Source organism: Vicugna pacos, chromosome 15 (genome assembly GCF_048564905.1).
Source record: "Vicugna pacos chromosome 15, VicPac4, whole genome shotgun sequence".
In the NCBI taxonomy this organism is placed as follows: Eukaryota; Metazoa; Chordata; class Mammalia; order Artiodactyla; family Camelidae; genus Vicugna; species Vicugna pacos.
The window spans coordinates 10690711-10834889 of record NC_133001.1 but is presented as its reverse complement, the minus strand read 5'-3'; the positions used below and the strand labels follow the sequence as shown (position 1 = coordinate 10834889).

The 144179-nt window shown below is 44.8% G+C and overlaps 3 protein-coding genes across 3 annotated transcripts in view; 2 read left to right on the top strand and 1 right to left on the bottom strand.

Annotated features, from left to right (window-relative positions):
* Positions 1-46063, bottom strand: part of LOC140685997 (uncharacterized) — a 47319-nt gene extending 1256 nt beyond the window's left edge. Inside the window, exons 1-38 of the mRNA XM_072938388.1 lie at positions 45803-46063; positions 41711-41819; positions 34687-34782; positions 28044-28124; positions 26676-26697; positions 25127-25215; positions 24427-24537; positions 23573-23702; positions 23073-23134; positions 22022-22151; positions 21522-21583; positions 20472-20601; positions 19972-20033; positions 18923-19052; positions 18423-18484; positions 17374-17503; positions 16874-16935; positions 15822-15951; positions 15322-15383; positions 14272-14401; positions 13772-13833; positions 12721-12850; positions 12221-12282; positions 11169-11298; positions 10669-10730; positions 9617-9746; positions 9117-9178; positions 8065-8194; positions 7565-7626; positions 6513-6642; positions 6013-6074; positions 4961-5090; positions 4461-4522; positions 3409-3538; positions 2909-2970; positions 1857-1986; positions 1357-1418; positions 305-434 (exon numbers count right to left, since the gene is read on the bottom strand). Coding sequence (XP_072794489.1) covers positions 305-434; positions 1357-1418; positions 1857-1986; positions 2909-2970; positions 3409-3538; positions 4461-4522; positions 4961-5090; positions 6013-6074; positions 6513-6642; positions 7565-7626; positions 8065-8194; positions 9117-9178; positions 9617-9746; positions 10669-10730; positions 11169-11298; positions 12221-12282; positions 12721-12850; positions 13772-13833; positions 14272-14401; positions 15322-15383; positions 15822-15951; positions 16874-16935; positions 17374-17503; positions 18423-18484; positions 18923-19052; positions 19972-20033; positions 20472-20601; positions 21522-21583; positions 22022-22151; positions 23073-23134; positions 23573-23702; positions 24427-24537; positions 25127-25215; positions 26676-26697; positions 28044-28124; positions 34687-34770 — 3397 coding nt within the window. The 5' untranslated portion in view covers positions 34771-34782; positions 41711-41819; positions 45803-46063. The remainder of the gene's footprint in view (positions 1-304; positions 435-1356; positions 1419-1856; positions 1987-2908; positions 2971-3408; positions 3539-4460; positions 4523-4960; positions 5091-6012; positions 6075-6512; positions 6643-7564; positions 7627-8064; positions 8195-9116; positions 9179-9616; positions 9747-10668; positions 10731-11168; positions 11299-12220; positions 12283-12720; positions 12851-13771; positions 13834-14271; positions 14402-15321; positions 15384-15821; positions 15952-16873; positions 16936-17373; positions 17504-18422; positions 18485-18922; positions 19053-19971; positions 20034-20471; positions 20602-21521; positions 21584-22021; positions 22152-23072; positions 23135-23572; positions 23703-24426; positions 24538-25126; positions 25216-26675; positions 26698-28043; positions 28125-34686; positions 34783-41710; positions 41820-45802) is intronic.
* A 9573-nt stretch (positions 46064-55636) lies between these two features.
* APLF (aprataxin and PNKP like factor) lies at positions 55637-116470 on the top strand (the record flags this gene model as incomplete). Its single annotated transcript, XM_072938387.1, has 10 exons — positions 55637-55702; positions 62736-62807; positions 69187-69359; positions 73605-73749; positions 74080-74212; positions 81657-81841; positions 89237-89598; positions 96504-96629; positions 107451-107497; positions 115963-116470. Coding segments are annotated over 10 exons (1512 nt in total), but the record flags the coding sequence as incomplete, so codon positions are not given.
* Positions 116471-143140: 26670 nt separating this feature from the next.
* PROKR1 (prokineticin receptor 1) overlaps positions 143141-144179 on the top strand; it is a 10220-nt gene continuing 9181 nt past the window's right edge. Inside the window, exon 1 of the mRNA XM_006201535.4 lies at positions 143141-143625. Within this exon, the coding sequence (XP_006201597.1) occupies positions 143141-143625 (485 nt within the window). The remainder of the gene's footprint in view (positions 143626-144179) is intronic.

The following is a 144179-nucleotide window of genomic DNA, read 5'->3' as shown; positions in this document are numbered from 1 at the left end:
CCGAAGCACCTCCTGGAAGGAGAAGCGCCGTCGTGCTGGGATCTCTGTGAGGACAGGTGGCAAAGGCCAACCGCCCAAAAGGGGACGGATGCTGTGCCAGGACCTACACCTTTCAGGTGTTTCACAGTGGGCGTTCTGTTTAAGGGAGGCAGTGGGCATCGAGTCCAGGAAGCCCCTGCCTGCTAAGCATGCGTTCACTCTACCGCAGAGCTGCACTGCTCCCTCCGAAAACTGAGTTTCTGGACAGACGCCTGATCAAGACAAGAGAGGGACAGAAAACCCCCAGACGTGTACACTAACTTACCGAAGGTGTCAGTGGGGCCAGCTCCATCAACACAGCTCAACGTGTCATGCGCTGTTACTGGCCCTGGAGCAAGTCCAAACGTCTGGCTATCGGCTGCTGGCCTGCCAGCCTCTGGCTCGGTCGCCAACCCCTAGGAACACAAGAGGGCAATTAAACAAGAACCGAACGCCAGAAACCATCACACTCACGCACGGGGTCTTCCCCCCAGTTAGTCATGGGGACAACAAGTACGCACGCCACCTCTCAGGTCATAAGCCCTCTCCCCTGGGAGGAGCTGCCGATACACATGAAAGGGGGGGGGGGGGGGCCCTTCTCTCGACTCTAAGCCACCGGGAGGGAGCCAGGAAGACGACCCGGCACGCAGAAGTCTGACCGCTCTCCAACCCAGGGCGGAGGCATAGGGCGAGCGGCACAAGGGACAGGAGAGCCCGTGGCAGGTCGCTAGGCCACGGGGCGCTGGGAAGCCCGCACTGGGTCTTCAGAGACACAACCCAGTGCACACAGGGGGAAGCGAGGGCGCTTCCGGGGAAGGGCAGCCTGGGCCAAAGGCTGAGGGGTCAAGCATCAGAGGAAGTCGCGAGGGAAACTACAGCACTGTTACTGGCGATGGGCTGGCAAAGGGCAAAAGCCCCTACATTCAAGGCCAGACATCCCCTGGTAACTTTCAGGTCAGGATGGCCACAGGAAAAAAAGCCAAGATCAAACGACGACAGCAAAGCACCTGACTGCCACAGGGCTCTGCCCGCCTCCAGCGTCCCCTCACAAAGGCTAACGGAGAAGAACTGGGCCACGCCACGTAGCTACAGACACCCGTTTCACGGGGTGAGCCTGCAAAATTACTGCAGGTGCGTCGTGCAGTCACACGACGTGAAGCACCCGGTAACTGTAGTAGGTGTGCACTGGGATAGACCTTGTAAGCCCGCAGACCTTCCCGGGCAAATGCAAACTTGGGGACGCAGGCTCAAAGCACCCAGGCGTCCCCGCTGCAGCGTGCCCTGACGCTTACCACCCACCGAACGAAGGAGAAGAACAGTGACAAAGGGAGACGGTACCTCTTCATCAGGAAAGAAGTCGGCCTCGTCCGGTTCTCCGCTCTGGGGCACTGTCACGGGGCCTGTAAGAAGGAGTCACAGGTACATTAATGGGGACACGAACCTCTGGGAACTTCAAACCCCCCTCCTCTCCTCACCTATCCCCAACTCATGCGTGTTTCAGGGCAACCAAGGGGCACAAAAGGAGGTCAGGGGGCCGAAGCACCTCCTGGAAGGAGAAGCGCCGTCGTGCTGGGATCTCTGTGAGGACAGGTGGCAAAGGCCAACCGCCCAAAAGGGGACGGATGCTGTGCCAGGACCTACACCTTTCAGGTGTTTCACAGTGGGCGTTCTGTTTAAGGGAGGCAGTGGGCATCGAGTCCAGGAAGCCCCTGCCTGCTAAGCATGCGTTCACTCTACCGCAGAGCTGCACTGCTCCCTCCGAAAACTGAGTTTCTGGACAGACGCCTGATCAAGACAAGAGAGGGACAGAAAACCCCCAGACGTGTACACTAACTTACCGAAGGTGTCAGTGGGGCCAGCTCCATCAACACAGCTCAACGTGTCATGCGCTGTTACTGGCCCTGGAGCAAGTCCAAACGTCTGGCTATCGGCTGCTGGCCTGCCAGCCTCTGGCTCGGTCGCCAACCCCTAGGAACACAAGAGGGCAATTAAACAAGAACCGAACGCCAGAAACCATCACACTCACGCACGGGGTCTTCCCCCCAGTTAGTCATGGGGACAACAAGTACGCACGCCACCTCTCAGGTCATAAGCCCTCTCCCCTGGGAGGAGCTGCCGATACACATGAAAGGGGGGGGGGGGGGGCCCTTCTCTCGACTCTAAGCCACCGGGAGGGAGCCAGGAAGACGACCCGGCACGCAGAAGTCTGACCGCTCTCCAACCCAGGGCGGAGGCATAGGGCGAGCGGCACAAGGGACAGGAGAGCCCGTGGCAGGTCGCTAGGCCACGGGGCGCTGGGAAGCCCGCACTGGGTCTTCAGAGACACAACCCAGTGCACACAGGGGGAAGCGAGGGCGCTTCCGGGGAAGGGCAGCCTGGGCCAAAGGCTGAGGGGTCAAGCATCAGAGGAAGTCGCGAGGGAAACTACAGCACTGTTACTGGCGATGGGCTGGCAAAGGGCAAAAGCCCCTACATTCAAGGCCAGACATCCCCTGGTAACTTTCAGGTCAGGATGGCCACAGGAAAAAAAGCCAAGATCAAACGACGACAGCAAAGCACCTGACTGCCACAGGGCTCTGCCCGCCTCCAGCGTCCCCTCACAAAGGCTAACGGAGAAGAACTGGGCCACGCCACGTAGCTACAGACACCCGTTTCACGGGGTGAGCCTGCAAAATTACTGCAGGTGCGTCGTGCAGTCACACGACGTGAAGCACCCGGTAACTGTAGTAGGTGTGCACTGGGATAGACCTTGTAAGCCCGCAGACCTTCCCGGGCAAATGCAAACTTGGGGACGCAGGCTCAAAGCACCCAGGCGTCCCCGCTGCAGCGTGCCCTGACGCTTACCACCCACCGAACGAAGGAGAAGAACAGTGACAAAGGGAGACGGTACCTCTTCATCAGGAAAGAAGTCGGCCTCGTCCGGTTCTCCGCTCTGGGGCACTGTCACGGGGCCTGTAAGAAGGAGTCACAGGTACATTAATGGGGACACGAACCTCTGGGAACTTCAAACCCCCCTCCTCTCCTCACCTATCCCCAACTCATGCGTGTTTCAGGGCAACCAAGGGGCACAAAAGGAGGTCAGGGGGCCGAAGCACCTCCTGGAAGGAGAAGCGCCGTCGTGCTGGGATCTCTGTGAGGACAGGTGGCAAAGGCCAACCGCCCAAAAGGGGACGGATGCTGTGCCAGGACCTACACCTTTCAGGTGTTTCACAGTGGGCGTTCTGTTTAAGGGAGGCAGTGGGCATCGAGTCCAGGAAGCCCCTGCCTGCTAAGCATGCGTTCACTCTACCGCAGAGCTGCACTGCTCCCTCCGAAAACTGAGTTTCTGGACAGACGCCTGATCAAGACAAGAGAGGGACAGAAAACCCCCAGACGTGTACACTAACTTACCGAAGGTGTCAGTGGGGCCAGCTCCATCAACACAGCTCAACGTGTCATGCGCTGTTACTGGCCCTGGAGCAAGTCCAAACGTCTGGCTATCGGCTGCTGGCCTGCCAGCCTCTGGCTCGGTCGCCAACCCCTAGGAACACAAGAGGGCAATTAAACAAGAACCGAACGCCAGAAACCATCACACTCACGCACGGGGTCTTCCCCCCAGTTAGTCATGGGGACAACAAGTACGCACGCCACCTCTCAGGTCATAAGCCCTCTCCCCTGGGAGGAGCTGCCGATACACATGAAAGGGGGGGGGGGGGGGCCCTTCTCTCGACTCTAAGCCACCGGGAGGGAGCCAGGAAGACGACCCGGCACGCAGAAGTCTGACCGCTCTCCAACCCAGGGCGGAGGCATAGGGCGAGCGGCACAAGGGACAGGAGAGCCCGTGGCAGGTCGCTAGGCCACGGGGCGCTGGGAAGCCCGCACTGGGTCTTCAGAGACACAACCCAGTGCACACAGGGGGAAGCGAGGGCGCTTCCGGGGAAGGGCAGCCTGGGCCAAAGGCTGAGGGGTCAAGCATCAGAGGAAGTCGCGAGGGAAACTACAGCACTGTTACTGGCGATGGGCTGGCAAAGGGCAAAAGCCCCTACATTCAAGGCCAGACATCCCCTGGTAACTTTCAGGTCAGGATGGCCACAGGAAAAAAAGCCAAGATCAAACGACGACAGCAAAGCACCTGACTGCCACAGGGCTCTGCCCGCCTCCAGCGTCCCCTCACAAAGGCTAACGGAGAAGAACTGGGCCACGCCACGTAGCTACAGACACCCGTTTCACGGGGTGAGCCTGCAAAATTACTGCAGGTGCGTCGTGCAGTCACACGACGTGAAGCACCCGGTAACTGTAGTAGGTGTGCACTGGGATAGACCTTGTAAGCCCGCAGACCTTCCCGGGCAAATGCAAACTTGGGGACGCAGGCTCAAAGCACCCAGGCGTCCCCGCTGCAGCGTGCCCTGACGCTTACCACCCACCGAACGAAGGAGAAGAACAGTGACAAAGGGAGACGGTACCTCTTCATCAGGAAAGAAGTCGGCCTCGTCCGGTTCTCCGCTCTGGGGCACTGTCACGGGGCCTGTAAGAAGGAGTCACAGGTACATTAATGGGGACACGAACCTCTGGGAACTTCAAACCCCCCTCCTCTCCTCACCTATCCCCAACTCATGCGTGTTTCAGGGCAACCAAGGGGCACAAAAGGAGGTCAGGGGGCCGAAGCACCTCCTGGAAGGAGAAGCGCCGTCGTGCTGGGATCTCTGTGAGGACAGGTGGCAAAGGCCAACCGCCCAAAAGGGGACGGATGCTGTGCCAGGACCTACACCTTTCAGGTGTTTCACAGTGGGCGTTCTGTTTAAGGGAGGCAGTGGGCATCGAGTCCAGGAAGCCCCTGCCTGCTAAGCATGCGTTCACTCTACCGCAGAGCTGCACTGCTCCCTCCGAAAACTGAGTTTCTGGACAGACGCCTGATCAAGACAAGAGAGGGACAGAAAACCCCCAGACGTGTACACTAACTTACCGAAGGTGTCAGTGGGGCCAGCTCCATCAACACAGCTCAACGTGTCATGCGCTGTTACTGGCCCTGGAGCAAGTCCAAACGTCTGGCTATCGGCTGCTGGCCTGCCAGCCTCTGGCTCGGTCGCCAACCCCTAGGAACACAAGAGGGCAATTAAACAAGAACCGAACGCCAGAAACCATCACACTCACGCACGGGGTCTTCCCCCCAGTTAGTCATGGGGACAACAAGTACGCACGCCACCTCTCAGGTCATAAGCCCTCTCCCCTGGGAGGAGCTGCCGATACACATGAAAGGGGGGGGGGGGGGGCCCTTCTCTCGACTCTAAGCCACCGGGAGGGAGCCAGGAAGACGACCCGGCACGCAGAAGTCTGACCGCTCTCCAACCCAGGGCGGAGGCATAGGGCGAGCGGCACAAGGGACAGGAGAGCCCGTGGCAGGTCGCTAGGCCACGGGGCGCTGGGAAGCCCGCACTGGGTCTTCAGAGACACAACCCAGTGCACACAGGGGGAAGCGAGGGCGCTTCCGGGGAAGGGCAGCCTGGGCCAAAGGCTGAGGGGTCAAGCATCAGAGGAAGTCGCGAGGGAAACTACAGCACTGTTACTGGCGATGGGCTGGCAAAGGGCAAAAGCCCCTACATTCAAGGCCAGACATCCCCTGGTAACTTTCAGGTCAGGATGGCCACAGGAAAAAAAGCCAAGATCAAACGACGACAGCAAAGCACCTGACTGCCACAGGGCTCTGCCCGCCTCCAGCGTCCCCTCACAAAGGCTAACGGAGAAGAACTGGGCCACGCCACGTAGCTACAGACACCCGTTTCACGGGGTGAGCCTGCAAAATTACTGCAGGTGCGTCGTGCAGTCACACGACGTGAAGCACCCGGTAACTGTAGTAGGTGTGCACTGGGATAGACCTTGTAAGCCCGCAGACCTTCCCGGGCAAATGCAAACTTGGGGACGCAGGCTCAAAGCACCCAGGCGTCCCCGCTGCAGCGTGCCCTGACGCTTACCACCCACCGAACGAAGGAGAAGAACAGTGACAAAGGGAGACGGTACCTCTTCATCAGGAAAGAAGTCGGCCTCGTCCGGTTCTCCGCTCTGGGGCACTGTCACGGGGCCTGTAAGAAGGAGTCACAGGTACATTAATGGGGACACGAACCTCTGGGAACTTCAAACCCCCCTCCTCTCCTCACCTATCCCCAACTCATGCGTGTTTCAGGGCAACCAAGGGGCACAAAAGGAGGTCAGGGGGCCGAAGCACCTCCTGGAAGGAGAAGCGCCGTCGTGCTGGGATCTCTGTGAGGACAGGTGGCAAAGGCCAACCGCCCAAAAGGGGACGGATGCTGTGCCAGGACCTACACCTTTCAGGTGTTTCACAGTGGGCGTTCTGTTTAAGGGAGGCAGTGGGCATCGAGTCCAGGAAGCCCCTGCCTGCTAAGCATGCGTTCACTCTACCGCAGAGCTGCACTGCTCCCTCCGAAAACTGAGTTTCTGGACAGACGCCTGATCAAGACAAGAGAGGGACAGAAAACCCCCAGACGTGTACACTAACTTACCGAAGGTGTCAGTGGGGCCAGCTCCATCAACACAGCTCAACGTGTCATGCGCTGTTACTGGCCCTGGAGCAAGTCCAAACGTCTGGCTATCGGCTGCTGGCCTGCCAGCCTCTGGCTCGGTCGCCAACCCCTAGGAACACAAGAGGGCAATTAAACAAGAACCGAACGCCAGAAACCATCACACTCACGCACGGGGTCTTCCCCCCAGTTAGTCATGGGGACAACAAGTACGCACGCCACCTCTCAGGTCATAAGCCCTCTCCCCTGGGAGGAGCTGCCGATACACATGAAAGGGGGGGGGGGGGGGCCCTTCTCTCGACTCTAAGCCACCGGGAGGGAGCCAGGAAGACGACCCGGCACGCAGAAGTCTGACCGCTCTCCAACCCAGGGCGGAGGCATAGGGCGAGCGGCACAAGGGACAGGAGAGCCCGTGGCAGGTCGCTAGGCCACGGGGCGCTGGGAAGCCCGCACTGGGTCTTCAGAGACACAACCCAGTGCACACAGGGGGAAGCGAGGGCGCTTCCGGGGAAGGGCAGCCTGGGCCAAAGGCTGAGGGGTCAAGCATCAGAGGAAGTCGCGAGGGAAACTACAGCACTGTTACTGGCGATGGGCTGGCAAAGGGCAAAAGCCCCTACATTCAAGGCCAGACATCCCCTGGTAACTTTCAGGTCAGGATGGCCACAGGAAAAAAAGCCAAGATCAAACGACGACAGCAAAGCACCTGACTGCCACAGGGCTCTGCCCGCCTCCAGCGTCCCCTCACAAAGGCTAACGGAGAAGAACTGGGCCACGCCACGTAGCTACAGACACCCGTTTCACGGGGTGAGCCTGCAAAATTACTGCAGGTGCGTCGTGCAGTCACACGACGTGAAGCACCCGGTAACTGTAGTAGGTGTGCACTGGGATAGACCTTGTAAGCCCGCAGACCTTCCCGGGCAAATGCAAACTTGGGGACGCAGGCTCAAAGCACCCAGGCGTCCCCGCTGCAGCGTGCCCTGACGCTTACCACCCACCGAACGAAGGAGAAGAACAGTGACAAAGGGAGACGGTACCTCTTCATCAGGAAAGAAGTCGGCCTCGTCCGGTTCTCCGCTCTGGGGCACTGTCACGGGGCCTGTAAGAAGGAGTCACAGGTACATTAATGGGGACACGAACCTCTGGGAACTTCAAACCCCCCTCCTCTCCTCACCTATCCCCAACTCATGCGTGTTTCAGGGCAACCAAGGGGCACAAAAGGAGGTCAGGGGGCCGAAGCACCTCCTGGAAGGAGAAGCGCCGTCGTGCTGGGATCTCTGTGAGGACAGGTGGCAAAGGCCAACCGCCCAAAAGGGGACGGATGCTGTGCCAGGACCTACACCTTTCAGGTGTTTCACAGTGGGCGTTCTGTTTAAGGGAGGCAGTGGGCATCGAGTCCAGGAAGCCCCTGCCTGCTAAGCATGCGTTCACTCTACCGCAGAGCTGCACTGCTCCCTCCGAAAACTGAGTTTCTGGACAGACGCCTGATCAAGACAAGAGAGGGACAGAAAACCCCCAGACGTGTACACTAACTTACCGAAGGTGTCAGTGGGGCCAGCTCCATCAACACAGCTCAACGTGTCATGCGCTGTTACTGGCCCTGGAGCAAGTCCAAACGTCTGGCTATCGGCTGCTGGCCTGCCAGCCTCTGGCTCGGTCGCCAACCCCTAGGAACACAAGAGGGCAATTAAACAAGAACCGAACGCCAGAAACCATCACACTCACGCACGGGGTCTTCCCCCCAGTTAGTCATGGGGACAACAAGTACGCACGCCACCTCTCAGGTCATAAGCCCTCTCCCCTGGGAGGAGCTGCCGATACACATGAAAGGGGGGGGGGGGGGGCCCTTCTCTCGACTCTAAGCCACCGGGAGGGAGCCAGGAAGACGACCCGGCACGCAGAAGTCTGACCGCTCTCCAACCCAGGGCGGAGGCATAGGGCGAGCGGCACAAGGGACAGGAGAGCCCGTGGCAGGTCGCTAGGCCACGGGGCGCTGGGAAGCCCGCACTGGGTCTTCAGAGACACAACCCAGTGCACACAGGGGGAAGCGAGGGCGCTTCCGGGGAAGGGCAGCCTGGGCCAAAGGCTGAGGGGTCAAGCATCAGAGGAAGTCGCGAGGGAAACTACAGCACTGTTACTGGCGATGGGCTGGCAAAGGGCAAAAGCCCCTACATTCAAGGCCAGACATCCCCTGGTAACTTTCAGGTCAGGATGGCCACAGGAAAAAAAGCCAAGATCAAACGACGACAGCAAAGCACCTGACTGCCACAGGGCTCTGCCCGCCTCCAGCGTCCCCTCACAAAGGCTAACGGAGAAGAACTGGGCCACGCCACGTAGCTACAGACACCCGTTTCACGGGGTGAGCCTGCAAAATTACTGCAGGTGCGTCGTGCAGTCACACGACGTGAAGCACCCGGTAACTGTAGTAGGTGTGCACTGGGATAGACCTTGTAAGCCCGCAGACCTTCCCGGGCAAATGCAAACTTGGGGACGCAGGCTCAAAGCACCCAGGCGTCCCCGCTGCAGCGTGCCCTGACGCTTACCACCCACCGAACGAAGGAGAAGAACAGTGACAAAGGGAGACGGTACCTCTTCATCAGGAAAGAAGTCGGCCTCGTCCGGTTCTCCGCTCTGGGGCACTGTCACGGGGCCTGTAAGAAGGAGTCACAGGTACATTAATGGGGACACGAACCTCTGGGAACTTCAAACCCCCCTCCTCTCCTCACCTATCCCCAACTCATGCGTGTTTCAGGGCAACCAAGGGGCACAAAAGGAGGTCAGGGGGCCGAAGCACCTCCTGGAAGGAGAAGCGCCGTCGTGCTGGGATCTCTGTGAGGACAGGTGGCAAAGGCCAACCGCCCAAAAGGGGACGGATGCTGTGCCAGGACCTACACCTTTCAGGTGTTTCACAGTGGGCGTTCTGTTTAAGGGAGGCAGTGGGCATCGAGTCCAGGAAGCCCCTGCCTGCTAAGCATGCGTTCACTCTACCGCAGAGCTGCACTGCTCCCTCCGAAAACTGAGTTTCTGGACAGACGCCTGATCAAGACAAGAGAGGGACAGAAAACCCCCAGACGTGTACACTAACTTACCGAAGGTGTCAGTGGGGCCAGCTCCATCAACACAGCTCAACGTGTCATGCGCTGTTACTGGCCCTGGAGCAAGTCCAAACGTCTGGCTATCGGCTGCTGGCCTGCCAGCCTCTGGCTCGGTCGCCAACCCCTAGGAACACAAGAGGGCAATTAAACAAGAACCGAACGCCAGAAACCATCACACTCACGCACGGGGTCTTCCCCCCAGTTAGTCATGGGGACAACAAGTACGCACGCCACCTCTCAGGTCATAAGCCCTCTCCCCTGGGAGGAGCTGCCGATACACATGAAAGGGGGGGGGGGGGGGCCCTTCTCTCGACTCTAAGCCACCGGGAGGGAGCCAGGAAGACGACCCGGCACGCAGAAGTCTGACCGCTCTCCAACCCAGGGCGGAGGCATAGGGCGAGCGGCACAAGGGACAGGAGAGCCCGTGGCAGGTCGCTAGGCCACGGGGCGCTGGGAAGCCCGCACTGGGTCTTCAGAGACACAACCCAGTGCACACAGGGGGAAGCGAGGGCGCTTCCGGGGAAGGGCAGCCTGGGCCAAAGGCTGAGGGGTCAAGCATCAGAGGAAGTCGCGAGGGAAACTACAGCACTGTTACTGGCGATGGGCTGGCAAAGGGCAAAAGCCCCTACATTCAAGGCCAGACATCCCCTGGTAACTTTCAGGTCAGGATGGCCACAGGAAAAAAAGCCAAGATCAAACGACGACAGCAAAGCACCTGACTGCCACAGGGCTCTGCCCGCCTCCAGCGTCCCCTCACAAAGGCTAACGGAGAAGAACTGGGCCACGCCACGTAGCTACAGACACCCGTTTCACGGGGTGAGCCTGCAAAATTACTGCAGGTGCGTCGTGCAGTCACACGACGTGAAGCACCCGGTAACTGTAGTAGGTGTGCACTGGGATAGACCTTGTAAGCCCGCAGACCTTCCCGGGCAAATGCAAACTTGGGGACGCAGGCTCAAAGCACCCAGGCGTCCCCGCTGCAGCGTGCCCTGACGCTTACCACCCACCGAACGAAGGAGAAGAACAGTGACAAAGGGAGACGGTACCTCTTCATCAGGAAAGAAGTCGGCCTCGTCCGGTTCTCCGCTCTGGGGCACTGTCACGGGGCCTGTAAGAAGGAGTCACAGGTACATTAATGGGGACACGAACCTCTGGGAACTTCAAACCCCCCTCCTCTCCTCACCTATCCCCAACTCATGCGTGTTTCAGGGCAACCAAGGGGCACAAAAGGAGGTCAGGGGGCCGAAGCACCTCCTGGAAGGAGAAGCGCCGTCGTGCTGGGATCTCTGTGAGGACAGGTGGCAAAGGCCAACCGCCCAAAAGGGGACGGATGCTGTGCCAGGACCTACACCTTTCAGGTGTTTCACAGTGGGCGTTCTGTTTAAGGGAGGCAGTGGGCATCGAGTCCAGGAAGCCCCTGCCTGCTAAGCATGCGTTCACTCTACCGCAGAGCTGCACTGCTCCCTCCGAAAACTGAGTTTCTGGACAGACGCCTGATCAAGACAAGAGAGGGACAGAAAACCCCCAGACGTGTACACTAACTTACCGAAGGTGTCAGTGGGGCCAGCTCCATCAACACAGCTCAACGTGTCATGCGCTGTTACTGGCCCTGGAGCAAGTCCAAACGTCTGGCTATCGGCTGCTGGCCTGCCAGCCTCTGGCTCGGTCGCCAACCCCTAGGAACACAAGAGGGCAATTAAACAAGAACCGAACGCCAGAAACCATCACACTCACGCACGGGGTCTTCCCCCCAGTTAGTCATGGGGACAACAAGTACGCACGCCACCTCTCAGGTCATAAGCCCTCTCCCCTGGGAGGAGCTGCCGATACACATGAAAGGGGGGGGGGGGGGGCCCTTCTCTCGACTCTAAGCCACCGGGAGGGAGCCAGGAAGACGACCCGGCACGCAGAAGTCTGACCGCTCTCCAACCCAGGGCGGAGGCATAGGGCGAGCGGCACAAGGGACAGGAGAGCCCGTGGCAGGTCGCTAGGCCACGGGGCGCTGGGAAGCCCGCACTGGGTCTTCAGAGACACAACCCAGTGCACACAGGGGGAAGCGAGGGCGCTTCCGGGGAAGGGCAGCCTGGGCCAAAGGCTGAGGGGTCAAGCATCAGAGGAAGTCGCGAGGGAAACTACAGCACTGTTACTGGCGATGGGCTGGCAAAGGGCAAAAGCCCCTACATTCAAGGCCAGACATCCCCTGGTAACTTTCAGGTCAGGATGGCCACAGGAAAAAAAGCCAAGATCAAACGACGACAGCAAAGCACCTGACTGCCACAGGGCTCTGCCCGCCTCCAGCGTCCCCTCACAAAGGCTAACGGAGAAGAACTGGGCCACGCCACGTAGCTACAGACACCCGTTTCACGGGGTGAGCCTGCAAAATTACTGCAGGTGCGTCGTGCAGTCACACGACGTGAAGCACCCGGTAACTGTAGTAGGTGTGCACTGGGATAGACCTTGTAAGCCCGCAGACCTTCCCGGGCAAATGCAAACTTGGGGACGCAGGCTCAAAGCACCCAGGCGTCCCCGCTGCAGCGTGCCCTGACGCTTACCACCCACCGAACGAAGGAGAAGAACAGTGACAAAGGGAGACGGTACCTCTTCATCAGGAAAGAAGTCGGCCTCGTCCGGTTCTCCGCTCTGGGGCACTGTCACGGGGCCTGTAAGAAGGAGTCACAGGTACATTAATGGGGACACGAACCTCTGGGAACTTCAAACCCCCCTCCTCTCCTCACCTATCCCCAACTCATGCGTGTTTCAGGGCAACCAAGGGGCACAAAAGGAGGTCAGGGGGCCGAAGCACCTCCTGGAAGGAGAAGCGCCGTCGTGCTGGGATCTCTGTGAGGACAGGTGGCAAAGGCCAACCGCCCAAAAGGGGACGGATGCTGTGCCAGGACCTACACCTTTCAGGTGTTTCACAGTGGGCGTTCTGTTTAAGGGAGGCAGTGGGCATCGAGTCCAGGAAGCCCCTGCCTGCTAAGCATGCGTTCACTCTACCGCAGAGCTGCACTGCTCCCTCCGAAAACTGAGTTTCTGGACAGACGCCTGATCAAGACAAGAGAGGGACAGAAAACCCCCAGACGTGTACACTAACTTACCGAAGGTGTCAGTGGGGCCAGCTCCATCAACACAGCTCAACGTGTCATGCGCTGTTACTGGCCCTGGAGCAAGTCCAAACGTCTGGCTATCGGCTGCTGGCCTGCCAGCCTCTGGCTCGGTCGCCAACCCCTAGGAACACAAGAGGGCAATTAAACAAGAACCGAACGCCAGAAACCATCACACTCACGCACGGGGTCTTCCCCCCAGTTAGTCATGGGGACAACAAGTACGCACGCCACCTCTCAGGTCATAAGCCCTCTCCCCTGGGAGGAGCTGCCGATACACATGAAAGGGGGGGGGGGGGGCCCTTCTCTCGACTCTAAGCCACCGGGAGGGAGCCAGGAAGACGACCCGGCACGCAGAAGTCTGACCGCTCTCCAACCCAGGGCGGAGGCATAGGGCGAGCGGCACAAGGGACAGGAGAGCCCGTGGCAGGTCGCTAGGCCACGGGGCGCTGGGAAGCCCGCACTGGGTCTTCAGAGACACAACCCAGTGCACACAGGGGGAAGCGAGGGCGCTTCCGGGGAAGGGCAGCCTGGGCCAAAGGCTGAGGGGTCAAGCATCAGAGGAAGTCGCGAGGGAAACTACAGCACTGTTACTGGCGATGGGCTGGCAAAGGGCAAAAGCCCCTACATTCAAGGCCAGACATCCCCTGGTAACTTTCAGGTCAGGATGGCCACAGGAAAAAAAGCCAAGATCAAACGACGACAGCAAAGCACCTGACTGCCACAGGGCTCTGCCCGCCTCCAGCGTCCCCTCACAAAGGCTAACGGAGAAGAACTGGGCCACGCCACGTAGCTACAGACACCCGTTTCACGGGGTGAGCCTGCAAAATTACTGCAGGTGCGTCGTGCAGTCACACGACGTGAAGCACCCGGTAACTGTAGTAGGTGTGCACTGGGATAGACCTTGTAAGCCCGCAGACCTTCCCGGGCAAATGCAAACTTGGGGACGCAGGCTCAAAGCACCCAGGCGTCCCCGCTGCAGCGTGCCCTGACGCTTACCACCCACCGAACGAAGGAGAAGAACAGTGACAAAGGGAGACGGTACCTCTTCATCAGGAAAGAAGTCGGCCTCGTCCGGTTCTCCGCTCTGGGGCACTGTCACGGGGCCTGTAAGAAGGAGTCACAGGTACATTAATGGGGACACGAACCTCTGGGAACTTCAAACCCCCCTCCTCTCCTCACCTATCCCCAACTCATGCGTGTTTCAGGGCAACCAAGGGGCACAAAAGGAGGTCAGGGGGCCGAAGCACCTCCTGGAAGGAGAAGCGCCGTCGTGCTGGGATCTCTGTGAGGACAGGTGGCAAAGGCCAACCGCCCAAAAGGGGACGGATGCTGTGCCAGGACCTACACCTTTCAGGTGTTTCACAGTGGGCGTTCTGTTTAAGGGAGGCAGTGGGCATCGAGTCCAGGAAGCCCCTGCCTGCTAAGCATGCGTTCACTCTACCGCAGAGCTGCACTGCTCCCTCCGAAAACTGAGTTTCTGGACAGACGCCTGATCAAGACAAGAGAGGGACAGAAAACCCCCAGACGTGTACACTAACTTACCGAAGGTGTCAGTGGGGCCAGCTCCATCAACACAGCTCAACGTGTCATGCGCTGTTACTGGCCCTGGAGCAAGTCCAAACGTCTGGCTATCGGCTGCTGGCCTGCCAGCCTCTGGCTCGGTCGCCAACCCCTAGGAACACAAGAGGGCAATTAAACAAGAACCGAACGCCAGAAACCATCACACTCACGCACGGGGTCTTCCCCCCAGTTAGTCATGGGGACAACAAGTACGCACGCCACCTCTCAGGTCATAAGCCCTCTCCCCTGGGAGGAGCTGCCGATACACATGAAAGGGGGGGGGGGGGCCCTTCTCTCGACTCTAAGCCACCGGGAGGGAGCCAGGAAGACGACCCGGCACGCAGAAGTCTGACCGCTCTCCAACCCAGGGCGGAGGCATAGGGCGAGCGGCACAAGGGACAGGAGAGCCCGTGGCAGGTCGCTAGGCCACGGGGCGCTGGGAAGCCCGCACTGGGTCTTCAGAGACACAACCCAGTGCACACAGGGGGAAGCGAGGGCGCTTCCGGGGAAGGGCAGCCTGGGCCAAAGGCTGAGGGGTCAAGCATCAGAGGAAGTCGCGAGGGAAACTACAGCACTGTTACTGGCGATGGGCTGGCAAAGGGCAAAAGCCCCTACATTCAAGGCCAGACATCCCCTGGTAACTTTCAGGTCAGGATGGCCACAGGAAAAAAAGCCAAGATCAAACGACGACAGCAAAGCACCTGACTGCCACAGGGCTCTGCCCGCCTCCAGCGTCCCCTCACAAAGGCTAACGGAGAAGAACTGGGCCACGCCACGTAGCTACAGACACCCGTTTCACGGGGTGAGCCTGCAAAATTACTGCAGGTGCGTCGTGCAGTCACACGACGTGAAGCACCCGGTAACTGTAGTAGGTGTGCACTGGGATAGACCTTGTAAGCCCGCAGACCTTCCCGGGCAAATGCAAACTTGGGGACGCAGGCTCAAAGCACCCAGGCGTCCCCGCTGCAGCGTGCCCTGACGCTTACCACCCACCGAACGAAGGAGAAGAACAGTGACAAAGGGAGACGGTACCTCTTCATCAGGAAAGAAGTCGGCCTCGTCCGGTTCTCCGCTCTGGGGCACTGTCACGGGGCCTGTAAGAAGGAGTCACAGGTACATTAATGGGGACACGAACCTCTGGGAACTTCAAACCCCCCTCCTCTCCTCACCTATCCCCAACTCATGCGTGTTTCAGGGCAACCAAGGGGCACAAAAGGAGGTCAGGGGGCCGAAGCACCTCCTGGAAGGAGAAGCGCCGTCGTGCTGGGATCTCTGTGAGGACAGGTGGCAAAGGCCAACCGCCCAAAAGGGGACGGATGCTGTGCCAGGACCTACACCTTTCAGGTGTTTCACAGTGGGCGTTCTGTTTAAGGGAGGCAGTGGGCATCGAGTCCAGGAAGCCCCTGCCTGCTAAGCATGCGTTCACTCTACCGCAGAGCTGCACTGCTCCCTCCGAAAACTGAGTTTCTGGACAGACGCCTGATCAAGACAAGAGAGGGACAGAAAACCCCCAGACGTGTACACTAACTTACCGAAGGTGTCAGTGGGGCCAGCTCCATCAACACAGCTCAACGTGTCATGCGCTGTTACTGGCCCTGGAGCAAGTCCAAACGTCTGGCTATCGGCTGCTGGCCTGCCAGCCTCTGGCTCGGTCGCCAACCCCTAGGAACACAAGAGGGCAATTAAACAAGAACCGAACGCCAGAAACCATCACACTCACGCACGGGGTCTTCCCCCCAGTTAGTCATGGGGACAACAAGTACGCACGCCACCTCTCAGGTCATAAGCCCTCTCCCCTGGGAGGAGCTGCCGATACACATGAAAGGGGGGGGGGGGGGGCCCTTCTCTCGACTCTAAGCCACCGGGAGGGAGCCAGGAAGACGACCCGGCACGCAGAAGTCTGACCGCTCTCCAACCCAGGGCGGAGGCATAGGGCGAGCGGCACAAGGGACAGGAGAGCCCGTGGCAGGTCGCTAGGCCACGGGGCGCTGGGAAGCCCGCACTGGGTCTTCAGAGACACAACCCAGTGCACACAGGGGGAAGCGAGGGCGCTTCCGGGGAAGGGCAGCCTGGGCCAAAGGCTGAGGGGTCAAGCATCAGAGGAAGTCGCGAGGGAAACTACAGCACTGTTACTGGCGATGGGCTGGCAAAGGGCAAAAGCCCCTACATTCAAGGCCAGACATCCCCTGGTAACTTTCAGGTCAGGATGGCCACAGGAAAAAAAGCCAAGATCAAACGACGACAGCAAAGCACCTGACTGCCACAGGGCTCTGCCCGCCTCCAGCGTCCCCTCACAAAGGCTAACGGAGAAGAACTGGGCCACGCCACGTAGCTACAGACACCCGTTTCACGGGGTGAGCCTGCAAAATTACTGCAGGTGCGTCGTGCAGTCACACGACGTGAAGCACCCGGTAACTGTAGTAGGTGTGCACTGGGATAGACCTTGTAAGCCCGCAGACCTTCCCGGGCAAATGCAAACTTGGGGACGCAGGCTCAAAGCACCCAGGCGTCCCCGCTGCAGCGTGCCCTGACGCTTACCACCCACCGAACGAAGGAGAAGAACAGTGACAAAGGGAGACGGTACCTCTTCATCAGGAAAGAAGTCGGCCTCGTCCGGTTCTCCGCTCTGGGGCACTGTCACGGGGCCTGTAAGAAGGAGTCACAGGTACATTAATGGGGACACGAACCTCTGGGAACTTCAAACCCCCCTCCTCTCCTCACCTATCCCCAACTCATGCGTGTTTCAGGGCAACCAAGGGGCACAAAAGGAGGTCAGGGGGCCGAAGCACCTCCTGGAAGGAGAAGCGCCGTCGTGCTGGGATCTCTGTGAGGACAGGTGGCAAAGGCCAACCGCCCAAAAGGGGACGGATGCTGTGCCAGGACCTACACCTTTCAGGTGTTTCACAGTGGGCGTTCTGTTTAAGGGAGGCAGTGGGCATCGAGTCCAGGAAGCCCCTGCCTGCTAAGCATGCGTTCACTCTACCGCAGAGCTGCACTGCTCCCTCCGAAAACTGAGTTTCTGGACAGACGCCTGATCAAGACAAGAGAGGGACAGAAAACCCCCAGACGTGTACACTAACTTACCGAAGGTGTCAGTGGGGCCAGCTCCATCAACACAGCTCAACGTGTCATGCGCTGTTACTGGCCCTGGAGCAAGTCCAAACGTCTGGCTATCGGCTGCTGGCCTGCCAGCCTCTGGCTCGGTCGCCAACCCCTAGGAACACAAGAGGGCAATTAAACAAGAACCGAACGCCAGAAACCATCACACTCACGCACGGGGTCTTCCCCCCAGTTAGTCATGGGGACAACAAGTACGCACGCCACCTCTCAGGTCATAAGCCCTCTCCCCTGGGAGGAGCTGCCGATACACATGAAAGGGGGGGGGGGGCCCTTCTCTCGACTCTAAGCCACCGGGAGGGAGCCAGGAAGACGACCCGGCACGCAGAAGTCTGACCGCTCTCCAACCCAGGGCGGAGGCATAGGGCGAGCGGCACAAGGGACAGGAGAGCCCGTGGCAGGTCGCTAGGCCACGGGGCGCTGGGAAGCCCGCACTGGGTCTTCAGAGACACAACCCAGTGCACACAGGGGGAAGCGAGGGCGCTTCCGGGGAAGGGCAGCCTGGGCCAAAGGCTGAGGGGTCAAGCATCAGAGGAAGTCGCGAGGGAAACTACAGCACTGTTACTGGCGATGGGCTGGCAAAGGGCAAAAGCCCCTACATTCAAGGCCAGACATCCCCTGGTAACTTTCAGGTCAGGATGGCCACAGGAAAAAAAGCCAAGATCAAACGACGACAGCAAAGCACCTGACTGCCACAGGGCTCTGCCCGCCTCCAGCGTCCCCTCACAAAGGCTAACGGAGAAGAACTGGGCCACGCCACGTAGCTACAGACACCCGTTTCACGGGGTGAGCCTGCAAAATTACTGCAGGTGCGTCGTGCAGTCACACGACGTGAAGCACCCGGTAACTGTAGTAGGTGTGCACTGGGATAGACCTTGTAAGCCCGCAGACCTTCCCGGGCAAATGCAAACTTGGGGACGCAGGCTCAAAGCACCCAGGCGTCCCCGCTGCAGCGTGCCCTGACGCTTACCACCCACCGAACGAAGGAGAAGAACAGTGACAAAGGGAGACGGTACCTCTTCATCAGGAAAGAAGTCGGCCTCGTCCGGTTCTCCGCTCTGGGGCACTGTCACGGGGCCTGTAAGAAGGAGTCACAGGTACATTAATGGGGACACGAACCTCTGGGAACTTCAAACCCCCCTCCTCTCCTCACCTATCCCCAACTCATGCGTGTTTCAGGGCAACCAAGGGGCACAAAAGGAGGTCAGGGGGCCGAAGCACCTCCTGGAAGGAGAAGCGCCGTCGTGCTGGGATCCCTGTGAGGACAGGTGGCAAAGGCCAACCGCCCAAAAGGGGACGGATGCTGTGCCAGGACCTACACCTTTCAGGTGTTTCACAGTGGGCGTTCTGTTTAAGGGAGGCAGTGGGCATCGAGTCCAGGAAGCCCCTGCCTGCTAAGCATGCGTTCACTCTACCGCAGAGCTGCACTGCTCCCTCCGAAAACTGAGTTTCTGGACAGACGCCTGATCAAGACAAGAGAGGGACAGAAAACCCCCAGACGTGTACACTAACTTACCGAAGGTGTCAGTGGGGCCAGCTCCATCAACACAGCTCAACGTGTCATGCGCTGTTACTGGCCCTGGAGCAAGTCCAAACGTCTGGCTATCGGCTGCTGGCCTGCCAGCCTCTGGCTCGGTCGCCAACCCCTAGGAACACAAGAGGGCAATTAAACAAGAACCGAACGCCAGAAACCATCACACTCACGCACGGGGTCTTCCCCCCAGTTAGTCATGGGGACAACAAGTACGCACGCCACCTCTCAGGTCATAAGCCCTCTCCCCTGGGAGGAGCTGCCGATACACATGAAAGGGGGGGGGGGGCCCTTCTCTCGACTCTAAGCCACCGGGAGGGAGCCAGGAAGACGACCCGGCACGCAGAAGTCTGACCGCTCTCCAACCCAGGGCGGAGGCATAGGGCGAGCGGCACAAGGGACAGGAGAGCCCGTGGCAGGTCGCTAGGCCACGGGGCGCTGGGAAGCCCGCACTGGGTCTTCAGAGACACAACCCAGTGCACACAGGGGGAAGCGAGGGCGCTTCCGGGGAAGGGCAGCCTGGGCCAAAGGCTGAGGGGTCAAGCATCAGAGGAAGTCGCGAGGGAAACTACAGCACTGTTACTGGCGATGGGCTGGCAAAGGGCAAAAGCCCCTACATTCAAGGCCAGACATCCCCTGGTAACTTTCAGGTCAGGATGGCCACAGGAAAAAAAGCCAAGATCAAACGACGACAGCAAAGCACCTGACTGCCACAGGGCTCTGCCCGCCTCCAGCGTCCCCTCACAAAGGCTAACGGAGAAGAACTGGGCCACGCCACGTAGCTACAGACACCCGTTTCACGGGGTGAGCCTGCAAAATTACTGCAGGTGCGTCGTGCAGTCACACGACGTGAAGCACCCGGTAACTGTAGTAGGTGTGCACTGGGATAGACCTTGTAAGCCCGCAGACCTTCCCGGGCAAATGCAAACTTGGGGACGCAGGCTCAAAGCACCCAGGCGTCCCCGCTGCAGCGTGCCCTGACGCTTACCACCCACCGAACGAAGGAGAAGAACAGTGACAAAGGGAGACGGTACCTCTTCATCAGGAAAGAAGTCGGCCTCGTCCGGTTCTCCGCTCTGGGGCACTGTCACGGGGCCTGTAAGAAGGAGTCACAGGTACATTAATGGGGACACGAACCTCTGGGAACTTCAAACCCCCCTCCTCTCCTCACCTATCCCCAACTCATGCGTGTTTCAGGGCAACCAAGGGGCACAAAAGGAGGTCAGGGGGCCGAAGCACCTCCTGGAAGGAGAAGCGCCGTCGTGCTGGGATCCCTGTGAGGACAGGTGGCAAAGGCCAACCGCCCAAAAGGGGACGGATGCTGTGCCAGGACCTACACCTTTCAGGTGTTTCACAGTGGGCGTTCTGTTTAAGGGAGGCAGTGGGCATCGAGTCCAGGAAGCCCCTGCCTGCTAAGCATGCGTTCACTCTACCGCAGAGCTGCACTGCTCCCTCCGAAAACTGAGTTTCTGGACAGACGCCTGATCAAGACAAGAGAGGGACAGAAAACCCCCAGACGTGTACACTAACTTACCGAAGGTGTCAGTGGGGCCAGCTCCATCAACACAGCTCAACGTGTCATGCGCTGTTACTGGCCCTGGAGCAAGTCCAAACGTCTGGCTATCGGCTGCTGGCCTGCCAGCCTCTGGCTCGGTCGCCAACCCCTAGGAACACAAGAGGGCAATTAAACAAGAACCGAACGCCAGAAACCATCACACTCACGCACGGGGTCTTCCCCCCAGTTAGTCATGGGGACAACAAGTACGCACGCCACCTCTCAGGTCATAAGCCCTCTCCCCTGGGAGGAGCTGCCGATACACATGAAAGGGGGGGGGGGGGCCCTTCTCTCGACTCTAAGCCACCGGGAGGGAGCCAGGAAGACGACCCGGCACGCAGAAGTCTGACCGCTCTCCAACCCAGGGCGGAGGCATAGGGCGAGCGGCACAAGGGACAGGAGAGCCCGTGGCAGGTCGCTAGGCCACGGGGCGCTGGGAAGCCCGCACTGGGTCTTCAGAGACACAACCCAGTGCACACAGGGGGAAGCGAGGGCGCTTCCGGGGAAGGGCAGCCTGGGCCAAAGGCTGAGGGGTCAAGCATCAGAGGAAGTCGCGAGGGAAACTACAGCACTGTTACTGGCGATGGGCTGGCAAAGGGCAAAAGCCCCTACATTCAAGGCCAGACATCCCCTGGTAACTTTCAGGTCAGGATGGCCACAGGAAAAAAAGCCAAGATCAAACGACGACAGCAAAGCACCTGACTGCCACAGGGCTCTGCCCGCCTCCAGCGTCCCCTCACAAAGGCTAACGGAGAAGAACTGGGCCACGCCACGTAGCTACAGACACCCGTTTCACGGGGTGAGCCTGCAAAATTACTGCAGGTGCGTCGTGCAGTCACACGACGTGAAGCACCCGGTAACTGTAGTAGGTGTGCACTGGGATAGACCTTGTAAGCCCGCAGACCTTCCCGGGCAAATGCAAACTTGGGGACGCAGGCTCAAAGCACCCAGGCGTCCCCGCTGCAGCGTGCCCTGACGCTTACCACCCACCGAACGAAGGAGAAGAACAGTGACAAAGGGAGACGGTACCTCTTCATCAGGAAAGAAGTCGGCCTCGTCCGGTTCTCCGCTCTGGGGCACTGTCACGGGGCCTGTAAGAAGGAGTCACAGGTACATTAATGGGGACACGAACCTCTGGGAACTTCAAACCCCCCTCCTCTCCTCACCTATCCCCAACTCATGCGTGTTTCAGGGCAACCAAGGGGCACAAAAGGAGGTCAGGGGGCCGAAGCACCTCCTGGAAGGAGAAGCGCCGTCGTGCTGGGATCTCTGTGAGGACAGGTGGCAAAGGCCAACCGCCCAAAAGGGGACGGATGCTGTGCCAGGACCTACACCTTTCAGGTGTTTCACAGTGGGCGTTCTGTTTAAGGGAGGCAGTGGGCATCGAGTCCAGGAAGCCCCTGCCTGCTAAGCATGCGTTCACTCTACCGCAGAGCTGCACTGCTCCCTCCGAAAACTGAGTTTCTGGACAGACGCCTGATCAAGACAAGAGAGGGACAGAAAACCCCCAGACGTGTACACTAACTTACCGAAGGTGTCAGTGGGGCCAGCTCCATCAACACAGCTCAACGTGTCATGCGCTGTTACTGGCCCTGGAGCAAGTCCAAACGTCTGGCTATCGGCTGCTGGCCTGCCAGCCTCTGGCTCGGTCGCCAACCCCTAGGAACACAAGAGGGCAATTAAACAAGAACCGAACGCCAGAAACCATCACACTCACGCACGGGGTCTTCCCCCCAGTTAGTCATGGGGACAACAAGTACGCACGCCACCTCTCAGGTCATAAGCCCTCTCCCCTGGGAGGAGCTGCCGATACACATGAAAGGGGGGGGGGGGGGCCCTTCTCTCGACTCTAAGCCACCGGGAGGGAGCCAGGAAGACGACCCGGCACGCAGAAGTCTGACCGCTCTCCAACCCAGGGCGGAGGCATAGGGCGAGCGGCACAAGGGACAGGAGAGCCCGTGGCAGGTCGCTAGGCCACGGGGCGCTGGGAAGCCCGCACTGGGTCTTCAGAGACACAACCCAGTGCACACAGGGGGAAGCGAGGGCGCTTCCGGGGAAGGGCAGCCTGGGCCAAAGGCTGAGGGGTCAAGCATCAGAGGAAGTCGCGAGGGAAACTACAGCACTGTTACTGGCGATGGGCTGGCAAAGGGCAAAAGCCCCTACATTCAAGGCCAGACATCCCCTGGTAACTTTCAGGTCAGGATGGCCACAGGAAAAAAAGCCAAGATCAAACGACGACAGCAAAGCACCTGACTGCCACAGGGCTCTGCCCGCCTCCAGCGTCCCCTCACAAAGGCTAACGGAGAAGAACTGGGCCACGCCACGTAGCTACAGACACCCGTTTCACGGGGTGAGCCTGCAAAATTACTGCAGGTGCGTCGTGCAGTCACACGACGTGAAGCACCCGGTAACTGTAGTAGGTGTGCACTGGGATAGACCTTGTAAGCCCGCAGACCTTCCCGGGCAAATGCAAACTTGGGGACGCAGGCTCAAAGCACCCAGGCGTCCCCGCTGCAGCGTGCCCTGACGCTTACCACCCACCGAACGAAGGAGAAGAACAGTGACAAAGGGAGACGGTACCTCTTCATCAGGAAAGAAGTCGGCCTCGTCCGGTTCTCCGCTCTGGGGCACTGTCACGGGGCCTGTAAGAAGGAGTCACAGGTACATTAATGGGGACACGAACCTCTGGGAACTTCAAACCCCCCTCCTCTCCTCACCTATCCCCAACTCATGCGTGTTTCAGGGCAACCAAGGGGCACAAAAGGAGGTCAGGGGGCCGAAGCACCTCCTGGAAGGAGAAGCGCCGTCGTGCTGGGATCCCTGTGAGGACAGGTGGCAAAGGCCAACCGCCCAAAAGGGGACGGATGCTGTGCCAGGACCTACACCTTTCAGGTGTTTCACAGTGGGCGTTCTGTTTAAGGGAGGCAGTGGGCATCGAGTCCAGGAAGCCCCTGCCTGCTAAGCATGCGTTCACTCTACCGCAGAGCTGCACTGCTCCCTCCGAAAACTGAGTTTCTGGACAGACGCCTGATCAAGACAAGAGAGGGACAGAAAACCCCCAGACGTGTACACTAACTTACCGAAGGTGTCAGTGGGGCCAGCTCCATCAACACAGCTCAACGTGTCATGCGCTGTTACTGGCCCTGGAGCAAGTCCAAACGTCTGGCTATCGGCTGCTGGCCTGCCAGCCTCTGGCTCGGTCGCCAACCCCTAGGAACACAAGAGGGCAATTAAACAAGAACCGAACGCCAGAAACCATCACACTCACGCACGGGGTCTTCCCCCCAGTTAGTCATGGGGACAACAAGTACGCACGCCACCTCTCAGGTCATAAGCCCTCTCCCCTGGGAGGAGCTGCCGATACACATGAAAGGGGGGGGGGGGCCCTTCTCTCGACTCTAAGCCACCGGGAGGGAGCCAGGAAGACGACCCGGCACGCAGAAGTCTGACCGCTCTCCAACCCAGGGCGGAGGCATAGGGCGAGCGGCACAAGGGACAGGAGAGCCCGTGGCAGGTCACTAGGTCACGGGGCGCTGGGAAGCCCACACTGGGTCTTCAGAGACACAACCCAGTGCACACAGGGGGAAGCGAGGGCGCTTCCGGGGAAGGGCAGCCTGGGCCAAAGGCTGAGGGGTCAAGCATCAGAGGAAGTCGCGAGGGAAACTACAGCAGTGTTACTGGCGATGGACAGTGTGAGTGGAGAGAAAACTCCCTAGGTTGTGAAAATAAGACATATTTCCTAGTCTCTGAAGTTAAAAAGTCACGGAGGTTTTAGTCTGTGAAATTCTGGATCACTGTTCAGAGGGAGGTTCCGCTACCGGGCTCCCAAATTCTGCTGTGGCCAAAAGCAAGTGGACCTGGAGCGCGCAGCTCTCCCAGGGCAGAAAAAGCCTCAGAAGCCCAGTTATGGTCAACGTTGCAGCCAAACTCTTACCGAGTGTGGACTCTTGGCATCCTGACCCCTCGCTGCCTGCAGTTTAGCTAGAGTAATTTGAATGATGTTATTCAAATACTCATTATCCTTCTCAACGGTTTTGAAGTTCTCCTTCAAAAAAAACATATTGAATCAGTAACAATTACTCATTACTTTCATTTGTTTTCAGAATGTAATCTAGTAAAAGAAGAAGTTTGCATCTTAAACGTCAGCGCTTCACCAGTGAGCATCTTCTTTTGCCTAATGGTCTCCTCTAAGCGCTTCTTTGAGTCAGTGGCCTATGCAAATATGTAATAAAGGAATTACAAATACTAATTACATTGGTAGCTGAACGCACCTTGTGTGTGACCCCTTCCACTAATACAGAAAGCGGTGCTTTACATCTACGACACTTGCTTTGTTTATTTTTTTACTGCAATATAGCCAGTTACAATGTGTCGGTTTCTGGTATACAGCATAGTGTTTCAGTCACACATATATATATACCTATATTTGTCTTCACATTCTTTTTCATTATAGATTACAAGATATCAAGTAGAGTTCCCTCTGCTCTACAGAAGACATTTGTTTTTTTTATCTAGGACACTTGCTTTGAATCTAGACCTCTTATAGAACATACGGAACAGAACAGAAGGATGAGAGAAAAGAGAGCCAAATAACTGAAGCTGAAATCGGAAAAAGAATATCAGGACAATGATACCTTCTGCTTCCAAGCAGATACATTTTCTGCAAGTTCTCTGCTTTTTTCCTCAACATTCTTGATCTTCTCAGCCATCTGCCTTAAAGGAACTAAAAGGAGATAAAGCAGTTTCTCATATTGGTAGGAAAATCCAGTAGAATAGAATTACCCCAATTTATTGGCAGCAAAGACGTATCTTTGGCTGGCACTAAGAGTATAACTAACTTTTTAACTTTACTACTGTACCTAAAGGAAGCAAATCTTATTGGCATTCTACATGTGAGATCGCTGAGATTCCTAGTTCAATTTTTTTCAAGGATGCAGAAACACAATAAAGTCTTCTCCTAAATTCTCTCCCAGTTATAAGCACCATTCTTAGAAAATTCAATCATTCAACTACTTCTGACATCACCAGAGCTGAAAAAGAAAAACCAAGCATCCTGTCCCCTGAAGATTCCCTACTCCAATTACTAAGGTAAGTAAACATGCCCCTGTTTAAAAGAAAGAAAAAAAAAAAAGAACCCTCATCCCACGCAGGTTCACCCCACAGCCAGGCCCTATCCTATCCGCAGCACCACAGAAGGCAAGTTCAACACGTCGCCTGACTGGGCCCGCACAAGCCCCCAGTGTCGCCCTGCTGCCTGGCAGATCGTCTTTCATGAAAACCATGCTGGGGGCCCTGGAGGACAAGGTCGCTGGAATTAAACACTTTGGTACCATGTGGGCTTCACCACCTAGTCACTGAAGGGCCTGGGTAACACACAGTCCCTGAATGACAAGCTTTTCCATCGCCAGGATGAGAATGTTCCCATCACTGCTTCAGGAAAACAGCACACACAAAGCAGCCGGTCACAGGCGACTCCACGTGTGATGCTCTAGAACACGACCCTCAGCTCCAGGCTCTTCTCTTGGGCATCTAAGTCCCTCATCTGACCGCACAGCGCACATGCAACTTCTCTCTGCCCAGCGGGGACGCTCTGATGCTGAGATCACTCTGCCAAGCACCAGCATTTCTGTATCCACCGTCACCAACACCAGGCCTCGAGGGCCTACTGAGTGCCAGGCAGCCACCCTGCCCGCCAAGCACAGCCCCACTGAGTCAGCAGAAAGCAGCATTCTCAGACTGAATCACGTCCATTAAGTCCCCACTGGCACGAATGGCCCCCTTCACTTCCGAGACACACACACCTGGATACATCTGCATCCCTCCCTCAGCCTTGAGAGTCCTGACAGGCTCCAGTGGTGTTTCAGCATCTTTCCTTTTCACCAAGAGCCAGGTCAGGTCAGGTAGTCACTGCGAACATTCTCATCACCTGCTTCCTAAAGGTTTCTATGCAAAATTAAACTCATCTTACTCTCCCTACTCCTGTGATCCTCCTGGTCTCATATCTCAATAGATGCCAACTTCCTCTATGGTGTCATTTAGACACCACCCCAGGAGTAAAATTTTCAAGAGTTAAGTCAGTTAGACATCAGAAGTCACTGTGTTTATTCTTAGTTGAATTAAAACCCATATTGAATCCCAGTATTGAGAAAACATTACAAAGAAAACTAAACCCTAACATCTTACCTTGAGGCTTTGGAGGCTTTACCTAGAGAGGAAGAAACATTAAATTTGAAGTCAAAACATATAATTAGTAAATATATAGTTCCTAACAAACTATTAAAACAGTAATCCATTGAAATTACAATTATCAATTGGATCAGCATAACGATTCATATGATTAAAAATCAAAAAAATTCAGAATTTCCTACCTAAGGCATGATCTTTCACTCACCATTCCTGATAGCACAATGGTAAATAACTTATTTTAGAACAAAAGATCTGTTACATTCTATTAAACAAACACCAATCTACTTTAATTTTCATAATGCATATTCATGTTTAATAACACTGAACTGTATTATTTTCATAATATGTTGTAATGCATCATTTATCCGATTTTTTTTTTGTCAAACCAAACATCCACACGTAAGTCCAGAACCTGGATTGCTGTGCAACCTTTGAGAGAGAGAGAGAGGAGAAACTAAAAGAAAAATAAAGGCAAAGTCTTTATACTAACATGCACAACTTTCATTCAGTGAAAGCTTTTTTGAAATCGTATAGAGTTGACTGTTGAATTGACAAGCAATTGTAACATATGAAGTCCTAAGATTTGTCAAGACCACTAAAAACAAACGGACATCAAATGAGACATGAGACGAGAATGAAAGTGAGCAATGGCTGTAATACAAGCACAAGCAGCAGCAGGACCGACAGTGACCATTTTCAAGAAGCGAACATGCTTCCTAACTCAGACACGAGTCATCATCTGAGGAATAACAGCTCAATAAAACCCAGGCAGGACTCCACTGTAATACCATGTAAAGACACACTTCCCTGACCCTTAACACATATTTTTTCATTCAAAACTTTAAGTGATGATCAGAGACTGAGGCCAGCCCTAACCTTGCCAAGATATTGGAGTATCATCACAGGGTTGAAGCTCCAGCGGCAATAATGTGGCTATAGAAGAATGTATGCACGGAGGGCAAACAGAAAACCACAGATGTTCCCTTCACTTCACACTTGCGCAGGGAACAGAAAGTCCCTGTCCCCTGTCACCCAACACACAGACAGGGGCAGGTGGGGAGAGAGATGGGCTCACCAAACACTTAACCTTCCTGTTTTGCTACTGAAGAGAAGAGTTTATAAATTGCCATTGTCTCATTGAGAATATACTGTTGTCTTGCTCATTGAGTTCTTACTATAAAGATAGTATTTTGCAACAAATTTCCATTTCAAAACTAATTTCTGTTCAAGTTAGTTATCTAAAAGGAAACAAAGAAAAGACTCCTGGATTCTGGCGCAGGCAGGCAAATAAAATGTCCAGTGACTATAAAAATTCCTGTTAGGTGTGATTAAAAGGACTCTATAAGGTACTTTAGTAATACTCACAGCGCAGACGGTCCTCCAAACAAACAAGAGAAAACGAGAAGCTCCCCAGGAGGCAGCAAGAAGTTCATAAATCTCGAGGATCTGAAAAGATATTGGAGATAATGAGGAACCTCAAAGACATTTGCAGCTTATCTGTCACAGAGAATCATCTTTAGAAACCCTAAACCACAGCTCCTCAGAGAGGCAAGAAGGGACACTTGAGTTCAAAAGGAGCAGGAGCAAGCTGTTGGGAGTGTGGGCATGTTTACTGCCTTCATTTGGTGATAGTTTCACTACTGCTCACATATGTCAAATATCAATAAACTGTATCACTGGAAAGGTGCTGATATTACATGTACACACACCAGACTAAAGCTGCAGAAAAATATGACACACAACATGTTACACACTTGACTTTGCCGACACGTTGCAAATATTTTTAAAATAGTTAACAGAACTTAACTTATGAATGCAGAAGCCAACTTGAAATTGAAAATGAGGAAACGCAAACCTACAGGGGATGGGAAGCCTACATCTTCTATTGTATGTTAATGAAGTATCTGGACAAACTTCTATGAAATATCTCCAAAAATGCACCCAAAATGTACGGAAAAGTCACAATGAAAATGTGTTAGAATACAGAGATACGTACAGAGATGTATTTGTACGTTTATAGATTGGACATGAGTGAGAAAGCAGACCAGCTCTTATAATAATGTCAAAATTACTATTCCAGCAAAAATTAATGATTTATTTTAGCCCAACTTTCTAAAAACCATGGAGGTTTTTTTCAATGTTCACTCTGATTCTGAACCAGAGCATATAATGTCAGACTTCTGAAGTAAATAAGGATTTATATTATTGAGTAATCTTGTATAATATGGTTAAACCCTAAGAATGAAGTTAACATAAAAAGAAAATTCAAAATAATCAGTACAAATAATTCACATGCATATTTCATAGTATTGCACCTACGTCCATTAATAGTTGCAATGAAAATTAATTCGTATTTCTGGAATGTACGGTCACCAAAACAAAAGGCAAACACTCAGTTTTGTAAAAACTAGATTTATAAGTATTATAGGAGGGAATAAATGTACAATGTAATTTGTACTAATCTAGACACCAAGTTTCAGTCTTGTGCAAATAAAACCTCTAGAAAGCAGCCTCTGAAATCGGTAACATAGTCATTGTCAGCTGCTCTCACCGTTGAGGTCAGTAAAATGTGTGCTGTGGGAAACACACACTGTCTTTGCGTAACCACAGTCTGAGAGAGCAGTGGGTCTCAGCACAAAGGGGAGACATGCAGACCAGGGGACAAAAAGACAAACACCATCTAGGCACCAATTGGTAAAACCCCTTCCGTCATGGGCATGCTTGTCACACACGGTCCTGTCTAAGCGCTGATGTCAGTAGCTGACTCCTACCTATAGTCTATCCACCAGGCTGATGGACTCAGGTTCTGTCAGCGGCCATGAGCAACGGAGGAGGAGGACAAGTTAGTTTATCCAAATGCTCAAAGACATGGTAGGGAAAGAGGGCTTAACTAACCTATGAGAACTCAGCCTCATCCTCTTTGAGGGAAAAAATTCCAAGAAATACGACCTAGAAACGTCCTCCTCAGTAGGCTCGAAAGAAAAAGAACAGACTCCTCTTTGGGTGGAGTGTTCACGTGGTGTGATTCTGCCTCCGTGCAAAGACTGTTCCTGACACTCAATTTTTCCAGGTCCATGAGAATCTGCTGAAAGCCCATCAGAACAAACCCACTTAGATCCATGAGGTGTTCTCAGTCTTTCTTTTTTGGGGTGCAGAGGTGCTTTTTCCTGATAGAGTGAAAATTTCACAGCATGTATCTCTATTTCTTCATATTTGGACAATTCTAAGGACATGAAGGACCCTTTCTGCTTCGGGAAAACCAACACTCTGAACATGGACACTTTACTAAAGGAAGAATGACAACTCATCCCCCTCCTGGTCATGTCGCTCCCAGGCATTTCCCCATTATAAACATCCCAGCAGGCTGCAGCCACTCATTTTCACATCGACTGGGCTCTCAGGGCTCCTGTCAACCTAGTCAGACACAGAGTCCCTGGGGGTAGTAGCCTCCAAGATGAGAAAGAAAGAGATGACTCAGAATTTGCTAGAAGTCCAATAGAAATAAAAGCAAAAATAAACAAATGGGACCTGATTAAATTTGGAAGCTTTTGCACAGCAAAGGAAACTACAAATAAAACAAAAAGACAACCTACAGAATGGGAGAAAATATTTGCAAAAATGAGACTGACAAAGGCTTAATTTCTGGAATATATAAGCAGCTCGTATGACTTAAGAAAAAAACAAACAACCCAATCTCAAAACGGGCAGAAGACCTAATCAAGCAATTCTCCAATGAAGACATACAAATGGCCAAAAGACACATGAAAAACTGCTCAATATCGCTAATTATCAGAGAAACGCAAATCAAAACTACAATGACATATCACCCCACACCAGTCAGAAGGGCCATCATTCAAAAGTCAACCAACAACAAATGCTGGAGAAGCTGAGGAGAAAAGGGAACCCTCCTACACTGCTGGTGGGAATGTAGTTTGGTGCAGCCATTATGGAAAACAGTATGGAGATTCCTCAAAATACACTTACCATATGATCCAACAATCCCATTCCTGGGCATATATCCAGAGGGAACCTTAATTCAAAAAGGTACATGCACCCCAATGTTCATACAGCACTATGTACAATAGCCAAGACATGGAAACAACCTAAATGTCCACTCACAGGATAAAGAATCTGTGGTATATTTATAGAATGGAATACTACTCAGCCATGGAAAATGATAAAATGATGCCATTCTCCAGGATGGACCTGGAGAATGTTATTCTAAGTGAAGTAGTCAGAAAGCAAAAGAAAAATGCCATATCACTTATATGTGGACTCTTAAAAAAAAAGACAAACTTATTTACAAAACAAAAACAGACTCAGACGTAGAAAACAAATTTATGATAACTGGGGGGAATGGAGTGGGAAGGGAAAAGTTGGGAGTTTGAGATTCACAATTACTAATCTATATAAAGTAGACAACAACTAGCTTATACTGTACAGCACAGGGAACTATATTTAATGTCTAGTAGTATTTTATGGTAAAAAAGAATATGGAAGAGAACATATGTATGTTCCTATATGACTGAAGCATTCTGTTGTACACCAGAAACTGACACAGCATTGCAAACTGACTATATGTCAATAAAAACATTTTAAAAATTACAGGGCTACTGAATACTTTTGTTACATTAAGATTTCTGAAAAGAATACACTTCAAAGAAAAAAGAATTGTTGCTAGAAGTTAACAAACCAGAAAGCACAGAGCACAAATGACACTTCACTGTTTAACAGACTAGCATCAACCCAGTGCTGAGACACAACTGCTCCCAGGGCTGCCACATGTCACCACTGGGAAGAGTGTACTCACAGGAGAGCGCACTTCACAGCGACTGCAACCAAACGTGCACAGCTTGAAGCAGGATCTTGACAAGCTTTCCAGAAGCCAGTCTAACTATGACTTCTAGTAAATAAGCTTCTCACTTTTTAAAAAACAGCTTTATTGAGATATAATTCACACATTTCCCCATTTTAGGCATACAACTCAATGGCTTTTTAGTACATTCACATTTCCTTCTTTGATGCAATAAAGTAACTATTTCAGGTTTCATCTTGTCAACCTGCTGTGTTTGGTCCAAGAGGTCATGACAGGACCCAGATCTTGATGAAAATGCTGCTGGCCAGGGCCGCTGCAGGCTGGTCAAGAAACCTGCCCAGAGGGCCTTGGTCTGCACCAACGATGTGTTCCCATCAAGGACCCCGTGAGAAAGCAGATATTTAACCATAGTGTGGAAGAGCCCAGTAAAAAGGAGGAAACCCGATGCCCAATGTTTACTCACAGTTGTATTTTCATATCCAGTACACCCCAGCACGTAGCGGCAGGAAAGCATCCCCATTATCTTCATGTCCTGGTCCTCCCAGGGCCCTGAGGTCCCCAGGCAGGAGGTGGGGGGGAGGGGAAGGGAGGGGAAGGGAGGGGAGGGGAGGGGAGGGGAGGGAAGGGGCTGGGGATGGGATTGGGGAGGGAGTGTGACAGGAAGAAGGGCTGGGCACTTGGGAGGAGAAGGGGTCACAGAAAGGGTGAGGGTCAATCAAACTCTTGAGGGGAGGAAGGAGGGTTCAGTCAGGGGAGAAGGTCAGCAGGGCAGGAAAACAAACAGCAGGTCAAGCGGACTCTCAGGAGCAGCTGGAGGGGACAAGATGCCTCCCTCCAAGCCTTCTCCTGTCTGAACGCTGCCTTAGCAACGCTGATGCTTCATGCCCTCTCTCGACCAATCACCTGCCTTTGCCCCTGGTCCTCACAGTGGACATTCCGGGTGACCTCACTTCTAGAATGCGCCCCGCCCACCTGATCCCCCCCCCCCCACCAACTGCCATCCAACCCTGGGTCCTCTCTGCAAACTTTCCTGACCTTATGCTTTCTGGTCCTGCCCAACTCAGGTTCCCTGTCCTCCAATTCTGGGCGCTTCCTCCCCCTTCTCCAGATTCCCAGAGTTTCCCACAGACAGTGGCTGAAAAAGACGTAAGGAAAAGAATGACAGAACCAAGAGGAATCACCTGCACAAGCAGGGTAGGAGGTCTTCACTCCCCCTCACTCAGCACTTCATACAAAAGGCAGATAGGATGTCCACAAGATGGAGACGATCTAAACAGCAAACCATCCTAATCACATCACCACACCCATACGGCCGTCCTTATCTGTAGTACACCTGTATGTGACACATTAATTTTAGGTACACATGATACATGCATAAAAATAAACCCTATTATTTTTACCATATATACAACTACACAGTATAATTGTATATTGTCACACCCTCCACTCTGCACTTGGGTGACTCAGGTACACCCAGGTCCGAGGAGGCAGAAACTACCGAGGTGAGGCAGAAGCAAAGTTACGCTTTGGGGCAGTATTGGCTATGAAGGGGCTAGAGAAATCCTTCTGGGGTGGTGGGAAGATTTGGTATCTTGATATGGGGCATGGTTGTGTTCACTCAATCAAGAAATACTGAGCACGTAGGGCCTGCCAGTCTCAAGGGTCATAGAGAGCCTATCTGTCCCCGTGAAATGGCCAACTGCTGACAGTGAGGGATGGCTAAGGTGCCTGGAGTGGCCACGGGAGTCCAGTGAGAGGGCCCCGCACTAACACAGGCTTTGTGCCCCAGCCCTGCCCTGCCAGCTGCCCTCAGGAGCCTCAATTCCAGGCAAACTCTGAAAAGGACTGAGGGCAGCAGCTCCCTCCTAAGTCTAAGGAGCTCAGGAGCTCTTAGTGAGAAACAGGCAGGGGACAGTCAGTGGTTTGGGACTCTGCCACTCACAAAGAGGAGGTGGGTGAAAATATCTGGCTCCTTATACGTCTCTCAATCCAATCTCCCAGGAGCCCCTTAAGCCCACAGGGCCCTCCCCCCTTCCAGCTGGGGGAGGTGACCAGCCCTGCAGCAGCTCTGGGGTCCAGACTGGGCCACGAACAAGTCAAGGGCCACCAACAGGTCAAGGTGAGGCTGTGCTGCCCAGAAAGAGGGGGGAACAGTGGTGCAGCAGTAAATACCAGCAGGAGCAGCCTCTGTAACCGGGCTCCTCCACTGTGCGCAGGGCCGGGGCCACAACTTGGCTGTGAGAATGGGAGGGCTGGGAGAGCTGGGGCCCTGTGGCCCTGGACAGTGCTGGACCACAGTCCAGGGCCTGAGCGTCTGGGTGGAGAGACAGAGAAAGAGACAGGCAGGGAGAAAGACAGTGCGTGAGTGATTCAGATAGACAGGTGGTGGTCAAGTCCTAGAGAGGAGGTAACAGAGGGTAACCAGGTAGTGAGAAGCAGAGACAAGAGAAGGCAAGAAGGAGCCAGCCCACAGTGCATGGTGGGGGACGAAGGGACAGGGTGGCCTGACTCTGGGAAAGCCCAGAGTGGAGGGAGCAGAAAAGGCAGGAATCCTGGCATCACAGTCCTTCCCACTCTGAGGCTCTGATCTCCCTGGAGCTGAGCTCCCCAGGAGTCACCATACTTTCAAACACTGGTACCTCCCATTTTTCTTGGGACTGCTGTTCCAGCCTCTATATCTATCCCTGTAGGGGCTGACTTCCAGGAAAATGGGCTGCCCTGAGGGAGGAAACTCCAGAGCCTGTCCTGTGGGGAGCTGACCCTGATCCTCACAGACACAGTGGGGCTGTGTTTCCAACTACACCATGGGCCTTCCTGCTTCCACAGCCGGGCTTCAGGTGCTGTGCTGGCCTGAGGATCCCCCAGCCTGGAGGGACTGAGCCCCATCCAGGGTGAGCACGCTTCAGGGATCCTGGGTCTCCTCGTACTGTCAGAATTCCTTCCAGCCCTCAGGAGTCGGCACCACCTATAAATTACCAATGAACACCAGGTCAAAGGTATTGAGGTCTCACACTGAGCAATAAAACGTGCCAACTGGCCAAATTCAAAGTGCAGTACTCCAATTACACAACACTGTCAATAACCCATTTTATGGATGAGAAGACAAAGGGGATTTGAATCACCTAAGGGTCTCAGGGGTGGTGAATGCTGGAACTTTACCCTGAACCAAGTCTGCCTTGGAAAGGGACCCACCTGGAGCCCGTCCTTTGACCTGCTCCCTGAGGCTCTGAGGGAGACTGCTGGCTTTGTCTCGGGAAACTCCTCTTCCAATGGCATTGAGTCACGCAGCTGTCAGGACAAGCAGGGCGAGGATATGTTCCTGAGCGCTCCTGACTTCTAACAGCAAGTCAGCTTTGTCTCAGGAAATGAGTCCTCTATCATCATTAAGTCAGGCATCAAAGTAAATAAGAGTAAAAACATAAGATCCGTCATACATATGAGTACTACATATGAATAAATAACTTTAAATAAAATAAATAAATAACTTTATGAACTATAAATGGATGCATTGCATTGATCCATGAGAAACAGAACACTACATACATTCATTACAAAGTAGTGCTGTCACGGATGGGAATGTGGTGACAAGAGCAGGGTGTTTTTAGCAGAGAAGGAGATCCTACAGCTCTCAGTACAAGGTGGGTAAGTTTACAGTATTTCACCCCATGACCAAACTCTCAACACACACACACACACACGCACACGCAGGCACAGGCAAATGCACGTAGATCCTAAAAAGATAATCTACCTTCTGATCAGAAAAATGATAAAAATATGTGCACACACCACCTAACAGCACACTGACCACACACACAGTTCCCATAATAACTTCTTAATACTTCAGTTCTGTGAGCCTCTGAAGTTCCCCTCACTTGCGCTCACCATCATCTAACAGAAAGAAGTCATAAACAATACTTCGTCTGATTCATTACAGTTGCCCTGGGAACTTATTTTACATCACTGCTAGCCTCAGGAGAATATAAAATTCACAACTGCAGATGGAGTTTTTGGCTCAGTAGTTTTCATGGCTAAAAGCTTCCACTGACTACACAAAATTATTGGCTCTACTTTTCTCATTCTGTGCTTTCTATACCAGCTAAAATTTCCCTTTACATCTAATCACTTTGGATTTCAATCCACAGCCTGATACTGCGTTTTGTAGATGAAGTGTGATTGTTCCTACAGGTTGCTATCTATTGATGACCATTTTATTCTTTAGACTTAAACAGTACAACTGACTTCCAACCTACGGCTTTTCGTGTAACTGGAGAAAGAATAATAAAGCTTATACTGACGTCACTCACCAGTGCACTGCCAGACTCATAGCTTGTCCTGGTCACACTCTGACCTCCTCTAATAAGTGTCTGTCCAGAAAAATCAAGCCCACACAAGTGTGGGTCTGATTCTACAGGGCCAGCATGCCCACCTTCTCCATTTATTTACTCTCAGTTGTCACTACTTTTCGATTATTTGACCTAGAAATCGGCCTCCTCCTACCCCTACCCTGAACATTTCAAAAGAATAACTTAAAAACTAAAGTTTTCATAGCACACACTCTATCCTCATTGCTAGCAGCCATAAACGTAGCCTATAAATGAATTTACAAGGATTAGAATGAATGTATGATAATTAGTTTAAAGAAAAACATTCTGACTCGTAAAATTATAATTAGCTTCATAACTATCAAATGGCATCAGTCTACATTACTGTTATTTTTGCATTTATAGCATCCTATATGGATACTAATATACAATCACACTTAATACCCCCATTACTATGCTTAGATGGCATAATATCATCATTATTCATTACAGCAACTGTCAGCATGCTCAGCACCCATTCTACATTAGCTGGCATAATACATACCGTCAGTGCTCATCACCTGTGCGGCTGCACCGCTAATAGCTGTGGGATCCAACGGCTACGGTACTGATTATGCACAAATTCTTAACCTTCTTCAAGGCTAAATAAAACTCATTATTACAAACATTATATTAATACCATTAACATAATTATCAAAAGTTATATCCTCTGAATTAATACTACATCTCATGGTCTATTAACCAGCCTTATTAGCTCATTCTTCCTGAATCAACTCTGAGTGACGCTAGCCTTCACTTTTCACTAGCCTTCCTCTCTATCACAGTGCCTCCTCTTGCATCAGCAACTTGTCTTCTTCCCCCAGCACACATAGCCAGCCCACTACATCTATCCCAGGAATCATTAGCCCCTAAAACGGTATCATCACAATGTTAACCTTACTACAAGTACCCTTAGACTTCCACACTTCACAATTGATCACATTCTATAGTTTAATCAAAACAACATTAGTCAAAACCCTAATCATTTTTTACCCACTGGGAAACTCAAACAAGATGATTAAATTCAGGACTTAATTTCTTACTGTATGTACTCCTTGAATCATTTCCACTTTTCATTGCACTAAGTTTGATCCAGAATCTTTTCTGGGGCAGGGGTTATTTATTTATTTACTTACTTTTGCTTACTCACTTGCTTTATTTATTTATTTATGGTGGAGGTACCGGGGATTGAACCCAGGACCTCACGCATGCTAAGCACATATTCTACCACTTGAGCTATACCTTCCCCCCTAATTCTGATCCTGAATCTTGTACATTCATTACATTCTCTAATAATTCAATACTAAACTCAGGCAGCATCCATTTCTTAATCTGGTGCTCCCCATGACTGACGTGTAAGAGCGTTTATGGTAAACATGCCCGTTTAGGACCTGCTCCTTTGGTTCCTGAGAGCATAACTGGAGCTTGCATTCCTGGACCCAGAGTACCTGCAGTTATGCTGCTCACACTAGGCAGCTGGGGCACATTACACATAATAATCAATCCCTTGGAAAATAAGACGGCATATCCTGACCTTACACCATCCTTGTGAGGAATAATCATGACAAGCCCCATCTACCTGTGCCACAGATTTACAGCCGCTCCCCGCAGGGCCCTCCAGTGGCCTAACACACTAGAAGCTGTGGGCATCCATGCTCAGACAGCATGAGGTCCCAGCGCTGCTCCAGCCCTGACAATCACCCGCACCTTACGTCATGGTTTGAACCATGTATTAGGCACCCCAGGCATGGGGTTCAGCACTGGGATAAGGAGCCCCCTCAGCTGGGGTGAAAACCAGCGGGCTTGCTGGAGCACTGTAAGAAGCTGAGCCTCTGCTCATGAAGAGCCTGTGCAGAGACCCAGTGACTCCCCATCACGGCAGGGACACAGCAGGCTGAACACTGCCTGGGGCTCTGGCCGGATTGCAGGGGTGGCTCAGACGGGGGCCCCCTGGACTTCCCCAGGCTCCTGCTCCCCTCTCAGATGGAGGCTTCCACTGCCAGTCAGCGTGCATACAGTGGGGGAAAGTGGCGCTGGCCTGGGTGTGGCCCTGTCTCTGAAAAGACGGCCAGCAGTCACGGCCAGCTAGAGCGTCCCTGCACACCCTCTACAGGGAACAGCACTAGCACCAGGGCAGAGCCTGCCATCCCCAGAACTCACTTTCCTGTGCACACCCGACAAGTGGTGGGGCCAGCTCAGGACTGCGGCCCCAATCTCTCTGGCCCTGACCCACCCTCTAGCCAAGCTGTGCACGTCAGAAAAAAGGTTATACCAGTACAGAAGGGCCGCTGCAAGCCCTCAGGCCTCAGCCACATCCCAAACCAAAGCAAAGACTGCCACCACACCCAGGCGAACCCCACTCCCACAGAGATCCTGCTCCAGCCCTATGGGACCCTATGCCACCCCTGATAGGGCTGGAACAGTCACTGAGCAGAGGAGAAGCCCCTGCTTGAACCTGGAACTGGCTCCAGTCCCTCTGATTCCAGCCCTGCCACTCCCATTGCAGGGGCTGCCAGCACATCCTGAGGGAAGAGGGCAGCCCAGAATCACTTCAGGTCCAGCTCTTCCCCACAAACCTGCTGAGCACAGAAGACTGCACAGGAGTGCTCTCACACAAGGACACACCTTTAATTCTGACAGGTAACTGTTTCATCTAATTTCACAGAGATATAGCAAATTAAAATGAGAACACACAGGAACATATATTACGTGAAAGAATAAGAAAATAACCATAATGAAAATAAATAAAGAATTTACCTGACAAAAAGGTCAAAGCAACAGTATTAAGAATGATAACTGCACTGGGAAAAAGAACAGGTGAACACAGGGGGAATTTTCAAAAAGAAGTAGAAAGTCTAAGAAAGAACCAGTCAGAGCAGAAGTGTAGGTAACACAGAAGATCAGGCAGTACAGACGACCCATTAGCAATCCGTAAGATAGAATAATGAAAAGCACCCAATCAGAAAGGTAAGAAGAAAAAGCACATTACATGAGGTTAAGGGACTTCTGAGACAGTATCAAGCACAGTAACACTCACATTATAGGGGTCCCTGAAGGAAGAGAGAGAAAGAGTGAGAAAACCTTTGATAAAATTATGGCTGGAAACTCCTCTGATCTGAAGAACAAAGCTGATATCCAGGCACAGGAATCAGAGAGAGTCCCAAATGTGATCAGCTCAAACCAACTCACACCAAGACCTATCATTATTCAAAAAGTGAAATTTAAAGACAATGACAGAAACAACCAAACAACCCAATCCAAAAATGGGCAAAAGACCTAAACAAGCAATTCTCCAAGGAAGAAATACAAGTGATCAACCGGCACATGAAAAAATGTTCAATATCACTAATTATCAGAGAAATGCAAACCAAAACTACAATGAGGTATCACCTCACACCAGTCAGAATGGCCATCATTCAAAAATTCACAAATGACAAATGCTGGAGAAGCTGTGGAGAAAGAGGAGCCCTCCTACACTGCTGGTGGGAAAGCAGGTTGGTGTAGCCACCATGGAAAACAGTATGGAGATTCTTCAAAAGACTAGAAATAGACTTACCCTATGACCCAGGAATACAGCTCCTGGGCATATATCCAGAAGGAACTCTACTTCAGGATGACACCTGCACCCCAATGTTCATAGCAGCACTATTTACAATAGCCAAGACATGGAAGCAACCTAAATGTCCATCAACAGATGACTGGATAAAGAAGAGGTGGTATATTTATACAATGAAATACTACTCAGCCATAAAAACCGACAACATAACGCCATTCGCAGCAACACGGATGCTCCTGGAGAATGTCATTCTAAGTGAAGTAAGCCAGAAAGAGAAAGAAAAATACCATATGAGATCGCTCATATGTGGACTCCAAAAAAAAAACCAACAAAAAAAAACCAAAGCATAAATACAAAACAGAAACAGACTCATAGACATAGAATACAAACTTGTGGTTACCAAGGGGGAAGGGGGTGGGAAGGGATAGACTGGGATTTCAAAGTTGTAGAATAGATAAGATTATACTGTAGAGCACAAGGAAATATATACAAGATCTTATGGCAGCTCACAGAAAAAAAATGTGACAATGAATATCTATATGTTCATGTATGACTGAAAAATTGTGCTCTACACTGGAATTTGACACAACATTGTAAAATGATTATAAATCAATAAAAAAAGTCAAAAAGAAAGACAATAACAGAATTCTAAAGGCAAAAAAGAGGAAAATGTCACATTAAAGGAAATCCTTCATAAGCCCATCAGCTCTTCTTACTGCATGTATTTTTTATATTTACATATATCTACTGTTCACTGTCTCTAAGAAGGTTTAGAGCTGTAGCTTTTTTAACTTACATAGTTACTAAAGGAGTAAAGCCAACCACAAAGCAAGAATTAATTCAAAAAGGTAATACACCCTGCTATTAACAGCAGCACTTTTGCAATTGCCAAGACATGAAAGCACCCCAAGTGCACATCAACAGATGACTGGATAAAGAAGATGCACCATACACATTACCTAATGGAACACAACTCACCCGTAAAAGAGAAGGATATTTTGCAATTTGTGGCTTTTCATTCACTTTTTTTCACTTCAAAACCCAGAATCTCATAACTGGCATAAACATTTCCATTGCATCAAAAACAACAAAACACCTAGAAATAAGCTTAGAAATAAATAACCAAGGAGGTTACTATACTCTGAAAACTGATGAAGGAAACTGAAGATGATACAAAGAAACAGAAAGATATCTTCTGCTCTTGGACTGGAAGCATCATTATCAAAATGGTCATCTACCCAAAGCAAACTACAGATCCAACGCAACCTCTGTCAAAACACTTACGGCATTTTTCACAAAACTAGAACAAACAATTCCAAAATTTATATGGAACCGTAAAAGACCCTGAACAGCCACAGCAATCTTGTGTATGTCTCCCCCCCCCTTTCTTCTTATGGTTCTGTTTTCTTATGGTTAGATAACTAGAGAAGCTCCTTTAACATCTGTTGTAAAGCTGGTTTGGTGGCGGTGAATTTTTTTAGCTTTTGTTTAACTCTCTGCACAGCCAACAGAAAAAAAAGGAAGGCAGCAAACTCTGGAAATAATATAAGCAACATAAAATAGAGAACTAATTTTTCCATTACTTAAAGAGGCCCTCACAAATCAATAAAGGGAAAAAATAGAAAATTAGGCTTGAAAAAAAATTAATGGAGAGTTCCCAGAAAAATATAAATGGCTTTTAAACACATGAAAGAGTAATCAACCTCTCACAGATACAAATTAAAACCATAATTTTAAACCTCTTTGTATCTATCAGATGGGCAAAGATCAAAGTGTTTAATAGCATGCCGGTGGTAAGAGTAGGAGGAAACAAACACGGTGTTCTTGGGAACACGTGCGCTGGTGCTCGCCCGCGGGAGGCATTTTGGTAGCATGCATTCAAATTTTAAATTTTGAACTGTTTGGATTTTTTTTATCATGTGTATGCATTCACTTTTCAAAATGAAGCGCTTACAATTTTTTAATAAAAAATGCCCAATTGTGCTTAAGGAAATTTACCTTATGGAAACAACCAGAGACAGGTGCTAAAATTTATGCTCCAAAATATTTATTATAATATTATGTAGAATAATGAAAAATTGAAAACAACTTCTATGTCCAATAACAGAAGGTGGGTTTAAATGAATTATGGTATATCATACAGTAGACTATTTTATAGCCATTAAAAATCATATTCATAAAGTATGATTTAGGTCATAAGGAAATGATCATGATATATCATTAAGCGAAAAAACTTAGGTATAAAATTAGGTACAAAATGGTGTGATCCTGATTTTTTAAAACAGACAGAGAGAAATACCTGTGAGATAGGAAGGCTATTTCCCAAATGTTAGCAGCCATGTTCTCGAGGTTGTGGGTTTGCAGGTAATTTGTAGTCCTTTTTCATACTTTGTATAATTCCACATCTCCTATGAAAAGATATTAATTTTATAATAAAGAGCATTAAATATTATGTGAAAAAGAGAAAATTCCACTGGCTTACTAATGTTAAATGAAAAATAAATTCCCACTAAGATGAATACCAAGTTTCCTAGACTCTCCATGAAGCTTAGGGTCTGCCTTTATTAAATGAAAATGCTGGGTTCTAGTCGGGGACTGTTTGGGCGCCAGCCTCACCTTGGGTAAAAGACTCAGGCATCGCAGAGAGGGCCATGTCTCAGTCCCAGGGGATTCACAAGAGGATGGGGGAAGGGGAGGGCAGAGGTGCTGGCCCCGTGATATTACCTGGAACTCTTCCCCACATGTTTTGGCTAAAACCACTAAAAACTATTCCCAGAAGAAAGCTAGAATAGCTCCTCCAAGTCCAACAAATCTTCAAAGCCCACCACACCCAGGCAGGCCTCCCTGATAACACCTCCTCTGCTTTCTTAGGACAGTGTGGCACCACTCCTCAGGTCCCCCATTATTTACTGTACTATAAAAAGTCTTTACTTTATTAATAACAGCTACCATTTATTTCACAACACACACTATGCTAAACACTTTATATTCATTAGTCTGTTCAACCTTCACAACCACCCTAGGACGAAGCCTCTATATAAGTTGTATAGTTGGGCAAACTGATGCCCAGAGGGATCCAGTTACTCACTCAGAATCTTATAGACAGTAATGGCGGCACCAGGACTCAAACTTAGTTCAGTTATTTCAAAGACCATCATCTCAAACCATGATGAAATGCTGAACTCTTTAATGATGTGCTTCTCAGAATCAGAGACTTTTGCTTCTGGGCAGACCCTGCCAACTATTCATATCTCCTCCTGACCACAGCCACTGAATACTGCCTTGGGAAACTCTCAGCCCACATCACATGCATTTCTCAGACTGTCATTCAAGGTGTCCCACCCTTCGTGGCCCCATGACCTCAGCTAAGCCAATCATGTTCATTCACTGGAGTCTCCAAAGGGTGATGTAGAGAGGCCCGCTGATTCTTGTAACTGGACTCTCCATCCTCAGAGCTGAACCTACTGACCTCATATGCTCCATAAAATTCCTGGTTTTGCTTGAGTTAGCCAGAGTTTGCTCAATTTAGTTTGCAACCTAACCCTACCTGAAAGGAAAAGTTCAAGAGTAAAAGACAAAAACTATCAACAAAATAAAAATTTAGCAAACCAAATTCAGCAGCATGTGACCAAGTGGCATTTATCCAGGAGTGCAAGTTTGGGTTAACACAGAAACATCAATCAATGCAATACACCATATTAATAGAATAATGGATAAAAACCATGATCATCTCAACAGAGGCAGAAAAAGCATTGGGAAAAAATCCAATACCCTTTTATTAACAAACCAGAAATATTAATAAACTGGAAAATCCACAGCTAGCATCATACTTAACGGTGAAAAACAAAACGCTTTTCTCCTAAGGTCAGAAACACAACAAGGATGTCTGCTCTTGCCACTTCTATTCAACATTGCACTACAGTCTCTACTCAGGGCAATTAAACAAGAAAAAGAAACAAAACACAAACAGAAATAAAGGAAGATTTTCCAGATTGTAAAACAAGAAGTAAAATTTTCTGTATTCACAGATGACATGATCTTATATATAGAAAACCCTAAAGAGTCTACAAAAAATTTTTAAAAATATAATGAGCTCAGCAATTCTGCAGTATATAAGGTCAATGTACTAAAATCCATTGTATTTCACACACTTGCAATAAACAATCCAAAAATAAAATTAAGAAAACATTCCATATCAAAAAGTTTAAAATACCTGAGAATAAATTTAACAACAATGCAAGACTCATATACTTAAAACTACAAAAATATGATTGGACACAGTTAAAGAGGGCCTGAATAAATGGAAAGATGTCTGATGTTCATGAACATACTATTGTTAATAAGGCAGGATTCCTCAAATTGATCTGTAGTATCCCTACCAAAAATTTCAGATGACTTTTTTGCAGAAATTGACAAGGTGAGCCTAAAAATATATATGGAAATGCCAAGAGAGACAAAAACAATAGACAAAATAGACTAAACCATCTTAAAAAAAAGAACGATCACACTTCCCAATTTCAAAACACACTATACAGCTACAGTAATCTACAGTTACTGACATAAAGACATAAAAACCTGCGGCCCGGGCCGGCTGGGTCCCCAACCCCAACATCCCCACCCCGCCACCGACCAGGTCCCAGCACCCAACTAATACCACCAGCGGCACGGGCCAGGCCACAGCCCCCACCCCACTTCCTCAGCTCACCTCCGCCCCATCCCCCGTCACAGTCTCCCCACCCACGGCCAGGCCTGGTCCCCAACTGGACCCCCAAGACCGCTCTGCTTTTCCTCACACGGAAGTTTCCGCCCCCACACTCTGCCCCTTAAGTCCTAAGCTACAGTCCCTGCAAACCAAGCTGACCCCTTATGCCTCACCCCAGGTCCCCCCACCATCCACAGATGATCCCCTATTCCCGGGATTACCCCCTACCCCTCATCCATATCTCCCCAACTAAGAGCGCCCCTCACCCAGGGACGGCCACGTCACTCCTCAGCTGGGTCACTCCCACTTCCCAGCGGCCTCTCACCCCTCAGCCTGTCCCCCGTCACCGCAGGATTCCCCCCTCACTGCCATTGCACCCCTACTGGGGCTGACCCCCTCACCCTGCCAGGGGCAGGATGGTCTGGGCCTGGTCACCATGGCCACAGCCGCCAGATGGGGATCTTGTGCAGTGCGCGGGCACACAGCCCCGTGTCCTGTGTCTAAGGCTCCTCAGAGCAGTGCACGGGAGGGTGGGGTGGGTAATACAGGCACTTTGAATTGCCACCACGACGCCCTGCCTACCCAGGGCCTTATTTGAGCCAGCAGGTCAGGGTGGTCCTGGGCTGCACACTGCTCAACAGTGGGCCCTGGGTGGCTGATGGCCCGGATGATGAACCGGACACCAAAGGCGGAGGCCCTGCGCACACGGACCTGCGAGGGTGAGGGTACGGCGATTCTGGGGATGGACGGCAGGCAGCGGCAGCGGTGGGGGCTAGGGGCGGCCCTGCTAAAGACAATCAAGTTGCTCCCATCACCCCCATGGCCTGGCCTGGGGGAGGCCTCTTCTGCTCCAGCTTCATGGACCGCACTTCCCCCTGTCAGCCTCCTCCCGGGAGGTGGGCAGGGTGTGGTCAGTGGGGGCTGCAGTGGCGACGGTGAACTGGGGCTGCCCCTCGAGAGCGCGGGGATTTGATCGCATTTCCCCGTCACTGTCACCGCCCCTGCACACTGACTGCACCATGCCCGCCTCCCAGGAGCAGACTGACCCGTAACCTGTGACCTGCGGACGTGGGGCAGCAAAGGCCGCCCCCAGGACAGGACGCCAGGGAGATGGGAGCAAATCGACAGGCTCCCAGGGGCAGACCCCTCTCCCCGCTGCCGTCGCCGCCGCCGCCCCCGCACCCCGACAGCACCACTTCGCCTCCCAGGAGCAGGCTGGCCGCGAGTCGTGCACCCCGCGAACATAGGGGAGCAGAGGCCACCCCAGTCCAGGCCGCGGGGGAATAGGGAACAAACCCAGGGGCTCACACAGGGAAGCAATCATCCCACCGCGGCGGCCCCGTGAGCGCACCGCACCCGCCTGCCGGGAGCAGGCCATGACCCCGAGGGCCGGTCGGAGGTGCTCCGGGGCCGGCCAGCGCCCTCCCACCTCCCGGGGCTGCACCCGCTTTTCCAAACGTGGGTATAAGCGGCAACGAAGACGCGGGGTTCAAGGACTACTAACGTGGGGGCTAGGGGGGGTGGGGCACCACGAGCCAGGGCGGCGGCCCGGACCCGCCTCAGGGTCCTAAGGGGCCGCGCGGCACGGGCCTCACCTCTGCAGCTCTCCCTGTGCGCCTCCCCAAGGGTACAGCCCACGCCTCACCCGCCGGCTCCCTGACCTGCGCGCCCGCACGAGCGCCCCCTTACCTGCCCGACTCGGCGGCCCAGACCCCAGACCGCGCTCCTCCTCCAGGAGCTGGTCCAGGAGCACTCGGCTTCGGAGGCGCGAACGTCCAACATGCTCTGGGCAATTCCCGCGTCTGTGCATCTGTGCGTCCTCGCGCATGCGCGCCCCTCCCCCCGCCAGCAGCGCGGATGCTTGGCCTTGGCTCCTGCTGCAAAGGGAAGTGGGGACTATAGTAAATGCATTACATTTTATTTTTGTTATATGAAATGGAGTGGAATAATTACAAGCAAAATAACATTTGTCACATAAATGAATGTGATCAAGGTACTCATTTGTATTAGAAAAACACTAAGAGATTTTTTTTCATATTTCAACATGATGTAGCATTTTACAAAACTTTGAAAGGAATTTTCTTAAAACGAGAATTGACTATCACATCACTTAAATACTGTTTTTCAATGTGAAATCGAAGGAATTTTTATAAAATGGCTTGTGAGATTGTATGAAAAGTTACTTTTGAACTTACATTCCAAGTAGCTTTAAAAAGAGTAAGGATGAAATATTTATACTTATTTGGTGAGCTGAGTACATAGAATTTTTGTATGGCCAATTTCATTTAGACAATTTTTAGTATAATTTTAGGATTTTGATGTAGTTTTCAATGTATCACTTATCATGTACATGGGGTTTTGTTCTTCAGAGAAAAAAGTTAAAGTTTTATTCATTCATGGATTGATCCTAACTTGTTTGTTATGTTATTGTATCACAGATGTTTTCTAGACATAGTGATATAGCCTAAAATCTACATCACGTTATTTTTATAAAAATAATGTAAAGTGACAGACTGATTTCACACAATAGAAACAAACTTTAGCATCACAGTTTTAAAAAGTCTTTGTAAGTATACAGTAAAATCGTACTTTATTTCTTTATAGTCAAACAAAAGATCTCTGAATGAAGATTCAAAGATTTCTTGGTTTTTGTCTAAATTTAAATTGCCCTCTACTGTCACAAACATATACTGCTGACAAAGAGAAAATTTGACAAGTATGAAATCAAAGTCTAGACAGTGAGGAATGGAAGAGAACTAAGAGAGGTAATGGCGCTCTGCCCTGGGGCAATTCAGTTTGTAATGTTCTAGCAGTAAATAGATGCACCCTCACTCCAAGTTAAACGTTACTTAAAATTATTTGTAAGTTTATAAACTGTTGCTTCATTGCTTCTTTTCTTTTTCCTTAGCTTTGGTTTTAAAACTGACATTTCACTTTGGTGTCATTTACATTTTACTATAATAATCTGAACGGTGCGTATTACGACTGTCAGGATAAAAGTTAAAACTACCCATATCCTGATATTTTTATTTCACTCTTGAGGAATATTGTTTAGACGGCTTTTCCCCCATCTTTTTCAATATCAGAACATTTTAATTTTAACTAGGAATTATATGTACTTGAAATGAAAAATATTCATCATTACTCTGAAAGAATAAAGCTAAGTAATCAGTTGATACAGTGTGGGGGAAAAAAATCCAGACTTTTAAAAATATCATGCAAACAAGTGGTTGCCTATTTAAGTTCACTCTTAAAGAAGGTATTTAAACATTAAGAAGACAGTTGTAAGCGTGCTCTGTGTGTTTAAGTGGAAGCTTGGTACAATCTTTCAATTAAAGTCAGTGACCTACCCCCACAATTTTTGCCATAAGAAATTCAGGCTAGTCAATAATGCTAAGTTGTATTTTGCAATGTCCTACAAAGTTGTGAAACTTGAGGTTAGTGACAGACATAAGTGAACAATTTTTGAAATGGTTACTGACATGTTTTATTAAAGCACTGGATGGTATATTTTAAAAAGATAACATTTTGATTGAAATTTTAACTTTTTGTAATAAAATCAATAATTTGAAGTGAAATTAAAGAGGCACTGATGTAACTAAGGGATAGGAAAGCTCACAAGTTGTCAAGTGTCCAGCACGTGTAACAGGTCTTGGCTAACTAGCTCCATGAAATACTTGGTCTATATTTCAAGCAAGAACAAACTAGAAATATAAATAATAAGTATAAAAATGAATAGAAATAAATAATTGGGGGAAGAGTTTACATAAAAATCAAGGTTTTTATAGCTCTTATGTCAGATACATGTAGAGACAGTTTTTGAGTTTAATAAGCCACTCAGGACTTCAGCTGTCACTGGCGGGTGGAGAAGCCCAGAGAGCTAGTTTCCAGGAGCGCGGCCCTCAGGCAGCCTCCCTGTTCCCAGTGCTTTTCTTCTCTCTGCCTCTTAAGCTCCTCTGGTTGATTTCTAACTTTTTCACATCCCAAATGTCCAAGTTGCCTTCTGTGAGGAAGAAGGTCATTCAGACAGCACTTAGTGTTGATGCTTTCCTGACATGAAGGGTTATAGCTGTCAGGGGGATATGAGCGCTTCGAAACAAGCAAATGGACACATGAATGAGAGAGAGAGGCCAAACTTACCCAAGGTTGGTGGTTCTCCGGCGGTGGTAGAATTCAGAGGTGATTTGGAGAAAGAGAAGCTTGTTGGATAAAACAACGTTACCTGCCATCAAAGTTAAAGGCTGGCTCTGTTCGAAGCAAATAGCACACCAGTCTTCTCAACTGTCTGACAAAGCCCGGGGATCTAGTATATCTAAAAACTTCCTCTGGCTGTTTTGAGTACTTAAGGGCAAATCTACTAACCCAAGTATATACTTGAACCTAATTACTGTGGAATCGCCATTACTCTTTATCTGTGCTCTGTTATGTTCCACTATTTGGAAACAAATTGCATAGGTAATATTAATCCTAAATCCCATAAAGATGTGTTCACATTTAAAAAAAAAAGTCTAATGCTATGGTATCCTAAATGACCAACTAAACAGTACTTCTCTTTCTGTTGCTTTTTTAGAATCAACTCTCCTCTTCACCTCCGCAGACCTCCCTGTGCGCCTCACCAAGGGTACAGCCCAGGCCTCACCCGCCGGCTCCCGGACCTGCGCGACCGCACCGGCGCCCCCTTACCAGCTCGGCGACGGCAGCGGAGGCGACGGCACGCGGCGGCCCAGACCCCGGGCCGCGCTCCTCCTCCAGGAGCTGGTCCACGAGCAACCGGCCTCGGCGGACGTCCGACACGCTCTGACCGATTCACGCGTCTGCGCAGCTGTGCGTCCGCGCGCATGCGCGCCCGTCTTGCCGCCTGCGCGGCCCTCCTCCCGCCCGCAGCGCCCCTCCCCCTCCCGCTGGCAGCACTGATGCTCGGGCTGGGGCTCCCGCACTATGGGACACTGCGAGTGGGGGCCAAGACGGGCCAAGAGGGGCCAAGCCCGGCCATGCGAGGCCAGGCCGTGGGGTGGTGGGGCTGGCCCATCCCGTGGCCCACGACTGGCCAGCTGGGTTCCCAACCCCAATGCCCCCACCCAGACACCGACAGGGTCCCGGCACCCAATCACAACCACCACAGGCCCCGGGCCAGGCCGCACGCCACAGTCCCATTCCCTCCGCTGGCCGCCACACAACCCCCTCACCCCCGTCACGGACCCCGCACCCCACCCCGGCCAGGCCCGATTCCTGACCTGATCCCCGACACAGGGCTCCTTCTCCTCATACTGAGGTCCCCACCTCCACACTCTGCCCCATTAAGTCCTAAGCTACAGTCCCTGCAAACCAAGCTGACCCCTCATGCCTCACCCCAGGTCCCCCCACCATCCACAGATGATCCCCTTCTCCGGGGATTAGCCCCTACCCCTCAGCCGGATACCGCCAACTCCCAGCGCCCCTCACCCAGGGACGGCCACGTCACTCCTCAGCTGGGTCACTCCCACTCCCAGCGGCCTCTCACCCCTCAGCCTGTCCCCCGTCACCGCAGGATTTCCCCCCTCACTCCCAGTGCACCCCTACGCGGGGATGACCCCCCTCACCCTGCCAGGGGCAGGATGGTCGGGGCCTGGTCAAAATGGCGACGGCCCCCAGATGGGGATCTCCTGCAGTGTGTGGGCACACAGCCCCGTGTCCTGGCTCTAAGGCTCCCGGGAGCTGCGCGGGGAACGGGGGGGGGGGGGGGGGAGTGGGCAACAGAGGCAGTACCAATTCCCACCAGGGCGACCTGCCTACCCAGGGCCTTATCTGAGCCAGCAGGTCAGGGTGGTCCTGGGCTGCACACTGCTCACCAGTGGGCCCTGGGTGGCTGATGGCCCGGATGATGAACCGGACACCAAAGGCGGAGGCCCTGCGCACACGGACCTGCGAGGGGGAGGGTACGGCGATTCTGGGGATGGACAGCAGGCAGCGGCAGCGGTGGAGGCTAGGGGCGGCCCTGCTAAAGACAATCAAGTTGCTCCCATCACCCCCATGGCCTGGCCTGGGGGAGGCCTCTTCTGCTCCAGCTTCATGGACCGCACTTCCCCCTGTCAGCCTCCTCCCGGGAGGCGGGCAAGGTGTGGTCAGTGGGGTTTGCAGTGGCGATGGTGGGTTGGGGGCTACCCCTCGAGAGCGCGGGGATTTGATCCCATTTCCCGCTGTCACTGTCACCGCCCCGGCACACTGACTGCACCATGCCCGCCTCCCGGGAGCGGACTGACACTGTAACCTGTGACCTGCGGACGTGGGGCGGCAGAGGCCGCCCCCAGGACAGGACGCGGGGGAGATGGGAGCAAGACGACAGGCTCCCAGGGGCAGAGCCCTCTCCCCGCTGCCCTCGCCGCCGCCGCCCACGCACCCTGGCAGCACCACTTCGCCTCCCAGGAGCAGGCTGGCCGCGAGACGGGCACCCCCCAACATAGGGAAGCGGAGGCCACCCCAGTCCAGGCCGCGGGGGAATAGGGAACAAACCCAGGGGCTCACACGGGGAAGCACCCACCCCACCGCGGTGGCCCCCGTGACCGCACCGCACCGCACCCGCCCGCCGGGAGCAGGCCATGACCCGAGGCCCGGTCGGAGGTGCTCCGGGGCCGTCCGGCGCCCTCCCGCCTCCCGGGGCTGCACCCGCTTTCCCAAACGTGGGTATAAGCGGCGACGAAGACGTGGCGTTCAAGAACCACTAACGTGGGGGCTGGGGAGGTGGGGCACCACGAGCCAGGGCGGCGGCCCGGACCCGCTTCAGGGTCCTAACGAGCCGCGCGGCACGGGCCTCACCTCCGCAGACCTCCCTGTGCGCCTCACCAAGGGTACAGCCCAGGCCTCACCCGCCGGCTCCCGGACCTGCGCGACCGCACCGGCGCCCCCTTACCAGCTCGGCGACGGCAGCGGAGGCGACGGCACGCGGCGGCCCAGACCCCGGGCCGCGCTCCTCCTCCAGGAGCTGGTCCACGAGCAACCGGCCTCGGCGGACGTCCGACACGCTCTGACCGATTCACGCGTCTGCGCAGCTGTGCGTCCGCGCGCATGCGCGCCCGTCTTGCCGCCTGCGCGGCCCTCCTCCCGCCCGCAGCGCCCCTCCCCCTCCCGCTGGCAGCACTGATGCTCGGGCTGGGGCTCCCGCACTATGGGACACTGCGAGTGGGGGCCAAGACGGGCCAAGAGGGGCCAAGCCCGGCCATGCGAGGCCAGGCCGTGGGGTGGTGGGGCTGGCCCATCCCGTGGCCCACGACTGGCCAGCTGGGTTCCCAACCCCAATGCCCCCACCCAGACACCGACAGGGTCCCGGCACCCAATCACAACCACCACAGGCCCCGGGCCAGGCCGCACGCCACAGTCCCATTCCCTCCGCTGGCCGCCACACAACCCCCTCACCCCCGTCACGGACCCCGCACCCCACCCCGGCCAGGCCCGATTCCTGACCTGATCCCCGACACAGGGCTCCTTCTCCTCATACTGAGGTCCCCACCTCCACACTCTGCCCCATTAAGTCCTAAGCTACAGTCCCTGCAAACCAAGCTGACCCCTCATGCCTCACCCCAGGTCCCCCCACCATCCACAGATGATCCCCTTCTCCGGGGATTAGCCCCTACCCCTCAGCCGGATACCGCCAACTCCCAGCGCCCCTCACCCAGGGACGGCCACGTCACTCCTCAGCTGGGTCACTCCCACTCCCAGCGGCCTCTCACCCCTCAGCCTGTCCCCCGTCACCGCAGGATTTCCCCCCTCACTCCCAGTGCACCCCTACGCGGGGATGACCCCCCTCACCCTGCCAGGGGCAGGATGGTCGGGGCCTGGTCAAAATGGCGACGGCCCCCAGATGGGGATCTCCTGCAGTGTGTGGGCACACAGCCCCGTGTCCTGGCTCTAAGGCTCCCGGGAGCTGCGCGGGGAACGGGGGGGGGGGGGGGGGGAGTGGGCAACAGAGGCAGTACCAATTCCCACCAGGGCGACCTGCCTACCCAGGGCCTTATCTGAGCCAGCAGGTCAGGGTGGTCCTGGGCTGCACACTGCTCACCAGTGGGCCCTGGGTGGCTGATGGCCCGGATGATGAACCGGACACCAAAGGCGGAGGCCCTGCGCACACGGACCTGCGAGGGGGAGGGTACGGCGATTCTGGGGATGGACAGCAGGCAGCGGCAGCGGTGGAGGCTAGGGGCGGCCCTGCTAAAGACAATCAAGTTGCTCCCATCACCCCCATGGCCTGGCCTGGGGGAGGCCTCTTCTGCTCCAGCTTCATGGACCGCACTTCCCCCTGTCAGCCTCCTCCCGGGAGGCGGGCAAGGTGTGGTCAGTGGGGTTTGCAGTGGCGATGGTGGGTTGGGGGCTACCCCTCGAGAGCGCGGGGATTTGATCCCATTTCCCGCTGTCACTGTCACCGCCCCGGCACACTGACTGCACCATGCCCGCCTCCCGGGAGCGGACTGACACTGTAACCTGTGACCTGCGGACGTGGGGCGGCAGAGGCCGCCCCCAGGACAGGACGCGGGGGAGATGGGAGCAAGACGACAGGCTCCCAGGGGCAGAGCCCTCTCCCCGCTGCCCTCGCCGCCGCCGCCCACGCACCCTGGCAGCACCACTTCGCCTCCCAGGAGCAGGCTGGCCGCGAGACGGGCACCCCCCAACATAGGGAAGCGGAGGCCACCCCAGTCCAGGCCGCGGGGGAATAGGGAACAAACCCAGGGGCTCACACGGGGAAGCACCCACCCCACCGCGGTGGCCCCCGTGACCGCACCGCACCGCACCCGCCCGCCGGGAGCAGGCCATGACCCGAGGCCCGGTCGGAGGTGCTCCGGGGCCGTCCGGCGCCCTCCCGCCTCCCGGGGCTGCACCCGCTTTCCCAAACGTGGGTATAAGCGGCGACGAAGACGTGGCGTTCAAGAACCACTAACGTGGGGGCTGGGGAGGTGGGGCACCACGAGCCAGGGCGGCGGCCCGGACCCGCTTCAGGGTCCTAACGAGCCGCGCGGCACGGGCCTCACCTCCGCAGACCTCCCTGTGCGCCTCACCAAGGGTACAGCCCAGGCCTCACCCGCCGGCTCCCGGACCTGCGCGACCGCACCGGCGCCCCCTTACCAGCTCGGCGACGGCAGCGGAGGCGACGGCACGCGGCGGCCCAGACCCCGGGCCGCGCTCCTCCTCCAGGAGCTGGTCCACGAGCAACCGGCCTCGGCGGACGTCCGACACGCTCTGACCGATTCACGCGTCTGCGCAGCTGTGCGTCCGCGCGCATGCGCGCCCGTCTTGCCGCCTGCGCGGCCCTCCTCCCGCCCGCAGCGCCCCTCCCCCTCCCGCTGGCAGCACTGATGCTCGGGCTGGGGCTCCCGCACTATGGGACACTGCGAGTGGGGGCCAAGACGGGCCAAGAGGGGCCAAGCCCGGCCATGCGAGGCCAGGCCGTGGGGTGGTGGGGCTGGCCCATCCCGTGGCCCACGACTGGCCAGCTGGGTTCCCAACCCCAATGCCCCCACCCAGACACCGACAGGGTCCCGGCACCCAATCACAACCACCACAGGCCCCGGGCCAGGCCGCACGCCACAGTCCCATTCCCTCCGCTGGCCGCCACACAACCCCCTCACCCCCGTCACGGACCCCGCACCCCACCCCGGCCAGGCCCGATTCCTGACCTGATCCCCGACACAGGGCTCCTTCTCCTCATACTGAGGTCCCCACCTCCACACTCTGCCCCATTAAGTCCTAAGCTACAGTCCCTGCAAACCAAGCTGACCCCTCATGCCTCACCCCAGGTCCCCCCACCATCCACAGATGATCCCCTTCTCCGGGGATTAGCCCCTACCCCTCAGCCGGATACCGCCAACTCCCAGCGCCCCTCACCCAGGGACGGCCACGTCACTCCTCAGCTGGGTCACTCCCACTCCCAGCGGCCTCTCACCCCTCAGCCTGTCCCCCGTCACCGCAGGATTTCCCCCCTCACTCCCAGTGCACCCCTACGCGGGGATGACCCCCCTCACCCTGCCAGGGGCAGGATGGTCGGGGCCTGGTCAAAATGGCGACGGCCCCCAGATGGGGATCTCCTGCAGTGTGTGGGCACACAGCCCCGTGTCCTGGCTCTAAGGCTCCCGGGAGCTGCGCGGGGAACGGGGGGGGGGGGGGGGGAGTGGGCAACAGAGGCAGTACCAATTCCCACCAGGGCGACCTGCCTACCCAGGGCCTTATCTGAGCCAGCAGGTCAGGGTGGTCCTGGGCTGCACACTGCTCACCAGTGGGCCCTGGGTGGCTGATGGCCCGGATGATGAACCGGACACCAAAGGCGGAGGCCCTGCGCACACGGACCTGCGAGGGGGAGGGTACGGCGATTCTGGGGATGGACAGCAGGCAGCGGCAGCGGTGGAGGCTAGGGGCGGCCCTGCTAAAGACAATCAAGTTGCTCCCATCACCCCCATGGCCTGGCCTGGGGGAGGCCTCTTCTGCTCCAGCTTCATGGACCGCACTTCCCCCTGTCAGCCTCCTCCCGGGAGGCGGGCAAGGTGTGGTCAGTGGGGTTTGCAGTGGCGATGGTGGGTTGGGGGCTACCCCTCGAGAGCGCGGGGATTTGATCCCATTTCCCGCTGTCACTGTCACCGCCCCGGCACACTGACTGCACCATGCCCGCCTCCCGGGAGCGGACTGACACTGTAACCTGTGACCTGCGGACGTGGGGCGGCAGAGGCCGCCCCCAGGACAGGACGCGGGGGAGATGGGAGCAAGACGACAGGCTCCCAGGGGCAGAGCCCTCTCCCCGCTGCCCTCGCCGCCGCCGCCCACGCACCCTGGCAGCACCACTTCGCCTCCCAGGAGCAGGCTGGCCGCGAGACGGGCACCCCCCAACATAGGGAAGCGGAGGCCACCCCAGTCCAGGCCGCGGGGGAATAGGGAACAAACCCAGGGGCTCACACGGGGAAGCACCCACCCCACCGCGGTGGCCCCCGTGACCGCACCGCACCGCACCCGCCCGCCGGGAGCAGGCCATGACCCGAGGCCCGGTCGGAGGTGCTCCGGGGCCGTCCGGCGCCCTCCCGCCTCCCGGGGCTGCACCCGCTTTCCCAAACGTGGGTATAAGCGGCGACGAAGACGTGGCGTTCAAGAACCACTAACGTGGGGGCTGGGGAGGTGGGGCACCACGAGCCAGGGCGGCGGCCCGGACCCGCTTCAGGGTCCTAACGAGCCGCGCGGCACGGGCCTCACCTCCGCAGACCTCCCTGTGCGCCTCACCAAGGGTACAGCCCAGGCCTCACCCGCCGGCTCCCGGACCTGCGCGACCGCACCGGCGCCCCCTTACCAGCTCGGCGACGGCAGCGGAGGCGACGGCACGCGGCGGCCCAGACCCCGGGCCGCGCTCCTCCTCCAGGAGCTGGTCCACGAGCAACCGGCCTCGGCGGACGTCCGACACGCTCTGACCGATTCACGCGTCTGCGCAGCTGTGCGTCCGCGCGCATGCGCGCCCGTCTTGCCGCCTGCGCGGCCCTCCTCCCGCCCGCAGCGCCCCTCCTCTCGCCTTCATCGCCCCTCCTACCGCCCGCAGGGCCCCTCCTCCAGACCGCAGCAGGGTCTCTTGGCCTTGGCTCCTCCTGTAAGGTAGTGTGGACTATAGTAGCTGCATTACATTTTATTTTTGATGTATGAAATGGATTTGAATAATTACAAGTAATATAACATTTGTTACATAAATTACTGTGGTCAGGATACTCATTTGTATTAGAAAAACACTTCCTTTAGAGAATTATTTTTCATATTTCAACATGATGTAGCATTTTACAAGATTTTGACAAGAATTTTATTAAAACGAGAATTGACTATCAGATCATTTAAATACTGTTTTTCAATGTGAAATTGAAGGTATTTTCATAAGATGGTTTGTGAGATTGTATGAAATCTTACATTCCTCGTAGCTTTAAAAAGAGTAGAAAAGATGAAGTATTTATAATTCTTTGGTGAGCTGAGTACATAGCATTTTGTATCGCCAGTGTCATTTAGACATATTTTCGTGTATTTTTTGGATTTTCATGTAGTTTTAATGTGTCACTTAACATGTACATGGCGTTTTGTTCTTCATTGAGTCTTTTGACTAGAGAAAAAAATTAAAATTTTATTCATTCATCGATGGATCCTAATTTGTTTGTTATGTTACTGTATCACATATGTTTTGTACACATAGTGATATAGCCTAAAATCTATATTACAGTAGTTTTATAAAAATAATGTAAAGTGACAGACTGATTTCACACAGAAACAAACTTTAGTATCACACAGTTTTAAAAAGTGTCTTTTTAAGTGTACACTAAAATCGTATTTTATTTCTTTATCGTGAAACAAAAGAGTGTGCATATGTCCATGAATGAGTGAAAAATTGTGCTGAACACTGGAATTTGACACAACACTGTAAAATGATTATGAATCAATAAAAAATGTAAAAAAAAAGAAATATGATAAATTATAAATGGTAAAGTCTGAAAGGGGTAAGTTGTGGGGGAAATATAAGTTAAATATGGGAAGTGTAATGCAACCATTAGAGATTACTCAGTATATATTACTTTATTTTATTTTATATTATGCTTTTTGAGATAAGGCAATTTACCACTATTTTTTTATGCCTCACTTTATGGGGAAATGCAAAAGAAACAACTGGGAACAAAAATATACGAACTGTGGTTTTTTCTTTCTGCTATTGATACTTTTTATATTATTATTTAAATATTCTGATATTCATGATATAAAATGTATTTATGGCTTCTTCATCAGCTGTCATTAATCCTCATTACTTTTTTCTTCCTGAAAATGATTATTATGAAAATCATGATTTTTTTCTTCAAAATCTGTATCTTTCCTTGATGCAGCACTTTACTTATTTGCCAATGGATTCCAAGTAATAAATACAATGTCTTTCATTTGTGTAGTGATCCAGACTTAGCAAGTATTTTCATAGTCAAAATTCCATGTGCTTCTCCCATGGATTCTCTTTCCTAGCTGACAGATATTTTATTGATTGATAATGTATTCGTTTGACTTTGTGAAAAATGAGGTTTGGTAATTGGCTAAAAGACAACACATAGGAGATTAAAATAGGTTTAAAGCTCAGATTTGGGGACTCATAGTCTGGCACTCATTTATTCACTCATTTATTAAATCACTCATGTAGGTATTATTTTTTTCAACAAGCATTTGTTTAACCTACTTATATCAGATGTTCTTTCAAGTACCGGTCATTACTGCTTGTTGCCTGGAAAAACCTTTCCTTGCCTAGGGGTAAAACAGGAAAGTTTATTAGGGCCAGCTGCAACCCAGGGCTCAGGAGACAAACATTTTAGGATAAGTTACTTTTAACTAGTTTCCGTTCTTTTTTACTCTTTCCTTTTTGTTTTTGAAAAATACTGTCCTGGACTCTCCACTTTGGAATTGATGCCTATTATGATTCCATAACATCTAGGCCCAACTTTGCTTCAACCACTTTAGACATCCATGCCCAGCGCTCAGAAACCTGGACGTGTGGACACTTCTCCACCGCTGATGTCACGACCACACTGACTACACACAGCTTATCTGGGAGGGGAGTTCTCTGTCTAGAGCCAGACCCATGTACACCTGCACTCCTGAACTCCCGGGAATGTCAGCTTCCTCTGTATTTACCTTTTTTTTTTCTTTTCACCTTCTCTGTGCTTTCCTAGGCTAGACTTTCACCCAGTTGCCCTTTCATTTTCTTTTCTATAATCTCTCCTTCTGCTCACCTCCGCATTGATTATATCATTCATATGTGACACTGGGCAAGTTCACTTAACCTCAGTGGGTCTGGTTTTGTTATCTGGATAAATAGAAATAATTTTACTTACAGAGCTGTGGTGATCACTAAATAATGCTTTTAGGAGTGCTGGACTCAATCCTTTTTTTCTGGTAGTTATGTCCCTGTCTCTAAACAAGATACTCAAGCTGCTATATCTTGCTTTACAAATTTAAGACCTTATATGTTGACTTCCTGCTATAGAAGTTAAGCATTGAGCTTTCTTACACCATCTTCAACATCTTAATTACATATCAAACATTGAGTTAATCAACAATCAGTGTTTGCATCATTATGACTTATATAAATGTTATTTATTACTAAGCCAAGTAATATACTGGGATGTCATATCTTTTCTTATAGAACTATTGCTTTTCCTAAAGACATTAATTGATTTCTTTTTTATGTGTTCAGGTTTTTTTTGGATTTTTTTACATTTTTTATTGATTTTTAATCATTTTACAATGTTGTGTCAATATGTGTTCAGTTTTTAATGTACTTATTGCTACTTTTTTCCCGACTACCCCAAAAGTCTTTCAAACTCTATCAATAATTTTCACAAACACTCAACCACAATTTCAAACATTTATTTCTGCCTCCTGTTCTCCCCTCTGCCACCCACCTATTTGTGTCCTTTTCCCCTTTGCCCTCCAGTCCTCTGTTCCCATCTGGACCTATTGGTCTCCAGGCCTGTTACAAGGTTTTCATGAGCATTCTTTTCTCTACCCTCTTCAACCCCAGGCATGAAATGCCCTGGTTTCTTAAACCCACGTCTTCCTCTTTCTTGACTGACTCCTTATTTTATAAAGCACATCCTTTGGTAGCTTCCTAAGAATAGATGTGTAGTGGGTAAAATGTTTGAGCCTTCATGACATAAAATGTTACATAATACCTTATACCCTCAATGGATAATTTGGCTGTGTCTTGAGTCCTAGGTTGACTATAAGTATCTCTTTAAATTTTAAAAATATTGCCCTTCTGTTCTGTTATCAAGCATCGCTATGGTTAAGTCTGAAACCATTTTGAATTCTGAGCTTGTCTCTGTCTCCCTGTCTCTGTCTCTGTCTCTTTCTCTGTCTCCTTCTCACTTGTCTTTATTCCAAGTGTACTAAAAGTTCACAATAATGTACTTTGGTGTAGGGTCTTCTTTCATACAGCATGCTGAGCCTTCAGGAGCCTCAGTGTAGAAGTTCACAAACTTCATTTAGGGGAGACATTGCTACATGAGCCCTTTGATAATTAATCCTTTCCATTTTTTCTATCTTCTCTTTCTGATTCTCCTAATTTAAAGCTCTGGGAGCCCCTGGATTGACCTTTTTATTTTCCTACATTTTCTTCCTTCTTGCCCATCATTTTTTCCCTTTCATTGGACAACAAAGTTACTTTTGAACATTTTAAAGAACTTTTTAGGTTTTTTGGGGTAGTGAAATAAAAACATCATCTTTTCCCCCCAAGAGCTCTTTATTGTTCTGTTTCCTTTTCCCAAGTATCCTATTGATATTTTATTGGTGTAACAAATTTTCTTATCTTTATGAAGATAATAGTTACAGGTTCTTGATGTTTTCCCCTGCTGCCAGCATTGTCTGTTTCACTGAGTTCCTTTTCATTGTCATTTTCTGTTGGTTTGTTTATTTCATTGGTTGGTTTTTTGGCTTGGTTTTTGTTTATTTGTTTGTTTGCTTATTTGTTGTGCATTTTCATCACTTTTATGTGGAAGGCCTTCCTCAAATACCTAGTTATCCTGGATTGCCCATTTGTTCCTTTTAAGAGTAAAGCACCAAATGTTGATCTGAAGCACTGTGGACCTGGGCAGAGACTCAATTGCTGGGTTTTACTTGGGGTAATGAAAGGACATGACATCCTTGTGGATGGAATGCTCCATTTGTCTGTCTCTGGAGAGCTTTTCTTGGGAGCTACTTCATTTCTCCACAAAACGATCCACTAATCTGCCACTGGAGGGCCTCAGGAAAGGGATACATGCTTGGATGCTGGTCTCCTAAGGTAACAGGGAAAGGTGCTGAGGGTCTCACAGTGTGTTATACAGGTTGTTCCTAATCTGCTTTTGGTTCCATTTCATACCACCTTACTCTCCTCAGATCTGGGTGTCCACCACCACTGCTCTTGTCCAAGCCACCATCTTTGCTCATCAGAATGCCCACAATCAACTCCCAACTGTTTGTTCTGTTTACCTACTGGCCTATGCAAACTTGGTTATTTTTTACATTTACATAAATTTAATGACATATAAATAATGCATACATAAAAGATAGTGTTTTTAATTTAAAAATCCACCAAACAATAAAAATATACATGTGTACTTAAAACATCAAAATTCAACAAAGGCCTAGAAGAACATACACAAAATCTATGATATATTTAACTTGCTAGAAAGAAAATAAGATAGGAAAAAAAGGACAAAATGGACTTCACTTCCTCTTTTATTAAAAAATATAAGAACTTGAAGTGAACATGTAAGTATGTTAAAATGTAAGTTCTCAATTGGACATTTCGATATTGTTTTCTGTAAATTCCTTTTTCCATTTTTTTCAAAATAAAAAGAAAAGAAACACAGAGAAGGGCAGATAAAGAGCAATAAAATAAAAGGGAAAGTACCCCTGAGCCAAAGATTGCTTTCAAAATTTAAATATATTCCAGGCATAAATAGCTGGTAAAATATTTTAATTTCATGAAAAAAGTCTTGCTCTATTTCCGATTTTATTTGGAACATTTCTATGTGCCTCCACACTGTACAAAATCATGAAAATGTAAATCATATCATGACAACCTGTTTAAATTCCTCCAATGGCTTCCCAACATGTTTAGAGTCAAATTCAAATTTGTTTACCATGACACACAAAGCCCTACCTGACCTGGCCTCTAACCACCTCTCCTACCTCCTCTGCTGGCATCCTAATCACCCAGGTCCCTGTGCTGTGCTTCCATCTGTCTGTCAATCACAAGTTCTTTCTCACAGGAAGCCCTTTGCCTTGGTCCCTCCTTTGCCTGGACAGCTTTTTCCCAAGAAGTGAACTTGGCTGGAACCATCTTGTCATGCAAGCCTTTCCATATATGTCTACCTCAGAGAGATTTCCCTTGACCAACTGATCTGAAGGGTCCCCCCCAAACACTTTCCATATCACCCCATTGTAATTCTCTCCACAGCACTGACCACAATCTGATCTTCACTATGTGTTCCTGTACTGCTTTTTCTTTGTTGCATCTCCCTTATCCCCTATCGTCCCCCCAGAATATAAACTCTACAAGTGAAGAAGCCACATTACATCCCCAACTCCAGGTACTGTGTCTGGCACATAGAGGGTGTATTAGCTTTTTATTGTTGGGTAACAAGTGTCATCATTTTAGCAGCTTAAACCCACACCTATTTATTAGCTCACAGCCCTGCAAGTCAGGCATCCAGGCTCAAGGCGGATCAATTCTACAACCTAGTCAGGCCATTAGAAGCCGAAACCAAGGTATCAGCCAGGCTGAGTTCTTGAATGGAGGCAGTGGAGAAGAATCTGCTTCCAAGCTCGTCCAGATTGTTGGCAAACTCCAGCTCCATGAGATTATCAGATTGTGGCCTCCATTTCCCTGCTATCAGCCAGGGGCTCCTCTTAGCAACTAGAGGCCACCCACATTTCCTCCCATGTGTCCCCCTCCATCTTTCAAGCCAGCAACAGCATTCCCAATCCTTCTTGTACTTTGAATATCTGACTTCCTCTATATAACAAGTTGGAAAACTCTGTTTTCAAAGGATGTCATGTGATTCAGTCAGGCCCACCTGGATAATCTCCATATCTCAAGGTCAATTGACAAGTAATATGACCTACTCACAGGAACAAAATCTGTCATATTTCCAGTCCTAGGGATTATGTAGGGATTACACGTACACCAGCGGGTAGGGAATCTTGGGGCCCAGTTTAGAAATCAGCCTACCACCGAGGGCGCTCTACAAACATGTGTGGAATGACAACAAAAATGAAGTGATAGATATTCAGGTGACCAAGAGATAAGCCAGATAATTGTGGTGTTAAGTAAAGTTGGCGATTAAAATGTTTTCATTACATATCAGCCACAAATTGCAACAGTGATCTTAAGTATTATGTTAATAGCCGTGCAGGGAAGGCTTGATTGGCAATTTCAACATTTATAAAGTGTAAGCAATTGTTAAACTTCGTTCTGCAGAAGTGATTGTGGGCGTAAGTAGAACACTTGGCTCAAAACAGGAAGCAAATAAATATTAAAAAAATTTCTTCACTGTCAGTGCTTGGTTTTCACTGCTCCCCCTCCTGCCTTCCTGTGCTCTCTGCTGCTGATGGCCCTCAGCTCAAATGCAGGTCTGCCTGACCTGGGTCTGCCTGACCCCAAAGCTGGTAGTCATTCCTCTCCCATTTACCAGACTGCTGCTTTTTAAGACCTCTTGTCATTGTAACAAATTTATATTTCCTGTGTTTGAAATGTGTACTGATAAGTACATATTTATATAGTTTTTTTCAGATTTTATGAGTTTTATTGATAAGCATCCCCACTAAATGTCTGTCTTGAATGGAAACTATCAAGAAAGGTTCTGGGATCTGTTAGATTCCAAGCTTGAGTCACTGTTCTGCCATTTATTCTTCTGTGACTTTGGGCAGGTCCCTTAATCTCTGAGTTGTCTCATTATTTGTTCGGTGAGGACAGTCATTTCAATATACAGTTGCTGAATGAATAATAGATTTCATATCTAGTCCACTTATTTCAGAAACATTGCTGTGTTTTTTGTTGTTGTTATTCTCATTGTTCTTATTTTTTAGGGAAGTGGCTGTGTTTGAAATTTTTACTTTTTCCCCCCTGTAGATAACAGACAAGAGAGTGTCCAGAAGACATGCCATTCTTGAGGTGGTGGGTGGTCAGCTTCGAATCAAACCGGTAAATACGTTATTAATAATTTACTTTAACTCTTTCTCTCTCACCTGATTGGAGCTCCTGATTAGAGGGGCTTATTTTAAAGGTTATGGAAACAGGGAATTAATGTCAGGGTATATTTTTCTTATTGCCAAAAGATAATTGGGAGTTAAAGGTCTAACCTATTTAAATCACCACCTTTTTCCCCCATAGGGTGGTGCTACATTTATATGCTTAGAATTTTAATCAAAGGTGACTACCAGTTCATGTATACATTATGATTTTGTTTTTTACGAGTAAGATTCTATAAGAAAGTCCATAACTAATGATTGGGTTTTGAGGGGTGGGGTAGCAACCAGAGTCACTTAAATGTTATAGGCTTACTTTAATAGATTTCTATGCCTAGAGTATTTTCCAAATTGGCTTATTAATAAAAATACTAATTGGAGTTGTGTCTATACTTGGATGAAAAATATTCAGATACATTTGGAACTTCTCTGACTATTTAAAAGAGTATTGATAATATAAAATAAGTATTCTCAAAGGTGGTTTTGTTAGTGAAAAATTCTCTCTTTGAATTGAACTTTATCCATTATGAAGTGGGTCAGATTTCTGAATGGGAGTTTAACAATGTTCAAAGAAGACACCTTTTAGAAAACATTCTTTACCTTTTCTTGGTCTTTCAGTAGACTGTACTTATGTGCAGGCAACAGGTGACTTTTGAGCACCAAACTGTGGTAGATGCGAAATTAGAAGAGCAATTCTAGAAATTGGAGCAAAAACTCCTCATTAGATTATAGATATAAAACTAAAATTTGGGATGATAAAGTTTATTTATATCAATTATGCTTTTGTTTATATTTTTAAAAATATTACTTAATATACACGTGGAAAGAATGTAAACATTTTTACCCTATTCTTGGTATCATTATTATTATTTTATATATTTTTTTATTGAAGTATAGTCAGCTTACAATTTTGTGTCATTGGTACCATTATTTCTGACAACTTAGAATGTCTAATTCTACATAGGCAGCAAGTTGTTGAATGGGAATTAGAACTCAGTTTCTTTTTTCCATCATATTTTCCAAGTTAGGATTCTTTTGCCATTTGGTGTTCTCTTCTTTTAAAAAGTTCTTGAAATTCAGACTAACTGTTGATTTATCTTCATAGGAAGGTTTAGTGCTTTCAGTTGAATAGACTTTTAGAACTGAAAGCAATCTTAGGTTCAAGCTTAAGTATGTGGGGATTTGATTTGGACCAGGGCTGGCATTACCTGTCAGTGGAGAAGAGGACTTTTTATCAGTAAACTGTACTAGGACAGTTTGTTGTTTGGGCAGGAAAAAAAAAATTAGACCCCCCCCCCACCTCACACCATACTCAAAAGTCAATTCCAGGTAGATTAAATGTGAAAATCAAAGCTATAAAATAATAGGAAAAAAACCTTTATGACCTTGGAGTAGGGAAACATTTTTAATTAAGATATAGAAAGCAGAAACTGTTTAAAAAAAAAAGATTGGAAAACAGCCAGTTACATTCTGTGTGACCCAGGAATTCTGCTCCTGGGCATATATCCAGAAGGAACCCTACTTCAGGATGACATCTGCACCCCAATGTTCATAGCAGCACTATTTACAATAGCCAAGACATGGAAACAACCTAAATGTCCATCAATGGATGACTGGGTAAAGAAGATGTGGTATATTTATACAATGGAATACAATGAACTCCAACTATACAATGAATAGTTTCAGCCATAAAAAATGACAGCATAATACCATTTGCAGCAACATGGATGTCCCTGGACAATGTCATTCTAAGTGAAGTAAGCCAGAAAGAGAAAGAAAAATACCATGTGAGATCACTCATATGTGGAATCTAAAAAAAAACAAAAACAAAACCAAAAACAAACAAAGCATAAACACAAAACAGAAACAGACTCACAGACATAGAATACAAACTTGTGGTTGCCAAGGGGGCGGAGGGTGGGAAGGGATAGACGGGATTTCACAATTGTAGCGTAGATAAACAAGACTATACTGTGTAGCACAGGGAAATATATACAAGATCTTATGGTAGCTCACAGAGAAAAAAATGTGACAATGAATATATATATGTTCGTGTATAACTGAAAAATTGTGCTCTACACTGGAATTTGACACAACATTGTAAAATAATTATAAATTAATAAAAAAAAACCAGCCAGTTACATTGAAATTAAGAACCGTTGCTTGTCAAAAGACAGTCTAATGAAAATGAAAAGTACAATAGGGAGAAGATATTTAAAACGCAATTAACTGACAAAGGAATGATACTCAAAACTTCTAGCAAATGCCTTCAATCAGTGAGAAAAAGATAATCCAGTAGGAAAATGGGCTGAAGACGTTAGTGGCACATCGCAGAAGGAGAAACCCGACTGGTTACTAAACATGAAAAGCAGATTCTCAGCCTCCTTATTAAATGGAGAAATAAATGATACCACAGTGAGATATCATTCCACACTCAACAGATGAGCAAAAATGGAAAGTCTAACAATTTCAAGTGTTGGTGAGGATATAGCACAAGTGGAGTATTATAAACTGTGGGTGAGAGCTTAAATGGCATAGCCGCTCTGGAAAATAGTGTGACGTTAGTTCCTAAAGATGAAGGCTCGTATTCCATCCAAGTCAGACCTCACACACACACACACACACACACACACACACACACACACACAGGTACCAACAGCTGTGTACAAGAGCCTGGAGAGCAGAATTGTTTATAGGGCAGCAAAACACTGGAAGCAAGGTAAATTTCCATCAACGGTGAAACTGATAAATGTACTGGGATATATTCATTGAATGAAATGTAGTACACCAGTGAGGATACATTACAGTGAAAGCTGAAAACACATGGTTTAAAATCAGGAACATAGCACTGAATGATGAACGCAAGCATTGGAAGAATATGTATAGTATGGCTCCATTTTTATAAGATTACAAATCCTACAAAATAAACAATATATTCAAGATCATAAACATAGGTGGTAAAACCATAAAGAAAATCGAAGAAGTAATTAAACACAAAAATCAGAATAATTACGTCTGAGGGAACTGAGAAGAGAATGGATAGGAAAAGACACAGGGAGCATCAAAACTAATGGTAATATTCTTAAACTGGGTGGTGAACCTGTGCATAATATCTTACATGTATTATGTCTCTAAAACATTATTATGGAACACTTACATCATGAAAAAGATGTAAAGACTATTACGATGTACTGCAGTTATTTCTGTAATACCGAACGACCAAACGTTGTGAGACATGAACAAGTTTATTTTAAAAAGGAAATGTGCAGCTCTAGTACTAGAATTTGATTGTTCTTCTAGAAAAATATGTAACTGGGTTTTGAATTTAATTCCAAGAATTATTATTTTCACATTATATTAGTTGAAGGAAAGCTGCTTCTTGGACTTAGTGATATATGCACAAGTTCTCTGCTTTATATAATGCTTGGTCTCTTGTTTATATCAGTATAGTTTCAATAAAATGTCTATCCCCTTGAAATAGACTTATTTATTTAGTCCACTACTTATTGTAGCTGTGCCTTCCAGGTGCAATTTAGAGAAATTTAGAGAGATTCTCAAACTAATTTTGTTAATAGAAGTGTAAGATCAGAAATTATGAGTATGGGGGAAAAAAAAAAGAACGGGCCTGGGGAAAACCATAGATACAGAGAGCAGAATGGTGGTTGCCAGAGGGAAGGATTTTGGGGGCTGGGCAAGATGGGAAAGGGGCGGGTCAAGAGGTATTAACATCCAGTTACAAAATAAATAAATCACGGGGATGTAATGTCCAGCATGATGACAACAGTCACTAATATCATACAACAGACTTGAAAGTTGCCAAGAGAGTAAATCCTGAAAGTTAACATTGTGTGGTGATGGTCATTAGATTTACTGTGGTGATCATTTCAAGGTGTATATTTATATTGAATCATTCTGTTGTACACCTGAGACCAGTGTAAAATTATATGTCAATTATATCTCAATAAAAAATTTTAGGCAAAATAAAAAAAATAATGAGTATGAGATGGACAAATGACTTCTAGCTTATTCATTTTATTTATAACACGTGATAAATATCATTTATTCTTTGTTCCCTAAACAATCAGAAATTATTTGATCCCTTAGCTAAAGCAAGCTACATATACAATTGTAGCAAAGTGTTGAGACAGAAGTTTTAGTTTAAAAAACTATGTAAAATTATATAAATGAATATAGCAAATATTTTGTTACAGTGATCCCTTCTGTATGTATACTTTAAGTGGTTAGATATTTTTCTTGTTTCCCTCAAATTAGGGATCCAACCAAATAAAAAAGTAGCTTAGACAATGATAGATGAACGCAATTAGGGCAGTAACTAATTTGTATTTTTAAATTGGATGAATTTGTCTTTCTTCCTTCTGATATTTCCCTTTAGAAAAGGCTCTGGCTCTTACCAGTTCTTGGAAATTGTGCATGAGCAGATAATGTTAGCTCACAAGGAGATGATGTTAGCTTTTTTATGTGTCATTTAAATTTAATCTACAGTCTGGTATCAGCAGGGAGAAAATGCATTATAAAGGCAAAATGATGATGTTCTCTGTAAATGACTGTATCGCCAGTGGTTAGTTATGTCCACAGGGTGAGTTCATAGCTGTTAACGCTTTTATTTCATTTTAATAAAAACTTACTCTTTGGTTCTTGGATGATTGAGGGGGTAGTTCTATAAGTACATATAAGTTGGAAAAGTTTTTTTTTTTTTGGCTATTTGGTGTTGATTCTCAAAATATGCATCTTTGGGTGACTGTATTTTTTCTATTGCACAGTAAAATTTCTGAGTTGTGATTGTTTTTCTTCCCTTGAAATTATGAATGCACTTGTAAAAAAGTAGCTATAAAATAGTAAAATAGCTTTTCCACAACTCATTTTGTTAAAATTTTTTTTCCAAATTAAAAAAAAGCACTGAAAAGAACAGGAGCTCTCTCTTTTTTTTTGTACATATCAATCTTTCTTTAATATTTAATGATAACTCCAAGAGAAAGCTATAGAAGATTGATATGTATTTTAGTTCCTGTTCTTCAGGGATAATGGTATCCTTTGCACCACTTCTAAGACCATCGCATAATCTATTTCAGTTCACATCTATAATCCCATGGATATGTGAAAAAGTATGTGGATACTTCAGACGTGCCTCTCATATTGGTAGCTTGTATCTTTTATTCACTGTGGGTTTGGGTTTGCCAGGATTTTTTCTGCTCATGTCTGCTTTGGAATCAAAGTTAACCTAACGTCCTTGAAGGAATCAGAGCCTTCCATCTTTTCTGGTTTGGGGAAGAGTTTGAATATTAAGAAAAATCTTTAAATCCATTTAAGTCTGGTTTTGAGAAGAATTAGATTTTAATTATTGATTATATTCTTAAAATATAAGTATAATTCAATCTCCTTTTCTTTTCTAATATTTTTAAACAGATCACACATACATGAAAACATATGTGCTTTTTTTAAAGTCAATTTGGTACATATTCTTCAAGATAATTGTCAATTTTGGCCATATCTACAAATACATTGGTATAAAGTATTTATAGTATTCTATTATTTTTCCAAAGTTTTGTTTCATGTCTACTTAATCATTGTTCCATTTCTTTTGGATGTGGTCAATTTCAGCTCTAGTTAGAATTTTTAAGGTACCTTTCAGTAGAGCTTAGTTATGGAGGCAACTCTCTTTATCTTTGCTAACATGAAGTAATCATTGGAAACAGAATTCAAGATAGTGGCCATTGTAATAGTTTTTGACATCGAGACATATTTACCTCTTGCAATTTGAATATGGGTGGTGATCTTCATAGTGGGAGTTTCATTCAAACAAAACAAGAAAATCCCTCTGTGAGGACTGGAAAAAAAAAAAAGCTGTGTTGTTTGCCTGAGAGATTTGATCAAAATTCTCCTTCCCATAGTTTCTCATTTCTTAATCATAGTAAGAAATTATTAGGGGAAACTGAGCAGAAAAGAAGCTTGCCAGTTTCAAGGGATTAGTGAATTTTGCGGGACTCAGTTTCTGGACTGCGAATTCTTCATGTTTCTCTTCCCAATGTCCTGTCATCTGTCTTAAGCAAAAAAGAAGTATCTTTTAACCAGTTAATTGATAACTTTGCTTTCTCCTTTGATTCCTGGAGAAATGGGGGGTATAGTAAAGCGATTTTTCTTTCTTACATGTAGATAATAATTATCGTACTTACAAGTGCTGGATTTATTAGACTTCTAAGTCCAAGTTTATACTTAAAATTGTTTTGATACTAAAATTTTATATCAGTTCATTTTAGTTTTATTTTTGTCATAATTTTGAGTTATAACATCACTTCTTTTTTTTTTTTTTTTGATAGATTCACACAAATCCATGTTTTTATCAGTCTTCTGAGAAGAGCCAGCTCTTACCATTGAAGACAAACCTATGGCGCTGGTTGAATCCTGGAGATAGTTTTTCTCTATTAGTTGACAAATACATTTTTCGTGTTTTATCTACACATTCTGAAACAGAAATGCAATGTACTTTAAGGTAAGATTGCCTGGTGAGATGAGATTAAGTAATGGGATTTGTAATCTAATTCATCAGTCATGGACAAATGCTTGAGTAGAAACCATTCTAGAATTCAACTCTGTTGGTGATGTGGGACTTCCGTGATGTGTGTATGTACGTGTTTTTCTAGAAAACATTTGATTTTGGAAACTTGTGCCTCAATAGTAACACATTCCTGTTGTATCTTTTACCATTGTGCTTAGAATGTATTTTCCATAGTAAGAGGAAATAGTAAGAGGATAGTTAATTTGAAACTGGCTACATTTTCTTAATCTTTTTCTTAGCTTTTAAAATTTTCTTAAGGTATTAACTTCTGCTTAGGCTACAGTTGTATAACTCTTCTTTCTTATAAGAATAACAGAAAATACAGAATAGGGAAACTGATGAAATGGGGTATTGTAATAAATATCTGGTGTGAAATTGAAATTAATACACTAGTTTTATTGAGGCAGTCATTAGCAGATTGTTTGCCTTTGTTTTAGCTTTTAAATTATAGAATCCTTAAACTGAACCTATAGAAGTAGATGGACAAAATTAATATAGAGTTTGTTCTTTGATTGCACTATATTAAATTAAAAGTCCATAGAAATACAATATCTAGGAGTATCTTTAAGTGCTTTGAAATTAAACAACACATATCTAAGGAACCCATGGGACCAAGAGAAATCACAAGGGCAATTAGAAAATATTTTGAACAGAATAATACTGAAAACACAACAAAAATATTTATGAGCTACATCTAAAGTAGTCCTTTGAGGGAAATTTATATAAAATGCCTATATTAGAAGAGAAGAAAGCTGTACAACTAATGCTCTGTGCTTTTGTTTTAAGAAGATAGACCAAAAAGAGTAAATTAATCCAAAATAGAAAAAAGGAAGTAGTAAGAATAAGACTAGAAATGAATGAAACAGAAAATTAATACCACAGAAAATCAACAAAAACAAAAGTTGGTTTTTGAAAAGACTAACAAAATTCATAAAACTTTTGTAAGACTTACCAAGAAAAAAAGCTAGAAAACACAAATGATCACTGTCAGAAGTGAGAGATGGGAGGTCAGCACTGAGCCTGCAGACCTTAAGAGAATAACAAAGAAATATTTAAAACTTTATGCCAGTAAAATTGACAGGCTAAATGAATGGATTCGTTCCTTGAAAAACACAGTCAAATAAAACCGATACAGGAAGAAATAGAAAATCTGATGAATCCTATGTCCATTAAAGAAACTGAGTTCACAATTTAAGAATTTCCTACAAGAACTTCACTAGTGAATTCTCTTAAACTCATAAGGAAGAAATAATACCAATGTTATACTTTTTCTCTAAAGTAGAAGAGGATATACTTCCCCACTTGTTTATGACACTTCCATAACCCTGATGCTAAAATCACACAAGAACATTACAAGAAAAGCAGATACGGATCCAAATTCTTCATAACAAAATATTTACAAGTCAAATCCAGCAATTTGTATAAAGGATTTTATTTTATTTTATTTTATTTTATTTTATTTTATCTTACTTTATTTTATTTTATTTTATTTTATTTTATTTTATTTTATTTTATTTTATTTTATTTTATTTTTTGTGTAAAGGATTTTAATATACTATGACCAAGTGGAATTTTTCTGAGAAATGCAAGATGGATTTATCATATAAAAATCAATCAATGCAATTAGTTGTAACAGATGAAAGAACTATCATTTCAGTAGATGTATTAAAAATGACTCTGACAAAAATTAAATATCTGTTCAAATTAAAAACAAGATTTAGAGAAAACTAGGAAAAGCAGGGAATTTCCTTCCTATAAAAAATACTTAATAATGAAGTATTGGAAGTTCTCTCCCTGAGACTGGAAACAAAACAAAGACATCCATTTGCACAACTTCTATTCAACATTTACTGGAGGTCCTAGCCAGTCCAGTAAAGCAGGAAAAAGAAATAAAGTGCATAATGTTGGAAAGAAAGAAATAAAACTGTCTTTATTTGCAGATGACATGATTGTCTATTTAGGAAATCCTAAGGAATCTACCAAAGAAGCAAGGCACAAAACGGTATCTACTGTGCACAGAGGTACAAGACTCTTTCTGCCAGTTTCCAGTTAGTTTTCAGTGAGGATTGTTCCACATGTAGATATGTTTTTGATGCGTCTGTTGGGGGAGTTGAGCTCCATGTCCTCCTACTCTGCCATCTTGATCGACTTCCATATTCTGTGTCTTGATAAGGGTGTAGGTTACATGCATGTATGCATTTGTCAAAACTGATCAAACTGTGCACCTCAGATCTCTGCTTTCCAGAATATATAAATTATATCTAAATTTGTAAATGTGCTTTGTGGCAGTTTTAAGGACCCTGATACCACTATAAATTTTTTTTTCCAACCAGTTATGAATCTAAGAAACAGGTTTGAACAAAATAACAGTACAAAAGCTGGTCATTTCTTGAGGATTCCATTTTTCTCATGCCAATATGCTTTTCATTTAGTATTTAGACTATAATGAAACCCATTCATAACCAGCTCAGTGGGAGCATATGTGTGGTCTGTACACACCAGCCCTAGTTTGTTCATTTTTCACTCTTTTCTATATGTTTCTGTGAAATTATTCTGCTAGAATTACCAAAACTCATACTTGTTTGAGAAGTCAAAGTAAGAGAAAACCAAAAAAAAAAAAATTTATATTTTAGTTCATTAAATTATGACATGCTTCATATAGAAGGACTAACAGTAATTTTGTCTTGCATTCCTGTTGCCTCTCCATTGGTGGGTGCTTAGCAGGCACTGATTTCTTGAATACGTGACTATGAATATTGTAAAACATTTTATCTGAATTTCATTGCTGATGAGGAAGTGCATTGTCTCTCTAGAGAGGTTATTTTCTTTAAGACACTGTTAAGGACAGGAAAGGAAATCTTGAAAATATATTTTCAAGTCTGAATCCCCAGTGCCTGGAACAGTGTCTGACATACACTAGATGTTTTAAAAAAATATTTATTGAATGAACGAAAACTGTGGTGTTGCACAGAGGTTTAGTAGTCTAAGTTATTGTCTTTTGGCTGATTCCTGCCATGAATTCAAGGCTGCCTTTGGAGGAGGTTATTATTCCTGTAAGATACACTAAATCAAACAGAACAAGCCATTAATTCTCTTTTCAGCTAGACGAATTTTAAAAATCTTGTATCTTCAATATTTTAAAATTCACTTTTACTGAGAAACAGTTTGCACATAGTGAAGTCTACCCCGGGTAAATGTGTAATCAGTGCACTTTGACAAATGTGTATGGTCATGTCAGTGCCACCACAGTGAGATATAGAACATTTTCCTTTTCCCCAGAAAGTTCCCTGCTGCTGCTTTGTGGTCATTCCCCTCCTCCACCCCCAGCTTCTGGCAGCCACTGAGCTGGTTTCTGTCCTTGAAGCTTCACCTGTTCAGAATGTCATCTAAATGGAATCACACGGTATATGTACGTTTTGTGTCTGGCTTCTTTCACTTTGCAAACTGCCTTTGAGATTCATCCAAGTTGTTGTACTTGGATCAATGATAGTAGTTTTTTCCTTTTTATTTCTGAGTAGTATTTATATCTACATCTTAAAAATTTCAAAAATAAGTCTGTTGGGCCATCGCTAGGCAGACATAAGGAATAATGATCTAACAACTTTGCACGATCTTACCACACTTTGCCGCGAGGAGGAGGTAATTGGTTCTGCTGGTATGTCCCACATGTGACCTTGGATGCTCTTGTGTCAGAACGTTTAGCTTGCAGTTGGACTACAAGTTTGGGGGAGATTTCACGAATGGCGGTACTGGCCAGTACCCCAGTAGCAGCTATGTGTGAACTTGACCTCAAGATTTTCTTTTTTTTTTCTTCAGGAGCCTAATGGGTGGTGCTCTGAACTTTTATGGATTATCTGGACAAATACTAAATAAGTAAATAGCTCTTAAACCTTGACAGAGGTGGCTACTGCCCACTGTATAAGTAGCTGTGGTTTCTAGGCCCATGATTTGGAAAGATTGATGTCTTTTATGGTGATGCAGTGGGTAGACGATGAAGAGCACATTGTATGTAGTCTATAGATTTTATTCTAGCATGTTGTAATCTGCTTTTTTGTCTTGCTAAGTCTGAGAAAGTGGCATAACTCATGAGCTAGATGTACTTGTGAAAATGACATGGTAGACAATAGAAGTGTTTTAAGTTTAAATGATTACTTAATGAATTTCAATTTTACTTTATAGGAACAGTCAAATGCTTGATGAAGATGATGTATTGAATGAGACACCAAAATCTTCCTCAGTTGACTTGCCTGTTGAGACAACTGGTGACCCACAGCTGGAAAGAAGCACAGAAATAGCAGAGACCCAGCCCACTGCAAACAGCGTGGTGAGAAATTTAAGGTCTCATCCATTTAAAACATGCTCCTTAGGTAATCTGAGGAGAGAAAAGACAACCGCTATTAGACGTAGCATGACAGTCTTGCTAGCATTGATCTGCTTTTGCTGTTTTGAAGTTAAGCTCTAGAGAATATCACCTAGACCAACACTTCAGCTAATAGAGATATTGAATTTCTCTCTTGGAGAAATTTGACTAACTCAGTCCGTGGTTGCAGATGGATTTGTTTTTTAATGGCAGTTTCCTGCAAAGTAAATAACTTTACAGTTTCATTAAGGATGCGGGCTCTTTTTAGCAGTTAATATGTAGGTGTCTTTTTAGTCTCTCCCAGGTGAATGCAGAGGCATGAGTAAGCAACAGCCAAACCCTGCCCAGAGGAGAAGAATCCTTCCAGCCTGGATGTTAACAGAAGATCTAAGTGAGCAAAACCTTTCAGCGCCAGTCAGCGGTGGAGGTGGGTTTTGTTTCAAGAGAACATTAAGCAGAATTTGAAAGCTTTTCTGAACAAATGATGGAGATAGAATAGTGATTGTGTAAGTGTATAACTTAAGCTAACATTTTTTTTAGATGTATCCATGAAGTCTAACTTAAAACATAAGCTATTTTATGCCACCTATCAAACACCATTCTGCTAATTATTTTTTGCTTTAACAAGTGCTATTAATCTTATGTGCTGAACTTATTAATATACATTTTCAAACTAACTTGTTGGATCACGTCTAAGATAAAAGACAAGCTCAGTAAGTGTTTAAAATTTATTTAATTAAATATAAAAGTGCCAGGCACACAATGTTAAGTGCCGAAGGAGTCAAAGAAGATGAGACCAGTGTCCTAGCATATAGCTTGCTGTCATGGCAGATACTGCAATGACTTGCGTCATCTGCTGGGTGTTCCCATTAAGCCAAGATTATTGAAAGGCTTACTAGTTGTTTTTTTCAGTCATCTTCGGTTTAGTATCTGTTGGCTGCTTGTTTTTCCTTTATCTGGGTCACGTTTTCCTGGTTATTCTATTGGATGGATGTTATGAATGACAGCATGTAGAGGTTTTGACTTTATGTTCCTCTGAATAAGTGTTTTTATTTCAACAGGCAGTTAAGTTGGCGTAATAGGAAATTTTCTTACTGGTTTCTTAATGGGCTTTTAATTCAGGCCCTGGACTCTCTTTCTCCTGTGTGTACAGCAGCTGCAGTCCCCGCCTGGTTCTTCCAGCTTCCAGCTGCTGCTCTTCCTCTGGGTTCCTGGGGTTTCCCACGTGCACATGAAGTTTAGCAACTAGCCAAGGATTTGGGTCAATTTTACATTAGATTTTGGTTCTTGCTCCTCTAAGCCTTTCTTCCTTCTGGGATTTTGTCTTTAACTTTCTATCTGCTCCATGAGCTTCAAACTCTGTCCCCTGACTAGTTAAGCCAATAAGGCTGCAGCTTTCTGTCACCTGTGAATTGAGGTTTGCCCTCAGGAGAAACACCACAAATTCACAAACCTCACAGGCCGTAGTTAATTTTTCAAGGTCAGACTCTTTATTTCTGTCTTTTTGGTTACTCTCCAGTGCCTTCAAATACTTGTTGTTTTTTTTAATATTTTGTCCAAAATTTATAATGGCTTTGTTTGGGATGATTCACTCAATCAAGCTACTCTGCCATTTTACTTTGGACATTATCTTTTATCAGTTAACAGCACAATTGAATAAATATTTCAGTTGAATGTTATGATTCTTATCACTTCTCATACTCAGCATAGTGATCCTAGAAGTCTTCTAAAGTTTTTGATCAAATATGTTGCATACAGAATATTCCTTATTTAATGCTAGTTTTGATTATAGTAGGATCAGAGCGATCTTGTGGGAAAAACAGGTTATGTATTATGTGTTGAGGGAGATGCTATTTAATCTGGAGAATTTTCATATCTAAATCTAAGATTTCCTGGCAAAAGTTGTATTCCAGGACAGTGGTTTTCAATCTACTATCCACCATCATTACTTGTATAATATATTCTTACTGGTAACATTTCTCATTCACTATGGTGCTCCTCAATTTGCAGGAATGGATTGGAGAATGGGGGATGGTAGTGGAGAAGGGGCAAGTACTTTCCCTCAGCAGAACATTTTCTCTAATATAGAGACAGTAACTGTTTGAGCAAAAATTAGACCAGTGTGAACTGACTCCTTACAAGTTCTTTTCTTTCGGAGTTGTTTTGTACTGCAACTGCTTCTTGACTACCGCTGTTACATTATTTATAATAGTCCAAAATATGTTTGCTTCAAATTATAAATATAGCCTTTAACTTTCACTTGATAGATGTACCATATAAAATAAGAAGCACTTTTTTGTGCACTTCGCCTTGAAAATGCAAATGAGAATAATGTGACATTGATTTGAACAGGAACACTATATAGTTCACAATGTACTTAAAATATGAAATACTTCAAGAGAAAGTAAAAAAGCCTTTGCATTCAGGCATATAGTCTTATATTTTAGACTTTGGGGAAACACTTGTAAGAGCAAAGTTAGGTTACTTAACTCCTTTAAAGACAGGAAGACAGAAGTAAAGGACAGTTTAGTGCTTGAATCCAGCTAGTTAAAGGTTGGAATAATTTGACTTCTGCTGTGTAGTTTTTATTATTATTGTTATTGTTTTGTTTTTTAAGTAATATATCATCCAGGTCAATAGACCGATGCTAGTGATTTTTAAAAATCAATTTCCTGGATGCACTGTAGGCTCATTCAGATGTAGAATAGTTTCTTATGTCTTTTAGAGCGTTAGTACTATACTGTGTTCATGGATCTTTATTTCGATGATCTGAAACCATCTTGATATTTTGGAACCTTCTGTATCATTAAGCACAGGACATGTAATAATGTTAATTGATGTTAAATGACCTGTCTAAAATCGTAAATGCCAGAGCTATAATTGAGAACAGCTCTACTTGACTCTTTATATAAAGCTCATGCTCCGAACCATGCCACTATATGGCCACCTAAATGTATGTTCTGGGAGTTTGGTTTTGGTTCTGTTTCTTATTTTACTAATATGCCCTTGCATTCTCTCCTGGATCTTTTCTCATTGTAACTGTTGGCTTAATTCTTGTGTGTATGTGACTGTTGGCATGATCAGTCTATCCTTTCTGTTTTTCAGCCAGTATTGTTCTAGTTTATTCATTTTTCTGGGTCCGCAGATACTAGCCCTTGGATGTTATCATGAATTTCTCAGGCTTGGGCTAAAATTTTTTTCGTCTCTCTTAATGATCGATAAGTGAATATATTTGGGGAAAGGCTATTAGAACCTTCCCTCTCTTTGCTTCCATTTATCTGTGTTCTCTCAGCCTTCTGGGCCCCAGGACGAGTTACAACTCCTAGTGTATGGCGCTCTTGCTAGACTGAAAAAAGAGCTCTTACATTTTCATGGGTATCATGGTACCCTTTAGTACTCCTTTCCCCATCTTCTAACCCTCCAACATGAAGTCATGAAAAGTGACACATGCTGAGAAAGACTGAAGTAGTAAGTAGTCCCCAAACCATTTGGTTTGCATTTAATTTTGTACTCTGAATATTTTCTGTATGACAACTCAGTACAGATTATAAATACTTAACCGACATTGTTTAATCTAATTATGGTTCAGAGTTTACTTAAAGTGCTAGTTATTCTATGTATTTATTTTCAGCAACTTGCTCAGTGATCTAATTAACTCTTTTTTTTTTTGCCTCTTGGATTTTCTAGCTGTATAATCATATCTACAGAGTTGTGATCATTTTGGCTCTTCAGATCTGTCTAGTGCTTTTTAAAACATTTTTTATTTTATTTTGTAAGTAGATCCTATAAATCCTAAATAAAAATGGATAAAACTGGCATCTATATTTTATTCCGGATTTTAACAGAAATTCTGTTAGTGTTTCAGCATTTGATATGATTAGTATTTGATTCTGATACTCTTACTGTGTTTAGAGTGATTGATTGATTGATTGATCGATTGAGGGATAACTGCTGACTACTTTGAAAAAATTTTTGGTGTAGAAACAGTCCTGCATTTTCACGTGTTAACGTAACTACTGGTGTCGGTAGATTTCCTAACATACCATGCTTGTGTTCCTGGAATAAGTTGATTTTATCATGGTGGCTTATTATTGTTGTGCTCGGCTAGATTTGCTAATATTTAGTTTAGGACATTTATGTCTATATTCGTAAGTGTGGCTAGTATTTTTCTCCGTGTGTGCCGTCCATATCAGATTTTGGCATTAGAACTATGTCAGCACTGTATAAAGTGAATTAGAAGACTTTCCATACATGTTCAAGGGCAGTGTGAATAACAGAAATATCTGTTTCTTTGTTGAATTTTACTTTATCACAATCTGGGCCTGGTGCCCACTTTTAGTAGCTGATGGTTCTGACGTAGGAATAGGTAAGTTCTATCAGTAAAAAAGAATGAAACACCCCAAAACAGATTAGAATAACATACATTTAATGTACAAAAAATTATCAATTCAAATTGCTGGAGAAAGGATACATTATTATTAAATACGATACTGGGAAAATCAGCTTTGCATTTGGAAGAAAATAATAATAGAGCAATGCTCATAACATATTCATAAATAAACTTCTATTACATTAATAACCAATGTAAAAATTGAAACTGTTAAGGCATTTGAAGACACTATGAAGAAATATTTTTATTACTTCTGGGAGACTTTTTTAATGATGGGGAACCTCGAACTATAAGGAAAAATTTGACAGATGTACTTAAAGATGAAAAAAAATTTTTATGCAAAAGACACTGTAAACAAAGTCAGAGGCAGATAGCAGACTGACAAACAATATACTGGAATATATTATTTGTCACGGTTATGAAATAGAAGATTTTTAATAATCGTCTACTTAGTAACATAAAAGAAAGTAGAACTCAGTAGAAATTTTGGGTATTGTATATTATATACCACAGAAGAATAAATATAAATAACCAATAAATATAGGACTATTATCAGATAGGAACATGTAAATTAAAACAACCAGATATTAGTTTTTATTCATTAAATTCTTCAAAATCTAAGCAATTGATAATATCCAGTACTGACAGAAATAGGTATCATCAAACATGGCTGGTGGAACTGTAAGTTGGTATAGCCTTTAAAGTTATTTGCCAAAAATCTGTTAAATCTTTAAATATACAACACATTTTGATCCAGAAATTACAATTCTAGATATTTATCCCACAGAAATAGTAGCATGTATACTTTTAGCCCTGTGTATGTTTATGTATTTGTAGATATATTTGCTTAAACTTAGGAAAAACTTAAGGAGGATACACATCAAATTTGTTTGTTTGTTTTTTGTTTTTTTAATTGATGTATAGTCAGTTACAATGTGTCAATTTCTGGCATACAGCATAATGTCCCAGTCATGCATATATATACGTATATTCATTTTCATTTTCTTTCTTATTAAAGGTTATTACAAGACATTGAATGTAGTCCCCTGTGCTATACAGAAGAAATCTGTTTTTTAGCCATTTTTATATATAGTGGTTAACCTTTGCAAATCTCAAACTCCCCAATTTATCCCTTCCCATCCCCTTTCTTCCGGTAACCGTAAAATTGTTTACTATGCGTGCAAGTCTGTTTCATCACATTGCTAATGTAGCTGTTAGGAGTGGTTTCTTTCGAGGACAAGATTGCATGGATGTGATTTTAGCGACGTCTATGCATGTAGTTGAGCTAGCATTCATATAGTACTGGTGTGGCTCATGCAAGTAAATGCAATTCCAATGTAATTGCTGGAAATAAAGTGATTTGTTCTAATAGCTAATTTTTTTCTATTTCTGTTATTTAACTGTACTTTTCTTGAATTTAGAAAAATATTTCATATGCCAGATATAAAGATTTTTATGAGCCAGTTATTTATTTTATATATACTTTGTGAAGAGCATTTTAACAATATCAAAATGCCTTATGCAAAGAGAAATTAACTGGTCCCCAGAACGAATATTTGTAGTAGATAATTTGGAATTTTAAAGAATTTAATATTTTAAATATATATTTAATTTTAGAATTTTATATACACGTGTGACACTTGGAATGCGGTAAACTGCCATTTGGGCAAAAGCTGTGTCTTACTTGACTTACAGTTTTTTAGGTCTTAGCTTAATAAACAATATCATAGTTGATTATTTCCCTTGGTTCAGCTAATTCATAACTGTTGTAGCATTTGGTCATTTGCTTCACCAAGCTGTACAGTCAGTCCCCTTTAGTCTTATTTCTGACAGTTTCTAAGATGATATGAAATATTTCCTAATCTATATTTAAAATGAAGTTTTAAATAAGTGAGGCTAAGTTTAGTTATTAGATAGTTTATTCATAAGTTCCCTTTAATAATACATTATTTTTAGATCGGTTCAGTGACTTTTTTCCTGCTTAATAATATGGACAGTGTTCTATTAGTATTTCTTTCCTGAACTTAATAAAGGAGTATGATTTCAGGCCATTTGAATATCCTTTAGAACAGCTCTGAGCCAATTACAGCCCATAAGCCGAATTCAGCACACTGCCTGCTTCCATAAAGAACATTTTATTGGAGCACAGCCATTCTCATCCATGTATGTATTGTCTGTGGCTGCTTTCACACCACAAAGGCAGAGTTGGGTAGTTGTGACAAATATTATGTGACCCACAGTGCTTAAAATACTTAGTCTGACTTTTTACAGAAAAAGTTTGCTAAGCCTGGCTTTAGAGCATTAGGATGGTGACTACGGATTGCCTTACATACCTGTATCCAGGCATCCAGGCTCTCAGGGGGCTCTGCGGCCAGTTTCTGTTTGTGCTCACAATTCATTTACTCAGGCATATTCATTGAGCATATTCACGAGTTTTTTGTTAGGCTCAGCTCTAGATACTGGAGTTGCAAGTTGGGAACAGTGAACAAGGCACAGAAAGTCTCTGCCCTTATGAGGTAGGGGAAAAAGACAACTAACCATGAAGATTTTCCTCTTAAAATAAGTAGATCTTTTTACATTTCAGATTAGACAGTTCATGAATTTGTTAGCAAAATATGATACTGACCTAACTGTCCCCACTATGTTGAGCCTTACGTGTATGGGATGTAGTGCCCATTGTTAAGACTTGCTTTCTTTTTTTAATTTTGTTTTGTTTTTTAACACCTTTATTGTGGTATGATTCCTGTGCAGTAAATCACACATATTTCAGATGCACAGTTTGATGAATTTTAATAGATGTACATATCCATGAAACCACCACCACAATCAAGAGAGCTAACATTTCCAAGAGACTTGTTGTCTTTATCAGTAAATTTTATAGATTGCTCTCCCTTTCTGGTTATTTTGGGTTCTCAATCTATATCTAAGATAACTGAAGTTGCATTCCTCACTGTGGATGTTAGGGGCTCAATGGATTTGTAAAATTCGTTGGGTCGCTATGTGTCAGGTTCTCTGTTAGAGAAATTCAATGTTAAAATTAAAAAGAACATACATGATAGCTAACATGCATGTGGCACTCTGATAGTTTATATATATCTCACCTCATTTACTTCTCCTGATAACTCCATGAGTTATGATTGTAACTCCCTTTTTCTAGATGATGAAGCCAAAGTTCAGAGAGGTGAGATGAAACTGTTAAAGGATGGAGCCTGCCCACATTAGCATCTTGGCCTGGGTGACTCCCGGGCAGGAGCTCTTGGCCATGGTGCTGCTTAGTACTTTCTGAGATTTGCAAATGTGCATTTTGAGGTTGGCCTTAACATAAATAGAACTTTAATTTTCCTCATTCCTTTTTCTTTCCTTCTATCTTTTCTTTTCTTCTTCGTTTTGTTTTTGGTTCGGATTATTGACATTTAAACGTACAGGAGATAATTTTTTTCTTTTTTTTTTTTTTATGTGTATGTACTTGTATATGTTTCAGATAATAATGTAATCCAGGGAAGTGGAAAAGAAGGAATCTGCAAAGATAAAACCCAAGTAAGCATATCACAGCAAGGAAGAAAGCGATCTATTTCATCAGGAAATTCAGAAGGTACATCAGCAGAGGAAGATGCAGGGAAAAAGTGTAAAAATGCTGGTCAGGAAGAGTCTATCATTTCATCCAAGGTGAGTTTTAAAAATTCGTTACTTGATTGTTTATTTTCTTCATCAAGTGTTCTAGTTAGAAATAATTATATGCTGTATATGTGAAGGAAAAAACCAAAACTGCTTTTTATTATTGAGTTTATCAAAATAAAAACTAGCCCAGGGTTTTGTTTTTGTTTGTTTGTTTGTTTGTTTTTTTACTAATCTTTAATATAGTATTTGCATTGTAGAAAATAAGGCTATTTAATTTAGAAATTTTCAGACTGGAAAAGGGTGGAAACCACGTGACTCTGATCATAATTTGATATCTCCATTTTGAAAACCTGGTTTCTTCTATTCTGTTGGCCATTCTCAAACTGCCTGTCACTACCTTTTTCTTGATACGTATGAAGAGAAGGACTGATGGGTAGTTCTTAACACCCTTTTGCAGGATTACTTCTGGGCTAACTTGCAGTATTTATAAATCTTTTCTTTGCTCTTTCAGTTTTTGCTAATTCACTGGAATGGTTTGATTGACTTAAGCATTCTTTGATACTGGGTACTTAAAGCAAATAAATTCCATTTATTGGATGCATTTAGAGAGAGAGAGAAGGTTAAAAAGAGAGAGGGAGAGATGGCCCTTGGGTGAAAGATCAAGTGTTCTTCATTTCAGAAGAGGGGTGACTTTCGATGACAGTTTTCATGATCCTTGTAAACCTATGGCTAAGCTCTGTGGGTCCCCAGCTTTTTAATCTCAGCAAGAGCCAAAGGAGTAGGATTGGTTTTAGAATAGGATGCACTGGATTGATTGAAATGCCAGCAGCTGGCCCAGAGAGTCAGTCCTTTTACAGTACTCCTCTCACTCCTGCCTCCTGTCCATTTAGGGAAGATTCTGCTTCCTTTCTTCCAGCTAGAGAAGTGGGGTCTAATCACGATACACTCAGCTCCTTTGCTTACTTATGGAGTCACGTTTCGTAAATGAAGACAAAATGTATTCTGATTTCATATATGTTGGCCATAAAAACTTAAGATAAATATAACTTTGAGCCCTAATAGCCTCTACCCTCTAAACATACTGCTGACTTAAAGCAAATAGACTTCCAGATATTTCTCCTGCAAAGATGTGTTTATTTTGGATCAGCAGAGAATTGCAATTCTGAGTCTGCAGTCATGGGTGAGCCACGTGCAAGTTCCTCATGGCTAGGGAAGGAAAATGCTTTTATAGAGGGGAAAAGGCAGTTGGGAGGGCAGTAGTAGAGTCCATGATTTTTCATTGGCTGAGTTTTTGCCAGGACAGAAGAGGAGTCTTTCTTCTTCCTGTTGTGCTCTGCTGTCATCACAGAGCATGAGAGCTCTGCCTTCTTGTCTCCTGACTATTTAATTGAGGTTTCTGTTTATTAATTTTTCACATTTCCCCTTTTGATCAAGGTCATTCTCTGAAAGCATTGCTGATCAAGAGTCATGTTTTCTTGTTTTAGTGGCTTTGTACCTTCATGCCAGGAAGGACCTTTCCTGGGTATGGTGTCTCACATTGGTGGGAAAGTGCACAGCACAGATTGGAAACTTATTGTAGTCACATTCAAGTCCAAGGAGGGGTAGGAGGAAGAACTTTCAGGCATTTTTTAGTCTAAAGTCTGTATGTTATCAAGATTGTAGAGGTTAGAGAGCATCTGAAGTGTTGTGTCATCATCAAAGGTTTGGCAGACAAACTTCCAATGGGCCTGGTCTGGATATCTTGGGAAAGCTGTCTCATCAGATATCATCTGCGTCAATTATGGGACATCTTTACTTTCAGGTCATCAGATGATATGCAGGTCCAGTCAGGGTTTGGTGCATTTTTTAGGTGTGTCACATGAATCCAAGAGTCTGTTCCTTAGAGTTTGGTAGCACAAGGGTTGGTTAGCCGTACCTGATAGGGGCCTTTCTAGCGAGGTCGAAGAGAATTCTTCTGGAGGTGTTTTCCAATAGACAAAATATCTGGGTTGCCAGATGTGACGTTTCAGGTCATCATCTCCTGAGAATATAGTGTGAAAAGATTGCTCTAGCCAAAACGTGGTTATTTTTAATGAAGGAATTAGGCCTTTGCAATATTGGAGTGTCTCTTCCTTTATCACTTGTGAGTCAAAAGAGGCAAGAGCCAAGTGCACTGAGCATCCTGTGAGTGTCTTAAAGGGTGAGAGCTTATGCATTCCGAAAGGGGCGGATCTGAGATTTAGAGAGATCAATGGCAATGCATTTGGCCAAGGTGTTTGGAGGGCCTTAACAAATTTTGCCGATCGAGTTATAATAACACCATTAGTGCGTTCAGCTAAACCAGAAGACTGAGGGTGGCAAGCATGGTGAACGGGCTGTGAAACTGGCCAGGCAGCCTGGGCTTGTTGGCGTGCCCAGTCAGTAAAATGTGTTCCTTGATCACCGTGACATTCGAGAGGCGTTCCTCAGGCAGGGATAATCTTTTCTAAAAGGACCTTAACACAGAAAAAGCAGTAGCCTGTCTGCAAGGGAAGCCTATTTGTATGTAAAAACATACAGACCACTAAAAAAACATTTTTATATCCATGAGACAGAACAAGTTATATGAAATCCATCTGCCAGACCTTGAATGGTGCGTTAGGCGGTTTAAATTGGGAGCAGTACAAACAGGCTTCCCTGGCTTGTATTTGGGACAAGTAGGGCAAGTGAGGTAGACACCTTTGGTGGCCTTGTTAATGTTTCCCCATCAATATTGATTCGGGAATGCTATCATTTTGTCAGTAGACCAGTGCTATAGTGCACGTATTGTGGTGAGGAGAGGGGAGTTTAGAGTCTCCAGTCAGGCTGGGTTGTAATTTGGTCCAGACCAGAGCTTTCTCTTTTTATCTAACCAGCGGTTTTTTGAATTTGCAATCTTGTTTTTCGTTTTCTGAGGCCAGTTGTTGGGCTTCTCTAGCCAGTTTTTCTAAGTTATCATTTGGGAAAATGTCCCTTTGGACCGTGGCAGAGGTTTGGCTGCTGTTGGCCCCTTTAAGGGCAGCGTTCCCTGCAGAAATGTCAGCAAGGTGATTTCCCTTAGCTTCCAGAGAGTCAAGTTGAGAATGCCCCGGAATCTTAATAATAGCTACAGTGGTAGGTAAAAGTATTGTATCCAGTAATTCCTGAACATAAGGACCATTTAAAATTTTATTTCTGTGGGAAGTAAGGGAGCCATGTTGCTTCCACAACATTCCGAAATCATGAACTATTCTGAAAACATATGTGCCCTCAGTATCAGTATTGACAGGTTTGCCCTGGGCTAAGGAACAAGCCCGTGTGACAGCATATAATTCATCCTGTTGGGCCAAAGCAGCCAAGGTGAAGATGTCCCCTCAGCAATGTCAAGGGCAGTTGCAATAGCACACCCAGCACAGTGTTTGCCATCGTCACCTTTTAAATAGTGAATCATCAATGAGCCACGAGAAGTCAGGGTTGCCAAGAGGTGTTTCCTGTAAATCATCATGAGGAGTCAGGAGGTGATTAGCACAGGGTTAAGCAGTCTTAAGCGACTTCTTTGGTGATAGAAGGGAGCGGAGGGTAGCAGGGTTAAGGTGATTACAGCAGGAGAGAATTAGGTGAGGAGCTCTTAACAGAAGGACTTCGTAGGTGAGGCAGCTGGCTGAGAAATGTTGAGTATGATGGAAGCGCAGAGGGGCTTCTACTGCATGAGGTGCAAAAATCGCTAAAGAGGATCCCACAGTTTCCTTGGTCGCCTTAACGAGAAGCGCAGTAGCCATAATGGCTTTAAGGTAAGCAGGCGATCCCTGTGCCACAGGGCCAGTTGCTGCCTGTCATACGCTGTGGCTTGATGGTGGTCCCCATGGTTTTGGGTAAGCATCCAAAGGGCATTCCCTTCCTTTTCATGTACAAAAAGGGAAAAAGAGAAGCTGATAATTGGGGTCCCCAAGGGCAGGTGGATTCATCAAACTCAACTTTAAGGCCATAAAGGCTATGTTGTTGGATTCTTCCTGTAAAGGTGGGGACACAGTTGTTGCAGTTTGGTAAAGCATACAGAGGTTGCCCATGAGAGAGAGAAGCCTGGAATTCCATGTTGGCGGTAACCAACTAACCCGAGAAAACCTTGCCGTTGGCCCTTGGTTCTGGGCTCGGGGAAACTTAGGGCACCGTGAAGTATCATCACGGAGTACATCTGGGTCTACGTGTAGCTTTTGTTCTGATACCAGATGCCCTAAATGTCGAACCTGGGTTTGGACAAACTGCAGTTTTCCTTTGGTGACCTTATGTCCCTTTAAAGCTAAAAGCTTTAGCAAGTGGATGCTGTCTTCCTGTGAGGGGGCTTGAGAAGGAGAGCGAAGAAGCAAGCCGTCCACGTAGTACAGCAAAGTGGAACCTCTAGGGAACTTTCTTTGCAAAGGCATTAAATTAGGTCAATATTTAAGAAGCAAACTGCAGGACTTGTTGCTTAGATCTGGGGGGAAAATGAAAGAAGGAAGTGAAAGTTAGAATTTGAAAGTTCTGGCTGGAATGAGTGGATAGGTTATGTTGGCTAAAACTATGATACACGGTACAGAGGGAGGGCTTCAATTTTGGCGTTTTGAGTTTGAGGAGAATAGGATTTTGAGGAAGAAATGTCTAGCTAGTGGTTGAATATCTGAGTTTGAAGCTCAAGAGTAGAGTTGGGGCCGGAGTTTTGGATTTCTTAGTCCTTACCGTGTGGGTCCTAATGGCATTGATGCAGGGCTTTTAAGGCAACTTAATAGCACAGACAGTCTTTCCAAGGGCAGCTTGGAAACAACAAATTACTTCCCTGAACTTGTATTAGGGGGAACTTTTTTATCCTGTCCTTTGTAGTATATTAAAACTTCAGGTGGTTGAGGGACAGGGGAGGGCTTGTTGGGGCGTTCACAGGGGATTTTAATCGCCTTGATTGTACATTCTGGCCACCTTCAAGCACCAAGGTCACCTTCTACCAGCTCCATGCTCCTCCATCCCCTGAGGTGTCTTGCATGTATTTTACAAAATGTAAGGGATCTGGCCTCTTCTGTCATGATCTCTAGCCTCCCACGCTTCAGTCTTCCTGTTTTCATCTAATCTAGGACATAAGCAATGTGGGTGCTGCAAACTACAGAGCTTCTGCCTCCCCCTACTTCTTCCAAGTACAGAGCATCTTCCATCTTTCCTTTTCCCTCATTTGCCAGTTCAGTGACTTGCTCTGGCTCATGAGCTTCGTAACTGGCACAGTACAAATTTATGTCTCAGCAAACTTACAAATTACTGCATGTAATGGATTTTTGGGACTGTTTATAAATAATTGAAACCACAAATGTTAAATTCTTGAATGCCAAGGGTCTACTGAATATCAATATTTCATAGAGTTCCATAAAGAACATTATGAATTCCAGCTTTTGTACCTCTTAAAATATATTAACCCCTGACCCATAGTGTTGATATCTGTGGCTTGATTACTCTTTTCTCTTTTGGAATAAACTGACGTATTAAACGTATTCCTTGTAAAGATATTTAAAAAAAAACAAAACAAACAACCAAATCCTCCTTTACATTTCATGGAAGTAGAGGAGGTTGAAATATGATGCTCTACATTTCATTTCTTTTATTTCATTCCTTTGGTTTTTCATTTTTAAACGGTAATATAGTAGATGCTTGTTGTAAAAAGTTAGAATATTCAGATGCACATGGAGTAAAAAGTGAGAATCTTGATTTGCCTCATCCTGCAGCCCCATTGCCTTACTGATATTTTGGTTTGCCTCTTAAATCTTCTCATTTGGATTTCCACAAGTAAATACTCGCATAGATACATAGGGATTTTTTTAAGCTAGATGAAATCATAGCGTATGTTGTTTAATTTAAAAAATCCTTAGATATACGTAGACCTTCCTCATGCTTTTCAGCCTCTGCACAGTGTTTCACGGTCGGAGCGTATTCTGCTTTGCTTAACTATTTCCCTAGGTGTGCCGTTTTTTCCCTTTAATAAATGTGACGGGACACTGAGTGGGCCGTTTCTCAGCCCACTGTCCCCAAACTGTTGTTGAGGCCCAAAGCTGGGGGCTTACATTAATTGGTAGAAGTATCTTACGTTTGAAAGGAGCCCCCAGCAGTGAGACCAGACCTTTCCCCGTGGGGCTGATTGAAAGGTATGAGACATACGCACATTCCCAGCCCCGGGCTTTATGCAGAGAGAACCGAGAGCCCAGAAGGTTTTAACACTGGGGAGAGTGCTGTGCTTGTGGGAAGAAGTTAAGAGACTCTAAGAGAATTTATTGTGGAGTTTCGAGATGCTGACAGGAGCAAGAGACTGACATTTTATTGGACAACTTAGCCGGTGGATTTGCTGACCTACCGCATTGCTTCCTCTACGGGGAAAAGACAGTTGGTGCGAGCTGACCCAGTGGGGGTCCGCCAGGTGGGGACGTGGGTCGGGATTGCTCTGTTCCCACCCCACAGTTCCAGTTCCTGGCGTGTGTTAGTTGGTCCCGTAGCAAAGGGAGGTGGGATCGGGGTGCAGCTGAGCAGCTTGGGAGAAAAGAATGTGTATGTTAGAAGGATGTGGCATGAATGCCACCAGCTGAGGGCCAGCTCCAAGAGGTAGCCACATGATTGCTTTTCCCCCAGGTTACCTGTTACTCTGCAAGAGTCGTGATTAGACCTAGGTTCTTTCTGCCAGGTCTTTTGTCAGTTTGGATGACATTTTCAAGTTGCATACTGTGTTTCTTAAAAAAGAAAAAACTTACCAAAACATCTAAGTAATTAGCTGAAAAGAAGTCATGCTAAAAATAATATCTTCTCAAGAAATTTGAGCTATTGGATATTAAATAATAGTAAAACCAGCTATTTTCCTGAAGACAGCCAGCGTACATGAGTTCTTAGTTACATGTAGGGGTGAACATTCACGTATATCTGGTATGTTGTCATCACAGCCTAGAAATTGTTACTGGAACGACTGGGGTTTATCTGAGCAATGTTCCCGCTCCACAGGAAGGAGGGATAATTAAGAGGTTATTTTTAATAGGATGAGACCAGGCTTATTCTTTGTACTGGTAATAAGTATGCATTAAAAAGTTTTTGCAGTGCTAATGAGAGTATTTACTTGACTTGGAATACTTTTAATTGGTTAAACTGAAACTGTTGTTCATACCACTTCAGAGGAATCATGTTTATTTTCTAAGTCTGTCATAGCTTCATGCAAATTTTCCTGTGAGGGAGGAGCAATTATTTAGCTATAGGGAAAAAATCATGATTATATTTAAAGGGTAGAAATAAAGTATTACAGTAACATAAAAAATTGTAAGGACAGTGCATGGGATTTTTAATAACTTTCAAATGTGAATCTTAAAGTTTTAAAATATGTATATTGCGTGAACCTCGTAGTTTCATGCTTTTATGCTAAAATTTACATATTTCTTTTGAAACTCACTTTATTATTTATTTTTCCAACTTGTCTGATAGGAAGTGCCACAGTCATGTTCTGCAGCCACGTTACATAGCACAGAAGTGAGTAGCGTGAAAACTGGTACACAGAGAAACAAAATCCCAACAGAGGAGCTTGGTAAGGCTTCTGAGCATAAACTCATCACTAAAGGAACACGAAATAAGGATGACGAGATGAGGAGCTGTTCTGAGAGCTGTTCGAGTGCCCAGGGCAAGTCCTTCCGTGATGGGTCTCAAAGATCTCATCCTCAGTCCGGCTCTGGTCCCTGCAGTCCTGAAACTTCGCACACAAATGCAGAGACAACCGATGCAGTTCCACGTGGCTCTGAGGAGCACAAGGTCAAGCGGACATCCTGCATATACGGGGCAAACTGCTACAGGTAAAATGAAATCACAGGTGGCATATAATTCTGTTATTTCAACAGTAGGTAACTATGTAGGTGTAAACTGCGAGTGTTAAAAGCCTGGTAAAGCCCGTTGGCCTCAAGGCTAGGAGCTTCATCATGTTTCTGCTGGTTTGCACTTTGTCAGCATGCAGTCTAGCGAGCCTGCTGGAGGCTTTTAAAATCTGGTGTGGAATTATGGGTGTTTCATATGTTAATGTACTGTGCAACGCAAAGCTCTGAACTGGGGAATCCAGGCTTGAAAACAGCATCACTCAGTCCTGAATACCTGCTTACTGAATGTCTTATTTAGCTGCTAGAAAGATGGCTTCATACACAGTCATTGTATGCAGTATCACTGCCAAGAGAATTCCAGGTTGTGTTTGCGCATCTTATTACTCTCGTGCATTTTCCTTTATGTTTTTCTAATGGTGCTTTTGAATCTCCATGACGCCTTCTCAGACAACCGGGTTGATGGGTTACCTACCCCTGTACTGAACTTCATTTGATTACATTGCACCGTATTTTCTAATTTCGTATTATCTCTCTAAAATGCAGTGCCATAGTAACACTTGAATAACCTATTTTTCCATTTCAACAGCTGTAACGTATGCATTTATTCCCAACTTTGTCTGTTTGCAAGGGCTTTATTTCCACGTGTAGAACACAATGTAGAAAGTTGTGGAATGGAAGTATATAAACTTCCTGTTACTTTGGGTTTTTGAAAAATCCTGTTTGGTGTTTGTCTTACTTAGTTCACTAGAGCTGCCATAACAAGATGCCACAGCCCGGGTGGTTTAACAACTGGAGTTTATTATCTCACAGTTGTAGCAGCTGGAAGCCTAAGATCAAGGTGTCGGCAGGTTTGGCTTCTCCTGCGGCCTTGGCTGTCTGTCTCCTTGGCTTGCGGATGGCACCTTCTCATTGTGTCCCCGTGTGGCCTTTTCTCTGTGCATGCAGCCCTCGTGTGTCTTCCTCATCTTACAGGGACACCAGTCACTTTGGATTAAGGCTGTCCCTTTAGGACCTTGTTTAATCTGAATTATCTCTTTAAAGGCCCTGTCTCCAAATATAGTCACAGGAGGGGTTAGGGCTTCAATGTATAAATTGATGGGGAGGGGGGAACACAATTCAGTCCATAACAGTGTTCAGCACTGGCATTTATCTTTATTAAATGTTTTATCAAGTTCATAATGACTTCATTCATATTTGATGATGATACACGTTACTCATTCATAGCTTATTAATAGTTATCTTACTTTTTTCACTCATTTTGATATACATATTTAATACCTGGGAAATATTTGCCACTGAAATCTTGAAAACAAAATGTTTATGTATGTAACAAAGGGAAAAAAGTAACCTATATTGAGTTCTTGTTATCTGTGTACATCATAACAACCATTTACATGCATCTTTTCTCCCGCCTCGGTGACACTGCATTCGCTCATGCCAGGACAGGTGAATGATCTCCCAAGTCTCTACCCTTTCCTTCAAGTTCATATTCCTTCCGCATTGTTGCCTGAGTGATCTGGCTAAGAAAATAAAAACAAAGATAAAAAAGAAGAGAAGAAAGACCAAAACAAAACAAAACAACAAAAACAAAACAAAAAACCAACCTGACAACATTACCCTCCCGTGCAGAATGTTTCAGTATCTGACGGCTGGGTTTCTCAGCCTAATGCGGAAGGCCCCGAACTCCCAGTTCATTGTTGGGCTGCACCGTGCCATCAAGCTGTTGTATGTCCTTTGGACAAACTGTCCCCTTTCTCTCACTCCCTCCCTGCTTAAAGACCCTGCTTACATTCACCTCCTTTCTGACATGCCCTTCCTTCCTGCTCATCACCTAATCTATGCAACTTTTTGCCTCATACAGTTTCTGATATTTGATATTAGATCTAATATTTAATATCTAATCATTGATTTCTAATTATTTATTTGTATGTTCTGCCTTGTAATAAGAAATTATTCCTCAAGAGTAGTCATAGTCTGTCCCTTGTTGTCATGCTGTTGACTCCCAAGTCTGTGTCTCCAATGCAGATTTCTGTACTGAATTTTAGATCCAGGTAATCAGCACTTGTCTCACAGGCACTTCAAATGCAACCTGTCTAAAGCAGTCACGTCTTATTTCGATCCTGTGTGAAACAAAATAACAACAAAATAGCATTTAACTTTGTAGAAACCGCTGCTTCCAAAAAACTCCTTGAAAGATGTACTCTTTTGGGCTCATACAGTTTTTCTGTTTAATAGCATATGGTTCCATTAGTAAACTGGTTTTAAACATGGGACAGAAGTAGAAATATCTCTTTTTAGCATATAAGAAATTTATACCTTTATTAAAACTTGTAGCTTTTGTCGACATAAGGTCATATAAATTATCTGAGTTAATAGTATATACAATAAGGCTTTCATTCTCTGATAAAGGTGAAGTGTCTCATTGAGGATCAAACCTCCCTCTGAAAACAGCTAGCAAAGCTGAACACCCATGTTTGAGAACATCAGAGGCAGTCAAGACGTTGAGGCTTATTTTCCCCTTGTGACATTTGCTGATATTTCAGTATTTCAGGCGAGAGCTTTGAGGACAGGCAGAGCTTTGGGCAGTCTCATGGAACTTTGGCAAGACAAACGGAGCTCACTGTTTCTAAGTAGGAGGGGCCTCATTTGGGAGTATAGACATTCGGGAGGGAAAATAGCATAACAAAATTGAATATTGATTATATAAAGCAGTAATAACTTCCATATAAAATTTTTTGTGAAATTAACATATATGGAAATAGCCCAGAAGTGGTTGGAGATTAAAGCAAGTCAGTTTTGACTACTCTAGTTACATTACGTAAGTTGGAAGAATACAGTTTTTGTTACTTAGTGACTGGCTTATTTTACTTATTCGGTCTTCAAGGTTCATCCATATTGTAGCGTGTGTCAGAATTTCCTTCCTCTTTAAGGCTGAATAATACTCCATTATATGTGTATATCATTTTTTGTTTATCCATTCTTCTGTCAATGGACATTTGGGTTGCTTCCATCTCTTGGCTATTGTGAATATTGCTGCTGTGAACACAAATAACTCTTTGAGATCCTGCTTTCAATTATTTTGAGTATATGCCCCGAAGTAGAACTGCTGGGTTGTATGTTAATTTCTAATTTTTTGAGGAACCATCATACTGTTTTCCATAACCGTGGTACTATTTTATATTTCTGCCAGCAAAACACAAGGGTTACAATCTCTCCACATCTTTGCCAACACTTGTTATTTTCTGTATTTTTTTTATAGTGGCCGTTTTAATAGGTATGAAGTATGATAACATCACTGCATTTTTGATTTGCATTTCCCTAAAGATTAATGATGTCGAACATCTTTCCATATGCTTCTTGATCATTCTTCTTTGGAGAAATATCTATTCAAGTTCTTTGCCCGTTTTTGAATTGAGTTATTTTTTGGTCATTGAGTTGTGGGAGTTCTTTATATATTCTGGATATTAACCCCTCATTAGGTACATGACTTACAAATATTTTCTCCCATTCTGTAGGCTGCCCTTTCACTCTGTTAATTGTGTCCTTAGATGCACAGAAAATTTTAATTCTGTAGTCCAACTTGTCTGTTTTTACATTTCTTGCCTTTGCATTTAGCAAGAAACCTTTACAAATACAATGTCAGGAAACTATCTCCCTGTCTTCTTCTGAAGATTATATAATTTAGGTATTAGTTTAGGTTTTTGATACATTTTGAATTAATTTTGTAATGGAATGTAAGGAAAGGGTCCAGCTTCATTCTTTCATGTGTGAATATCCAGTTTTCTTAACACCATTTGTTGAAAAGACAATTCTTTTCTTTTGAAATGGATTTGGCACCTTTGTTGAAAATCATTTGACCATATAAGCAAGAATTTATTTCTGGGCTGTCTGTTCTCTTCCGTGTTGTCTATATGCCTGTTTCTATGTCAATACCATACTGTTTTGATAGCTGTAGTTTTGTAATAAATTTTGAAATAAGGTAGTATGAAACCTTTTAATGGAAATTAAGCCCATGTATGTATTTCACCTCCTTAATTAAGTTTATTTCCTAAATGTTTTATTTTTAAATGTTATTGTAGATTGAATTGTCTTCTTAATTTCCTTTTGGGATTGTTCATTATAAGTGTATAGAAACCTCGCTGGTTTTTGAGTGTTGATTTTTGTTTTTTTTTGTTTTTTTTTTTAACATTTTTTATTGATTTATAATCATTTTACAATGCTGTGTCAAATTCCAGTGTTCAGCACAATTTTTCAGTCATTCATGGACATATACACTCATTGTCACATTTTTTTCTCTCTGAGTTATCATAACATTTTGTGTATATTTCCCTGTGCTATACAGTGTAATCTTGTTTATCTATTCTACAATTTTGAAATCCCAGTCTATCCCTTCCCACCCTCCACCCCGCCCGGTAACCACAAGTCTGTATTCTCTGTCTGTGAGTCTATTTCTGTCCTGTATTTACGCTTTGTTTTTGTTTGTTTGTTTGTTTTTGTTTTTGTTTTTTAGATTCCACATATGAGTGATCTCATATGGTATTTTTCTTCCTGTTTCTGGCTTACTTCACTTAGACATTCTCCAGGAGCATCCATGTTGCTTGCAAATGGCATTATGTTGTCGGTTTTTATGGCTGAGTAGTATTCCATTGTATAAATATACCACATCTTCTTTATCCAGTCACCTGTTAATGGACATTTAGGCTGTTTCCATGTTTTGGCTGTTGTAAATAGTGCTGCTATGAACATTGGGGTGCAGGTGTCATCCTGAAGTAGATTTCCTTCTGGATACAAGCCCAGGAGTGGGATTCCTGGGTCATATGGTAAGTCTATTCCTAGTCTTTTGAGGAATCTCCACACTGTTTTCCATAGTGGCTGCACCAAACTACATTCCCACCAGCAGTGTAGGAGGGTTCCTCTTTCTCCACAGCCTCTCCAGCATTTGTCATTTGTGGATTTTTGAATGACGGCCATTCTGACTGGTGTGAGGTGATACCTCATTGTAGTTTTGGTTTGCATTTCTCTGATAATTAGTGATATTGAGCATTTTTTCATGTGCTTTTTGATCATTTGTATGTCTTCCTTGGAGAATTGCTTGTTTAGGTCTTCTGCCCATTTTTGGATTGGGTTGTTTATTTTTTTCTTATTGAGTCGTATGAGCTGCTTATATATTCTGGAGATCAAGCCTTTGTTGGTTTCACTTGCAAAAATTTTTTCCCATTCCGTAGGTTTTCTTCTTGTTTTACTTCTGGTTTCCTTTGCTGTGCAGAAGCTTGTAAGTTTCATTAGGTCCCATTTGTTTATTCTTGCTTTTATTTCTTCTAGGAGAAAATTTTTGAAATGTATGTCAGATAATGTTTTGCCTATGTTTTCCTCTAGGAGGTTTATCGTATCTTGTCTTATGTTTAAGTCGTTAATCCATTTTGAGTTGATTTTTGTATATGGTGTAAGGGAGTGTTCTAGCTTCATTGTTTTACATGCTGCTGTCCAGTTTTGCTGAAGAGACTGTCTTAATTCCATTGTATCTTCTTGCCTCCTTTGTCGAAGATGAGTTGACCAAGAGTTTGTGGGTTCATTTCTGGGCTCTCTATTCTGTTCCATTGGTCTATATGTCTGTTTTGGTACCAGTACCATGCTGTCTGAGTGTTGATCTTTGTATCCTACAACTTTGGTGAATTTAATTTTTCAACAGTACACCAAAAGTGGAATGTTCATGGCAGTATTATTTATAAAAGCCAATACCTAGAATGAATCCAAAAGTCTATTAATAGTCAAATGGACAAATAAATTATAGCAGTTTCATACAATGGAGTGTTATGCAGTAGTAAAATTGTCACGTGCAACAATATGGAATAATCATACCAGCATAAAAAGAAGTACATACTATATATTTCCATTTTAATTCAGGAACATACAAAACTGATATTGTTGTTTTTTAACATTGCTTCTCAAAGTATGGTTCAGAGACTCCTGCAGTCCTGGTCCCAAGATGCTTTTAGGAAATCTGTTGGGCCAAAACCATTTTCATAACAATATTTACTATATGTGTGTCTTTTTCATACTGATTCTCTCACTCACAAGTTACAGTAGAATTTCTCAGCGGCTGCATGGTCTGTGTTAACGATTAAATGCAGAAGCAGGCATGAGAATCCAGATGTCCTCTATAAAGCCAGACATTAAAGAAATTTCCAAAGTATAAGACAATGTCTCCATGAATTTTTTTCAACATAGGTATTTACTTTAAGATGTGCTATTTGTGATAATATGTGAAGGGTTTATTGTTATTTTAAAATAAATATTTTCAAAGTTTCTCCCTTTTCGTTTCTAATAGGGTAAATAATGCACATAAATAAAAGTTTTCTGGAGTTTTAATAATGTTTTCCCAAAGACCAAAAAGTTTGAGAAATACTGTTTCAGATGACAGGATAGGGTTACCTTTTGGTAGCAAAATGGGTTTAATGATTGGAAGGGGACATACAGGGCTTTTAGAATGTTGATAACGTTCTGTTTTTTATGTTAACTGAGGGTGTGTAGGTGTGTTCACTTTGAAACTATGTATGCTTATAATATTTGTATTATATATGTTTATATTTATTTTATATATCCCATATATCCTATTGTATATATAGCCTATATAAAATACTGCTTTCAAATTGTTCATTGACATTCATGGCCTACCAGAAATTTGCTCGCATGAGAGTTCTGTACTGACTGGATGTCATGAGCTTTGTTTTTAACAATGTGGCATGTTGGTTCACATTCTGGAATAATCAGATGTGTTATTGTTTGGTTTCCTTCTATGGCCTATTAATTATCTTTTCTAGTATATCTAGAAATCTAGTCTGTCCTATTAATTATTTATTCTGACAGTGTATTTGTCCCTGTTGTAGGAAGAATCCTGTCCATTTTCAGCACTTCAGTCACCCGGGCGATGGTGACTATGGGGGTGTGCACGTCACGTGTCAAGATGAGGCTGATGGCCGACCCGAGTGTCCCTATGGAGCGTCTTGCTATAGGTATGGAAACCTGACCTGTTTGGCTGGCCTCCTATTCTGCTTCATCTCTGTTACTTATTCAGGACAAACCGCAAGCAAGCTTTTCATCTCAAGCCTTTAATTTTAAGTTTTTAAACTTCCATAGATAATAGGTTTTCATTTTGTTAATAAATAGGATTATAATTCTTTTTAGATAGTTCTAAATTGTTGAAGTGATTAACCTTATAAGTGCCTGAAACTATTCCTCATTTCCAACTTTCTAAAATGCAAATCATCATTTAAAAGCTGTCAGTGCTTCCCCATTATACAGTCTATCCAGACTCCTCAGTGTGACATAAATCAAGTCAGGATGTTATGTCTGCCTGCCTCGACTCCTGCCACTCCACCGCTCCTGCCAACGCATGGCACTCAGTCCTTAAAGAAGACAGTGCCTCCCCTCTCTCCTTCCATAGCACCTTGTGCCCGTGCATGTGATGCACAGTGGAATTTATCTCATGAGATTGTGTTTGGTTCTCTCCTGGATTGGCTTCCCCTCCAGACAGTAAGTTTCTTAACAGTGAGGACTCTTTTATCAGCAACTTTGTTTAAAGAGTGAGTGAGTGCTTAGTCCAATTATATTTAATATAATTACTGATATATTTGAGTTCAGTATTGTCTTTTTTGCTGTTTGTTTTCTATTTGTCCCGCATAGTCTTTGTTCCTTTATTCTTCTTTTCCTTTTGGATTCTTTTATTCTTTGTTTTTTATTCTGTCTTTTTTCTCCTTCACTAATTTTTTCATTAGTTGCAGTAGGTTTTAATAGGCATCGCTGACTGATTATACTCTACCTTACTCAGCTAGTGTCTATTTCCTCAAATAGCGCTCCTTCACTTGGTCCGATCTCATCCTTAGCCCACAGTAAGCGTTGTCAGAGGCCTCTAGGGAAGAAAAGAGCCAGTAATTGCCGGCTTGCCTAGGAAATACTTTTTCCTCTGTGGAATTTTGGATGATATAAAATTCTCATTGCTCCCGCAATTCTCTCATAAAAAGAACTTTTACAATTCATGAGATTTTTTTTTTCCGCCTAGTTGTTAGAACAAGAGTAATGGGCTGCTGTGGCATCCTGTACCCTTTTCAGAATCAAAATCCCAATATGCCTACTCTTGAGGAGAATAAAAACAAAATATAAAGTGTTCCTAAAAACAACGATGTCAAAAGTTGCTGCTTTATTTCATTAATCTCTTTAAAGTAGGGTGCAGCATGGAGTAGCCAGGAGAAATTCCTCGAAGTCCAGTGACTCACACGGACTAGCAGAAACTTCGTATCTATACCGAAGTATATTTATGGGTACGTGTGTTGTATTTTTCTTTTTTATCTCTTGAGTTGCTTGGTGTCCTGTTTCTGTTTCGACATAAAATCTTAAGGCTTTTTTGTCCCCCTCATTAATTTTAATTGCAGTTCAGGGAAACTCTTGGAGAACGTTAGATATGATCGCTTTCTCTGACTACTGCTTTACAAATAAGGGAATGGAAACTAAGAAACATTAAATTAATTGCCTAAGACTCCAGAGCTAGGGAGATCAGAACCAAGTGTCTTCCCTCCTCCAGTCCAGCATTTCTCTGTGGCATGGGCTGATTCCACCGCTGTTAGTCATGGCTGCTAAAGTATTAATAGTGGTTATCTTTTTGGCCCAATGACAAAACAATATTTTGGAGTTTAAGAGAAACTCAGTGGGGAGGATATAGCTCAGTGGTAGAGCGTGGGCTTAGCCTGCAGAAGGTCCTGGGTTCAATCCCCAGTACCTCCATTATAAACCTAAGTACCACCCCCACCCCCCAAAAAAGAATTTAAAAATTAAAAAAATTTTTTTAACTAAAAAAAAAATTTAAAACCCTGATAAGTAACTGAAGAAATCGTGATTTTTCAAATCAACAAGATAACTGAAACCCTGATTGCAGAAGCATGAAATATATTTTTGAACCCTTTTTTTGTCATATTATTTTTAGTTAGGCGAAAAACATGATCTAGTAGATTTATTTTGTATCATGTAAACTGATATTATATTATGATCAATTTACTCATTAACAGTCTTGATTTGCAAGAATAAAATTTTTTTTTAGCCGTATACTGTTTAATGCTGTTAAAAAATGATTTAAATAAGACAGTTTGGGTGACACGAACTAACTTTAACACTGCATGAAGCAGTCAGTCTCCATTCGGGGAACTGCAACGTGGGGTAGAAGGCAGGAAGCTTTTATAGGATGAAGAATAAAGAATGAGGAAGAGAAAAACAGAAAATATCTGATTGGCTGGGGACACATAGGCAGCCTTGTTTGGGATGAGAAGGAACAAGAAAATAGAGCCCAGAGTTGGCTTGGGCTTTGGGGATTGGCAGACTGGATGCACTGTGTCTCTGGCCAAGCAGAGCATTTACAGGGGCCTGAAAGTCATCTAAGTTTCAGTTTGCTGACTTGGTGGCCCAGGCAGGAGCAGCTCCATCTTGGGCCTAGATATTTATTTCAGCAGTGTTAGAATGTAAGCCTGCTGTATCAGAATGATAGAATGTTCTAATTGAGTTTGCCTATTTCATGTAAATGTATGCCAGATTTTTCCAGTAGCCACAGAAGAAAAATTTTGAAACCTTGCTGATCATAAAATAACCCACAAAATCAGCCAGAAATTATTGTATTTAAAAAAGTAAAAAGATACGCTCAAAAAATAGTCATGATAAGCCTTTATTCCACGATGATTGACACATTTGGAATGGAGATGAAATTCATGAGCTAAAATGAAACATCTTTGTTTACTTTTTATCTTTAAAAATTCGTCTTCACAAAACAAGATAAGAATTGTTCTCTCAAGTGAAATACTACGTTGGCTTTTAATCCCTTAAATGTGTGCAAGTCAGTTTCTCTTTCTAATAAGTCTAGGTGATCTCAAATGTTATATAATGCATTAAATAATCTCAGTCTTATACTGCATCAGCTACCTAAATTTGTATTTTTATATTTATATATTTATGTATTGTATTTGCAAGTATTGTCACCTATGGATAACATTTTTATCACTGTAGGGCAAATATAAAAAATGACACTGTACAACATACATATACTTAATTTTCAGAAATTTCATCCAGGGAGTAAAATAGAAAAACAGATATGGTTCACATATTAATAAATATATTCTAGGCTAAGAATAAAGATTCTCATAGCCCAGGTAATATAATATATAGAAGGCTGATGTTGGGAAAAGGATCTTTAATTATTAAAATTTTTTCTAGACTATGGGCATTATTAGTATTTTCTCTTGACATTATACTCCTAAAAAAAAATCTAACAAAATTAAATCAACTGGGAAAAAATGATAATTTGAAAGAACTGGTTGATGTCATTTTCGGTATCTTGCCCATTTAGCTGATTTTTTTTCCTTTTGTGCCGTACACTGCAGTCTGTCAGAGGACTCACTCAGTTTAATGCATTTGATTAGCTTACGGTACTTGTCCAAATGAGAACATTAGATACTTAATGTCCAGGATAACCCAGTGATGGCAGCGCTTGCCTCTGACTCATTCACTTCCTCTGGTGCCTAATAGGGTTTGATGCAATGCATTACTCCTGTTCTTGTTTATTAAATTAAGCACTAATCTTAGAATATACATATACATTAAAATGAATGGAATCCATCTTCAACCAGCTTAGTGTAAAAACGTAAAGTCAAGCTCACATACATTGCCTTAGATTTACAAAATTTTCGGCAGGCGTATATTATACAAATGAAAACGTTGGTGCCTTCATGTTTTTCAGAAGCCAATGCCCTACATTTTTTTTTAATTGTAATGCCTTCTAAGAGGGATGACATAAGGAAACGTATCAGTCATCAACTAATAAGTGCTCTCATTGTAATGAATCTGCGGTATAATCTGTATATTGTGGAAGAACATAGTGTTTTTGCCTCAAGCATAATTGATTTTTAAAAACATATATTTGATAAAATTATTATCTTTTATTATTTACTGATCCAGATGTATAGCTGTGATCTAAGATTTTTTGCTGTCTCCTCTTTTATTTTTGAAAAGTGTCCCAAGCTATTGCAGTGTTATCTTAATTGGTCATATATGCAGACATACAGATGGGTGTTTAGTGTAAATTCATATTATATTATTTGAGGCAAAATAAATAGGTTTTAATAGAGAAACTCTAGTTGCCTGGTGGTTAAGATTCCTGGAATCAGTCATGTGGGGTTGTTGATAATTTTATTTGTAGTTAAGAATAATCAGAGTTGATAGATCTTAATCCATTTCTATACGATCTGCATATGGAGGAAGTAACTCATCATCGCTGGCCATGCTTACAGTTTTTAAATCATGTGTAAGAATGCAATCTTAGAAGATGATATCTTAGAGTAAGTGTTACTCACTATACAGTTTTAGATAAGATTTGGCTCTAATTTTTTAAAACTTCATTTAGAAATAGCGGTAACAACATTGCTGTTTGACATGTAATGTCAGGTAGCCTTGATGAAACATGCTGGAGTGTCTTCTCTGGTTTTGTTTTTCTTTCTCCATTATTTGAATATGCATTCATTTTCATAATAATACATTTGTTTTTCTTTGTTGTATTTAGTGTTAATTGCACATATATAAGAATTTTCGGAGTTCTTCTGGCATAGATAATACATTGTAATGATTTTCAATTAACAGAATGACTGCTTTCTCTTATTTTATGCTAGTTTAATCTTTCAGTATTTAATAAAGGCCATATTTCTTAATTTTCCTTTTTCTCCTAAATTTGAGACTTAGATATTTGATAACAAAGGATTCATGTTTCTGCTTTCTGTTTTTAAAATAAGTGTTGAATTTCAAAAGTGCACGATAAATTATTTGAGAATAAAAACAAAAATATAGTATGATTGTTCTTTGCACAAACATTGAGCATCTGAGACGCTAATCAGTATTATAGAAGCTGGTATAAAACGGTACTTTTGGTTCATTTAAAATTTTGAGAGGTGAGTTTTGGTATTAGGCTATGAAATTTTTGGAAGTAAGCAAAAATAAAAATTACTCTGTTCATGTCACTGCCTAGTTAATCTTCAGGTAGCTCTTCCTGATGGAGAGATAATGAGTTTTTAAATCAGCAGGCTTAGGTTCTAGTTAGGGTTATGCCAATTCTGTAGCAAAACTTTGCACATCATCTGGTTTTCCTGGGCTTCAGTTCCTCATGGAAACAGGAAGGTTGGATCACGTGTGCGCGGGGGGGGGCCTCCCCTCAATAGAGCAGACATCTGGAGCAGAGAGCAGTGTAGTCATGTTCATACGGTCACATCAGTTACATTTGTCTCTTCTCTTCTTTAGCCTTCTTTGCTGTCTCCTGTTTGTTTTCCCGCTGGTAATTATTCCCGGGCCACAGGGCTCTCAGTTCTCTGATCCTTTTCCTTCTCTCTTCTGTACTTGTTCCCTAGGTGAACTAATTCAATTTAGTGTTCAAATACCTCCACTTGGTTGTAAAATAGGTAGTTCAGATGTACTGTACCTGAAACAGGACTCTTGACTTTATCAGGAAAACAGCTCCTTCCTGTGTTTTCCCCCTTTGTAGATGACTTCACTGTTCACATAGGGTTTAGGCCCCAAACCAAGAAGCACCCGCGATTCTTCTGTTTGCTTCACATCACTCATTCAGTCCATCAGCAGTTCTTGCCATAAAATGTGTTCGGGATCTGACTGCTTCTTCTGCTACTGCCATCATCTTGGTCATCACTGCGATCATCTCTTACCCGGTGTACTGCAGTAGCTTCTTCACTGATATCCTTGTTTCTTCTCTTGCCCTTTAATAGTTCATTTTCTATGCAGTTTTTGAAAAATAAGTCATATTTTGTTGATTTCTTACACAAAATCTTCCAAGAGCATCCCACAAAACTCATTCCCATGACTTACAAGTTCTTCTCTGACTTCACTTCCTACTATCTTCCTTCTCACCCGTTCCCCTTGAGCTGTGCAATTCTTTGTATGTTTTTCCAAATACCCTAGCTTCTTCCCCCCTCAGTGCCTTAGCAAATTTGAAGACATTTTCTATTTTATCTTCTTGGAGCATTCTTCCTTCAGGTACGTATTTGTTATTCATAGATCTATATCATTAAAATCAGAAGTGTTTCGGAAGTTGTATATTTTAAAATATAACAGCTCACAAAAATTTGATGTGGTTATGGATGTATACCTCTGTGTTTAGAACCCAAAGATTAAAAAAAAAAAACAGGATTTTGAGGCCTGCTGAGTTACAGAAAATGCTCATTTGTGTAAAAGGTTGATGTAAATCTTTTGTGAATGAACTCTGAGTAAGTATTTCCATTCATTTTTAGGAAAAAGTCCTGGGTGGAATTTGACATCGTCCTTGAAAGTTATTTCATATGTTCATATGTCCCCAAAGATCTGTACAGGATTGCCACTTCGCCTTAACCCAGGGTTATGTGAAAAAGACATTCTTGCCTTGTTGCAAAATAACTGATTTTTGGAAATGGGATACGCATAGGCAAATGTTAGAAAATATTCTATAAATATGTGATGTGTGATTGGGGGAATATTCAACTATAATAACTGTATGTATTATTGAAGGAAAGATTCAGCTACTTGGTATTAATTGGCAGTTACTTTTACCAGCACTTAGAGATTTTAGTCATTGTTGGCTATCTTGAAGTAAAATTGATTTCTGTTTCTATAAAAGTAGCTGACGCCTATAAAATGCTTAATGGGCTGCAAATGTTTATACACATCACTTCATTTAATGCTTAGAACAACCCTGTGTGGGGTAGGCAGTATTACACCTGCGTTACAGATGAGGAAGTGGAGGCTTGGTCATAGGACGTGCCCTGCATCACATAACCAGTAGAGGGCGTGGCTTGAATTCAGACTCAGTTCTTCTGATCTGGAAACCTAAGCCTTCCACAGCAGAATGTGGGTGATCTAAAGTTTAACAAACCAGGTGAGAACAGGTCCAGGTCGCAGTGGCCTCTGTCTCTTAAGCGTCTGTGAAGGACTCACTATGTCCCTAGTTGACCAGAGTGAGTGATTGACTAGAGCTGAGTGTAGCCTGTAATGCTGAGTAGTCAGTATCTCAGGAACCTGACTGCAGGAGAGTCTGCTTAATATGATCGTCAGATTTTCATTGTTTCCTGGGGAAGTAATATGAATTGTTAATGGCAGGAAATTCTAACGTATTTTGTATATTTAGGTTTATGTAAAAAGATTCAGTGAGTACTTTGTTAACTTTATAGTTGTGAGTGCAAAGCAATTTCAGCACATTGACATTCTTCTCAACCTAATGAGAATGGGCATTTGGCTTATATCCAATAAGAAAACTGCCTTTCAAAGGACAGACTTCTAAAAACATCAGAATTCATGGATTACAATTTACTACAAATAAAAAAATTAAATATTAACATTAAACTAAGAAAACTCACCAGTCTAGAAATTATTAAAAACTGGTTTTTTTTTTGTACGCTAACCAATGGGAATTTTAAATTTTGATTTGTATTGTGAATGATTCTTGCAAGTTCTTTCCAATAGCCATTTTCTTAAGAAATGACAGTAAAGGTAGCAAAAAACAAGTGTTTTTTTTCCTGTTAAATAGGGAAATAGAAAATATTTCATCGTTTTGGAAACTCATGTAAAAGCTTAATTTAAAAACCTTTTTTGTAGGAAAAAAGTTGATTATGTTCTTGTAGATAGATAATTTATGACAAATAGAGTTGAATGCCACCTTGTGAAAGATACGCATAAGTGCTGTAAAAGATATTAAAAAGTAGAAGAAAAATCCATGGCACACACACACACACACACACGCTTGTGTTGGACATCTAGGTGACAGTATAAGAAATTATGTGGTAAGTACCAAATGGTAGATATAGACAATATGTTCTGGAGATATTTCTCAGTAGTTATCAGAATTGCCTTCCTGAGGAAGGTATGATTTGAACTTAGACAAGCAGTATAGAGTTAGAAGAATATTCTTGGCAAAAAGGCTATGAGCAAGGACCTATCAATGGCAAAAACTCAAAAGCTATTTTTCCATAGTAGAAATGAAGGATTGGGCTGCAAATAAAGGTGAGGACTGAGATTATGGGGGGCCTTGGAGGATAATTTAAGGAATTTAACATTCAGAGTTCTTAATTTTCTTAATTTTTTTTACATTTAAAATGCTGGGTAAACAAAACATGTCTAAAATCTGGTTTTGCTGTGAGTATGTGCTGTTGCCTGTGATGATATATTTTTGTTTCTGCTTTGGCTCATTTTCTTATTGATGCCTGTGTAGTCTGTGAGTTATAGTATCAAGAAAGAATAAAGTATATTTGAAAATACCCCAAAACAGGAGACTTTTGAACCTGTCCTTGTATTTTCTTCTTCATTTTCAATGAAGTAACTGGCAAAATCTTTATTAACATTAATTATTAATTGGAAATTTCGTCTCTTAAGTTAAACGTGGAAAAGCACCAACTCAGCTGGTTTCTTCTGGTCTACACTGCAGGCTTGCAGCTGTCTTTTAATGAAAATAGCGAGTTCTCTTAGAAACGGATGGAAACTATTAGCAGAACCGCAAAGAAACAACTTTTGCCCTGTAAGACAGATGACAGTCTGCACATGGAGCTGGAAGTCACTTCCTTTTCTGAGTACAGAATTTCAGAAGGCGTATTTCTGCTCTTCTTTTTGGAATATACCGGTGTAAGGCTTTTCCCCTCTTCATTTATTCTGAAATGACTTGCCCTTTCCTCGGTAGTATGGGAGGTTAGCTTGTGCAGATTGGGTATGTAAGCACCCTAGGGCATGTGTTCCAAGATAACGGATTGGGGAACCACCTTTGGCAACTTTAAGGTGGAACCGGTACCCCCACCCCCAACCTGTTTTCTGATGCTGTGCCTTCATTTGGCCTTTTAAAGAACTGAATCTCCTTTTCAATCTTTCTAGCCCGATAACTGATGTCAGCAGCCTTTTAACTGGCATTTGGTCCACAAGTGCACTTGTCCCTGTCAGCTCCCTTGGTTCCCTTCCTGTGCTGGTTTTTCAGGCCTGACGTTTAGTTACTTGAAAGTTTCTAAAGCAGTATTTGAGGGAGGCTCTAGTAGCAAACGATTAAGTCCATGTTGAACTTTCCAATAATCCTGCTCTGTTAAGGGCAAAACAGAAAAAGACAGAACTGCTTGGTGTCTGAAGCAAACATGTATTAACAAGAAGGAGAAAAAACCTTTAAAAATGATTGTAGGTAGAGGGGGACATGTGTATAGTGTTAGCACTTGAAGAATCTTGATGAAGATGTATGGGATTTTTGTGTACTAACCTTGCCACTCTTCAGTGGTTTGAAATTTTTTCAGGATAAAAAGTTACCACTGTATTTTACCACAATAAAAAAAAAGATTTTAAAAAGACTACAAAAAGTAATCTCAAAAGGTTAGCATTTTTTTCCAGATTATTGATGAAAAATACCTTTGATATTAATGTCCCTCATTTTTCTGTTCCACCTCCCCTGATGTCCAGTATTATCTGTACTTCGATAAAGACTGAATTAAACAAGTCAGTAACCTGTGCCACTGTGTTCAGTAAGGGAAGATCTCCCCTCAAAGCGTCACTGCAGCTCTGTTCATTTGCATCTCTGTCCATCACATTTCAGCTGCCAGGTTCTTTCTTTTCCATCAAAAGGTCCAATTTGGGTTAATTACCCCAAACACACAATCTTTTGGTGAATCTTTTTTCCACTTTTAAAAACTGTTGACTTACGACCCCAGTTAACTGTGTGCTTGCACTCTTATATGGTGTTTATTGCTTATATTGTGGGAAAAGTTACCCCAAAAGAAGAGATCTTACCAATAAGAAATGTCATTGACACCTGACACAGAGCCTGGCGTGTAATAAGTACCCCCTGCGTGTTTCTTGGACTGTTGATGATGAGTCACTGGCTGATATTAATTACTTACCACCTGCTGCACCCTTAGACTAAGGACTTACTGTGCATTTCGTTGTCCTCCCAACAGCTTTATATGAACCCTACACCTTGGCGCTTATCTATTGTCGACATTCCCCAGCTCTCCTTTGTCAGTCCCCTAAGAGAAAGGTACCCACCAAGCGGATCATGATCAACCAGTTAGAGCTTTGGGGTTTTGCTGCCTGGGTAGTTTTACATTATCTAGAGAGTGTCTTGTATATACAGTGTACCCAAATATTTGTTTAATAAAATAGTAGATGGGGTCATCAGTGCATATAATCAAAAGCAGATTCAAACAGTAGTGTCTGTCTGACTTTGCAGTATGTTATATAACTTTCTCAGTGCAAGTTGACCTGTTTTCTCCTAATAATTGGTTGATAATCTTTGGAGAGACATGACATGTGCTTTTGTCTTTGGATTCAAGAAGAGCCTTAAAAATACCCTTTAGGCATTACACACACACATTTGCTATTTTGTGTTATATATTCTATATACTAATTCACATTGTATTTTATGTGTGTGACATATGCCATTGACATTTTAGAAATATAGTATGTTAGATTTGTGTCATACTGCCTTTCTGTAGAATGTAAGTCATGAGGGAAGAATTTTGTCCATTCACCACTCTGTCTTTGCATCTAGAAATGTGCCTGGCATGGAGGAGGCACTCAATAAATGTTGTAATTAAAAAGCTGATGCTTTGTACAGCGTGGTGACTATGGTTAACAATAGCAACAGCAACAAAGTAAATGCTTTTCGATAAGAGGCTTATTGTTAATTTTATTCGTAGATTAGTGAATACTCTAGTTTAATTTAAATGGCCTTATTCATTTTTAGTGATTGTCAGACTAGACCTTATATTTCCTTTCTTTCTTTTTTTCTTCTTTTTTTTTTTTTTTAGGAAGAATCCCCAGCACAAGATAGAATATAGACATAGTCCATTTCCAGGTAAGAAATTTTACTTCAGGAAACCCAAAATGGAACCTTTAAATGATTCTCCTGTTAAACCTAGATGCAGTTTGCAGTTACTGTGATTTTTTTCTTCTCTGTGCTTCTGTGGATTTGTTGAATTGCTGATTTTAATGATTTTCTTCCATTTAAAAAAATGGTAAATTTGTAGATACGTTTACTGCCATCATTGTGTAACGATGTATGTTTGCCTTTGCATCTGTTATGACTCTTTTGTTTGCATGTACCTTAAAACAAAATCTCAAACTGGCCTAAGTGACACAGAGGCTTTATTGACTTCTATAACTGAAAAGTCCAGAAGTCGGGCTAGATTTAGACAAGATTTATTGCTTCGGCTCATTAATAATGTCAGCAATGTCACCAACAACCCAATGTCCTGCACATCATTCGGTCTTTAGAGGGGTGACTTTTATCCTAAGACTTGCTCCTCTCCCCACGAAGGGACCATATGCATCCTTATTCAGTTGGGGTGATAAGCACCTGTGTTTACATCTAAAGAGAGAGAAAGAGAGGGCAGCTTTTGACTCACTATTCTCAGAAAATATCATGAAACTCACTTAAAAAAAAAAGCTGGTTTAGATCACATTCTTCTTCTTGATGAATCACTATGACCACTGATTAGTTTGTATCACCCTTGGAAGCAGAGTACAGTCACTTTCTTCAGAATCACAGGCATCCCTAATAGAAACTAAAGTTTTGCAGGATGGAGAAGGGGTGTTAAGACACCAGAGGCGCAATTATTGAATGTCCATCAGTCCAGTTTACATCAGCCTGTTTTACCTTGTATTTCCCCTGCTTCTAAATGCTGATATTTTTTCCCTTTAACAAATTCTGGCTCCTTCATGTCATTTATACAGTGTAGAGGCCAAGTCAGCACCCAGCATGTCTGCCGACAGAGTGAGAGGATAAATACGTACTGATCCAGGCTATGCCCACAGGTCTTGTATGTGTATAAACACAGCCAACACTTAACCAAGTGATAAAAACAATCAGTGTCATCATAAAGGACATTTGCTGTTTCTTATTGAAACACACTTCAGTGCTTTAATACTCCAGACACAAATATAATCACTTTATCTGAGCTAATACGGTGTGGAGGTTAAATGTAATACTTTCTTTATTAGGGCTGTATCTAAAGCTATAGCATTTATGGTTGTTAAATGATCTTTATTTCAAACAGTAACTTCTTATATTTTGAATGTACTTTCAAGAACAATGTGATATAGACACAGTAGCTTTTCCTACTCTAAAACCTACAAATTAAAGTGTCTGGAGTATTTCAAATATTTAATGTTCAAGTCTCATTATATTTCTTAATTTGGGGATACCTGGCACAGAATTCTAACATACTTGTTTTTCTTATTTCCCAAATCCTGAAAGTTTAATATTACCCAAGATCTTAGTCTCATTTATGTGATGATCCATTTACTGATACACTCATTTATTCATTTATTATATGTCTTGCACGTGAGCAAAGTTACAGATGTAACAGGAGAGCCAGCCCCGGCTCTACATGCTTGTGGTGAGATAGATGCTCTAAAATCTTGGTGGAAAAGGAAGGAGCACCCTCTGCTGGGGTTTTTCAGGGTAGACTTGATGGGGGAATCTTAAGTTAAACTGGTCTTTAAGGTGGTAGGATTTCAGTCGTCTTTGTCTCATAGCTCTGGGGGGGTGGGTGTAGAACATCCCAAAGTGAGTAACAGAGCAGTGAAGGCCATTGAGGAAACGGTAAGTTGTGTTTGGAGTTAGCAGGTGGATCAGTTTAACTGACAGGGAGAATCTCTGTAGTTACTGTGAATGGTACTAGAGAAGGATGTATTGAGGTCAGATCATAGAAGCTCTTGAAAGCTAGTCCAGTGTTGTACGTACGTGGACAAATAGCGGTATAATGGTGAGCCGGTATTTTACCAAAATGAAACTGGTGATGATGTGCAGTCTGAACTAGAGAGGAGACTAGTGAGGTAGTTGAATAAAGGACCAGAACTCGGCCACCATGAGAGTGGAAAGGAAGGACTGGTTACACGAGAGATTTGGATGGAAGACTCCATAGGATTTGCCAACTGATCGGCTGTGGTGTGGGGGATGGGATGCGGTAAAGGCACTAGGAATGGCTCAGAATTATGGTATAACTTATCAGGAGACTGGAGATGGTAATAGAGGTCAGGAGGAAGAACCAGGTAGTTTATGGGGTTTTTAAAGTTTAAACACGTTAAATTTGAGGTGGGGCTGTCATAACTACATAATGAAACAATAAAAGTTAATATAGACCCATATACTGTACCAAATACCGTAGAATGTTACAGTATAAAACATCTGCATTAAACTTATTATTCCACTTCTGATTTGTAGCATTCCTGAAACGCTTGACTGTATAAAGCTCTTCCACACATGTAACAATGTGTGCAGTGTATTCCAATTTTTGTAGGTTTGACTGCTGTCATCTGTTAAGTGTCTTGCGTATCTAATTGGTTTAAAATTTCACTAACTTTCCACACTTTTTTCAGAGTGCTGCAGCATTGACACAAAATACTGAATACGAGAGTGATCAATGCCAGGACAATTGTATTTTGTACTTTCTTAGCTGCCTTACCTGTTGACAGCATTTGAAAGAAAGTGTCATCAGCATGTTATCACCTGATTATTGGATCATTCTTTCTGACTTTTATTATTATGTGATATCCGTGATTTTAGGTGGTCAGTACCACTCGTGGATGAAAATTCAGAATGCTCTGTGGATAGCTGTTTTATTATTTCTCTAGTTCTGCAATTGTATGCACATGTGTGCTTCTATATACTTTTTTTTTTCAGAAGTAGAAACCAAAAGATCTAGAAAGAAAGCTATTAAGGAAGGTTAGTGGTACTTAAATGAAATTTAAGTGTGGGGAAAGCAGAGAGATTATGGAACATGAAAAAGGCTAACACAATGGTGTTTTAAAAAAGAAAAAAGAAACTTCATGTATAAAAAAGTGAATCAGACCTGCACAAACTGCTTTTCCAGAGTTAAAGTGTGAATACCCAAACAGTAGCTTAGAAAGATGAGTGTTTAGTAGTAAAATGAGGCATTAAAAAATGTTTATTCTTGTAGTATGTTGTAAGTTTTTATCTTCAGAAATTTGGGGCTAAAATTTTTTTTTCACTTAAATGAAAATTAACATCCTAACTAGTCCTAAGGTTTACTGGAGGAGAAAGGAAAGTAAAACCTGAAGAATTATCGATGTTAAACTGTAAGTCTGCTGTGAGGCATCCGTTTTCTTAGATCCTGTTACCAGAAAACTATTTGGAGAAAATCAGCAATTCGGAAACATTTTTTTTTTTCAAGTTAAAGTCTTCCAGCCTGCTTGTGACACAGTATACCCTTCATTAGCTCTGCAGACTTGGTTCTGGGGATGAGAATTGGCAGTGACATTCTAAATTGTCAAGGAAATGTTAGATACAAATTTCAGAGTTGTCATTGTGATATCACAGATTCCTCTGCGTAAATAGAAAAGTCAGAAATCAGCACATCCTAATGCCGATAGTTAATAGCATGTTCCTTCAAACTTCTTCAAAGAGATTGTTGCTTTTTCAAAAGGTTGTTTCTTTCATTGTTATGGGAATGAGGGGTACAGGTTACCCGTCGGTTTTTAAAAACAAGTGACAGCTTTTTTCTCTTGTGCTGCTTTCAAGTAGTCAAGCTGTCAATCTGTCCCTTCATTTCATATTACTTTACTGATGTGTAGAGAAAATGACGATCCCTGCTTTGGCCATCGAATTAGGATTTTGGAGTCAGAAAAGATCTTTGAGGTCATTTAATCAGCATCCTTGGATTCACAGATAAAAAGACAAATTCCATTAAGTGCCTCGTTCATTGTCATGGCTTATTTATAACAGATCTTTACACTTCTGCCCTCCTGGTCTATCTCTTTTCCTGAAACCATGCTATTTTTTAAAGAGACTTCTTGTTGGGCGAGGGGATGGACCACCCCGTAAAAACAGCAGCAACTAGCAGCTAGAAACTTAAAAGAGACCTAGGTGAAGACAGAGGGGGAAAATAGCGTTCCTTGCAAGCACACGTTGATTTGGAAGAAACAAGCGCACTTCTCATTTCTCAGACATGCTCAACAATTATATTTATTTTCTAAAAACTTTAAAGTTTAACGATTATATTTCCAATAAGCTAGTCGCAGTATAAGAAAATGCTGTGTGTAGGTATAGACTTACTTTTTTTTCAAAACTGGCATTTAAACGTTTTAATTCTATGGAAATCTTTTGGAAGTCACAACTTCCAGTAAAACTACAAGAATTTTATTTTTTGCTATTGACTGAAAAATTAAACAACTGCTACTTCACCTCCCGTTATGATTTTTGTGCCCCTGTGAGCTTTTCCCTAACCATGGCGTTCTCTCCGGCACTGGGCTCTTGGCTTGGGGTCTTCTGTTACGTGGCTCCTCACATCTGAGCTGCCTGGTTCTCTAATCAACAAGCTCCCTTGTCCGAGGGGCTTTCTTTGAAATTTTTGTATAACGAAACAGTGTTATTTATAGCAAGGCTTACGTTAACTTTACTGGTTTCATCACTTTAAATTCAGATACCATGCTTCAGCTTGTCCGGAGAATACAGACATGGGTGTTTTTTTCTTGCTTTCTGCGAATCCCTTTTGCGTAAAAGCTTACTAATTGTTATGGCAAAGACAGACGTTTTATTCCTAGCTTAGGTGCTAGTCATATTTATTTCAGAGCCCTGCTTCCGGAAATTATTCCCACAGTTCAGGAAATCATGTGCTAATTCAGATCAACAAGTGTGCTGATTCAGAGCACTTTCCAAGTAAGTAAAGTTTCATTATCTCTGTGGCCCAGTTTCATACACTGTTATTTCTCTAAAAATACCTTCAGGACTTAAAAAAAAAAAAAAGAATAGGAACTCCCATCTAGATGGCATTTGTAATGTGGAATATTTAAAGTCACTACTTACATTTGCAACAAGAGAGTCCATTTAATTGATTCCACAGAGATAATCACACGTCAGCATTTGAAATCCTGTTAGGAAATGTGAACATTCTGCCCCTAACAAGGGACATAGTGCTGGGTTCGAGCGCTGACTTCGCCCTTGTCACAACTTTGGCTTTTCAGATGCTTTCACTTAAAGCACGTGGTACCTGTTCATGCGAAGTCAAGGGGATGAAATTTGACTACCAGCCCCATTGTTACGTAGGGTTTTTTTTCAGAATCTGAACCTCCCGTTAAAAGAACATGAATGGGATGTTTATGTAAGCATCAAATGTAATGACGATTTGATAGATAAAAGCAAATTTTTAAGGACACAAATGGAATTCTCCTGACTAACATGTCCTTATTGCTTCAACAAATAAGTCTGCTCAATAAGTTGCTAAAGATTTGCAGGCTTCATTAAGGCTTAAAGCGCCTTCAGTTAGCAGGGTTTACATAAGTCTTTAATGTAACTCATCTCATTAACAGGCAGGCTAGTCGTTAAAAGTGTAGGTTATAATTAGAAGGGTTTCTGTAAACTAAAGGTGTTCAGCAGTTGATCTGCAACTGGTTCATTTGTTTGTCCATTCATCTCTTCAACAAATATATATATGTTAATTGCTGTATGTGTGTTAGGCACTGTTGTGGGAGCTGAGGCTACAATTGAAACAAAACCCTGCTCTTGCAGAATTTCACAAAGATGGACGGTGCACGTGTTAACAACTGTATGATGTCGTGCAGTGATGACTGCTAAGAAGGAAAATAAAGCTGTGCGGGAGGACAGCACGGCGAGGGTGTGTCCGGGAGGTGGGAGGCTGGTGCCAGTCCAGCTAGGACAGTAAAGGGAGGACTCTGATAATTTGACATTAGAGCAGAAGGCTGAAGGAGAGAGCAGGCCTGGTGAGTCTGTGAGGGAAGAGCATGCCAGCCGGTGGCAATGGTGCTCCTAAAGCCCTGGAAATGACCCTGCTTGGACTAGTCAAGGAGCGGCAAAGAGAGGGTAGAAGTGGAACAGTGGAAGTGAAGAGCGGCAGATGAGGTCAGAAGAGCTAGCAGTGAGCTGGCTGTGTAGGGTCTTAGAGGCCAAGAGCTACAAGGAAGGCCTCCAGGTCTTAATCAGACGGAGACGAAACGCTATTGGAAAGTTTTCTGGCTTCTTTGTGTAGAACAGACAAAGAGTGGAAGCAGGGAACCCAGTTAGGAAGATACTAGAATAGACCAGGAAGAAGACAATGGGGCTGGGACTAGGGTTACTGGAGTGGATGTGGTGAGAAGTGGTGGCTATATGTTGATGGTGGAGCCAGTAGGACCTCTTGACATATTAAATAATAGGTTTTCAGTGGGGGATGTGCAGGGATGACTCCAAGGTTTCTTGCCAAAACAACTGGAAGCTTGGAAGGCTAGAGGAGTCATATATTCATGAGACAATGACCAGATCTGGGTGAAGCACCTCAAGAACTGTGTTACAGGAATGTTACGCTTCAGATGCCTGTCAGTCATCCAAGCAGAGATAATATACAGACAGTAAAATACAATGAGTGTGAAATTTAGGCAGTGGTCAGAGCGTATGATACAAATTTGGGAATTTAGGATATAAGACTAGATGGAATCATCCAAGGAGTATATTAGAGAAGAGGTCCCAGCCTGAAATTTGGGCACTCCAAAATTTAGAGGTTAGGAGGATGAGAAAGATTCAGCAAAGGAGATGGAGAAGGAACAGAGTAGGAGAACCTGTAGTTGCTTCAGCTTTATATATATATATATGCATTTCTTATAAATGTGCTAAGATAATTTCTGAATCTGAAAGGAAGCTCTATTGAGATGCCATTGGCTGTATATGTGAGACACTTCCAAGAGCAAAATGGACGGGAACAGAAATACTGATGTGCTTTCCTGCTCGTTCCCTTCTCCGTCAGCAAACTGTCCTCTAAATGATTTTTAAATGTATTCTATCATGAAAGTTATATGGGGAATCGAGATTAACTGGACGTAAACCATGCCCTCAGGATACAGGAGATGAGACGTGTATCCAAGTAAAAACAGTGCCTTTAGGAACTGGCATGCTGCTTATGCTAATGAGAATTGTGCAAATTACTACACAGCCTTTTTAGTCTTGGCCTCCCAGAAACTCAGGGAGAAATTTGATGCTTGCTTTATACTAATTCTGTTAAAAATTGGGGTTGTGTGCTGCTCTTTTTGTTACTTTCTGCTTTTATTTGTATTTTTAATTATCTCATTATTACTGTTACGAGCTACTCAAATGCTCTTGGAGTGAGTAGTGATATTAAGGAAAATATAAATGTCTGGGCTGTGGGAGGTAAGAGAACGGATAAATTACTTCCTTTGTCATCATTCTCATTTTTTTCGCATCACATTTCTGGACTGTCATCTAAATCATACCTATCCATTACATATGAACATTTTAGAAAGAAGTTAGCTAAAGTATATACAAAAATTACAGACATTTTTAACCCATAATTTGCTGTTCATCATAGGGGTTGTCCTCTGTCACTCAGAAGATTTCCAGATAGAATCTTCCTCCTTGTTAACAAGTGCCCCACATCATCCTTGAGTCTCTCTTGGCCTTATTTTAAACCATCTCTGTTGCTCGCTGTGGAAAGAAAATAAAAGAGAGTGGGATGAAGGAAGACATGAATTTTACAACAGAATTCCAGTATTATAATATTATTTAGAAATCCATAAATTCTAATGGCTGTTATCATAGTAATCCTCGTCTTATTGAAGTATGAACAGTAAGAGCTATAAAGCTTCCCAAAGTATGTAAACCAGTATCTCCTCATTTGATCACAACCCTGATGTGTCAGTCTGACTGTGTTAGGTTTGCTGCAATAACAAACAATCCCCAAATTTTAGCGCTTTACAAGAAATAGATGTATTTCTCCTTCATGTTACATGCATGTGGCTGCATGTTGGCTGTGGCCCTGCCCCATATGTTTCCTCATCCTGAAATCCAGGCTAGAGGAGCAGCTTCATCTGGGACACGCTGTTCTCGTGGCGGAGGGGAAATGGCAGGAGCAGAACCACAGAAAGGCTCTGTAAGCTTCTCCATGGAAGTAGCACTCACTACTTCCATTCACTTTTCTTTGGCCAAGTCTAGTATCAGTGGGGTAGGTAACAAGGATCACATCACAAGGAGGGACGGTGAATAACTGGGACAAAAATATATTCTGCCACTTGGGAAGAATATGATTGTGATATTATTTAAGAGCCATTATTATGAATCTCAGAGGACGTTTTAGTGTGGTAGGAAAAGTTAGAATTAAGCAATGTTAAAAAAAAAAAAGGTTAGAATTTTGGCAGATGATAATTTTAGCCCCCTTTCTAGAAATTTGTAGTGGTTAGCTATGTATTAAGTACAATTAATTCTTCTTGGCGGAGAAAGATAATGTACAGTTAGATGTTTCTGATCCTGGGTCGAGTGGGGCTTGATGGTCTGTGTACTGGACATCTGTGTTTCAGTGAGAAGCATTTCAGATGAAGACGGTAACGTTGGGCAACGCAGTGAGCACCCGCTGGATGACAGTTTTCTAGATGATGAGGAGGAGGAATACGAGCCAACAGATGAAGATTCCGACTGGGAGCCAGGAAAGGAAGACCTGGAGAAGGAAGACATGGAGGAGCTTTTGAAAGAAGCAAAGAAGTTTATGAAAAGAAAAAAATAACTCTTCTCTGAGATAATATATGGCTCATATTTACTCTTTCCTTATGGAAAAACAATGCAGGAACTAAGGAAGCACTTAAGCAATAATTATTTTCTTTCTTTTTATAGATAGGACTCTACTATTGACTCTCTGTAAATGAAACATGGAAATGTCAACCTTCAGTGTAGTGGATGGAATTTGTTTTGTTGCTTTGCTTTTTCATTCCTATTTAAAGCATCTAGAAATAGTAAGCAGCCAGAGAACTAAAGAGAAATAATTGATATTTTTCATGTACTTTGTGTGTCGGTAATAAAAAGTAAAAGCTATGGGTTGCACAAAACTTTGGCCTTTTTCCCAAAGAGTCTGTCTTTGAGTGGAATACTGTGCAGGTGTAACCAGGCAAATGACGTAACAGGTGGGAAAGCGTGCTTCGTTCATTCCTGCTGAAGTAATTCTTCAAGCAGAAGCAGGCTGGAAGAAATAACAGCCATCATACAATGGCAATTATTTTTTCTAGCACCCTGGATGTGAGCTTTGCCATTTCATTTACTACTTTGATTCTTTGAAACTTGGGAAAATTATCAAATGGATACTGAAAATAGATTCAACTAGACTATAGGAATGTCCAACCTGCAGGGAATGCTCAAGTCTGTGATTTACTGTGCGTCTGAGTTGAAAGGTAGAAAAACTCAAGGAATTTGGCCATTTCTTTTTCATACTGAAGGCCTGCCTGGTTATTTTAACTCTCAATATGCTGTCTTTACATTAAGAATGTAGAAATTATTTTTGACTATGATTTTCTCAAATGCCATTCGTTCTTTTATAGTCAGATGAAAGTAGTAAGTTGTCCGCCGGCACTCAAGATTCTGGCCTCTTATTTCAAGAAGAGACCCTTTCACATTTATGAAGTGTATCTCTATTCTTAAAGTACCGTAGAGCATGTAATGCTTTTCATTTTCGGTGACTTAGGATCTTTGAAATACAGTTTAGAATCTTTAAATTAAACAGTTGGGGATGTGTATACAGAGAAGCAGGTTTAGTACTGAAATCATAATTCACTGAACCAGAAAGCTTCCTTGTTGAACACTGATACCTTTTATTCTAAGAGAACCTAAAAATTTATATTTTAAAAGAGGAAGACAGATTTATAATTGTTTTCTTAGTGTTTTTAAATGTTTTCAGGTAATTGCATAAAATTAAAATTTACTTACACTACAGCAAGGAAAAGATAAATATTTCTCTAGACCATTATTATCTATTATTCTGACTTAGTCTCTTGTTATTTAGGAACTAATTTTCTTCTCCTAAGGTCCCTTTAGTCTTGGGAGCTTGACAAACCTGTGAAAAAAATTCTTTAAACTTATCCTCATTCTTGCACTAACTTAATCTTTGAAGTGTTCCTTGACCTACTCATAGGTGTATCCCAAAGGAATTAAAAAATGTGTGTTCACCAAAAAACCTCAGACACAATGTCCACAGAAGCATTCTTCACAATAGTCAAAGGTAGAAACACCTAAATGTCCATCAGCTGATGAATGGATAAACAAAACATGGTCTGTCTCTATAAGGGAATAGTTTTCAGCCATAGAAAAAGAACTACAGTCTTGAAACATACCGCAGTGTGGAAAAACCCTGGAAACATTACGCTAAGTGAAAGAAACCAGATACGAAAGGCCACGCATTGAATCAGCTCATTTATGTAAAATACCCCAAATTAACAAAGCCATTGAGACAGAAATTAGATTGGTGGTTGCCAGGGTCTGGGGGAGTGGAGGGGATAGAAGGTGACTCCTAATAGATAATTTCTTTATAAATTGATAAGAAATATTCTAAATTAGTGGTGATGGTTACAAAACTGTCAGTAAACTAAACCCCACTGAACTGTACACTTTCTCAGCATAGGTTTTATGGTATGTGGATTATGTATCTCACTAAGGCTGTTATAAAAAAAAAAGAATACAAAAGGTGAGAATTGTCTTTCAGAAAGAAAAAGCAGCATTCAATATCAATACGTTCTTGGAAGTAGAGGAATGTGATAGCACACCATAGCTGTTCTTTAAGGAGAGTTTGCTGCACCTTCATAATCATCCTGAAGTCACTTTTGAGTACAACCAATGTATAAATATGTAACTTAATTATAATGAAAATTTGCCACTTGTAATTGGACTGTGTTTAAATCTGTGATTTTCAAAATAGAGGGAAAACTCATGAGATTTGTGGGCTCAGAAGCAATGTTAACCGAAACTTGATTCTTTGATTGCTGTCCTGACCAGTGAAGAGCCAACTCTCCTTATCCTGGTGTTCATGGAATTTAAACTCTATCTCAGTCTCTTCCATCGAGCTAAAAAGGATCACATTTTTCACCTACATGTTTAATTCTAAAAGCAAATATTTTTGTTGACTTGGAGGGGAGGTGGGTTTTCGGGGACCTTGGGAGGCCGGAGACGTGAGGATGTTTTGGTGACGCGTGGGCGCTGATTCTGCTTTTCCCCCAGGTCGAGGACAGCCTTGTTGACGCTGTGAGTTTCTAGAACTGGACAGTCCTAGTGGTTATGAACATTCGTTGTAATCAAAGCGAATAGATTATGAGCATAATTTTTCCAGAGTGGTGATCTAAAGCTGAGACTAAATGGATAGTGGATTCTTCTGATTAATCTGTGCAGAGTTCAGAGTCACCAACATACCCCGTAGAGGGAGAAACCTCACACGAGGTGCTACATTCAGCCCTGCTCTGGGAGACCACCTTGTTCCCATTCCGTTCCCCTTCTTGAGCAGGAATCTATCAGTGTGTGTGTGTTGGGGGGGGGGGTTCTTCCTGCCAGTCTGCAAACCCAACTTACGAAGCTGTTCCTCTATAATACGTATTGAACAAAAATGATAAAGCGTAATTACTGCTGAGTTCATTACTGGCCAGCCTGATACAATGTACATAATAAACTTCATTATCATAAACAACCACAGTTGTGCTCTCTTGCGCCCAAGACCCTGTGTGAGGTGCTGGTGAGTCAAAGAAGAATAACATGGAGTTTTTGTTTTCTATGTGCTTTCAGTCTATTTGGGAAGATAGGCTATTTCTTCATTCAGTAATGGTGAGAAAACAAGGAAGAAAAGGACCTGGGGTCTACAATCAAAGAGCTCGCAGGCGATGAGGCAGGAATGCAAAGAACAAAATGGGTAGAAAGGAAACAGTCTAAGAAGGGGATGCTGGGGCGTGCTGTAAATGTCCAGCCTTGCTGTGTATTGACGTACAGGCTCAGTTTTGAGGAAGAGCCTTTTCTGATTCAGCTGCAAGCTGAACTAGTAGATTTCTTCATGCGTCACAGTTTTTACTCGAAGGAATGACTGGCAGACGTGGTTATTTCAAACTTGAGTATATGACAGTATGTGATAACTTTGAGTATTCCTCCAAAATGAACTAAGCCTGTTTCGGTTTTTTCCCCCAAGGAAAACAACCAACAGTATATGTTGTAATTGTAAAAACTGAGCTTTCAAACAAAAATTAGGATTTTGGGGTTGAGGGTAGAGCTCAAGTGGTAGAGCGCATGCTTAGCATGCATAAGGTCCTGGGTTCAACCCCCCCAGCACCTCCTCTGAAAATAAACAAACCCAATTACCCCCCACCTGCCAAAATAAGATAATTAAATAATACAATAGTAAATAAGTAAATATTTTAAATTAGAATTTTGGAAAACTGGTATCTGTCACTGAGAGCTTCCTAAAACTTTTAAAACTGATGCTACTGTTGATATAATACAATGAAATGTATCAACATTTGGAAGATCTACAAAACTGAGCAAGCTGGCATTTTCCAAATGACCAATGTATGTTATAAAGTCAGGCACGGGTTAAAGATTTATTCAAAGCGTAAGATAGACCAATGAAACTTGGTGATTCAGAGTCTGTTAAATTCATTAATGTGGTTTCAGATTATACATTGTACCTAACCTTTCAGAAGCTGCTATCTATTTTTGGTGGTATATTGAAAATAATATTCACAATTATCTGAAAAGCCTATTAAAGTACTCCTTCCTTTTCCAACTACATATCTGGGTAAGGCCTGATTTTCTCTGTATACTTCAAGCAAATGATATCTGAGAGCAGAAACGAGAATTCAGCTGTCTTCTATTAAGCCAGGCATTAAAGAAATCTACAAAAATGTGAAACAATGCCACTCATTTCAATTAAAAAATAATTTTTTATAAAATACATTATTTATGTTAATATGCAGTAGGTTTATTATTTTTAAATGCATTAGCAAATAAATCTTTAAAATTTCTCAATTGTGATTTCCAAAATGGTACATATATTTAGATCTGACCCTCATAAACAAAAGCTCTTTGGGGTCATCAAAAAGTTTTAAGAGTTAAGGAAGTCCTAAGCCTCAAAAGTTTGAGAAGCACTCAGTTAAATCACTGTACCATTCAATTAGGCTGGGTGGGGGGAGGTAACTCAAAAATCTCAGTGTCATAACACAGGGAAAGTTTCCTTCTACCAAGATTTTCTGGTAGGTGACTCTAGGGCACTGTCTTCCAGATGGCAATTCAGCATTCCAGGCTTTCAGAAGCTCAGAAATCTCATATCATGGTTGCACCACTGGGATGTGAGCTTATTAATCCTGACTGCGAGAGACATAGAGAAAGTGGAGGGCTGTACCCTGAAACTTAAACGCTTCAGGCTGGAAGTGACACTCATACTCACAGCCCATTGGCCAGAAGTAGTCACATGGCCTCGCCCATTGAAAAGGACCTGGGAAGTAGTTTTGTGGCCCAGACACAGTGAATGAACACTAGTGATGTGTACAGTCACTAAAGGGGTGAGTGATAAATAGGGAAAAGAGAGTTGAGGACGAGATCTGGGGTGTAACCGTTTAAGGAGTAGGAGTAGAAAGAAGACTCTTTCAAGGAGTTAGAGGGAGAAGAGGGGTGCCAGGGGTCTGCTGTGTTGCAGACGCTAAAAGCAGAGCGAGTGTTAAAAGAGAAAGTAGCCGACATTGTTGGTTGCTACAGAATGTTTACAAGCCCGAGAACTGAGATTGGATTTGCCTTCCTACTTCGTGGAGATAATTGAAGTTCTGAGAACTTGCACAGACTTGCACCTGTGTCTACCCATCTCCCAGCTACTCCCGTGTTGTCTGTTGTCTTTCCTGATAGAACAGATGAATTGCCTGTGTTCCTATTTAAAGCCAACCCCTGAGACTCAGGCACCCCTTACGTGCCCATGGGTATCATACTGGTAATTCTTCCCTTTGGATCCCGCCTCATCCGTTTCTGCCCAAATACTGAACCATTCCCATCACTATATAAAGAATATTTCTTCCATCCTAAAGAACAAATGAGTATCTTCCCTCGACTTCACTTTTCCCCACAGCTTTACTACCCTCACTTATCTTCTCCCCTTAACAGCAAAATTTGTCTAGAGTGTTAGCTATCCTTGCTGTCACCAGTGCCTCTCCTCCTTGGAAGCTCATTGAAATCCAGCTTTCCTCACCACCTCTCCATTGAAACTGCATTGATCAAGGGCATCAGTGATCACTATGCTAAATCCTGTGATCAGTTCTCAGCTCTCATTCTTCTTGACCTTCTGCAACATTTGAAATAATATATCACTCCTGCCTCCTTGAAACACTTCCTTGACTTGGCTACTTGGAAGTTAGAACACATTGAGTTTTCTCTCCTTGACTCCCAGTATCCACTGCTGGATGTTTCATTTGTCCATGAGTTCTTAGTGTTAAGAGTACCTTGAAGCAGAGTCCTTGCTCTTCATGTTCCTATTTAAATTGCTTTGTTTGGCGATTTTATGCAATCTTGTGGCTTTTTAATATGTGCAGATAACTCCTAAATTTGTATCTCAAGCCCTGAGCTCTACCCTAAGTTCCAGACTTACCCAGTTGTCCACTTGGCATCTCTGCTTGAGTGTGTGATAGACACCTCAAACTTCACATGTTCAGTGCTGAATTCTAATTGCCCTCCTCACTCCCTGCAAACCTTCCTCTCCTGATCAGTCTACACAACTTGATATACTTGACCTCCCACTTTCTCCCACACGCCGCAAAATCTCGATGGTTCTACTTTCAGAATGTATCCAGAGTCTGCTAAATACCGAGCTATACCTCCCCCGATCTCTTCTTTTTTGAAAGAGAAATTTGTTCTTCCAAAACTGAGATTAAGCAAACTGTCCAGCACCCTTGATTACTTGCCGGAGAAGTTTGCCTGCCTTTGATAGTGCTGTCTAAGTGCTAACTGACAGGAGAGAAAATCGTGTTGCTTGGTGTGTCTAATTACTAGCCACAGATCAATCTGCCTATTTTCTTCCTGGATATAACACTTGTTATTTCTGATTAATGGTTGACATCTCAAGATGGCATAAATCATCTCTGCCTAATAGTAACCATGCCACCTGATAAAAAGGTGACCCTTTTAAGACGTAGCAGGTTTACGAGTCTGTGAAATAAATAAAAGTCTGGAATTAGCAGTCTGGATATTTATGTACGTCTTCCCTAATCAAAGAGACATGTTTGTTCCCCCAAACTTTTTTTTTTCCAAACTGGCAGCCTATCTAGAGTCCCCCTAAACCAGAAAGATCACAGGCAGTCACCTGAGAGGTTTGGTTTTAACAAAACAGCTATTGGCCGTAACAGAATGACAGTGTAAAGTTAATGAAATTCCCACATCTTCACTCCACACACCATCACACCAATGACGGCCACCCTCAGTTCATCGTTAAAGAATGTTTGACGTTTCCTTAGTGGAGCTGCCCACTGGTGATGACCTGCTGTCTCTGAGAACATGCCCAGGAGTGGCTCCGGGGGCCACATCCCGGCTCCGTGATCCTGCCTCTGACCTCAGCCACTGATGCAGTGTGAGCCCAGACCCCGCCCGGTCCATCAGCTGCTCCTCCTAGGGAATTTGTGCTGGATGAGGACAGAGAGGAGGAGTTGGAGCTGGGGTACTGGGACACTGCGGCCGTCTGGAGAGCGGGTGCCCAGACCTTTGATTGAACTGCTACAGAATTTTTCTTTTTAATTTCCCTTAAGCTAGCTAGAATTGAGGTCTGCTGCCTCCAGCAAAAAAGAAAAAAAAACTTATTATTCTAAAGTGTACATTCTGATTAAGGTATGTAATCAACATTACAGTCTTCATTTAATTAAAGGAATTTTAGTTGCTAATTGTTATGATCTTTTCTTTTCCTGTTTTCTCCAAAAGTCAGAAGTAGTGAAGGAGGCAGACTGAGGTAGAAATGTTGAAAAGTTATGGTTTGTCTTCTAAAATGTCTGATGTAATGCTTTACCGTGAACTTCTTGGCATTTTGTCTTGTGATAAGTCTCAAAGTTTATTGTTATACAGATGCTATTTCAATGCTTTCTAAGCTCAAATATACGTAAGGATTTCTTAAAGGAAAAAAATTCTTGCAGATCTTCAGACCCCTGTGCACCGACATTTATTTAGCTTTAAACTACTGCAATTAGAAGTGAAACAAAACACTAGTGACTAATTCATAATAAAACACTAAATAAATACAAATTTATGAGTATACAGCGATACTACTGTTACTACTATTAATAATAAATATTTTTTCACAAAGTAAAGGAAGGGAAAAAACTCATTCTCACTAACTTCTTACTCTGGAAATTAAATGGAATATTCATCCTGCCTTTGGGGAGGAACTGTTTTTCATTCCCAGTGGATGAGGACAATCTCTTCTTTATAATAGAATGCCAGCTAATGAATGGAGAAGGAATGAAAAAACTAGGAAATCACCATTTTCTAACCTCCACTGTAACCACTGATTCAGGCAAGGACCATCACACATCCTGAAAAGTGTCATCATCCTGAAGGTAACTTACAAAGGAGAAAACGTAACTTTGCAGTGGAGAGATCAGGTGTCACTCACCAACATGACCTTACATGCTCCCTGAAAAATGTGCTTGACCAGAATGTTTTACTGACTCTCATTAAGCCTTTGAACCTAACTCCCAGGATACAGAAAATATACTGGATGGAGGAACATGGTAAATGACACCACAATAAAATAATCAGCTTAACACACAATGTAGAACATTCTATCTGATCTCTTACAAAAAGATAATGCTCTGAAAAGATAGGGGTGGGGCACTCTAGACTTAAAGAGAAAAAAAATCATAACCACCACATGCAGTGCATGAATCTTGACCTTTCTTTGGGAAAAACAGCCATAAAAGATATTTTTAGAACTAATGGAGAAATATGAATATGGACTGAATTTTAGATGATATTCAGGAGGAGGCAAGGACGGATAGGAGACGTCCCCCTTTAGTAGAGGGAGGCAGGAGCTGGATCACGCACCGCCGGAACATGGGGATGTTCAGAAAGAGGTGAGCATTGAGGGGGGTTTGGAGATGACTGCGAATTACAGAGGGGAAGTTCTGGGGTTGAGAAGGAGTGAGAAACCAAGTCAGATTTGTATACACGCTGAACACACAGATATAATAACTGGATGAGGAATGATCTTAGACTTGACTGAGGCAGACGGGGGTGCGAGGCATTGACGGGATAAATCCCAAAGAAAGAATTCACTCTGACTGCAGCCTCCAGCTTGGCTTGGTCTACGGGCACCTGAGGCTTGTGGTGTCCTGAAGGAGGGGAAGAGGAAGCCGTACTAGGAACATTCAGAACTCTGGGGTTTCAGTATTTCTAACTAAAAGCCCTACCCTAGCAGAGAAAGGCAGTCATCCCAGGGGTGTCACGCTGGTCCAGTGTCCTTGAGGGTGAGGGCTGTGTTCTCTGTTTCTCTCACAATCCTCAGTCCATGCTGTATACGGAGCTGTGTCAGCAAACGTGTTTTTTTTCAAAGTGAATTCATTTAGATCTTGTGACTTTGAGACAATGAATAGTCTACAAGAGAAAGTGACTTACACTCTAACCGACAGAATCCAAGTCCACGTCAGCTGAGAGAAAGATAAATCTATAACACAAGTAACCTTATCAATATTTCTACCCATAACCATTAATAACACCCAGATTATTAAAAGTTTAAAAACTTTAAATGAAAATAATGAACACCTTGTATGCATATTAATAAAATGTTATTATATAAGTGTTGATACGTGTGTAAGAGATACTGAACTTAGAAATGAAACCCTCTTTGGTGTGTGGTGTGTATTTAAAACCGTTTTCCTTTAAGAGGTAATATTTTTCTCCAGCTCCATCTAACTTAAAAACATCATTTTGAATTGACGACAGGTTAGCTAATATTCCTGAACTTTTCTAGATAGCTCATTAACTCCCTGTCAGACATTAACCTCAAAAGCCTTTCTGTTTCATCACGATGACTGGAGAATATGAGCTGGATGAAAGTAGTAAACGTATCATTATCATTTACTTTTACTGCTAGGAGAAGCTTTAGAATTTATTGAAGAGCAACGTAGACTGTGGAAGAATTGTTGACTGCAATTCGAGACAATGAGATTGCTTCCTCTGATAACCCCACGTGTGAAGGGCCATCAAAAACTATAGAAGAATATTCATCAGTGGCAAGGCAGTAACAATCTTAGGGAAATCTTGGTGTGTAAAGATCAAATATTTAAATTTTTTACGCTTAAGATTTCTTTGGCAAAAAATCAGAGAAAACAGAGAGCAGAAAAATTCCCCAGAATCACCTGCAGACCATCACTACTAACTCCCTTTTTGAGCACCCTATTCCCATTTTGCAACTGGTTAGTTTAAGATCAGAGATGTTAAGGAATCCCCCAAAATTACAGAGGAAAAATTAGTAGCAATGATGGTCCTGGGAGGGGATGCCGGGTGATTTAGACCTGTTCTTGATTCACTGACATCAACAGTTCAAGTATTCCCCAACCCACTAGCTGTCCCCAGTTAATAGTGGTGGGTTCCGGGATAGACCTGGTTCACCTGACGCCTGAACCACTTCTCTCACACCTAACCTTAACCTTTTCCTCACCTAATCTTATAAACAAAACAAAATGCCAGTCGGTTGGATTTTTATCTCCTGTTTTGATCTTGCTCCAGGGCAGTCCTTTAGAATGTGGACAATCAGTGACAGATTAATCCGATTGTCAGCCCCACTGAAATCCATCTTCTTAGTGAACTAAGGTCTTATTTGCTGGGTTTGCTACTTAAAAGAATGAGATAAATCTATAAGGGAATAAAACAGATGCCAACTTGGCATCGTTCTTTCAGTGATGAATCAAATATTTCTGAAAGAAGAGTTCCTGATTAAAGATGCAAGGACTCTGTCATGATAATTCCAGCCAATTTCCTGCCTCGAAATGTCTTCCTGCCTCTGTCACTGCCAGTGACTGACAGCTGGCTTACTAATTAAATTTAAGCAGTGTTTGCTTTTCTTGACCTTTACTGAGAAATGAATTTTCAAGCTCTAGACATGAATAGAGTGCTTTAATTTGGGGAGAATGATGTGTTTGCATCATCCCCAGCAATCCCCTGATCTGATTACCTCTGTTACTCCAGCGTTCCACTTCACAGCAGAGTTCTGGGGGATGGCTGGTACTGCAGCCACTCTGTAATTAGTGCCCAGCCTTGGCTCTCTGCACACCCATCACCGAAAGAGGGCGTGTTGGCTTCTGATCGAATGGATAAAGGCTCTAGGTGACCAATTTTGAACCTCTAGATTTCTCATATTCTGCCCAGGTCTTTGTTCATGCTGGTTCATATAACAAATAGTTTTCTCAAGTTAATAGCGTTGATTGCCTTATTTTCCTGCCTGTCTTCACCTTCTGCTCGTTCCTTTTTCCCCCCACCTCTCGGTTCCCTATTGCTCTCCAGCCCCCTCTACTGGGGACGACCTGGTGGTGCGGCAGCAAAGAGCCCTCCGCTCTTTGCAAATCATGTATCTAAGAAGGAGTTAATATCCAGGATATATAAAGAATCTCTACAATTCTACAACAAAAAGTAAAACACCCTGATCAAAATATGTGCAAAGGACAAGGACTTGAATAGACGTTTCTCCAAAGAAGATACACAAATGGCCAACAAGTATCTGAAAAGATGCTCAACACCCCTTATCATTAGGAAAATGCAGATAAAAAATGCAGTAAAATATCACCTCACAGCCCCGAGGATGGCTCCTATCAAAAAACAAATAACAACAGACACAAAACCCAAATAACAAGTGTTGGTGAGGATATGGAGAAACTGGAAACCTTGTGCTCCGTTGGCAGCATGTAAAACGATGCAGCCACTGTTGGAAACATTATGGCAGTTCCTCGAAAAATTAAAAATAGAATTACCGTGTGGTCCAGCAATTTCACTTCTGGATATATACCCAAAGGAATTGAAAGCAGGGTCTCAAAGAGATATTCGTACACCCATGTTCATAGCAGCATTATTTACAGTAGCCAAAAGGTGGAAGCAAATTCAAATGTTCATTGACAGACGAAAGGACAGACAAAGTGTGTTACATACAGACAACGGAATATTACTCAACAGAGGGAAATTCTGACACACAACGTGGATGAACCTTGAAGACATTGTGCTAAGCGAAATAAGCCGGTCACACAAGACAAATACTGGAATAGTTCCACCCTCATGAGGTAGTAGATCAGTCAAATTCATAGGAACAGGGTTCCAGAAGGTTGGGCGGGAGGAGGAAGGCATGCGATTGCTGTTTTATGGGTCTAGAGTTTCAGTTTCGCAAAGTAAAAAAGTTCTGAGGATTGCTTGCAAAGTAATGTGAATATACTTAGCATTACTGAACTGCACACTTAAAAATGGCCAGGATGGTAAATATTATGTTATATATATTTTACCACAATTAAAAAGAAAGAAATTCTCACAAGTAGAGATATTTCAAAGCACAATTTAAAAATATCAGTTAAAACTCTTATTTAAAATTTTCAATTTCTCTAGCACCTGTCCTGTGTGTCCCCCTGGGCTGGGCTTACCTCTTCTAGGACCCGTGAGTGTAGTAAATCTCTTGCACTTTCATACACCTCTCTTTGGTGTAATTCTGTGTCTGTACCAGAATGATCAACAGTAAAAAAAAAAAAAAAAAAAAAAAAAAGCATTTTAAGTAACGTAATGGTTCCTTACAATACACAAACATTAAAATCAATACACAAACATTAAAATCAATACACCGATCTAGATTTACACCATACCAAAAATGATGAAACCCCTGCAGCGCTAGCGTGCAGACTACTCTCTCTATCCTCCAAGGCAGGACAGCTCAGCCTCCGTTCCCACACTCCTGTCCTACCATTTCCCATGTTTGCCAGGAACCCTGATGGCTGATGGCAGGGAAGCTTGAAGTAGTTTGCAGGCCACAGCATGTGGGCATGGCACAAATGGCTGGTTCACCAAGTAGCCAGCACAAACAGAAGCGCCGAAGACCTGAAGGAGTTAGATGACCCTCAAACCTGGTTTTATCTTCCCTCTAGAGGATTCACCTGTTTCCATCGCCTTCCGGGCAGACGTGAGTTTGTAACGCCTGGTTCTAAAATGTTTTTGCCATTCAGCCTTGTTAACGGTGTATGATTGTTTATAATCGTTAGATTTCTCTAGATGATTTCTTTTTCTTTCTTTTCGTGGCAATATGTTATCTAGTTTTATTTTATTTATTTATTGTTACTGAAATATTTTTGACTTGTGCAACATGGTGATTTGATACATTCATATATTGCGATGTGATTGCCATTGTAGCAAAATTTAGCACATTTATCACTTTACATAATTATCCTTGTTTTAAGTAGTTGGAATAGTTAAGTGATAGTATTTCAGCAAGCTGGTAATTACAATGCAATATGCTGCACAGTACTGTGCCTTTTACCTCTGAGGCTTGTATCTCGATGGTCTAAATACCTCTGCCACGCATCCACTTACTTTCTCAAATGCCCCTGACGAAGCAGAGTGCTGCTCCCCTCCCTGCAGTAGAAGTGGAAAGTACAGACAATAAATGGCAGCACAGGAATTTGGACCTAGATTTATCTGATCTCAAGTCCCATGCTACATCCAGGGCTCGGTGCCGCCCTTTCTTGTGCCTAAGCACAGATGATGGATGGTATCAATGGCCCTGTTTGTTGAGTGCTGCCAGGTCCTGCGGTAAGCATTCTAGGTTCTGAAGCACTTCAGAGTTTCAAAGTGGTTGTTTTAAGCTGATTGGTTTGGGTAATTTTTATGTAGCAATCGATAATTAATATAATGAATGTTTCATTTGATTCCTTTAACCAACTTGCCAACCTTATTCATCTTCCATTGCTGCCCAGGAAACTTAACAGAGAGAAGAGATGATTCATGGCAAGCAGGGTACTCACAATGGCATGTGAGTTAGGATTCTCTTTTTAAATTTGTAAATGGAAACGTGGGGATTTTATTCTTCAGTCTCACATGCTTGACTCATATGAACCCACTCTTAAGAGAAGGGTCAGTGCTCGTTTGGCCACAAAATCAGGTTGCTGAGCTCATGAGGTTGAGGACCATACCTGAGTGGTTGACAATTGCCTTGTAAGGATAAGACAGCCTTCAGGCTATTCCTTCCGTGAATGCACCTGCTTTTCCTCATGAAACTCCTCATCACGGCTGCCTGGGAGGAAGAGTCCGGGTCCCGAGGAGCCCTAAGTCTCATGGGACATTGAACCTGCATGATTCATGACTCATCTGTTCTGTTTTCTCAATGGAAGCTGAATGAGATTGAGGCAGTGGTGGTTAAAGGAATCAAATGTTTATGGGTGTACTAATTATTGATTAATGTCTAAAAATTACCCAAAACAACAAATGCTTATTATCTTCAGTTTCCGTGAGCGTGGCTTAGCTGGGAGCCTCTGCATTAGGACTCCTCACAAAACTGCAGTTGAAGTGTCAGACCGGGCTGCGGATGACTGAAGGCTCAACTTGGGACAGTCCACTTCCGCGCTCACTCCTGTGCCTGGTGGCAAGCCTTAGGGCCTCACTGGCTACTGTCCGGAGACATCAGGTCCTTGTCCCATGGGCCTTTACAAAGGGCAACTCACAGTATGGCCGCTTGCTGGCTCCAGATCAAAATGAGAGAGCAAGAGAGTGTGCCCAATTTGGAGCCCTAGTCTTCCTAACCTAATCTCAGAACTGACGTTATCATCGCTTTTGCCATATTAGATTTATTAGAAGTGAGACACTTGGACCAGCCCATGGTCAGTGGGGGTTGGGGTTACACACGGCGTGAACGCTAGGAGGCAGGGGTCACTGCGCGTCGCAGGACGCCCGAGGCCAGTGGAATTAGCAAAGGATACTCTACCCATAGACCAATATGAACAAATAATTACTAACAAATAACACAACCTACCACATAGTCCCTGAGGCTTAAAAGAAGCTCATTTGTTCATTTTATAAGATTATATATATATAAATTGATCGTATTTATATTAATTAAAATCTAGCAGCTTTCTGAACCAACACTTTGTTAGACTGTCTTGAAATGCCCTCCCCATCTCTCCTTGCCTCCTTTCAGGGCCTGCATTGCCTGGCGTGGGGCTGTGCATACATCAAGCAGTCAATAAATGCTTGTTAAAGGTATTGTTGAATTTAAGCATTTCTTCTTGCTGTGACATCTAAAAAAATGTAGCTTTTCAAATAGTAGGCATTCAAAAAAAAAAAAAAAAGGACTGAATTGAATTGAGGACAGGAAAAAGAACAGCTCTCTGAATGTAACTGTTGGTGGAGACCCGGACAACCTTGTGTGATTCAAGGATTACAATACAAGAGAAGAGAATGATGTCCTACTGGGATTTCCTGGTGTCTTGAAGTGCTCTGGGCTAGCTAGTGGAGTCAGAGCTCAGGTGTGGCCCCTAGAAGCTGGAGGGCTCCACGCTGTTACCCGACTTGATTCCCCCAGGATGTGTAGCTAAGCTTTGTCCCTTGTCACTGCTTAAACCACGACACTCAGAGACTCTCACCAGAAGCCTCTCTCTCCTGCCGTTGCCTCCAGTACCAGAAGCATCTCTCCCCCGTACTGGGTGCATCGTTCTAGCTGTCTTCCTGGCTAGAGGTGGCACTGAGGCCCCCTGCCTGGAACCTGGGGCTCCAGCACACTGCCAAGGCTTTTCTGACGGCCGACACAGCATCCGTCAGGGAAGCGGAGGAAAAGTCTGGCTGCACAACTGTCTTGTCTCTCTAAGACCAGGGCAGTTCAGTTCCACCACTGGACCTTCCATACGGCCTCTCCGGGCCTCCTGCCATATACTCCCAGAAGCTCCATCCCTCTGCGGGCCCAGTGCCCACCCGTTTCCTGTCGATTGTGACTGAGATGCAGAATAGCTGCATTATTGTCTTTTCCTCCTGGATTCCAAGAGGCAGTGTCCCCAGGGAAAATAATCTGAGCTCGGAATTTTGTTCAGTCTCCCATCAGGTCTCCTTAATACATACAACAGGGACTCTTGTAATAAATTGCGTCCACCTGTAGAATGTGAAGCCAGGCCTCTGGCACATTGAACATTTGTGTATAGTCTATCCTCTCTATCTGTATATTTAAAATAGACACTGCCACATGCTAGTATCACACAATGAATTCTGTATAAGGTTATTTTTAAGACACCTTGTTCTTAGGAAAATATTTACACCAAACTGCAAGTAATGGGGTTAAGGATAAAAATAAGTTGAGAATTTTCATCTTCTGTACTTGATATGGTTTGAAATTTTTTTTAACAACAACACATGTTACTTTTGTGATCACAGACAAAACTTAAAGACATTGGAAGTATATACTTCATGTACTATGCCTAATTAAACATTCGCTATCTATCTATTTATCTATCTATCTATCTCTCTATCTCTCTCTCTATCTAACTATCATCTATGTATCCTTGTTGAAATAGTATTTGATGTGCGGGGAGAGAGAGCACGAGCATGCGCAAGTGAGCATGGACTCTGGGGACACACCTGAGCGTGGATGAGGTGACGTCATCAACAGGTAAAGAGCTGATGAGGAAGCCAAAGTGCTACCACACGAAGTGGCGTTTCCATCTGAGCAGTGTCAACTCTCCTCAGCGATGGCATCTGCTCTACTCACCTAAATCACAGAAAGTCCTAGTCCTTTGTCTCAATATTCCCACTCCTCTCACCGCCCCTCCCCCAACCACCACTTTAGGTTAATTAACAATGAAAGCGGTTTCATCACATCAGCTCTACCACTCATTACAGCCTGGCTGTCAGCCAGTGATAAAAGTGCTTCCAGGGGTTTGCCATGTGTATCATGTGTCTCCCCCACCACACCCACCACACACACACACATACACACCCACACAACTTGAAAACAATCTGAATATAAGACAGTTTTGTAACTTACTCACTACAGCATGGAAGAGATTAATGACATGGTTTTACGTGTGACTTGACTTCCACCTGCTCTGGTGCATCTCTCTCCCAGTACAAGGAGCACAGAACTCTGAGACTTGACTTGGCTTAGAATGAGGTCATCTTCCTGGCCCTGTGCCCGTGGCTGGTCTCCTGGCTGCAATGCAAGCAAATGTCAGGCAGATCAAAAATCAGAAGAGGGAAAAATGGTTGTGTGAAGTCAACTGAATCGACCCATGCTGATTACAAAGCGACTCTGAGCAGAAGGTGATAAAGGCTGAAGGATCAGAGAAAGCTTAAGATAGCCCCAAAGAGAAAGAGTGTTTATTTGAATTCTCAAATTAAGCTACTGATCCAATTTCCATTTTTTACAGTTTGTGATCTTGGCTAATTTGATAGGCAAAATTCTATCTTATTGTTTCTAGATGAAATGTCCTTGATTACTGGGGAGGGTAAGCACCTTAAAACACATTTTTATTGTTATGGGCATTTCTTCTTGTGAATTGCCTGTTTGTGTATTTTGTCCATTATTCTTTTGGGGTTCTAGCTTTTTCCTTTTTATGATGTATTGTAAGACAATACATATTAGAGTGCTTCATAGATTAAGGATCTTGATCTTTTGTTTGCAGTATTTGTCAGAAATATTTTTCCTAGTTTGACATTTATCTTTTAGTTTTGTTTATGGTTTTTCTGACTTTCAAGTGTTTTAAAGGTTAATATAGAAAAATGTATCCATTGCCTTTAGGAGATCGTCTGTTAGTTCCTGGTTTCTTGCTGAGTTAAGCCTGCGGCACCCTGAAATCTTATGAATCTCATAAATTTTTATCACTGTTTTCTTTCAGTTTTAATTCTTTGAATTTAAGTCTTTCATCCTTCCTTACTGCATCCTGGAATATAGTAGGAAATGAAGATCTAAATGAATGATTTTCCCTAATAGTTGAATCTCCTATTTGTTGTAATCAATTAACTCATCTTTTTCCCATTTATGAAATTTAAAGCATTATACAGATAATATAGGTTCATTTAAAAAAATCAGAAAATACAAATAATTGAAATGAGGGGGGAAACGCTTGTATTTTCTTTCCACTCTGAGTTGGACTGTTAGCTATTTGCTCTGCCTTCCAGACATTTTCTTCTATAGACGTGCATGTGTATTTCCCCTCCAAATGGAATCATATTGTAATATGGTTTTGTATTCTGATTTTTTTCCAGTTGGTAATATATCATAACTATCTTTCCATGTCAATCAATATTCTTTCACAGCGTTATGTCCTAGTTAACTTTTCATTGAAATATACTGTATATCCAGAAGTGGGAACATTTCATAAGGATATAGCTGGATGAATGTTTGCCAGCTGAACACACCAATGTAACCAGCTACCAGACCAAGAAAAAGAATATTGCTAGCATCTCCAAGCCCTACAAAAAGTCCCTTCCTGTGATCTCCCTTCCCCAAGGGTGAACACTGTTCTTCTGTCCTGACTTCTCACAGCATCGATTCATTTCCCTTTTTGATAGCTACACAGTATTCCATCACACATAAATGGATCACAATATACTTACTGTGGGTTAAATTGTGTCCTCCCAAAAGATATATTGAAATTCTAACCCCCGAGTATCTGCAAATATAACCTTTCTTTGGAAATAGGGTCTTTGCAGATGCAATCAAGGTAAGATGAAGTCATCAGGGTGAGTCCTAATCCAACATGGCTAGTGTCCTTATACAAGGACAATGCCATCTGAAGACAGAGACACATGGGGAGAAAGCCCTGTGGTGACGGAGTCAGAGATGGGATTGACACAGCTACAAGCCGAGGAAGACCAAGGACTGACAGTCACCACCAGAAGCCAGGGAGAGGCAGGGAAGGATCCCACTTAGAGACTCAGAGGGACCATGGCCCTGCGGACACCTCAGTTTCAGGCTTTAGCCTCCAGAAATGTGAGAGAATGAATTTCTCTTGCTTCAAGCCGCCTATTTGGGGCACTCTGTTATGGCAGGCTTAAGAAACTAACAACTAACGCAATTTTGATGGCTTTGGGATTTCTCTAACATTTTCTTATTTTATAGAACATTCCTTTATATTCCTTTCAATATAGTTCCTCAGAAGAAACTATAAAAGTGAAGAATCTGTGTCAAATAATACTAGTAGACACTGTAAGTACAACGGACTTAGTAAGACGATGGCTATGATCCTCCAAGTCTCCCAGGGTCCTACTGGGGGATGTAGGTGGTGCGGGCTGCTTCCTTTGTAATGACTTCTCCCCTAACTCCAGGCTCACCAGGACTCCCAAGCCTGTGGATACAGTGACCCCACATAAAGATATAACTCAATCCTGCCACCACCTGCAAAATGCAGAATATCCCAGCCCCGTATCTCTGGTCGTCCCTGGCGGGGGGTGGGGGCACAGGGGAATGGTGGTTATCAGTCTAGTTCTTGAATAATCCTCTTATATTTTTCTTCTTCTGCCCAACCCCTCAACACACCCTCCCATAAAGACTTTTGGGGGCCTGGCTCTGCTACTCCCCCTGAGAGTGTGTAAGGCCTGCGGAAGGACCCGAATCAGAGCTTCGGAAGCTGCTCCTACAAGGTGGCCTTCCATGTGGTCCTCACTGCCTTAGAACCAGGCAAGGTTTCTCACACAAGGAGAGAAGGCCTCTCTTAGCCATGCGGCACCAGGAGCCCTCAAACAGCCCTCCCCGTTTTCTCCTGTCTCCCAGAGTCCCCCTGCCTGTGGCCCCTTCACCTGGGACTTAGCCAGAAGACCAGAACCCGAGGCAGACACCACACGTCAGCTCCATCACTGACCCCACGTGAAATATTCCAGATTGATGATCCCACATTTATAAGACTTCATACCGAGGCGTATCTAGGTCTTAACAGTGGGCACCCTTCATGCTCAGACTCATTACCAGCTATCTTCAGGAACCTTCATAATATTTTGATATCAACAGGTAAAATTTCCTCATATTCCTCTTCTTATTTAACCAATTCTTGTATGCCATCACTTGTGCATTCTGCCAGATAAACACATGAATAATTTTGTCAACCATGAAGAATTTGTCAAGGATAGCATTAAACCAATAAAATCGATGAGAGATTTGACATCTTTGGAGTGTTTGGGCTCTCAGGAATGAGAGCATGTCTCTGTGTGTGGCTGAATCTTCCTTCACGTCTCCTCCAGGGGGATTTGGGGAGCTGGAGAGGAAGGGCGGAGAGCAGTCCAAACCCCCTGCTGAGTGGACTTTGGGGAGCTGATCCATCATGCATTGCTGGCTCTAGTGGAGGGTGGGCGGTTGGAAAAGGAGACAGGGTGAGTTCTGAGCCAGCTCTGGGTGTCTTCCAGGAATCCTTGATTTTTTTTTTTTCATAGAACTGGATGAAGAGTGTATACTCAGAGAACAAATCTGATGAAGGCAGAAAACAAGCTGAGTTAGTCAATTTGCCAGACAGGAGGAATTGTGGCTGCACCCCAGAGCCAAGGGCCAGGGAAAGAGGGGCAAACTGCGAACAGGTAGCAGTGTGTGTTGTGAGTGTTCTGGCCGGAGAGGGGGCACTGGGCTAAATGTCAGGAGACTTGGATTCCAGTCTGAGCTCTGCAGTCAGCCTGCTCTGTTTCCCTGGGCCAGAGGCCTTCCCTCTTAGTACCCGCGTGCTCCTTCCTCAGCACGGGTGCTGCCTGTATGACCTCTGAGGCCGTCCTTGAGCTGGGTTTCTGAGTGGCATTTACTAGAGCCCCGCAGGAGTTACATGGCTGAAAAGAGCCCCAGGATGTTAAGCTTTCATGTCAGGGGTGGGGGGTGGTGGGGAGAGTATAGCTGAGTGGTAGAGCACATGCTTAGCATGCGTGAGGTCCTGGGTTCGATCCCCAGCACCCCCATGAAAATAAACAAACAAAACAAAAAACAAATAAACAAACCTGATTACCACCTCCCCCCCAGAAAACTTTCATGTCTAAACCAAAGGACATAATTATAGAATCATAGGATGAAGAAATCAGGTTTCAAAAGGCCTTTGAGATGATTTCTGCCAGTGGAACAGGAAAGGAAAAAAGCTCAAGATAGCTCAACAACATGCTTCAAGGGTGAGGGACACCTAAAAGCACTAAAAAAAAGTGCTTTTCAAGTGAGTGGTTTCTTTCGGTTTTGTCTGGGGGGGACTCCCTGGGATGATGGATTGTCTCAGATACTGTGACTGGCCTTGCAAGTAGGATGAGGCCAGACTCCTCTGGCTGCTGGGGCAGCAGACTCTAATCACAGAAAATAGATCCAGGCTGTTGGTGTCTTTCGGGCTAGATTTTTGAAAAAAAAAATTACATTACTGGAGTTCCAAATTTTGCTTTTAATTCCCTTCTTCTTCTCCTTATTATTTAAAAAACTTTCTTAATTCCAGATTTTGCTGGAAGTCTATGTAGCCCTGATTTAACTCTATCACAGAGACAAACAATTAAAATTGGGCCCCAGGTGGATGTCTGCTTCTCAGATGGAGGGGGCTCCCCGAACCATCTGGCCAAAACTGACAGGGAGGGACCGAGTCCTTCAGAGGAGTCCCCACCAGGACCTGAAGTGCATAGGACCAGCCAGACTGTGTCTGCTTCCAGTGTTTCTATTTCCCCCGTGGGGGTCCTGGCCACTAAACCATCCCAAATACACTCTCCTGACTCTAACTCCAGAATTCACCCAGGACTTCCCTACTCTGAAGGTCAAAAACATCTTCAATGTGGCTAACTTGACTGTGAGCCTTAAGAATTGTTCCTTGCCAGGTTTTGGAAGAGGGGAAAGAAAAGTTCTAGGTTGTACATGGTACCCAGCCTCCAAGATGGCCCCCAAATCAGTCCCCAATGATCTCCACCTCTTAGTATTCACGTACTTGTGTGGTCTCCTCCCACACGGTATCTGTGTCTGTGTGTGTGTGCACATGCGTGTGTGTGATGAGCAGCATATTGCAGAAGTCAGGAGGCCAGCTACCACGTAATGCGGTCACTCAGGCAGCCTAGAGCGAGCCCTACGTGATGATGAGGAACTAAAGTCTCCAGCAACAGCCGTGAAAATCAGAGGCCTGACAACAACCTTGTGAGTGAGCTTGAAGGTGGCTCCTCCCCCAAGTTGAGACTTCAGATGAGAGTGCAGCCCAGATCTGCAACCTGACACCAATCTCATGCTGGACCTTAAACCTGGACCCCCCCCCAGCTCAGCCCCTCCCAGATTCCTGACCCTCAGACACTGATATAATATGCGTTTGTTGTCTTAAGCTGTTAATTTGGAAGGTAATTCGGCACAGCAATAGATAACTCATGCACTCTGTGCTTTGTTTTTGATTTTTTGAGTAGAAGTAAGTGGTCAGGAAGACACACTATGTGGCACAAACACATATACGCTGTATGGAATGACAGATCAGTATCTGTCTAACTCCTGTGTTCCCCGAGGGTGGGGCGGGACCAAGGAATCAATGTGTTTAATTAGCACCCCAGAAAAATCTTATCATCAGGCAAGTCTGAGAAACAATGCAGAACAGGATTCAAAAATGAACAAGACCCATCCCTTTTTCAGAAAACTGTGCAAGATGAGAAGCAAATTGGTACACAGAAGTCTGTTTAAAGAGAGGTGCCCAGTGGTAAGGAAGGGTGTGAAAAGCATTGGGGGAATCAAGGAATGCTTCCTGGAAGAAATGACAAAGGTTGCTTAGGATCTCAGGGGGCAGTGTATGGAAAGAATCACAGAGTGCGAATAACCAGTGGCACTTTTCAGGTGCCTGCATTGTGCCAAGTGCTTCATCCGCCTCACCTTATCTAATCCTCACAACAACCTTACCCAGTAGGAGCCAGTGTCACCCGTTTTACAGATGGGAAAGATAGGCTGTGGTTAGCACACTGCCCAGGGTCACACAGCTCCTGTGTGCAGTGCTGGGTAGAGAGGAGGCAGCGGACTTAACCACTTTCTTTAATCACTCTCCTTAATCACTCTTACGTTCCACGCTCCAGAAGACGCGAGACTCGGAGATGTGAAAGGGTGGTGACATTTTTGCAAAAGGCAGGAATTTTGTGGCAATAACAGAAGAAGGTGTCCATGGAGGGATATGGACCAGAGGAAGACACTGCAGGAAGCGTGGGAAGCTGGAGAGATTTCCTAGCGCAAACTCAACTCATTCATTGAGTAAAGGAGGAAAGGGAGCCTTAGAAAGGTTATGTGACTTGCCTGACATTTGAGAGCGGCAAAGAGGAGTCAAGTCCAGATCGCTGGCAGCCCCCTTTCCATCGTGGACAACTGGAGGCCGAACTGATGCTTTGCTAAGGAGGGCTGGGCTCTTGAATAGCTTTTTTTTTTTTTTTAACAATTTTAAGTATACAATTCAGTGACATTAAGTGTATTCACAATGTTGTGCAGCCATTACTGCTATCCATTTCCCAAACTTTGTCATCACCCCAAACAGAAATTCTGTGTCTATTAAACAGTAACTCCCCATTCCTCCCCACTTCTATACTTTCTAACTCTGTGAATCTGCCTCCTGTAGGTACTTCATATACGTGGAGTCATGTGTTCGCTCTGTTGTGTCTGGCTTTTTTCACTTACCATGATGTTTTCAAGATTCACCCATTTTGTAGCCTGTATCAATTCTTTTTTTACCCCATTTCTTTCCCACTGTAGTAAAATACACATAAGACTTCCCATCTTCACCATTTAAAAGTGTACAGCTAAGTGAATTCAAACTGTTAAAAAGCCATCACCACCATGCATCACCAGGACCCTTTTTATCTTGAGAAACTAAACCTTTGTACCCATTAGATAGGAACTCCCCTTCCTTTATGTCCCCCCTCGCTAGCCCCCTGCAACTACCATTCTATTTCCAGTTTCTATGATTTGGATGCCTCTGGGTACCACAAATAAATGGAATTATACAGTATTTGTCTTTTTGCAACTGGCGTATTTCACTTAGCATAATGTTTTTAAGGTTCATCCATAGTGAAACATCTGTGAGAATTTCCTTCCTTTTAAAGGCTGACAAATATTCCTTTGTATGTATCTACTACAGTTTATTTACCCATTCATCTATCGATAGACATTTGGATTGCTTCCACCTTTTGGCTGTTGTGGTAAATGCTGCTGTGAACATAGTTGTACATGTATCTCTTTGAAGCCCTGCTTTCAATTATTTTGGGACTATACCCAGAGGTGAAATTATCTGGATCAAATGTAAAAAAATTTTTTTTTAATTTTTTGAGGACTTGCCATACTGTTTTCCACAGCGGCTGCATCATTTTACCTTCCCACCAACCTTGACCTCTGTGTTAGAGGTTCAGAGAACTGCTTTCTGGAAAGCAAGGAAGTAGCGAGAGGGGGACAGTGTGGATGCCAGAGAGAGGGGGAGGACAAGGGTTCCAATTTCTCCACATCCTCTACAACACTTGTTATACTTCATTACTTTTCTAAAGGATGAGAAATGTTCTAATGTATGCAAATACCACGTTTTAAAAATCCATGCATCAGTTGATGAACATTTGGGCCGTTTCCACCTTTTGGGCTGTTGTCAGTATCTCTGCTATGTACATTGGTACACAAGGATCTGAGTCTCTGCGTTCGATTTTTTTGGAAGTGGAATTGCTGGATCAGAAAGTAATTTTATACTTAACTTCTTGAGAAATTTGTAGACTTTTGGAGGAGATGTGTGCTCTGTAAGTCATCTCTGGCCACCCTAGCTCTCTGAAAAGACATCCTTGCTGGTGGTGGTGGAGGGGGGCGCTCCTCCCTCTCTCTGGCATCCACACTGTCCCCCTCCCGCCACTTCCTTGCTTTCCAGAAAGCAGTTCTCCGAGCCTCTAACACAGAGGTCAGGCGGCCGAAACGGAGCTGAGTCCGCTGTCCAGCTGGGCTTGCCCGAGGGAGCGAGGTTTGGGTGACGCCCAGCGTGTCCTGCGAGGGCAGCGTGGGCCGGAGGGGGGCCGCTCTCGGTGCTCTGAAATCGGCCCGGCGCATCGGGACGGGCCGCCCAGGTGAGCCGGCGGGGAGGTGCGGAGCCCCGGGGCGGCCGCAGCCGTGCGCGGCGCGAGCCTCCGGCGCCGAGTCCGCGCTGCGCCCCGCGGCGAGCGCCACCGCCCGCGTTCCCGCCCCAGGCGGCCGTTCCGAAGCCTGAGCCCAGGGAACGCGAGCTCCCTGCGGCGTGTCCTCGCCTGGAGCTGCCGCCTCTGCGTCCCCGACGCTCTGGCCCCGGGGCGACTCCCGGGTCCCCAGCCGCGCGCGTGCCCGGGCGACCCGACGTGCCCCTGCCTGGAGCCCGGCCACCCTGTGCCTCCGGGAGCCTCGCAGACCCCGCCTAGCACGCCTCCCCGAGCCGTGGCCCTGGGCGCCCCGCGGCCACCGGGGCGGGGACAGCGGGCGCGGAGGGTGGCCTCACCGCGTCCTCGGATCTGCGGCGGCGAGAGCGCAGCTACCTTCCGAGCCCAGTCGGGAAAGAGCCCGGAGCGGAGGAGGGAGAGAGGGAACCTGTGCTCTGCCCGCGGGCCTTTGGAAGAAGCGGCTCGTGTCCCCGCTCCCGGAATGAAGAGCTCTGGACCCTGTCCGCCCGGCGCCGAGATGCCGCAGGTACCGAGCGCGCCCTCCGGGGCAATGCTCCAAGGATTCCGCGGGGCGCCGGCCGCCGGGGCGCTGGGGCTGTGGAACCGGGAGGGAGCTTTACAACAGACTCGCATTCAGTTCATTGCTTCAGGGGGAGCCGGGCTTCTCCCTCCTTCTGCCCTTAGGCGTAGCCTCTGAGGCTCTGAGAACAAAGTTGGGAGCAGGAGAGGGCTTATCAGCAAGGGCTGAAAAGAGAGGCTTCTAGAGATCGGAAGGGTCCAGCCAGGGGGCAAGCGCTAAACTCAGGGGCTCCAGAGGACACCTGGTGGCAGTGGAATTCTGGTTGGGGAGATGGGACTAAAGGAGGAAAAAAAAAAAAAAAAAAGACCACTGGATAATTTCTCCCCAAATGCCAAATTTCCTAACACCCCGTCTTCCTAAGAAGTTTGTATGACTCTGTTTTTAAACATGACGTTGAGAATTCCACGTGGCGAGCGAGCTTGCACCTTCAGAGGTGGCGCTCCTGGGAGACACTCAGGGTCTGCGAGGGGCCAGGACTGTCCCATGGAGACTGCATCCTTCCTGCCTGGGCAGGAAGCCTGGCCCCCTCTGACCTTTCAGCTCTGGGTTCTGCTTCTCACACCTGACAGGGGCAAAGGGCAGGGCCTGAGAGGGGCAGAACTGATGGCTCCGAGGCAGAAGAAAATCTGAGAAAAATGGAGGCGAGGAGTTGGGGAAAAGAGATGGGACTAGGGCTGAGCCTCCCCCAGGGTGCAGGGGACTTGAGTCCTCCCCGCAAAGACAGGCCCCAGATGTGTCACCTTTGAGGAATGCAGGCAACAGGCTTTCCTGGGGGATCCTGGCTTGGGGGGGGGGGGTCTTCCTTGTGCCTCGCTTTTCCAGGAGCCACAGATTTCCACACTCCCCTTCCCTCTGCGGGTTTCCTGACCTCTGTGGAGCTCTCCAGACCCCAGCCGTCTCCTTACATCCCAGCAACCTAGTCTGATGTTTGCAGGCTCTGGGAGGGACGGGGGCTGCAGCGAGAGGGCAAGGGTCTGGGGGACTCTGGCTCCCTCCTGGTTCTCCGTCCTGGCAGTGCAACTGACAACCCTCTCCCAGGACCCCAGCCCCATCCTGTGCTGTGGTCCAGTCATCTGGATCAAGATTACCCTCCTCTTCCTGGTAGCTGACTGAGGAGGCCTGAGTGGGTCCTCACTGGTAACTCCTTGCAGCCCTAGGGTGTAACATCCTCCTTCTCCAGGGACCTCGGTGCTTTACAGACATCATTGATTTCTTGCCTGGAGGATGTTGAAACTCTGAGCAGTTAAGCTATTTGTCTCAGAACATACAACTAGCCAGGGGAGGATTTCGCTCCAGAGTCCTCTCTAAGCCGCTCGGTGATTAAGCTGTGACTTTACCCCTGTAGTTCTGTCTGGGGACAGGCCTTGGTAAATACTGTGCCTGGCTTCTAGGGTCACAGCAGACTTGGATGTGGGAACAGGAAGCCCAGTAGGGAGAGGGGAAGGCGGCCACTAGATAGACTCTGTGATTTTTAAAGCAGTGTTTTCCCAGAAGGAAGGAGGCCAGCTCATGTCTCAAATCCTCCCCTCTTCCATGGTATTCAGAATAGTTTCTTTTAAGCCACAGAATGGGACAATTCCACAAAGACAAAGTTCAGGCTGTTGGGACAAGGAACGGAATTTGGAGTCGGTCACTTTAATTCTCTTCAGCCTCCCCACACTCCTAACTTTGATCCCCTAGAAAAAGTGCAACATTTCAGTCTTTGGTGGGATAGAAATAAACGGAGTCAGTGCCTATTTGTCTCTCGAGCAGCCTGACCTTTCCTGGGTGAGTGGGGTGTGTGGTTTTGTTCATTTGCTTCCTTCCACTGGTTCCTTTATTTCCACTCCATCTCCCAGTATTCACTCTGAGCAGGTGGCTAATGGATCAGCTTAGGTTATAGGATGGTTTAAAATTTGGCCAGGTTCACTTACGTATGTAGCTAATTGTTTGTCTTTCAAAGGCTTAGAATGGAGCTTGGTTACTGGACCCCAAGGATGACATGCTGACTCATTAAGGGAGACCTGAGTGTCAGCAGAAAGGAGGGACCTCAGCCGCTTGACATCACCCCAGAGGAATTCCCAGGAGTGTTACTCAAGGCTTCACCTGGCCAGATGGAGGTCACCATGGGGGTCATGGATGAGAATGTCACCAATACTTCAGCCAATTATTTTTCTATGCTCGACCCCCATGGAGCCCACACTGCTTCCTTCCCATTCAACTTCAGCTATGGCGACTACGATATGCCCTTGGATGAAGATGAGGACGTGACCAATTCCCGGACCTTCTTTGCTGCTAAGATCGTCATCGGCATGGCCCTGGTGGGCATCATGCTGGTCTGTGGTATTGGCAACTTCATCTTCATCACTGCCCTGGCCCGCTACAAGAAGCTGCGAAACCTCACCAATCTGCTCATCGCCAACTTGGCCATCTCCGATTTCCTGGTGGCCATTGTCTGCTGCCCCTTTGAGATGGACTACTACGTGGTGCGCCAGCTCTCCTGGGAGCACGGCCACGTCCTGTGCGCCTCTGTCAACTACCTGCGCACCGTCTCTCTCTACGTCTCCACCAATGCCCTGCTGGCCATCGCCATCGACAGGTGAGTGAGGGCTGGGGACAACGAAGGAAGGGGCTGGTGTAACTGATGAGAGGTATCTGTGTTCCCCCGAGGTGTGGATGCATGGGGGCTCAAAGGTGGTCCGATTATTGAACAGTGAGAAGAGTTCTAGTTTTTGCAGCTGTAAGCAGCAGGAGGTGGCAGAGCCCCCTGGAGTTGAGCAGTGGGACAGCTCTGGGTCCCACTTCTATGGACACACTCCTAGATGTTGGATCTGGCCAAGATTTAGAGATAGACAGCGACAAGGAGGTGTGGAGGGGCAAGGTTAAGTTCCTGGAAATCTTGAGGAAGGTCTCTATCTCATCAAGACTTCCTCTACTAAAACATCTCTCATCAAGGCTACAATTGCTGGTGGTGGTGTCATTGCTGCCATCCCACACATCCACAAATCTCTGATTGGGAAGAAAGGGTAACAGAAGACTGTCTAAAGGATGCCTGCGTTTCTTATTATCTTGGGACTCTAAATAAATACTCCAACAGCTGTCCAGTGTTGGTGGTTCCAGTGGACTGTATCTCCAAAAAATATAATTTTGTCT